General features: G+C 43.0%; 1 protein-coding gene across 1 annotated transcript; it reads right to left on the reverse strand.

Moving 5' to 3' along the window:
• Positions 1-18,104: 18,104 nt before the first annotated feature.
• SRPX (sushi repeat containing protein X-linked) lies at positions 18,105-117,970 on the reverse strand. The gene is made up of 10 exons (XM_029240584.1): positions 117,786-117,970; positions 73,738-73,797; positions 67,429-67,620; positions 65,310-65,486; positions 53,861-53,987; positions 50,319-50,440; positions 49,425-49,604; positions 47,944-48,077; positions 30,678-30,799; positions 18,105-18,637 (listed from the first exon to the last, which is right to left on the reverse strand). Exons 1-10 carry the CDS (start codon positions 117,874-117,876, stop codon positions 18,454-18,456), a joined length of 1,389 nt encoding a protein of 462 aa, XP_029096417.1. The 5' UTR covers positions 117,877-117,970; the 3' UTR covers positions 18,105-18,453.
• Positions 117,971-144,179: the final 26,209 nt, after the last annotated feature.

The following is a 144,179-nucleotide window of genomic DNA, read 5'->3' on the forward strand; positions in this document are numbered from 1 at the left end:
ATTAAACTATTTCTCTTTTCCAAATGTATGATTCTGTGAAATCAGATTTTCTTCATATACTTCAATCAAAACAACATTGATATTGCAACAGACTGAATGGAAAAGCATATATGAAAATCTAGAAGTCTGCTTTTATGGCACACTTTGAAGAGACTTGCAATCATGCAAAATAATGCCACACATCTCGCTTTTTTAAAAAGTTTGAGAAGCATATGTAGTTTTTCTAAAAAATGTGCTATCTACATTAACATGAGTTTATTTTTTTGTAAATGAATTGAAATATAAATTATTTAAAACTTTTTGAGTCTTAATTGAGGTACAACTGACATATTAGTTTCAGGTGTAAAACATAATGATTCAATATTTGTATATATTGTGAAGTGATCACCACATGTGTAGTTAACATCTGTCACCATACATATTTACCAAAAATTTTTTTTCTTGCAATGAGGACTTTTAAGATCCACTCTCTTAGCAACTTTCAAATGTGAAATACAATATTATTAACAATAGTCACCTTGCTGTTATTACATTTCCATGACTTATTTTACAGCTGGAAGTTTGCGCCTTTTGACCCCCTTTATGCATTTTACCAACTACCTCCATCTCTCTGGTGACCACCCATCTGTTCTTGAGCTTGGGGTTTGTTTTTTAGACTTCAAGTATAAGAGGTATCATATAATATTTGTCTTTCTCGGGCTTTCTTACTTCCCTTAGTGTGATAATCTCTAGGTCCATCCGTGTTGCTGCAGATGGCATTATTTTATTCTTTTTTATGGTTGAATAATATTCCATTGTATTATATATACCACAGCTTCTTTATCTATTCATCCATCAGTGGACACTTAGGTTGTTTCCATAGCTTGGCTATTGTAAATAATGCAGCAATGAACATGGGGGTGAATATATATTTTTTTGAATTAGTGTTTTCATTTTCTTCAGATAAATAACCAGAACTGGAATTGCTGGATCATATGGTGGTTCTATTTTTAAGTTTTTGAGGAACCTTTATACTGTTTTTCATAGTGACTGCACCAATTTACATTCCCACCAATAGTGCACAGAGTTCCCTTTTCTCCACATCCTCACTAACACTTGTTATCTGACTCGTCTGTTTGATAATAGCCATTCTAACAGGTGTGAGGTGATATTTCTGTGCTTTTGATTTGCATTTCCCTGATGATTAGTAATGTTGAGCATCTTTTCATGTACCATTGGCCGTCTGTATGTCTTCCTTGGAAAAATGTCTATTCAGATCTTCTCTCTGTTTTTAATTGGATTGCTTGTTGTTTTGCTATTGAGTTGTATGATTTAATATATTTTAGATATTAACCCTTTATCAGATATATGATTTGCAAATATATTCTCCCATTTGATGGGTTGCCTGTTCATTTTGTTGATGATATCCTTTGCTGTGCAGAAGCTTTTTAGTTTGACTCTTTTTGCTTTTGTTGATTTCACTTTTGAAGTCAGATCCAAAAAAACATTGCCAAGATGATATGAAGAAGCTTACTGCCTATGTTTTCTTCTAGGAGTTTCATGGTTTCAGGTCTCACATTCAAATCTTTAATCCATTTTGAGTTGATTTTTGTGTACAGTGTAAGATAGTGATCTAGTTTCATACTTTTGCATGTGGCTGTTTGGTTTTCCCAACACCATTTATTTTTTATTTTTTATTTTTTTTTCCAACACCATTTATTGAAGAGACTGTCCCTTCCCCATTGTATATTTGTGGCTCCTTTATAGTAAATTAATTGACCATACATGCATCGATTTATTTCTGGACTCCCTTTTCTGTTCCATTGGTCTGTGTGTCTGTTTTTAGGCCAATACCATACTGTTTCAATTACTATAGCTTTGTAATGTAGGTTGAAATCAGGGAGTGGAGTGTGATGCCTCCAGCTTTGTTCCTTTTTCTCAAGATTGCTCTAGCTATTCAGGGTCTTTTGTAGTTCCATATGAATTTCAGAATTGTTTATTCTGTTTCTGTGAAAAATTACATTGAAATTTTGATAGAGATTGCATTGAATCTGTATATTTCATTGGGTAATATGGAAATTTTAACAGTATTCTTACAGTCGATGGGCATGGAATATCTTTTTGTTTACTTGTGCCTTCAGTTTCTTTTATCAATATCTTATAGTTTTCAGTGTACAGGTCTTTCACCTCCTTGGATAAATTTATTCCTAGGATCTTTTTGTTCTAGTGTATTCTTCATTTCAGTTATTGTGTTGTTCATCACTGATTGTTTGTTCTTTAGTTCTTCTAGGTCCTTGTTAAGTATTTCTTGTATCTTCTCGATCCGTGCCTCCATTCTCTTTCCAAAATCTTGGATCATCTTCACTATCATTACTCTGAATTCTTTTTCAGGTAGATTGCCTACTTCCTCTTCATTTATTTGGTCTTGGGGGATTTTACCTTGCCCCTTCGTCTGCTTGCTGTACAGTAGAAACTAACACAACATTGTAAAGCAACTATACTCCAATAAAAATTAATTTTAAACAAGTAAAAAAAAAAAAGGTGCCATGCTCAATAAATATGACACATGAATGAAAAAAAAATTTATTCCTAGGTATTTTATTCTTTTTGGTGCAATTGTGAATGGGATTGATTTCTTCTCAGTTTTAATTTCTAGCACAGTAAATATTGGTAGATGTAACTAACATAAATGAAAGTGCTTTGGAGTCCTCCAAAGGTTTGAGAGCTACTGGTTTAAGGAAATGTTTACACACATAGGCTAGCCTAATTTTCGTTTTTGCACAGTTAAATTACTAATTCATCAGTTTGATCTTGTGGAGGTTTGGTTTTAGGCTTTGTTGAGCAGATCTATTTCAGTTTACCTTAGGCCAGAGGCTTAGTCTTTACTTCTGGGTTTTCAATGGAAGCCCAACTTGTTCAAAGAGCCCCTTTACCTTGCTTGATTCAATCTCCAGCACCGACCAGCTACTGAGATGTCTGTTCAGCTGTTCTTTCAGCTGTTGTTTTGCCCCTGGACTCCTTGGAGCTTTGCTCTGCACATGTACACTTCAGGGGTCAGTTAAGGATTTGAGCTGAACTTATAGGCATATGTGGAGCCTCCCTCCCTGTGGCTTTCTCCTCTCTCATGTCTCCTCCTCAATTTCTAGCCTCTCTAGCCACTCTACCTCTGTTTTGCGAATCCTTAGCTCGGTAAGACTGCATCCTTCTGCTTGAGCTCTATGTCCAATTCACCAAGCAAATGGAGGAGGCTTCTGAGGAAAAGCCCACTAAATGTGGATCTCATCCAGTGTGCTTCCATTCTTTGAGGGTCGTATCTTCTGTAGTCTTTGCCTGCTTTTGGTTGAATTCCAGTGAACTCAGGCGACTTCTTTTGTTGTTGTTGTTGTTTTTCCAGATTTATAATTATCAGCAGGAGAGTTCATGTGGTATGAGCTACACTGCTGTTAAATGAAATGGAATTACTGTCTTTTCTCATATTTGAACCAAGATCAGCAAGGCCATGTCCTCATCTGTGGGGAGACAGCAGTCAATACCATGTCCTTGAAAAATATGTCCTCCTCCAGCTGTGCCGTGTTCTAGAAACTCTATTTTCCCACAATCCACATACTGACTCTAATTTTAGATTGTCTTATCTATGTGCTTCTGATGTTGGGCCAACATCATTTTCTCACAGACTACCCCTTCATCCTTGGTGGATGGTCATCTGTCTAACATCCTTTGCTTGTACTTGCGTTTTGTTATTGATTCACATCATTATATATGTCTTTTTAAAACATGCTTTCTGGTTTTTGACCATTTTACATCATTGTGGACTTATAGTTCCAGTTGACATTGATCGTTGTCATATTTTTGGTATTCATACTGTAAGCAGTTGGCCTTTATTAGCTCTTACTTCAGACTAACTTATTTATTCCTTCATTTTTTCCTTTTTTGTTGAAGTATAATTTACCTACAATGAAATGTACCTATTTAAAGTGTACAGTTGGATGTGTTTTGAAAAATGTATACAGCCGTGCAACCCACATCCCTATCAAGATAGAACAGTTCGAACACCCCGTGATGTTTCTCTTATGCTTCATTGCAATCAGTTTCCCCCCTGGTAGATGAAACCACCGTTGTGCTGATTTCTGTCACTACAGACTACTTTTGTCTGTTTGCAAATTTCATATAAAGGGAATCATACAATATGTACTCATTTGGGTCAAGCTTCTTTCACTCAAGATGATTTTGAATTTCATCTCTGTGTTGCACATATCAGTAGTTTGTTCATTTTTATGGCTGAGCAGTGTTCCATCTTGCCAGTTTATATATTCTCTTGGGCCGTTTCCAGTGGGGATTATGATGAATAAAGCTTCAAGCCTTTTTGAAGCTTTATTTTCTGTTCTCTTAAGTAAATACCAAGGAGTGGAATTGTTGGGTCTTAGGGAAGTATGTTTAACTTTATAAGAAATTACCGGTTTTTCCAAAGGTATTTTATTGTGGTTTTCATTTTTTATTTCCCTGATGACTAAAGATGTTGAACATCTTTTCATGAGCTTTCGGGCATTCATATGTCTTCTTTTTGAACTGTCTGATTAAATCTTTTGCTAATTTTTTTTTTTTTTTTTTTTTGATGTACGCGGGCCTCTCACTGTTGTGGCCTCTCCCATTGTGGAGCACAGGCTCCGGACGCGCAGGCTCAGCGGCCATGGCTCACCCCCCCAGCCACTCCATGGCATGTGGGATCTTCCCGGACCAGGGCACGAACCCGTGTCCCCTGCATCGGCAGGCGGACTCTCAACCACTGCGCCACCAGGGAAGCCCTCTTTTGCTAACTTTTTAACTTGTATTTTATTATTCACTTGCAGGGGCTGCTTATCTTCACTTAAAAAAAATACTACCTCAGTTACCTCTGAAAGTATTTTGACCTTCTGAAAACAACAAGATGTCTCAGGCTCCCTTTTGAGTTTTCCTGCCCCACACATGGAACCAACTACAGTTGACCCTTGACCAACACAGATTTGAACTGTGTGGGTCCACTTATATGTGGATTGTTTTTCAATAGTAAATACTACAGAACTACATGATCTGAGGTTGGTTGAATCCATGGATGCAGAACCACAGATACAGAGGGCCCACTTTAAAGTTATATGCAGATTTTCCACTGTGGAGGGGGGCTCAGCACCCCTTACTCCCACATTGTTCAAGAGTCAGCTGTACTCTCTAGGGAATCCTGTCACCTTCTCGTGGAACTCATGATGATAATCTGTGTAACCTCTCTTAGACCCTGAAACAAGAAGAGCTGGGCCCAGCCCTCACCATAGAGCCAGTTCCGACCAGGGTGGGGGGCTGGACCTAGATCTTCCTGCCTTGAAGTCTAGGACAGGATACTTAGAAATCACCAAGGGAGTCAGTTCTGGCCCCAAAACATTGTACCCTAGCATGGGAACCTCAAAGCCTGTCAAGTTCATCCATGCTGATTTCTATAATCCTTCAGTTATAAGCATGAGGCGTCTTGCCGGTCCTCTCACTAGTCTTCTGTTGTCCTGTCATTCTCACACTGTTCTGAGTAGGCCCCGGCTGAACTCTCTCCCGGACCTTTCTGTGATTGATGCCTTCTGCACCACTGCCACACACACACACATTTCATAGTAAGCTAACCTTCCTATATCTTTGGTATCTTTTCAGAACAATCCTAAGTAAATGCTGACTTTCTCCTGCATCACTTTTCAAAGAGAATATTGTTCTTTCTTTTTTTTTTACACCTTTATTGGGGTATAATTGCTTTACAATGGTGTGTTAGTTTCTGCTTTATAACAAAGTGAATCAGCTATACATATGTTCCCATATCTCTTCCCTCTTGCATCTCCCTCCCACCCTCCCTATCCCACCCCTCCAGGCGGTCACAAAGCACCGAGCTGATCTCCCTGTGCTATGCGGCTGCTTCCCACTAGCTAGCTATTTTACGTTCGGTAGTGTATATATGTCCATGCCTCTCTCTCGCTTTGTCACAGCTCACCCTTCCCCCTCCCCATATCCTCAAGTCCATTCTCTAGTAGGTCTGTGTCTTTATTTCTGTCTTACCCCTAGGTCCTTCATGACATTTTTTTCTTAGATTCCATATATGTGTGTTAGCATACGGTATTTGTCTTTCTCTTTCTGACTTACTTCACTCTGTATGACAGACTCTAGGTCCATCCACCTCACTGCAAATAACTCAATTTCGTTTCTTTTTATAGCTGAGTAATATTCCATTGTATATATGTGCCACATCTTCTTTATCCATTCATCCGATGATGGACACTTAGGTTGCTTCAATCTCCTGGCTATTGTAAATGGAGCTGCAGTGAACATTTTGGTACATGACTCCTTTTGAATTATGGTTTTCTCAGGGTATATGCCCGGTAGTGGGATTGCTGGGTCATATGGTAGTTCTATTTGTAGTTTTTTAAGGAACCTCCATACTGTTCTCCATAGTGGCTGTACCAATTCACATTCTCAACAGCAGTGCAAGAGTGTTCCCTTTTCTCCACACCCTCTCCAGCACTTATTGTTTGTAGATTTTTTGCTGATGGCCATTCTGAGCACTGTGAGGTGATACCTCATTGTAGTTTTGATTTGCATTTCTCTGATGATTAGTGATGCTGAGCATCCTTTCATGTGTTTGTTGGCAATCTGGATATCTTCTTTGGAGAAATGTCTATTTAGGTCTTCTGCCCATTTTTGGATTGGCTTGTTTGTTTTTTTGATATTGAGCTGCATGAGCTGCTTGTAGATTTTGGAGATTAATCTTTTGTCAGTTGCTTCATTTGCAAATATTTTCTCCCATTCTGAGGGTTGTCTTTTGGTCTTGTTTATGGTTTCCTTTGTTCTTTCTTTCATACTCCAATACTCCTTGGTTGAAGGGTACTGCCGATATCTTCCCAGTTCTCCACTGCCCTTTCCAATTATTGTTCATTTTTAACCTAACCTAAGCAAGAGACTTTGTCTGAGATTCCTGCCCCCAGCATATGACTTTCCATCAACCTCCCCTTACAGCCTCCAAACTACATTCTGTTCTCTCCTCCACACTTATATAAGCCTTTGGAACTTGAATCTCATTTATCTTCTCTGCCTTAACTCTTGTCAAGAGGTCTTATCATCCATGTGGACAACCCATCCAAGTCTCTAACATCCCAATCCCAAGGATGTTTTCCTCCATTCTTTGGCTGTCACCACCTATTTTCTAAATGCTTCCTATCTTTATACCCATTACACTCAATGTTCCACCACCTGGGGATCACTAGCCCTTCCCTGTATTCTTTCAATATGTTAGTCCCATTACTGTCCTTATTTCTTTTTAGACTGATCCTGGACCTCGTTGGGTCATCACATTTTCTCAGTCCTACAATCAACTCCCTCAACCTTGTCCTGCCACCTTTAGCACAACCTTGTATCCCTAGATCAGTTCTCCAACATGCCTTCTCTCTTCCTCCACCTGGATGATTAGCATTGCTGAAGAAAAATGGTCATCTGTGCTGATTGGTTTCATGATGGCTTGTGTGATATTTCTCCAAGAGGTACTTGAATATCTCCATTAACTATAGAATTTCAAGGAAGAAAAGTCCAACAAATCTAGTGTTTGAAGACTACAGGTTTTTTTTTTTTTTTGCCGCACTGCACAGCAGCACGCGGGATATTAGTTCACTGACCAGGGATCACACCTGCACCCCCTGCATTGGAAGTGTGGAGTCTTAACCACTGGCCTGCCAGGGAAGTCCCTGGAAACTACACTTTTTATTTTGCTGTATCACTCAAGATCTAATTTCAGAAAATAGAATCTACTACAGCTAGAGTTAAACAGAAAGGATTTCCTCCTTATCTAGAGGTGAAAGACTGAAGAAATATACTTTATGCTGAACTTGGAGAACACCTCCCTAAACCAGTTGGGACTGCCAAGGGAGCTGCCAAGAAGCTATAAGATCAGGAATTTGCCTACCAAATTGGGAAGTTACCATTTGATTTGCTTGTTGTAGAACTACTCCATTATTGCTACCATCAAGAAGCCATGGTCCCAAGGGGAGGGGAGAGGGTAAGCTGGGAGGAAGTGAAAGTAGCATTGACAATATATACACTACCAAATGTAAAATAGCTAGCTAGTGGGAAGCAGCTGCATAGCACGGGGAGATCAGCTCGGTGCTTTGTGACCACCTAGAGGGGTGGGATAGGGAGGGTGGGAGGGAGACGCAAGAGGGAAGAGATATGGGGATACATGTATACGTATAGCTGACTCACTTTGTTATACAGCAGAAACTAACACACCATTGTAAAGCAATTATACTCCAATAAAGATGTAAAAAAAAGACCAGTAGCTATGGTCCCAATTAAGAAGCTGCCATCAATTATTGGCAAAAAAACCCCACACTGCCTCAGCCACAACCTCCAATAATGTGCATGCTCTGCATTTATCTTCTCTTTCCACGCATTGATTTAGTTTCAAAGCCAAGTCACACTTGAGTGCATCTGACTGATGGAATCTTTTTTTGTTTCTTTTTAAATTTTTTATTGAAGTATAGTTGATTTACAGTGTTGTGTTAATTTCTGCTATACAGCAAAGTGATTCAGTTATACATATATATAGACATTCTTTTTCATATCCTTTTCCATTATGGTTTATCACAGTATATTGAATATAGTTCTCTGTACTATACAATAGGGCCTTGTTTATCCATCCTGTATATAATAGCTTTCGTCTGCTAACCCCAAACTCCCAATCCATCCCTCCCCCAACCTCCCCGTGACTGATGGAATCTTAATCACTTCTCAGACTGTAGCTGCAAAGGACTCTGGGGAATATAATAGTTTGTATGTCTTTCATCATCTACATGCTAAAAAGGGTTGAATACATATTAAGCAAACCTATATACATTATCAACCATACTGCCCCTGTCCTAAAGATCACTGAATGAGTCTCTAATATAAAAGATTTTAGATGCTGTAGAAGGTAGTCTTCAAACTGCCCCCCCCACCACCACAGTGATCCTCACCTCTTGGTATCCATACCCTTATGGAGGGAGGTATACTCCCCTCCCTCACTGAATAGGGCTGACCTATGTGATGAGTAGGATTCTATGGAAGTAACCACCTTCTTTTGAGGCTAGGTCATAAAAGATATTGTCATTTCTACTTTGTTCTCCCTTGGATCACTTCCATTGGAAGAAGCCAACCACCTTGTTATGAGAACGCTCATGCAACTCTGTGAAGAGGCCCACTTGGGGAATAACAGAGATCTCCTCCAACAACCACTGCCAACTTGCCAGTCATGTGAGTGAGCTGCCATGGAAGTGGATCCTGCAGCCCCAATCAAACCTTCAGATGACTGTAGCCCTGGACAACATCTGACTGCAACCCCATGAGAGACTACAAGCCAGGATTATTTAGCTAAGCTGCTCCCAAATCCATGACCCAGAGACATTGGGAGAGATAATAAATGTTTATTGTTATGTTGTTACTAAGCTTTGGGGTAATTTTTAATGCATAAGTAGATGCATAATATAGTTACCAGCATGTTGGACATTAATCTTTTCTTCAATGTGCTTTGGATGATCTCATTGCCTTTTTTTATTCCCCACCCCATTCATCTAAGTTCAAGCCCAAGAGCTGAAGGCTTGTAGAGGTGAAATCTGCAGTCCTCTGGGAATGGCCTGGACTCGTCCACCTTCTGGCTTAGCCTTCACTAAGCCTTCTGATAATTGTCAAGCAGTTCCTCTTAGACCAACCTCCCACAGACAACTGTATGTGGACAAAATATAAAAGAAAACAACTACCTGAAGGTACTGAAGAGCGACCAAAAAACAGGCAGATACCAGAGGGCGGTCATCACTTGGAAGGGGGTACGTATGCCAGGTGAATCATCAGGGTTTGCTGGGTTTTGTGTAAGGGCAGGTTGCTGTATGCACCACGCTGGGGATGGGGAGGAGGCTTAAATGAAGATAGTCTTAGTGGTTTGAAGAACGAGAGGAAAGGGTAGGAGCAACCATAGCAACTGAAAAGTCAGAAGGGAAATCCCAGAAAGGAGATAACCAGAAGTGGGCAGCAGAGAAGGGGAGCTCCAGATTCTGTATATAAACTACCTAAATTTCTCACTGGTCACTGTGACACTCATGTGCAGGCCGGGAGTAAGGGGCAGGTTCCAAGTAGCCCAGTGAAGTTTAAAAGAACTGAACTGAGATTCCAGCTGCTGTCTACCAAAACAGAGCTTGAGTTCCGCCAATTTAATTGCCTGCTGCTTCATTACACACACACACACACACACACACACACGCATGCACATGTAAAAGTGCTGCGGTACCAAACAGTATGACCAAGCAGAACTGAGGATCGTTTGTTTTTATGGGGTCCAAAAGGCACATAGAAAAGTCCTGTAAGATTTGCAGTGAAAAACCAGTCCTCTAGAAGAGAGCCTATTAATCTTTGAAATGGCCCCCAATTTTGGTGTAGGTTATGTATGTATGCATGCATGTATATATATGTATTTTTTATTGAATAAATTGGACATGTAACATTTTGTGGATTTAAGATGTATAATGTGCTACTATGATATATTTATATATTGCAACATGATTGCAATTGTAGCAGTATTTATGACTTTACATAATTTTAGTATATATTTTTGTCTATATTCATTATACTGTGAATTAGATGTCTGTGGCTTATTTACTACTCATTGCAAGTTTGTACCCTTAAACAACACCAGTCTTATCCCCTACCCGCTGGTAACCACCATTTCACTCTGTTTTTTTACAGGTTTGACTTTTTAAGTTTCCACATGTAAGTGATATCATGCAGTACTTGTCTTTCTCTGACTTATCTTCCTTGGCATAATGTGCTCAAGGTCTGTCCCTGTTGCCACAAATAGCAGGGTATCTTCCTTTCTCTCGGCTGAATAATGTTCCGTTATGTATATATGCCATATCTTTATTTCCATTCATCTGTTGATGGGCATTTGGGTTATTTTCATATCTTGGCTGTGGTTAATAATGCTGCAGTAAACACAGGAGTGCCTATATCTCTTCAAAATCCCATTTTCATTTCCTTTGGGTATATACCTAGAAGAGGAATTACTGGATTGTATGATAGATCTATTTTTAATTTTTTGAGGAACCTCCATATTGTTTTCCATAGGGTTGGACCAATTTACATTCGGACCAGCAGTGTACAAGGGCTCCTTTTTCTCCACCTCCTCACCAGCACCTGTTGTCTCTGTCTTCTTGAGGATCAGCATTCTAACAGGTGTGAGATATCTGTTTGTGGTTTTGACCTGCATTTCCCTGCTGAATAGTGACATTGGGCATCTTTTTGTGTGCCTGTTGGCCATCTTGATGTCCTCTTTGGAAAACTGTTCCAATTTTCTGCCCATTTTTTAATTGGATTGTTTGTTTGCTATTGAGTCACTTCTTTATATATTTTGGATGTTAACCCCGTATCAACTATATGATTTGCAATCATTTTCTCCCACTCAGTAGGTTGCCTTTTCAATGTGCTGATGATTTCGTTTGCTGTGAAAAGGTTTCCGAGTTTGATGATTTTTGCTTTCATTGTTTGTCCTTTTGGCACCATGTTGAAAAAAAATCATTGCCAAGTCCAATATCAAGAAGCTTCTTCCCTACATCTTCTTCTAGGAGTTTCATGTTATCAGGGCTTATATTTAAGTCTTTGATCCTTTTCAAGTTAATTTTTGCAAGTGGTGTAAGACAGGGGTCCAATTTCATTTTTCTGCTTGTGTTTCTCCAATTTTCCCAGCACCATTTTTTTAAGAGACTATACTTTCCCCATTGGGTCTTCTTGGCTCCCTTATTGAATATTAGTTGACCGTATACGCTGGAATTTATTTCTGGGCTCTCTGTTCCGTTGGTCTATGTGTCCATTTTTGTGCCAGTGCTGTACTGTTTTTACTAATATGGCTTTGTAGTATAGTTTGAAATCAGGACGTCTGATACCTCCAGCTTTGTTCTTTTTCCAGGATTGTTTTGGCTATTTGGTGTCTTCATGGTTCCACACCAATTTTCGGGTTGTTTATTCTATTTCTGTGAAGAATGTCTTTGGTATTTTGATGAGGATTGTACTGAATCTGTAGATGGCTCAGGGTAGTGTGGGGATTTTAACAATATTAATTCCTCCAATCTGTGAACACAGGATGTCTTTCCATTTGTTGGCGTCTTCATCGGTTTCTTTCAGCAAAGTCTTGTAGTTTTCATTATACAGAACTTTCCCTTCCTTGGTTAAATTTATTCCTAAGTATTTTATTGCTTTTGATGCTATTGTGAATGGGATAGTTTTATTTCTTTGTTAGATGCTGCTTCATTAGTGTAAAGGAATGTGATTGATTTCTGTATGTTGATTTTGTATCCTGCAACTGTACTAAAATCGTTGATTAGTTCCAACAGTTTAAACTGACTCCTTGGGATTTTCTATATATAAGATCATATCAACAGCAAATAGTGACACTTACCTCTTCCTTTCTGATTTGGATGAATTTTATTTCTTTGTCTTGCTTAATTGCTCTAGCTAGGACTTCCACTACTATGTTGAATAGAAGTGTTCAGAGTTGACATCTTTGTCTTATTCCCGATCTTAGAGGAAAAGCTTTCAGTTTTTCTCCATTGAGTATAATTTTTTTTGGGCTATGAATATCTTTTAATTGATACATCTCCAGAGCCATTCCTGCTCCACAGTCCACTATGAGCAAGCCAGGGAAACTACATTATCAGGACAGGATTTCTTTTTTCTTTACTAGCTTTCTTTTGGAGTGGCCTTTTTCCTTTCTTCTTCTTCTTCAGCAAAAACATCTTTTTTATGTTTTTACTGAACCACTTCAGATTCACTCTTCCACACAGTGAGTTTGTTATATGTGGCCTTTATTATGTTGAGGTATGTTCCCGGTCTGTTAAAGGTTTTTTTTATCGTGAAAGGATGTTATATTTTGTCACATGCTTTTCCTGCATCTATTGAAGTGATCGTGTGATTTTTATCTTTCATTTTATTTATTCTTTTTACTTATTATTTATTTCTTTATGGCTGTGTTGGGTCTCCACTGCTGTGTGTGGGCTTTCTCTAGTTGCAGTGAGTGGGGGCTACTCTTCATTGCGGTGCGCGGGCCTCTCGTTGCAATGGCTTCTCTTGCTGCGGAGCATGGGCTCTAGGCACGTGGGCTTCAGTAGTTGTGGCACACGGGCTTAGTTGCTCTGCGCCACTTCCCTGGTGGCGCACAGGCTTAGTTGCTTCCTGGGCCAGGGCTCGAACCCATGTGCCCTGCATTGGCAGGTGGATTCTTAACCACTGCACCACCAGGGAAGTCCCCTATCTTTCATTTTATTGATGTGATATATTACATTTTTTGATTTGCATATGTTGAACCATCCTTGAATCCTAGGGATAAATCCCACTTGATCATGGTATATCATGTTTTTAATGTGTTCTGGAATTCAGTTTGATATTTTGTTGAGAATTTTTACATCTCTATTCATCAGGGATGTTGGTCTATAGTTTTCTTGTGGTATCCTTATCTAGTTTTTGGTATCAAGGTAATGCTGGCTTTGTAGAATAACTTTGTTAGTGTTCACTTCTCCTCGGTATTTAAGAGTCTGAGGAGGAAAGGTGTTAATTCTTCTTTAAATGTTTGGTTGAATTCACTGGTACGCTATCTTGTCCTGGAGTCTTCTGTTTGGGGAGTTTTTTGATTACTGAGTCAATCTCTTGTTATTGGTCTGCGCAGTTTTTCTGTTTCTTCCTGATTTAGTGTTGGTAGGTTGTGTATTTCTAAAAATGTATTTCTTCTAGTTTATGTAATTTATTGGCATATAATTGTTCACAGTAATCTCTTATGATTGTATGTACTTCTGTGGTATCCTTTGCAGTAATATCTCCTCTTTCTAGTTTATTTGAGTCTACTCTCTTTTTTCATAGTTAAGTCTAGCTAAAGTTTTGTTAATTTTGTTTATCGTTTTATAGAACAGCTAGCTATTAGCTTTGTTGATCCTTTCTATTGTTTTTCTGGTCTCTATTTCATTTATTTCCACTCTGATATTTATTATTTCCTCCCTTCTGCTAACTTTGGGTTTAATTTGTTCTTCTAGTTCCTTGAGGTGTAAAGTTAGGTTGAGATCTTTCTAATTTCTTAATATAGTCAGCTCTCTGTATCCATGGGTTCTGTATCTGGGGATTTAACCAACCATAAATCAAAACTATTTGAAAAATTCCAGAAAGGTCTAAAAAGCAAAACTTGAATTTTCTACATGCCAGCAACTATTTATATAGCATTTACATTGCATTTACAACTATTTACATACCATTTACATCATATTAGGTATCATAGGTAATGTAGATATGACAGAGCATATGGGAGGATATGCAGAGGTTATATGCAAATAGTATGACAGTTTATGTAACGGACTTGAGCATCCATGGATTTTGGTATCCAAGTGGGATCCTGGAACCAATCCCGTGCAGATACCAAGGGATTGAGTGCATTATGCATTTGTTGCTATAAAATTTCCTCTCAGAAGTGCTCTTGCTGCATCTCACAGGATTTGATATGTTGTATTTCCATTTTCATTTGTTTTGAGATAATTTTATTCCTCTTTTGATTTCTTTGACCCATTGGTTATGTACAGGGGTGTTGTTTAAAAACGTTTCCACGTATCTGTAGAGCTCTTCACTTTCCTCTTGTTGACTTCTAGTTTCATACCATTGTGGTTAGGAAAGATATTTAGTATGACTTCAGTCTTCTTAAATTTGCTGAGATTTGTGTCCTGTCATATATGTATTCTGGAGAATGTTCCATGTGCACTTGAGAAGAATCAGTACTCTGCTCTTTTTGGATGGAATATCCTGTATATGTCTCTTCAGTCCGTTTCTTCTATAAACTATGGTTCATTTCCAATGTTTTCTTATTGATTTTCTGTCTGGAAGATCTGTTCTTTACTGATTGCAGGGTATTGAAGCCCTCCACTATTACTTTACTCTCATTTATCCCTTAAGACATAATAGTATTTGCTTAATATATTTCAGAACTTAGGTGTTGGGAGTATATATATTTACAATTCTTTTATCTTCTTGATGTATTGACCTCGTTATCATATAACGGCCTTATTTGTCCCTTATTACCATTTTGTTTTGCTTGAAGTCTATTTTGTCTAAGTATGGCTAAGCCTGCTTTCCTTTGGGTTCCACTTGCTTGGAGTATCATCTTCCATCCCTTCACTTTGAGCCTGCGTGTGTCTTGAGAGCTAAAAAGAGTCTCCTATAGGCAGCATATAGTTAGGTCTTATTTTTTTAAAATTTATCCAGCCTCTCTCTGCCTTTTGATTGGTGAGTTCAATCCATTTACATTTAAGGTGATGATTGATATGTAAGGATTTACTACTGCCAATTTTATCTTTTGACTTCTGGTTATTTTGTCTCTCCATTGTTTCTCCTGATAGCCTAATGGGGGGGTTTCCTCTGGCTGCCTTTAAAATTCTTATCATTGACTTTTGACAGTTTTATTATATAATATGTCTTGGAGAAGGTGTTTTTTGCATTGAGATAAGGTGTTCTGTTAGGTTCGTGGACTTGTAAATCCAGTTCCTTCCCCAGATTTGGGTAGTTCTCACCTATTATTACTTTAAATAAGATCTCTGCCCCCTTCTCTCTCTCTTCTCCCTCTGGTATACCCATTCATGTTAATTCTCTCTCCTCTTATACCTGAATCATTTCTAAATTCCTATCCTCAAGCTCACTTATTCTCCCTTCCATCTGATCTGCTCTGTTTCCAATGCTTTCTAATGCATTCTTTTTCTCATTTATTGAGTTCTTCAGCTCCAGAATCTTTGTTTGAAATTCTTTAAAAAATAACCAGTCTCTGTGGTGAAATACTACTTCTGTTCATTAATTTTACTCCTGAGTTCACTGAATTTGCCTTCCTGAGTTTTCTTGCAGCTCATTGAATTTGTTCTTAACAGCTATTTTGAATTCTTTATCAGTTCGATTGCAGTATTCTGTATCTTTGGATTCAGTTCTTGGAGAATTGTCATTTTCTTTTTGTGATACCCTGTTAACTATGGTTTTTTTCATAGTTTTTGATAAAATGTGCCTCTGCTGCTGCGTTTGAAATAGGGAGCACCTGTCTTATTTAGGTAGGGTTTTGTTTACTTCAATTCAGGAGGTTGGTAGTTAAGAGCCTTCCTTTTGTTTTCCAGAAGGTGGCACTATAGCAAACGTTTTGGTTTCTCTTAATGGGCGCCGACTCCCTACTAAGGTTGGGAATGTACATATGGGGGGAAAAAAACGGGGGGGGGGATTTTTTTGAAAAGGTGGCAGCAGAGTGAGGGGATGTGTGCTTAAAATTTGGGGCTTTGGGTGTGCCCATGGGCTGGGAGGGGGGTCTTCGGGGGGGGGGGGTGGATCCCAGAGGTCCATGGGCAGACCTCTTGCTGGCATCTCAGGGCAGATAGCAGGAGATATATTCCTTCAGTTCCCTTTCCCTCACCACAGTCATTGATATCTCTCTTCAGGTATGCAGGGTGTTGCTCAAGAGCAACGGGACCCTCCAGCTGCAGCCCACAGGGACTGACAGCCTTTCACTCACCCCCTTTTACTTCTCAGCTCGTTTGCCAGAGAGGTCACCGCTCGTGCTGCCACTACTGCTTCTGCAATTCCCTTAGCTCTGTAGCCTCTTCTGAGGTCCTATCCACCCACTTTCGTATGCACAGATAGATGGAGTTCTCGGGTGTCCTGGTGTGCTGTGCAGGGGCGCTTTTGTTTACATGTTAGAGGGGAGGAAAAAAAGGAAAGGCTCATGTTACCATGATGCTGACGTGACTCTGGATATGTTTTTTTTTTTTTAAATACCACAGTACACTTATTCTTCAGATAGTCTGTACCTCATTAGGCAAAGTGTCTGTAATATTCTAAGCTCATCAGGAAGACTTGTTTGAAGAAATCAGGGCAGGTCCTTAAACATAAGCTCGTCCTCAAGGCTCGAAGCTTTCAGGTTATGGGCCGAAGGGCACAAGCTGGCTTTTCACAGACAGGAGGCTTTAATGTGGGCTGATATGTTTACTTAATTGTGTGACAAATGATCTTTTGAAACAAACTAGTCATTGGTTAACATTCCTCTCCCAGCCATGTCAGTGACCTTTTATCTGATACATCTGAGGGAGACAGAGGTCAAAGCACCTACTAGTGTGCTTTGTGGGGAAAAAACGTATTTGTAAATGAAATATAACCCTATTCACAGGAGAGCATTCACTGCCTAACGTTCAGAAGTATCAAATCTGCTTCTAGTTTTAAACCTTCCTGTTGGAATTTGGACTTTCCATCATTGATTTTGTTATTTGTTCAGGAATAGGTGGAAATTTCCCCTCAGTGTTTGGCTGGCAAAGCTGAAAGAGTCCAACTCCTGGTTATAAAACTATGACTTTTCAGGCCCAACCTTAGGCAGTTACAAAGGCTTCGCCTGGAAGGTCTCATAAGGAAAAGCTGCTCTCCCAACAGACTGGTATGCAGTCAATGAATCACAGTCACTGGCTGCAACTGTAGCCAAGGACTGTTCATGTCCTTTCACATATTTGCATTCCTAGCCCACGTGATGTTTATTCTTAGGTCTCTGAGGCCTTGGGCAGAGGTCTTCACGTTCCTGTGCTGGGACCTTATAGGAGGAAGAGGGGAATCTGAAGACACTTTTCCCCACTGATTCAGTATCCAGTACTCTTCCACTCCTAGACCCTCGCCCTTCCATGACCCCAGGGTGCATCAAACTGCCACAGCTGGGTGTCCCGCAACAGTGTAACAACCCCATGTCTTTGGTGAGCCACGTGACCTTCAACCGGTGCACTGGTCCACTGGAGAAAACAGAAGATGGAGAAATATACAACGGAATTTCCAGTTTTAGCTTCTTGGTTACACCATCACAGTAAGTGATTAAATTCTTACCTCTTTCATTTTCGGCTTGTTGCTTTAATTGGCTCCTCTGACCCTTCCATGTTCAGCTCTCCCAGCTCAACTGAGCTCCTCCTGACAAGACTCATTTTTCCATTCCTAAAACAAACGCCAAGAATCACAGTCCTAAAACCCATGACCACAGTGAGCAAGTATGGCTAGTGCTTGAAAAAGAAAATGCGTTTTAGTAAATTTGCTCCCAAATATTTTATTAATAAGTTTTATATAAAAAACAAGATAGAGATGTGTCACACTGTAGAAAAGGCATTGAAAGCATGTGTATGGTTGTAGGTTCTATTTTCTCTACCAAATTAACCAGCCATGATGGAGTTAAGAGAGTATCATTCATATTTTTTGGAATACTTCAAAGTACAAAAAGCAGTGTTAATATCTTAAGTGCAAAGAAAGCTTATAATAAAATAGACTTTAAAAATTACAAATAAAAATCTGTACATCAAGGATATTTTCCAGGCCTTCCTGTGTGCATAGCACGGATATAGAAAGAGAAGGGGAACTGCCAAGAGAGGACCCGTCACATCAGGTGTTGCAGGTCTGGCCCATTTCAGCTTGCAGGACCATCTCCTCTTTTCTCAAGGGGAAAGTGTCGATCAAGGTGAAGAGGGCCACAGGCGTCACCAGGGAGACATAGCGCTCCCTGTCCATGCCGTGCTTATCCACTAGCACCATACTGAAGGAGTAGAGTGGGATTCTCAGCAACAGCCTAGGGCAAAGAAAAGAGAAGCCTAGGTCAAAATTGGCTCCCCGAGGGCTCTGGTGGACCCACTAGAGTCCTAGGATGACACTGTGTGCAGAGAAAGGCTTAATACCACAAAGGACTGAATTACCCTTTAGACCCTTGCTACTCAAACCTACTGGATTAGAATCTATATGATGAGTAAGAGCCACCAAAGACTGGTGTGCACGTGACAGGTTGAGTAGCATGGCTTTAGAGTCTAGTGGCCAGGAAGACTTTAGACCTGCAGTGGTGCTATGTACCAATAGGTGCTCCAAGGCATGTATGACAATGCTAACAGAATTTTTCTGTATTGAACTGGAGTCAACCCCCATTCGCAGACTAGGTTTGCACAACCACATACCCACTAGAGTCATTGGTTATCACTGGTTATCAACACAAGTTTTGGTGTTCACAATGGCAGGGGGGTGTGCTACTGGCCTCTAGTGGTTGGAGGCCAGGGCTGCTGCCTAACATCCTACAATGCACAGACCAGCCCTCTCCCCACCAAAGAAAGAATGATCAGGCCCCAAATGTCAATAGTGCCAAGGTTGAGAAACCCTGGCCTAGGTGAAGCTGATTGAAATGACGTTCCAAACACTGTAGCTCTGGCCCATCGAGCTCACAACTGCGTAGAGGGAATCGAACTGGCTCTTCACCCTGGGCTGAAGGACTTGGTTAATTAGAATTTTTTTTATACCTCAATTGCAAAAAGCATTTGAAGTGATTTCAATGGCCTGTTTTTTTTCTATTCTACCCCCATTAGAATTAAAAAACTGTAAAAAAGAATGTATTTCAGTACCACGTTTAGATGAAAAAAGCCAGAGAAAGCAAACAGATGAGATGAGCCCAAGGGAAAAAAGAGCACACTCAGCTAAACTGAGCAACAAAATCTGGAGAAGACACTTTCTTATGCCTTTTATGAGGGACTTTCAAGGAAGATGGGAATACTTTCTATCTCATCCCAGTGGGAAACTAAATTGCTAATCCACTTCTAGTGAGTAGAGATAAAAGCGTTACAGTGTCTGCACTGGTTTCTTGTGGTAAGAAGAGGGGGACCTCAAGAAGTGCATTAATGAGTTTTTGAACATGTAAACGTAAAGCATGAAAGTGAGGTGAGAATGGAGAACTAATCTTCTCTGCCTCTTTAAGAAGAGGAATATTTAGAGTTTGGAGGCAGGGGGAGGAGGGGGAAGTCCTAGGGCAGGGGTGACCCAGGAAAACAGAGAAATAGGAAAGTCTGGAGGGGAAAAAAGGCTATGCAACCTTGTGGTGGCTGGAACCTGTGGGAAAGGACCTGGAGCATGGGGTGGTCCAGTACTTAAGTCAGGATAGAAACCCCCCCCCCCATTGGTGCCACCATCTACCACACGCATTCCTCCTGTGAGCCTTGTGCCCTAACAAAATATTAATGAGGGAAAACTGCCATGAGAGGAGATGAGTGGTCAGGGCAGCAGGCTACCAACAGGTACAGAAATGCATCCACCATGGCTAAGAGACCACAGAAATTCGGGGGATGGATAGACACCCGATGGATGAGGAGTGGTACCAGCCACAGTTCAGAGTTACACAAATGTCAGACTGAAATGAACTCCTGGAGAATCTTCTAGAGAACTAGACAAAAAAAAATACAACCCTCCTCCTCCCATGGACACACCAAATCTACAACTACATATGGAACAATGTTCTCTGCCAGAAAGCGAAAAACTAGGACTCTTGCATATCAGGCAAGTGAGAAGGAAATCACACCGAAGTGGGTAGAAGAGGCTGAGACACAACCCTGTCCAAAAACCTAGCAATACATCCAGCCCCAGTCACTGCCCCCACCCATGTGGAGGGAACTGGAAACCTGGAGTTTCTCCCTGAGGAGCAAAGGGCTCCAATCCCACATCAGGCACTCCAGCTTTTAAGACCCACGCCTGAGAGACAAACCCCAAAATATCTCACTTTGAAAACCAACGGGGCTCACACCCACAAGATCTGCTGGGCTGTCGCAAACTCAGAAACACCCCAAGACACAGTGCAGAAGCATCCGTTTGAAAAGTACCCACACTTTATGTGAATAGGCTCATTTAATAACCTTAAAGCATCAGAGTGGGGCAGGGATGTGCCAGTGGAAGCAGTTTTTCAAACTCTCCCTCCACCTTGCTAAAGCCAGCAGAAACCATCTCTTATCTCTTCTTTTCCAGCAGGTTGCCACCTTTACGTTCCATCTAGCAGAGACATCTTCTTGCATTCCTCCTGCCTTGCTAAATCCAGCAGCACCTTATACATCTCTCTCTCTCTTGCCTGGCTCCAGTGGCCAACAGGCCTTATGCTTGCAGACCCTCAGGACTGCATCTACTTGCTAAGCTGCTGCCTGAGGGTCTGCCTTCCAATCAGCCTGAATCTAGGTGCTGACTAATCCTCTCCATTGGAGCACTAACAGGTCTTGGCGCACCCTGAAACTCTGGGAGCTATTAAAAATAAAATAAGCTATGTTGACAATCACAAAGGTCTGAGAGACAAGAGTTAGGGCAGTGTTGAATAATAAGTTTCATCTCCTACCTGAGGCCACTCCTTCAAGACCAGAAGTGGCTGTTGCATATTCTAATGCATAGAAACCAACAGAGAGCCAAGTAAAATGAAGAAACACATGAATGTGTTCTTCTATACATAAAATAGATAAACATGTAAGATAACCAACATGGACCTACTGTATAGCACAGGGAACTCTACTCAATATTCTCTGATAACCTCTATGAGAGAAGAATCTAAAAAAGAATGTATATATGTATATATACACACACACACACACACACACATATATATATATATATATAAAACTGAATCACTTTGCTGTACACCTGAAACATAACATTGTAAATCAACTATACTCCAATAAAATTAAAATGTAAAAAGATAAGGCGATTGTCAAAAAAAACTTAAGCTAAATAAAAACTCAGGCCAAAATTCAAGCCCCCCCCCCAAAAAAAAAGGTCAAGATGGTGACAGCACACCACTAAACCAAACACAAGACCCTTTTCAGTGTGGGACCTGTGTGCTTGCACAGGTCACACACCCATGAAACTGGCCCTGGGTCTACAAGTCCACCAACTCTTTCCAAACAATGCAACCATGCTAAGCCAACCTCAAGCTCCAGGATATGACAGTCAAGGAATAGTTAATTACAATTCCTAATGCAATGAGGTGTCTTTCTATTACCAATTCACTCGCAGCAAAATAAATGCATAGCAAGTAAAATAGATAAAAAGGGACCTACTGTATAGCGCAAGGAACTATATTGAATATCTTGTAGTGACCTATAATGGAAAAGGAGATGAAAGAACAGAAAAACCTCAGGAAAAAAACTTAATGAAACAAAGATAGGTAATTTACCTGATAAAGAGTTAAAAGTAATGGTTATAAAGATGCTCACCAAACTCAGAAGAATGGGTGAACATGGTGAACTTCAAAGAGATAGAAAATATTAAAAAGTACCAAAGAGAAGTCACAGAGCTGAAGAATACAGCAACTATAGTGAAAAATACACTAGAGGGGTTCAAGGGCAGGTGAAGCAGTGGAAAGTACTGGCAAACTCAAAGACAAGGCAGTGGAACTCACCCAGAGGACTAAAAGAAAAAAGAATTTGTTTTTTCATTAAGATAACTCGAGAGATTTATGGGACGCTATCAAGCACACTGACGTTCACAGTATAGGGATCCTAGCAGGAGAACAGACAAAGCAGCAGAAAACTTATTTTAATAAGGAACAGCTGAAACCTTCCCTAACCTGGGGAGAAAAACACAGATCCAGGAAGCCAAGAGAGTTCCAAAAAAGAGGAACCTAAACAAACCCATACCAAGACACATTATAATTAAAATATAAAAAGCTTAAAGTCATGGAGAGAATCTAACGAGAAAAAACAGCATGTTACATACAAGAGAATCCCATAAAAATGTCAGATTTTTCAGCAGAAACGTAGCAGGCCAGAGGGAGTGAAACCATTTATTCTCCTGAAAGATAAAAGCTTACAACCAAGAATATATTATACTACCCAACAAAATCATTCAGAATTGGAGAGATGAAGAGTTTTCTAGAGAAGCAAACGCTAAGGGGAAGGCCACCAATAAACCAGCCTTATAAGAAATGTTAAAGGGACTTCTTTAAGCTGAAAAGGGCACTCATTAGTCATAAGAAAAAATATCACAGTATAAATCTCACTGTTAAAAGGTAGGTATACTATGATAAAGGAGGCAAGAATATACAGTGGAGCAAAGACAGGCTCTTCAATAAATGGTGCTGGGAAAACTGTACTGCTACACGTAAGACAGGAAAATTAGAACATTTTCTAACACCATATACAAAAATAAAATGGATTAAAGACTGAAAGGTAAGAACAAATCCTATAAAACTCCTAGAGGAGAACACTAGGGAGAATACTCCTAGGGAAAACACTGTGACATAAATCACAGCAATACGTTTTTGGATTTGTCTCCTAGAGTAATGGAAATAAACATAACCAAATAGGACCTAATTAAACTTAAAACCTTTTGCACAGCAATGAAAACTGCAAACAAAATGAAAAGACAACTTATGGACTGGGGGAAAATATTTACAAACAACGTGATGAAAGGTTGATATCCAAAATATACAAACACCTCATACAACACATTATCAAAAAAGACAACCCAATATCCCTACCCAATGGGCAGGATACCTAAGTAGACAGTTCTCCAAAGAAGACATACAGATGGCCAACAGACACATGAAAAGATGATCAGGATCGCTGATTACTAGAGAAATGCAAATCAAATCTACAAAGGAGTTCTCACACCAGTCAGAATAGCCATCATCAAAAAGTCTACAGGGCTTCCCTGGTGGCACAGTGGTTGAGAATCTGCCTGCCAATGCAGGGGACACAGGTTCGAGCCCTGGTCTGGAAAGATCCCACATGCCGTGGAGCAACTGGGCCCGTGAGCCATAACTACTGAGCCTGTGTGTCTGGAGCCTGTGCTCCGCAACAGGAGAGGCCGCGATAGTGAGAGGCCCGCGCACCGCGATGAAGAGTGGCCCCCGCTCGCCGCAACTAGAGAAAGCCCTCGCACAGAAACGAAGACCCAACACAGCCAAAAATAAATACATAAATAAATAAATTTATATTAAAGAAAAGTCTACAAATTTGGGGGAAAGTGTAGACCCATTCATTCTCTAATTGTGGCGGTGGTTTTATGGGTGTATACATATGTCAAATCTTATCACACTATGCTTTAAGTATGTACAGTTCATTGTATGTCAATTGTACCTTGTAATCTGTAAAACTCTTAGGCCATGACTTAGCAAAGTTCTTAAAATATCAAATGTATTGAAGATGAACAGTATGAAGAAATGCAAATGATAATGGCCGGTATTCTCCAGTTATACTAAGTAAAATAAATATGAATATTATTTTCTCAAAAAAAAGTCTACAAATAATAAATGCTGGAGAGGGTATGGAGAAAAAGGAACCCTGCTACACTGTTGGTGGGAATGTAAATCGGTGCAGCCGCTATGTAAAACAGTACAGACGTTCCGTAAAAAGCTAAAAATAGAGTTACCATATGATCTTACAATCCCACTCCTAGGCATAACTCCGGAGAAAACTTTAAGCTCACCTCATCTCATGAAAACACCAAAATCACAACTGCTGAACAACCATCAACAAAAAAACACTGGAACCTACCAAAAAAGATATTTTACATTCAAAGACAATGAAGAAATGACAACTGAACAGTAACAGGGGTGGTTTTGTGACATAATCAAATCCCATACCCGCCAGGTGGGTGACCCACAAACTGGAAAATAATTATATTGCAGAGTTTCTCCAAAAAAAACGTGAGTCCCGAGCCCTACATCAGGCTCCCCAGCTTGAGGGTCTGACATCAGGAGGAGGAAGCCCCAGTGCATTTGGCTTTGAAGGCCAGTGGGGCTTGAGTGCAGTAGCTCCACAGGACTGGGGAAAACAGACTCCACCCTTGGAGGGCACACACAATGTTTCACGTACACTGCGACCCAGCAGAAAGCAGGAACTCCATATAAGCCTGGGCTGTACCTACCTACAAGTCTTGGAGGGTCTCCTGGGGAGGCAGGAATCGGCTGTGGCTCACTGCGGGGGCGGGGGGGGGACCAAGGATACTGGTGGCAGAGGCTCCAGAGAATACTGTCAGAATGAGCTCTCCTAGAGGCCGCAATTTTGGCATCAGGACCTGGCCCCTCTCAACAGCCTTCAGGCTCCAGTGCTGGGACGCCTCAGGCCAAACAAACCAGCAGAGGGGGAATACAGTGCTACCCGTCAGCAGAGAGGCTGCCTAAAGTCCTCAGCCAACAGCCACCAATAAACACACCCCTTGACATGGCTCTGCCCCACAGAGGGACAAGACCCAGCTCCCCACCCCGCAGTGTGCAGGCACCAGTCCCTCACAGCAGGAAGCCTGTATAAGCCCCAGGACCAAACTCGCCCACCAGAAGCAAAGGGAGCAGGCACCAGAAGCAAAACGGAGCTACGATCCTGCAGCCAGTGGAAAGGAGACCACAAACACAGAAAGTTATAAAAAATGAGATGGCAGAGAAATGTTCCAGACGCAGGAACAAGATAAAAGCCCACAAGAACAAGTAAATAACTGTAGATTGGCAACCTACCTGAAAAAGAAAATGATAGTAAAGATGATCCAAGATCTCGGAAAAAGAATGGAGGCACAGATCAAGAAGATACAAGAGATGTTTAACAAAGAGCTAGAAGATTTAAAGAACAAACCGATGAACAATACAATAACTGGAATGAAAAATACACTAGAAGAAATCAATAGCAGAATAATTGAGGCAGAAGAACGAATAAGTGAGCTGGAAGACAGAATGGTGGAAATCACTGTCATGGAACAGAATAAAAAATGAAAAGAAATAAGGACAGTCTAAGAGACTAAAGCAACTAGAAGAAGAAGAACAAACAAAACCCAAAATTAGTAGAAGGAAAGAAAGATCAGAGCAGAAATCAATGAAATAGAGATGAAGAAAACAATAGAAAAGATAAAACTAAAAAGCTGACTCTTCGAAAACATAAACAAAATTGATAAACCTTTAGCAAAACTCATGAAGGACAAAAGCGAGAGGACTGGAATCAATAAAATTAGAAATGAAAATGGAGAAGTTACAATGGACACCACAGAAATACAAAGGATCATAGGAGACTACTACAAGCAACTATATGCCAATAAAATGGACAACCTAGAAGAAATGGACAATTTCTTAGAAAGGTACAACCTTCCAAGACTGAACCAAGAAGAAATAGAGAATACGAATAGAGCAATCACAAGTACTGAAATCGAAACAGTGATTTAAAAACTTCCAAACAAAAGTCCAGGACCAGATGGCTTCACAGGCGAATTCTGTCACCTATTCTTCTGAAACTATTCCAAAAATTGCAGAGGAAGGAACACTCCCAAGCCCATTCTATGAGGCCACCATCACCCTGATACTAAAACTAGACAAAGATACCACAGAAAAAGAAAGTTACAAGCCAGTATCACTGATGAACATGGACGGAAAAATTATCAACAAAATACTAGCAAGCTGAATCCAACAATACATTAAAATGGTCATACACCATGATCAAGTGGGGTTTATCTCAGGGATGCAAGGATTCTTTCACATCTGCAAATCAGTGTGATACACCACACTGACAAACTCAAAAATAAAAACCATATGATCGCCTCAATAGATGCAGAAAAAGCTTTTGACAAAATTCAACACCCATTTATGATAAAATCTCTCCAGAAAGGGGGCACAGAGGAAACACACTTCAACATTATAAAAGGCCATATACGACAAACGTACACTTAACATCATTCTCAACAGTGGAAAGCTGAAAACATTTCCTCTAAGGTCAGGAACAAGACAAGGATGTGTACTGTCACCACTTTTATTCAACAGTTTTGGAAGTCCTAGCCACAACAATCAGAGAAGAAATACAAGGTGTCCAAACTGGAAAAGAAGAAGTAAAACTGTCACTATTTGCAGATGACATGATATATACACAGAGAATCCTAAAGATTCTACCAGAAAACTACTAGAGCTCATCAATGAATTCAGTAAAGTTGCAGGATACTGAATACACAGAAATCTCTTACATCCCTATACACTAACAACGAAGGATCAGAAAGACAAATTAAGATAACAATCCCATTTACCATCACATCAAGAAGAATAAAATATCTAGGAATAAATAGACCTGTACTCCGAAAACTTAAGACGCTGATGAAAGAAACCGAAGATGACACAAATGGATGGAAGGATATACCATGTTCTTGGATTAGAAGAATCGATATTGTCAAAATGACTGTACTACCCAAGGCAATCTACAGATTCAATGCAATCCCTATCAAATTACCAGTGGCATTTTTCACAGAATTAGAACCAAAAAAAATCTTAAAATTTGTATGGAGACATAAAAGACCTCGAATAGCCAAAGCAATCTTGAGAAAGAAAAACAGAGCTGGAGGAGTCAGGCTCCCTGACTTCAGACTACAATATAAAGCTACGGTCATCAAAACAGTATGGTACTGGCACAAAAACAGAAATATAGATCAATGGAACAGGATAGAGAGCCCAGAGATAAACCCATGCACCTGTGGTCAGTTAATATATGACAAAGGAGGCGAGAATATACAATAGAGAAAATACAGTCTCTTCAACAGTGGTGGTGGGAAAACTGGTCAGCCACATGCAAGAGAATGAAATTAGAACATTCTGTAACACCATACACAGAAATAAACTCAAAATGGATCAAAGACCTAAATGTAAGGCCAGACACTTTAAAACTCTTAGACTAACATATAGGTAGAACACTCACTCTTTGACATAAATCACAGCAATATCTTTTATGATCCACCTCCTAGAGTAATGAGAATAAAAACAAAAACGAATGGGACCTAATTAAACTTAAAAGTTTCTGCACAGCAAAGGAAACCATAAACAAAATGAAAAGACAACCCACAGAATGGGAGAAAATATTTGCAAAAGAAGTGACCAACAGGGGCTTAACTTCCAAAATATACAAATATCTCATGAAGCTCTATATCAAAAAAACCCAAACAGCTCAATCAAAAAATGGGCAGAAGATCTAAATAGACATTTCTCCAAAGAAACATACAAATGGCCAAAAAGTACCTGAAAAGATAATCACCATCACTAATTATCAGAGAAGTGCAAATCAAAACTACATTGAGATACCACCTCACACCAGTCAAAAAGGCCATCATCAAAAATCTACGAACAATAAATGCTGGAGAGGGTGTAGAGAAAAGGGAACTCTCTTGCACTGTTGGTGGGAATGTAAACTGGTACAGCCACTATGGAGAACAATATGGAAGTTCCTTAAAAAGCTAAAAACAGAACTACCATATGACCCAGCAATCCCACTCCTGGGCATATACCCAGAGGAAACCATAATTCAAAAAGATGCATGCGCCCCAATGTTCACTGCAGCACTATTTACAATAGCCAAGACATGGAAACAACCTAAGTGTCCATGAACAGAGGAATGGATAAAGAAGATGTGGTACATATATACAATGGAATATTACTCAGCCATAAAAAAGAATGAAATAATGCCATTTGCAGCAACATGGATGGACCTACAGATTATTATACTAAGTGAAGTCAGACAGAAAGACAAATATCATATGATATCACTCATGTGGAATCTAATTTTTAAAAAAATGATACAAATGAACTTATTTACAAGTGAAACAGACTTACAGATATTGGAAACAAACTTATTGTTACCAAAGGCGAAGTGTGGGGGGGGAGGGATAAATCAGGAGCTTGGGATCAATATATACACACTCCTATATATAAAATATATAATCAACAAGGACCTACTGTATAATGCAGGGAACTCTACTCAATATTCTGAGATAACCTCTATGAGAAAAGAATCTTAAGAAGAATGACTATATGGATATGTATAAGTGAATCCGTTTACTGTACACCTGAAACTAACATGACATTGTAAATCAACTCTATTCCAATAAAACAAAAAAAAAAAACATGCATGCACCCCAGTGTAAAAAGCAGCACTATTTACAATAGCCAAGACATGGAAGCAACCTAAGTGTCCATTGACAGATAAATGGATAAAGAAGATGTGGTACACGTATACAATGGAATATTACTCGGCCATAAAGAAGAATGAAATAATGCCATTTGCAGCAACATGGATGGACTTAGAAATTATCATATTAAGTGAAGAAAGACAAAGGTGGACAAATATCATATGACATCACTTATATGTAGAATCTTAAAAAATGATATAAATGAACTTATTTTTACAAAAGAGAAATAGACTCACAGACGTATAAAACAAGCTTATGGTTACCAAAGGGGATAGTAGGGGGTGGGAAGGAGGCAAAGAAATTAGGAGTTTTGGATCAACACATACACACTACTATATATAAAATAGATAGAAACAACAAGGACCTACTGTACAGCACAGGGTACCATATTCAATATCTCATAATAACCTATAATGGAAAAGAATCTGAAAAATACATATATATGTGTATAACTGTATGACTTTGTTGTACACCTCAAACTAACAAAATTGTCAGTTCACTACTTCAATTTAAAAATGGTTAAAATAAAAAGATTTTTAATTTTAAAGGTAGATATATGAGTAAAAGTAGTGGATTTATAAAGCTAATATAAAGGTTAAAAGACAAAAGTGGTAAAATAACTACAATAACTGCTTAAGGGATGGATACACAGGATTAAAAGATATAAAATGTGACATCAAAAACAAAACGTGTGTGGAGCTTTAGAATGCCTTCAAACTTAAGTTGTTATATTTATAATGGTCCATTTTAAGTTGATAAGTTAAATGTAAGCTTCATGGTGACCACAAACCAGAAACCTATAATAGATACACAAAAGATAATGAGAAAGGAATCTAAGCATACCACTAAATTCATCAAATCACACAGGAAGAGAATAGAGAAGAATGTAACAGAGGACCTATAAAACAGCCAAAAAACAATTAACAAGATGGCTGTAAGTATCTACCTATCAATAATTTAAGTGGACTAAATTCTCTAATCAAAAGAAAGAGTAGCTGAATGGATAAGGAAAAAACAAACACCTATCTATATGCTGCCTACAAGGGACTCACGTCAGATGTAAAGATACACACAAAGTGAAGTAATGGAAAAATATATTCTATGCAAATGGAAACCAAAAGTAAGCTGGATCACTGTTCTTATATCAGACAAAATAGACTTTAAAACAAAGACTATGGGCTTCCCTGGTGGCGCAGTGGTTGAGAGTCCACCTGCTGATGCAGGGGACGCGGGTTAGTGCCCCAGTCCGGGAAGATCCCACATGCCGCGGAGCGGCTGCGCCCGTGAGCCATGGCCGCTGAGCCTGCGTGTCCGGAGCCTGTGCTCCGCAACGGGAGAGGCCACAACAGTGAGAAGCCCGCATACCGTACAAAAAAAAAAAAAAAAATTTTGGGGTTGCTCTGAAATTACCTTTTGGCTGTTGAATTCTGCTTTTTTAATGCACCATTACTCAGAGTCTGAACACCATGATTCTGGCTTTTTAAGTGTTACCAAAAGTTGTTAAAATGGGACTATGGACAAGTGCCCTGGAAGCATGGGGGAAAAAGAGGCCAAGCCTGGAAAGGCTAAATTGGAGGCCTGCCCTCTTAAGAAGACCAAGGATTGCTTAAGTCCTTTTTGCATTCTGTCCCCTTCCCGTCCCACTCCCACCAAGGGAAAAAAAAACAAAGACAAAGCAAAAACACCTGGAAGGGGAAGGAACCCTGGTAATTACCCACTGCATCATGTATTTGGACAAGGAGCCACATGCCAATTAATATTGTTATAATACTCCCAGAATAAAAGTAATTAAAGGTTGAAGGTTGCCTGGAATCAAGAATGAATAGAGAGAAATCAGGGAACCTGATCAGAGAAAAGCACTTTTATAGGTAATAACACTTAAGAACAGAACTTCCCCCTACCTGAGCTGCAGAGCTAGGGCTGGAGGCATAATCTTTGCTCCTATCCTGCCGATGAGGGTCGGGAACACGCCTACCAGCTCCACTACGGTGATGTGTCGAAGATCCAGGCCACATTGTGCTTGCTGGAAAAAAAAAAAAATAAACAAACAAAAAAACCCCAAGCGGGGAGGTGTGAGCATGGCTAAAGAAAATTCCATGTCAAACTACAGACCCACAGGAGCAGCATTGTTCTGTTTGGGGAAGTTTGTTTGCCCACTCCAAACTGTCCTGAAGGTAGCTGAGAAATTCGAGTTCAACTAGTGGCTATAAAACCTAAATACCTTCCTAGAGGAATCATTCAGAAATGGCTTGGCAATGAGATTTTGAAAACCTAAGCAAAATGGCAATGTATGTATTTCCAGATGGGCTGAGACTTTGCATGAGCCAAATTTCCTAAAAAGTGTCCAAGACCACCCCCAGAGGATTCTAATTTGTCTTTGCAAGGACAAAAGAATATTTCCAGTGTCCCAGTATCTGCCCTTGTTTTCACCCCTCACACCCGCCTTCGCGAACCCCCCCGCAACATGAGCATGGTGAAGAAATAAGGATAAGTGATTCCAACCCTCATCTGATGCCCTGGATTTTTACATCTGGTGACCTGGCCTTGGCAGTTGCCACCCAGGGAGAGCCCTTGATGGCCTGGCTCTGGTGACCAGAGGGGCTGGAATTCCTGGGTCCCATGCGACTCTAACAGTTCTTGGTGGGCTACCACCCCTGGGACATTGCACAGACAGCAGACTGAAACACACCCCCAGTTTCTGTGGAAGAGGCCTCATTTTTTGTCCTGGATCATCAACCTTAAGGGCAGGCTTCAGGCTTGGCATACATCTAGAGGCCTATAGAGAGGCCCTCGGGGAACATAGGCCAGGGATGCCATCTTTGTGTTCTCCCTCTAGAGATTTTCCCTGTTACACCCAGGCAGGGGAGGTGATACATGGTCCCACCCACTACAGACTGAGGCTCCTGGCCCTTCCAGACCAGAAAGCCTGTTTGGGAAAATTTGAGAGCTACCTGAAGTGGGCCCTCCCAGTGCCACCCAGGCAGGAGCCCAAGTTATAGCCCTAGGCACTGTGGAGTGTGGCCCGCATCTGATAGGAAGGGTTTGTGAGAACACCTGGAAGCTGTGTAACCCAGCAACTCTTAAGCTGAGAGGAGGGTGGGCAGAGCTGATGGCTGCCAGGGCAAACAAACTGGCCCTGTTCAGCCAGGGAACTTGCAGCATGAGTTGGCTTGACTCAAGGCCACCAACAAAGAGCATTAGTGGCATTTGAGGTGTTTTTCCTGCTGTGCCCAGGAAGGGAAACTGAGTCACAACCTCACTTATTACTGAATACTATACCTTCAGACCACCTGACCAAGGAACCTAACCCTAACACACGGGAAGCTGCATCGCCCATCTAACAGCCATGCTTACGGTGGCGCTTGAATAGAGTACAGCCCATGGCTTTCTCTGCTTGCAAAGGAAAACTGGTGGTCTCACCTAACCAAAATATTCAGTGCACACTCTTGCCTGATTTGAGTCCCCAGACAATGAGCCACGCAGGCCCTGGGTCCTGTCCTGCTGCTTTGCCAGGGCAGGGAAGCTAATTCATAGCCCCACCTACTGCTGGGTATAGCAGTACCCAGTACAAAGCATTTAGTAAGCCTGACCAGAATCCAGACAGTCATGAATCCCATCCTACAGCTGCATTTGGGCAGGGAACCAAGATAGCAGTCCTATCCAGCTGCTCTCAGCCAGTGGCACGCCCCCACCGCTAACCTCAGAGCTCAAACAGATGCCTTGACCAAACTGACCCTAATAACGGGCTCCACCTGCCCAAGGATGTTACCAGCAGACATGTCCAGAAACCTAAACAGAGCTGACTGGTGAAGAATTGTCTCTGCCAAAGTAAACCTGAAAGTCTGGAAAAAGAGATCACTTATTCAAATGAACAGACTCTGGTATAAAGAATCAAGGATCATGAAAAAGCAGGTATGTATGATACCACCAAAGGTAAGTAATAAAGGGCCAATAATTGACCCTAAGGAAATGGAGAGCTATGAAGTTTCAAAGAATTCAGAATAATCGTCTTCAAGAGGTTTCGTGAGCTACAAGAACAGACAACTAAATGAAATTAGAGAAGTAAACAAAATGAGTTCAACAAAGAAATATAAACCATGAAAAAAATCACAGAGCTGAAGAATAGAATAACTGAACCAAAGAATTCAATAGAGAGCTTCAGACTTCCCTGGTGGTGCAGTGGTTGAGAATCTGCCTGCCAATGCAGGGGACATAGGTTCGAGCCCTGGTCCAGGAAGATCCCACATGCCGTGGAGCAACTAAGCCCATGAGCCACAACTATTGAGCCTGTGCTCTAGAGCCCGCGAGCCACAACTACTGAAGCCCGTGTGCCACAACTATTGAAGCCCGCGCACCTACAGCCCGTGCTCCCCAACAAAGAGAAGCCACTGTGATGAGAAGCCCTCGCACCACATCGAAGAGTAGCCCCCACTCGCCACAGCTAGAGAAAGTCTGCGCACAGCAACAAAGACCCAATGCAGCCTGAAATAAATTAAGAAGAAAAAAAGAGAGAGCTTCAAAAGCAGACTCAACCATGCAGAAGAATCAAATCCTTGAAAACAGGCCATTTGAAATTATCCAGTCAGAGGAACAAAAAGGAAAAATAATGAAACAAGATGGAAGGGAGCCTAAGGGACTTATGGTACACAAAGAAAAATATTCGAATTTTTGGAATTCCAGAAGGAGAAAAGGGACAAAAAGTGTATTTAAGTCAATAATGGCTGAAAACTTCCCAAAACTGGGGAGAGAACTAGATATCCAGATCTAAAAGGCCCAAAGGATCCCAAATAGGTTGAACCCAAATAGGGCTACACCAGGACGTATTGTAATTAAATTTTCAAAAGTCAAAGTCAAAGAATTTTAAAAGCAGCAAGAGAAAAGAGAGAAGTTACATACAAGGAAACCACCATAAGACTATGAGAGGATTTCGTAATGGAAATTTTTCAGACTAGAGGAGAATGGTAGGACATATTCAAAATACTCGGGGGGTGGGGAGGGGGACTTCCCTGGCAGTCCAGTGGTTAAGACTTTGCCTTCCAATGCAGGGGGTGTGGGTTCGATCCCTGGTTGGGGAGCTAAGATTCCGCATACCTCACAGCCATAAAACCAAAACATAAAACAGAAGCAATATTGTAACAAATTCAATAAAGACTTTAAAAATGGTGCACATGAAAAAAAATCTTAAAAAAAAATATTGGGGGGAAAACTGTCAACCAAGAAATTCTACACCCAGTGAAGCTCCCCTTCAGAAATAAAGGAGGGATAAATACTTTCTCTAAATAACGAAAGCTGAGAAAATTCATCATCACTAGACATGCTTTAAGAGAAACGTTATAGGAAGTTCTTGGAGTGGAAGTACAGTCAGCCCTCCATATCCACGGGTTCTGCATCCACAAATTCAACCAACCGTGGACCACGTACTATGTGTACAACTGCAGGATCCTTGGATGTGGAACCCACAGATACAGAGGGCTGACAATGGGACCTGAGCATCCACAGATTTTGGTGTCCCCAGCAAGCCTTGCAACCAGTTCCCTGCAGATACTGAGGGCTAAATATAAAAGGATGACAATTAACATCATAAAAACGTAAGGCAGTGTGAAACTCACTGCTATGGAAAATATAGTCAAACTTGGATTCTGTAATATGGTAATAGTGGTATGTAATTCACTTACAGCTCTAGTTTAAAAGTTACAAAACAAACATGGTCAATGGAGACAAGATGGCAGAGTAGGGGAACATGAGCTCACCCCTTCTTACAAAAACACCAAAATCTCAACTAACTACTGAGCAACCATCAACAAAAAATATGCTGGAGGGACTTCGCTGGTGGCGCAGTGGTTAAGAATCTGCCTGCCAATGCAGGGGACAGGGGTTCAAGCCCTGGTCTGGGAAGATCCCACATGCCACAGAGCAACTAAGACCGTGTGCCACAACTATGGAGCCTGTGCTCTAGAGCCCATGAGCTACAACTACTGAGCCCACATGCCGCAACTACTAAAGCCTGTGCTCCACAACGAGAAGCCACTGCAATGAGAAGCCTGCGCACCGCAGGGAAGAGTAACCCCTGCCTGCAACTAGAGAAAGCCCACACGCAGCAACGAAGACCAAACGCAGCAAAAATAAATTAAAAAAAAAAAAAAAAACACTGGAACCTACCCAAAAAGATACCCTACATCCAAAGACAAAGAAAAAGCCACAAGATGGTAGGAGGGGCACAATGAAATCCTATACCCACTGGATGGGTGAACCACAAACTGGAAAATAATTATACAACAGAAGTTCTCCCACAGGAGTGAAAGTTCTGAGTCCCACATCAGGCTCCCCAGCTGGGGGGTCTGACAATGGGAGGAGGAGCCCCCAGAGAATCTAGATTTGAAGGCCAGTGGGGTTTGATCACAGGGATTCCACAGGACTGGGGGAAACAGAAACTCCACTCTTGGAGGGCACACATGAGGTCTCGTGCTCACCAGGACACAGGGGAAAAAGCAGTGACCTCATAAAAGACTGGGCCAGATGTACCTGCTAGTATTGCAGGGTCTCCTGCAGAGGTGGGGGCGGGAGGGGGCGGCTGTGGCTCACTGCGAGGACAAAGACACTGGTAGCAGTAGTTCTGGGATGTACTCATTGGCGTGAGCCCTCATGGAGGACGCCATTTTCTCATCAAGACCTGGCCCCACACAACAGGCTGTAGGCTCCAGTGCTGGTACACCTCAGGCCAAACATTAAACGCTCCAACATTCGCATTATTGAAGTCCCAGAAGGAGAAGAGAGAGAGAAAGGACCTGAGAAAAATATTTAAAGAGATAACAGCTGGGGCTTCCCTGGTGGTGCAGTGGTTGAGAATCTGCCTGCTAATGCAGGGGACACAGGTTCAAGCCCTGGTCTGGGAGGATCCCACATGCCGCGGAGCAACTAGACCTGTGAGCCACAACTACTGAGCCTGTGCGTCTGGAGCCTGTGCTCCGCAACGAGAGGCCGCGATAGTGAGGCCTGTGCACCACGATGAAGAGCGGCCCCCGCTTGCCACAACTAGAGAAAGCCCTCACACAGAAACGAAGACCCAACACAGCAAAAATAAATTAATTAATTAATAAACTCCTACCCCCAACATCTTCTTAAAAAAAAAAGAAAGGAGATAATAGCTGAAAACTTCCCTAACATGGGAAAGGAAACAGTCACCCAAGTCCAGGAAGTGAAGAGAGTCCCAGGCAGGATAAACGCAAGGAGGAACACGCCAAGACACACGGTAATCAAATTGACAAAAAGTAAAGACAAAGAAAGAACATTAAAAGCAACAAGGGAAGAGCAACAAATAACATACAAGGGAATCCCCATAAGGTTATCAGCTGATTTTTCAACAGAAACTCTGCAGGCCAGAAGGGAGTGGCATGATATATTTAAAGTGCTGAAAGGGAAGAACCTACAACCAAGATTACTCTACCCAGCATGGATCTCATTCAGATTTGGAGAAATCAAAAGCTTTACAAACAAGCAAAAGCTACGAGAATTCAGCACCACCAGACCAGGTTTGCAACAAATGCTAAAGGAACTTCTCTAGGCAGAAAAGAAAAGGCCACAATTAGAAACAAGAAAATTACAAATGGAAAAGCTCACTGGTAAAGGCAAGCATACAGTAAAGGTAGGAAATCATACACACAAATATATCAAAACCAGCAATTGTGAGAAGAGGAGAGCACAAATGCAGGATACTGGAAATGCATTTGAAATTAAGAGGAGCAACTTAAAACAACCTTGTTTATATATAGACTGCTGTATCAAAACTTCATGGGAACCACAAACTGAAAATCTACAGATCACAAGAGAATAGAACAAAAGAAGAGAAGAAAAAAGACCCACAAAAACAAATCCAAAACAATTAAGAAAATGGCAATAAGGAACATACATATCAATAATTACCTTACACATAAAGATATTAAATGCTCCAACCAAAAGACAGACTAGTTGAATGGATCCAAAACCAAGACCCGCATATATGCTGTCTACAAGAGACCCCCTTCAGATCTAGGGACACATACAGACTGAAAGTGAGAGGATGGAAAAAGGTATTCCATGCAAATGCAAATCAAAAGAAAGCTGGAGTAGCAATACTCATATCAGACAAAATACACTTTAAAATAAAGACTGTTACAAGAGACAAAGAAGGACACTACATAATGATCAAGGGATCAATCCAAGAAAAAGATACAAGAATTATAAATATATATGCACCCAACATAGGAGCACCTCATATATAACGCAAATACTAACAGTCATAAAAGGAGAAATTGACAGTAACAATAATCATGGGGGACTTTAACATACCATTTTCACCAATGGACAGATCATCCAGACAGAAAATCAATAAGGTACACAGGCCTTAAATGACATATTAGACCAGATGGACTTTATTGATATTTATAGAGCATTCCATACAAAAGCAGCAGAATCCATGTTCTTCTCAAGTGCACATGGAACAATCTCCAGGATTGATCGCATGCTGGGCCACAAAGCAAGCCTCGGTAAATTTAAAGAAAATTGACAACGTACTGACAACAACTGACAACAAGCATATTTTCTAACCACAATGTGAGGAAATACTATAAAGAAACAAACACATGGAGGCTAAACAATATGCTACTAAACAACCAATGGATCGCTGAAGAAATCAAAGAGGAAATGAAAAAACACCTAGAGACACATGAAAGCACAATGATCCAAAACCTATAGGACTCAGCAAAAGCAGTTCTAAGAGGGAAGTTTATAGCAATACAATCTTACCTCAGGAAAGAAGAAACATCTCAAATAAACAACCTAACCTTACACCTAAAGCCACTACAGAGAAAGAAGAACAAACAAAACCCAAAGTTAGCAGAAGGAAAGAAAAAATCAGAGCAGAAATAAATGAAACAGAGATGAAGAAAAGTTCAATGAAACTAAAAACTGGTTCTTTGAAAAGACAAACAAAATTGATAAGCCTTTAGCCAGACTCATCATGTAAAAAAGGGAGAGGGCCCAAATCAATACAATCAGAAATGAAAAAGAAGTTACAATGGACCCCACAGAAATACAAAGGATCATAAGAGACTACTACAAGCAACTATATGCCAATAAAATGGACAACCTGGAAGAAATGGACAAATTTTTAGAAAGGTACAACCTCCCAAGACTGAATCAGGAAGAAACAGAAAATATGAAGAGACCAACCACAAGTAATGAAATTGTAACTGTGATTTAAAAACTCCCAACAACCAAAGTGTAGGACCAGCTGGTTTCACAGATGAATTTATCAAACATTTAGAGAAGAATTAACACCTATCCTTCTGAAACTATTCCCCAAAACCTGCAGAAGTAGGAACACTCCCAAACTCATTCTATGAGGCCACCATCACACTGATACCAAAACTAGACAAAAATAGACAAAGATAACACACACACACACACACAAAATAACAGGCCAATATCACTGATGAACATAGACACAAAAATCCTCAATAAAATACTAGCAAACCAAATCCAACAATACATTAAAAGGATCATGCACAATGATCAAGTGGGATTTATCCCAGGTATGCAAGGATTTTTCAATATCCGCAAATCAATCAGTGTGATACACCACATCAACAATTTGAAGAATTAAAAATCATAAGATCATCTCAATAGATGCAGGAAAAGCTTCTGACAAAATTCAACACCATTTATGATAAAAACTCTCCAGAAAGTGGGCATAGAGGGAACCTACCTCAACATAATAAAGGCCATATATGACAAACCTATAGCTAACATCATACTCAACGATGAAAAGCTGAAAGCATTTCCTCTAAGATCAGGAACAAGACAAGAATGCCCACACTCTTGCCACTTTTATCCAAAATAGACTTGGAAGTCCTAGTCACAGCAATAAGAGAAGAAAAATAAAAACAATCCAAACTGGAAAAGAAGACTGTCACTGTTTGCAGATGACATGATATATATAGAGAGAGAATCCTAAAGATTCTACCAGAAAACTACTAGAGCTCATCAATGAATTCAGTAAAGTTGCAGGATACAAAATTAATGCACAGAAGTCTGTTGCATTTCTATACACTAACAATGAAATATCAGAAAGAGAAATTAAAGCAACAATCCCACTTATCATTACATCAAGAAGGATAAAATACCTAGGAATAAACCTACCTAAGGAGGCAGAAGACCTGTACTCTGGAAACTATAAGATGCTGATGGAAGAAATTAAAGATGACACAAACAGTTGGAAAGAGGTACCATGTACTTGGATTGGAAAAAATAATATTGTCAAAATTACTATACTAGGGCTTCCCTGGTGGCGCACTGGTTAAGAATCCACCTGCCAGTGCAGCGGACATGGGTTCAAGCCCTGGTCCAGGAAGATCCCACATGCCACAGAGCAACTAACCACAACGGGTTCGAGTTGTGTGCCACAACTACTGAAGCCCACGTGCCTAGAGCCTGTGCTCCGCAACAAGAGAAGCCACCGCAATGAGAAGCCCGTGCACCGCAATGAAGAGTAGCCTCAGCTCACCGCAACTAGAGAAAGCCCGCGGGCAGCAATGAAAGCCCAATGCAGCCAAAAATAAAGAAAGCAATAATTCAAAAAATTTTTACTATACTAACGAAAGCAATCTACAGATTCAGTGCAATCCCTATCAAATTACCAATGGCATTTTTCACAGAATTAGAACCAAAAAAACCTTAAAATTTGTGTGGAGACACAAAAGACCCTGAATGGCCAAAGCAATCTTGAGAAAGAAAAATGGAGCTGGAGGAATCAGGCTCCCTAATTTCAGACTATATACTACAAGGCTACAGTCATCAAAATAGTATGGTACTGGCACAAAAACAGACATATAGATAAATCGAACAGTATAGAAAGCCCAGAAATAAACCCATGCACCTATGGTCAATTAGTCTATGACAAAGGAGGCAAGAGTATACAATGGAGAAAAGATAGTCTGTTCAATAAATGGTGCTGGGAAAACTGGACAGGTACATGTAAAAATAAATGAAATTAGAACATTATCTAATACCATACACAAAAATAAAATTAAAAAGGACTAAAGACCTAAATGTAAGACCAGATACCATAAAACTCTTACAGGAAAACAGGAAGAACACTCTTTGACATAAATTGCAGCAATATTTTTTTCTATCTGTCTCCCACAGTAATAGAAATAAAAATAAACAAATGGAACCTAATTAAATTCAAAAGCTTTTGCACAGCAAAGGAAACAATAAACAAAAAGACAACCGACAGAACTGGAGAAAACATTTGCAAGCAATGCAACCTGCAAGGGATTAATCTCCAAAATTTATGAACAGTTCGTGCGGCTCAATATCAAACAAACAACCCAATCAAAAAACGGGCAGAAGACAGACCTAAATAGACATTTCCCCAAAGAAGACATACAGATGGCCAAGAAGCATATGAAAAGATGCTCAACATCACTAACTATTAGAGAAATGCAAATCAAAACTACAATGAGATATCACCTCACACCAGTCAGAATAGCCATTATCAAAAAGTTTACAAACAATAAATGCTGGAGAGGGTGTGGACAAAAGGGAACCCTCCTACACTGTTGGTGGGAATGTAAAATTGGTACAGCCGCTATGGAGAACTTAAAGTATGGAGGTTCCTTAGAAAACTAAAAGTAGGGGCTTCCCCGGTGGCACAGTGGTTAAGAATCTGCCTGTCAATGCAGGGGACACGGGTTCGAGCCCTGGCCCAGGAAGATCCCACATGCTGCGGAGCAACTAAGCCTGTGCACCACAACTACTGAGCCTGCACTCTAGAGCCCGCGAGGCACAAATAGTGAGCCTACGTGCCACAACTGCTGAAGCCCTCATGCCCAGAGCCTGTGCTCTGCAACAAGAGAAGCCACAACAATGAGAAGCCCGTGCACCGCAACAAAGAATAGCCCCCACTCACCACAACTAGAGAAAGCCTGCACACAGCAACGAAGACCCAACACAGCCATAAATAAATAAATAAATAAATAAATAAATAAATAAATTTATAAGGCAAAAAACCCCTAAAAACAGAGCTACCATATGATCCCGCAATCCCACTCCTGGGCATATAACTGGAGAAAAACATGGTTCAAAAGGATACATGCACCCCAATGTTCATTGCAGCTCTGTTTACAATAGCCAAGACATGGAAGGAACCTAAATGTCCATCGACAGATGAATGGATTAAGAAGATGAGGTACATATATACAATGGAATATTACTCAGCCATTAAAAAGAAAGAAAGAATGCCATTTGCACTAACATGGAGGGACCTGGAGATTATCATACTAAGTAAAGTAAGTCAGAGAAAGACATATCATATGATATTGCTAACATACGGGATCTAAAAAAAATGATACAAATGAACTTATTTACTAAACAGATATAGACTCACAGACTTAGAGAATGAACTTTTGGTTACCAGGGAGGAACAGTAGGGGGGAGGGATAGAGTAGAAGTTTGGGATTGACAGGTACACACTGATATATTTAAAGTAGATAACCAACAAGGACCTACTGTATAGCACGGGAAACTCTGCTCAATATTCCATAATAACATAAATGGGAAAAGAATTTGAAAATGAATAGAAACATGTATAACTGAATTACTTTGCTGTACACCTGAAACTAGGACAACATTTTTAATCAACTTTATTCCAATATAAAATAAAAATTTTTTAAAAGGTAACTTAGTAAAAAAAAAATGGTAAAAATAACTAAAACTACAGTAATTTATTAGGTACACAATATTAAAAATTGAAACATCAATAACCTAAAATGTGAAGGGAGGAGAAGTTAAAGTATAAAGCTTAAGACTTTATTGAAGTTAAGGTGGTATTAGTTTAAAATAGTGTGTTTTAATTTTAAGATTTTTTAGAATGTAAGCCTCATGGTAACAAGTGATACATCTGAATTACAAAGAATATGATAAAGTCAAAGCATACTAGTACCTCACAACATCAAAACACAATAAAAGAAAGCAGGGTAAGAAGGAAAAATGGATCTAGAAAACAACCAGAAAACAATTAACAAAATGGCCTAAGTCCTTATTTACCAATAATTACTTTAAATGTAAACAGATTCAGTTCTCCAAACGAGAAACAGAATAGCTAAATGGATTTTTTTAAAAAAGATTCAACGATATGCTGCCTACAGGAATGACTTTAGCCTTCAAGACACACATAGGCAGAGTAAATGGATGGAAAAATATTTTAAGCAAATAACTAAAAAGTCAGGAGTAGTTAAATCAGACAAAATAGGCTTTAATTTTTAAAACGGTAAAAGGAGACAAAGAAGGTGATTTTATAATGATAAAGGGATCAATATATCATGAAGTTATAAAGATTATAATTATTGATGTGCCCAACATTGGAAAACTGAAATATCAATACATGAAGCAAAAACTAATAGAGCTAAATAAAAGGAGAAGTGAACAGCAATACAGTAATAGTTGGGGACTTTAACACCCTACTTTCAACGATGGATAGATCATCCAGACAGAGAAATCAATAAGGTAAGAGCAAATTTGAACAACACTATAGACCAAATATAATCACAGAATATCCTATCCAACATCAGCAGAAAACACATTCTTCTCAAGTGCACACAAAACATTTTCTAGGATAGACCATAGGTCACAAAATAAGTCTTAGAAAATTCAAGAAGACTGAAATCATACCAAGTATCTTCTCTGACCACATTGGTATGAAACTAGAAATCAGTAACAAGAGGAAATTGGAAATTCACGAATACATGGAAATTAAACAACATTCTCCTGAATAACATATGGATCAAAGAAATTAAAGGGGCAATAAAGTATCTTGAGACAAAAAGTGGAGAAACAACATACCAAAACTTATGGGATGCAGCAAAAGTAATTATAAGAGGGAAGTGCACAACAATAAAAACATTAAAAAGCAAGAAATTTCCCAAATAAGCAACCTAACTATGCCTTAAGGAGCTAGAAAAAGAAACTGAGCCCAAAGTTATTAGCAAGAGGAAGGAAATAATGATTAGAGAAGAAATAAATGAAATTGAGAACAGAAAAACAATAGAAAACATTAACCAAACTAAGAGTTGGTTCTTTGAAAAGATAAACAAATTTGACAATCCTTTAGCTAGACTAACCAAGGAAAAAAGAACTCAAATCAACAAAATTATACATGACAAAGAAGACATTACAACTGATACAACAGAAATACAAAGTTTATAAGAAGCTGCTGTGAAGAGCTCTACACCAGTAAACTGGACAACCTAGAAGAAGTGGAAAAATTCTTAGAAACATACAAACTATCAAGAGTGAATCATGAAGGAATAGAAAGTCTAAATAGACCAGTTACTAGTAAGGTGATTAAATAAGTAATCAAAAATCTCCCAGTGAAGAAAAGCCCAGGACCAGATAGCTTCACTAGTGAAATTTGCCAAACATTTAAAGAAGAATTAACACTAATCCTCAAACTCTGCCAAAAAAATAGAAAAGGAGGAAACACTTCCAAACTCATTTTATGAGGTCAGCATTACCTTGACACCAATGTCAGAAAAGGACACTATCAGAAAAATACAGATCCATAACCCTGATTAATATAGAAGCAAAAACTCTCAAAATACGAGCAAACTGAATTCAACAGCATATTAAAAGGATAATTCAGCATGACCAAGTGGAATTATACTTAGGATGCAACGACGGCTCAACATACACAAATCAATGTGATACATCAGATTAACAGAATGAAAAAAATCATCTCAATATATGGAGAAAAAGCATTTGACAAAATACAACTTCTGTTCATGACTAAGAAAAACTCTGGTAGAGAAAGAAGGTATCTCCCACAGTTTACATCATACTCAGTGGTGAAAAGCCAAAAGATTCTAATGGCATTTTTACATAAGTAGGGAAAAAAAGAACAATCCTAAAGTTTGTAGAGAACCACAAAAGACCCCTAAATAACCTAGCCATCCTTAGAGAATAGAACAAAGCAGGAGGCCTCACACTTCCTAATTTCAAGCTACACTATAAAGCTATGGTAATTCAAACAGTATGGTACTGGCCTAAAAACAACAAAAAAAATCAAATGGAACAGAATTGAGAGCCAAGAAATAAACCCAAGCATACACAGTCAACTAATATTTGACAAAAGAGCCAGGAATATTCAAAGGAGAAAAGACAGTCTCTTTAATAATTGGTGCTGAAAAAACTGGATATTCACATGTAAAAAAAATGAAAAAAAGCCCCTATCTTATACTACTTATAAAAAGGAACTTGAAGTGGATTAGAGACTTAAATGTAAGATCTGAAACCATGAAATTCCTAGATGACAAAACAGGAAAACGAGCTCCTTGATATAGGTCTTGGCAATGATTTTTGGATATGACACCTTAAGCACTAGCAACAAAATGAAGAAAACAAACAAGTGGGATTACATCAAACTAAGAAGCTTCTGCACAGTAAAAGAAACTATCAACACGTGAAAAGACAACCTACAAAATGGGGGAAAAAACTGCAAACCATGTATCTGATAAGGGGTTAATATCCAAAATATCTAAAGAACTCATACAACTCAATAGCAAATAAATACATACTCTAATTTAAAAATGGGCAAAAGACCTTAATAGACATTTCTCCAAAGAAGATATATGAAAGGCCAACAGATACATGAAAAGATGCTCAATATCACTAGTCATTAGAAAAATGCAAATGAAAATCATGAGGTATCACCTCACGGCTATTAGGATGGCCATCGTCAAAAAGACACATAACAGTCAGCACTGCTGCTCTACATGGATGGAGCTCGTGTGCTGTTGGTGGGAATGTAAATTGGTGCAGACACTATGGAGAACAGTATGGAGGATGCTCAGAAAATTAAAAATACAACTACCATATGATCCAGCAATTCCACTGCTGGGTATTTATCCAAAGAAAAACACTAACTTGAAAAGATATAAGCATCCCCATGTTCTCTGCAGCATTATTTACAATAGCCAAGCTATGCAAACAACCTCAGTGTCCACTGATGGATGAATGGATGAGGAACATGTGATAGGTAGAATGGAACATTATTTAGCCACAGAAGAGTGAAATCTTGCCATCTGCAACATGGATGGACCTTGAGGGCATTATGTTAAGTGAAGTAAAAGAGGAAAAGGTAAATATCATATGATCTCTCTTATGTGTAGAATCTTAAAATAAAAAAAGAAAAACACTGAGCTCATGGATATAGAAAACAGATTGGTGTTTTCCTGAGGTGGGGGCTGGGGGTTGGGCAAAAATGGGTGAAGAGGGTCAAAAGGTACAATTTACAGTGATAAAATGAAAAAATTATGGGGAGGCAATATACAGCTTGGTGATACAGTTAATAATACTGTACTGTATATTTGAAAGCAGCTAGGGGAGTGGATCCTGAAAGTTCTCATCATGAGAAAAAAAATTTTCACCACTAGGTATGGTGATGGGTGTTAAATGGACTACTGTGGTGATCGTTTTGCAATATATACAAGTATTGAATCGTTATGTTGTACACCTGAAACTAATGTTATATGTCCATCATACCTCAATTTTAAAAAAAAGAAAATGGGGCTTCCCTGGTGGTGCAGTGGTTGAGAGTCCGCCTGCCGATGCAGGGGACATGGGTTCGTGCCCCGGTCCGGGAAGATCCCACCACGCCGCGGAGTGCCTGCGCCCGTGAGCCATGGCCGCTGAACCTGCGCGTCCGGAGCCTGTGCGCCGCAACGGGAGAGGCCACAGCAGTGAGAGGCCCGCGTACCGCAAAAAAAAAAAAAAAAAATGTTCCAGCCCCCAGAGCTGGCCCTTGGCAAGAGCCTCGGGAACGTGACCCACTCAACCATGTGCCAGAAAATCTCATCGGGAATGCCAATGGCAGTAAGGGAACAAAAAAGTAATTTAAGATGAATATGACTAAACGGGAAAAGAAAATTTAAACTGCTGAATTATTAGAACAGCAAGTTTTTATTACAGTTCCACTGAAATCTCTCTGGGGTGACAGAATTGGTAGACAAGTTAGAAAAGGTAGAAATATACATTTTTATTATTCTAACTGAATCACATAAGCCAATCAAACCTTTCCTTGAAGGCTCTGCTTAAAATGCCAATGTAAATATGTTGGGGGGGGGTCACATATAAACACCTTGATAGCAAATATCTTATCCAACTAGTTGATTAGTAATTTAGCAAGTACCTGAAGGAATAGGATAGACTAGGGCAGGGGTCAGCCAACATTTTCTGTAAAGGGCCAGAGAGTAAAGGCTTTAGGTTTCATGGGGCTGGATGGTCTCTGTCCTAACTACTCAGCGGTGCCTTTGTGGTGCTAAAGCAGCCATAGAGAATGCACAAACGCATGAGCCTTGGCTGTGCTTCAATAAAATTTTACTTACAAAAGCCATAGTTTGCCAACCAGAGGAAAAGCAAGTTGTCTGGCTTTTTCATTTTTCCATGGAACTAAGAAGAGGTCAGGGGACTTCCCTGGTGGCAGCGTGGTTGGGAATCCGCCTGCCAGTGCAGGGGACACAGGTTAGATCCCTGGGCCAGGAAGATCCCACATGCCGCAGAGCAACTAAGCCTGTGCACCACAACTAGTAAGCCTGCGCTCTAGAGCCCTTGAGCCACAACTGCTGAAGCCCGTGTGCCCTAGAGCCCACGCACCACAACTACTGAGCCCACGCACTGCAACTACTGAAGCCCACATGCTCTAGGGCCCGCGTGCCGCAACTACTGAGCCTGCATGCTGCAACTACTGAAGCCTGCGTGCCTAAAGCCTGTGTTCCGCAAGAACAGAAGCTACCACAATGAGAAGCCCGCGCACTGCAACAAAGAGTAGCCCCTGCTCACCACAACTAGAGAAAAGCCCGCATGCAGCAACGAATTTCCAATGCAGCCAAAAGAAAAAAAAAAAAGAGAGAGGGAAAGAAAAGGTCAGGAAACGTATGGTTGTGAAATAGAGCCTGCAAGGCCAATTTCCCACACAACGGAGTGGTGCGGGCTTGTGCTAACCAAAGAGCAACTCCCTAGCTGGGATGAGGCGACACAAGGTGGAGGTCAGGTGGCAGGGATTGGGGCTAAAGACGAGATGAATTGGGTTCCTATCAAAGGAGCCCAAAATGTTTTATATGGCTCTTCAGAGTTCATGGGAAGTCCAAGTACATGGGGAGAATAAACAAAGTTTTATCATTATTCATTGTCTTAATGCTGAAATGAGAAGTTAAATTGTAGCCTTTGATTAAACGAAGATTGTTCTAAAAACCTAGTTCTATTCACTGTAATACATGAATGAAACATTCCTCCCAAAATGTGCAGCACCGTGTCCATGACCCAGCATAACATCCTACCTCTTTAGCATTCAATCAGACTGGCCACTCTTATTGACAACACGCTTCAGGACAGAAATCAAACAAGTTCTAATTCAATCCTTTCAGTTTCTAGCTTGTTTGGTTTTTTTCCCCAAAAGACACTGGTTGCCTCATTCTGTAGCTACAAAACTTACACAGCTAAAAAGGGCACATTCCCTAGCAAAGCGCCCCCCATCAAACTTTGAAGTTCTTAGGAATCACCTGAAGGTCTTGTTAAAATGTAGTTTCTGATCCAGCAGGTCTGGGATGGGGATCGAGAATTTGCATTTCTAACAAGCTCCCAGGTCATACTGACGCTGCTGGTCCACAGAGCACACTTGGAGAACCGCTTCTCTAAAGGATGGTTATCCCTCTCTGAGAAGCTCTGTGAGAGCTGGGGAAGCTCCCTGCAGCAGAATGTGGGGCCTGAGGGCTCCTAGACCCCTCTCATCCCTTGAGCCAGCCTTTAGGGCCAACAACTGCTTGATCGCCTCCCTCGCGGGTTCAGCAAAGACAATTTGTTCTTTGGCTGAACCTGGACAGCATGTCAATTAGGCTTATTAGTGAAGACGACCAAACCTCATTAGTTGGAAAACGATTGGGTTAGCTCTGGGGAGTCAATGTTAATTAGGTTATGCCCCAGAGCCAGAAATGAATGGGGGGAGTTCTGAAGTGCCGGTTCCTGAAGCTCACGGGAAATGGATTAGGCACTGAATCTGGCCTTCGCTTTTAATGAAATGACTGGGCCCTTCCTGTTCAGAGGTCTCCCTCCCGCCTTGGCCCTGCTGCAAGGACTCACCTGCAGCACCCCCAGCTGCAGCCGGTAGAGGAGGTTTCGGGCTGTGGGCGTGGACACAATGAGCAGTCTTCTTTTCTCATAAAACTGATCCAGAAGCGCAGCGGCTGTTCTGACGCCGACATTGACATTCATGGCTGTAATCAGAAATGGCCAGACAGGTCAGAAACTCTCTACTGGTTCTGGCTCAACACAGCCTGTGATGAGACACAGAACCATATGTGTAAGAAGTAAACCCTGAGATAAAGATTAAACTAGAAATATTAGTTTATTCGGGAGGTGGTCCCAAGGAGCACTGGGTTGGGGAGGGGGCAAGTGTGTTAGTTTCCTCTCGCTGCTATCACTGGCCACCACAAACCCCGTGGTTTAACAAACACACATTCTCTTGCAATCCTGGCGGTCCGAAGTTTGGGACGGGTTTCACTGGGGTAAAGGCAAGGTTGTTGGCTCGTAGCCTTTCCCCCACCTTCAAAGCCAGCAGCATAGCATCTTCCAGCCTCTCTCCTCTCTGACCTCTGCTTCCCTCATCGTTTTCTCTGACTCTGAGAGCACGCCTGCCTCCCTCTTATAAGGACGCTTGTGATTCCATTGAGCCCACCTGGATAATCCACGCTCTTCTCCCCATCTCAAAATCCTTAACTTAATTACATCTTCAAAGTGCCTTCTGCTACCTAACGTAATATATTCACAGGTTCTGGGGATGAGGATGTGGGTATTTTTGCTAGGCCTGGGGGGTGGGCATTCCTCTCCTGCCTCAGGAAATGAGACAGGGAAGGAAAGAGGGATGTTCTTTGTACTTTGATGTATGAAATTGAAGAGCCTCAGGCATTTAGCTGACGACGTATGTGTCTGTGTCTCTCTGTCTCTGTCTCTCAGCTAACTCTGAATGGCTGGGATTAAAGGGAAAGCATAAAGATGAGAAAGTACCAGGAAACGAGAAAACAGTGAAGTACAGAAATAAAAGACATGTCTGGAATTTTCTGGCCAGCCCAAATTTCACACTATAATCACTACCCAGCCCAATTTGTGTTCCTCAGCTGTGTTTCTCAGCTGACAGGTATTGAGAGTTTACCCTGTGCCAGGCCCCGCTCAATTCCACTGTTGAACAGATGACCTCATTTAATACTTACAACCACTCCAGGAGTGGGCAAAGTATTATCCTCCTCATTTGACATTAGGAGGAAAGATTCCAAATGCCCAAGGTCTGCGGGACCTTCCAGCCAGTGCTGCAAAGCAGGCATTCTATCGTCTGTGTGCAGCAGACATGAGAGAGAAATCAGAAGATAGGCAGATGCACAGGAGGAGGGCAGGTGAGGTGGGCTGCCCGGGGATTCGAGGACTGTTTTCACCCATCCGATGAAGAGGGCTGGCACCGAACCTTTCACGGTATACAGAACGAAGCCCTCCCTCCTCCCTGTACTGGAAATCTGGGCCAAAGGGTCTTCAGGGTCTGCTGCTGGCTGGAGAGAGGGCTGCCCTCGTACCTGCACAGGTGGGCTCTGTGCCAGACCAGGCCAGGTTGGACTGACACACTCGGGCAGGGCTCCCCTGGAGCTCGTAGCCTCCGATGCAGGAGAATTCACAGGTGGCCCCGTAATTATCGCCGTCGCTGGAGCACTTCATGTAGCCATTCTCCGGGGCGTTGAGTTTGCCGCAGCGTCTGACTGTGTGGGACACAAGCCCAGAGGGGGCTCAGTGCTGAGCTCCCCGCCACAAAGTAACCAGGGAAGGGGAGGGTTCAGAAGCACCAGAAAACGAGTGAGGGGGCAGGCATAGCTCTCTGGCCAGTGGGTGGGCCTTGGGATGGTCATTGTTCATACTAACAAGACCACTGAGATGCACTGATTTAGCCCCCTGTGTTCTAGATGAGGAGGTTGAACTCAGAAGAATAAGGAGGAAGGATGGTTAGTTAAGTAACTGCCCACTGAGGCATAAAATAAACCTTTTTTTTCAGGTAGACCAAGAGTTCTAGAGCACCAAGAACATGGTCTCCTGGTGACCCCCGCTGGGGCGGGGGGTTCTCCTAACCTCCTTCATATCAGTAGAAGGACTTACAGGCTTTAGCTGGTCACCGAAGCCCAGGGGTGGAAAAGTTATTGAATAATACTCTTCTGGGACAGCCAGCTGTGGGCTTACGTGAGACAAACTTACTGCTCTCTCGGACTCCTTCAATCTGCCAGCACTGGACCTCATCCGGATCGGAATTGTGAAATTCAGGCATTAAGATGGCACCCTTCCCCTAGCCTCATGATCAGAGGCTAATCCAGACCTGCCAAGTCTCCCTCTGGCAGTGGCCACTCACAGAGGGTTCTTGCTTAAGGCTCTGTTTCCCTTTGTTCTTATAAAGAGAGAAAAAAGCCAAGAACCAGTCATCTTACCTCTTACTTTAACTCGAAATTTGCAAATGCCCTTGTTCTCAGCTCTGTCATACACTGTGTATTGGATCTTGTGGTCTCCTTCTGGAAAATGTGAGCCTGGGGGTAGGCCTTTTAGAATAACACTTAAAGGGGGAAAAAAAATCAGAAACACCAAAGATGATCATTGTAGGCCTAACAACAACTGGGCCATGATGGGCGTAATGATCCAAGAGGGGCATCACGGGCATTTGTTGAGTACCCATTCTGCCCAAGATACAGAGACTCCAAGGGACAGCCATTGGACCAGTTTTACTACTTGAATTCTCAAAGAATAGAATTTCCTGAGCTTTACTCTGTTTTGGAAGAGCGGTTTGAGACCAGAAAAATGGAAGTCCCCAATTCCTGGGAAGTTCAGATTTATTTTTCTCGTTGGAATGTAGAACAGAGGATGGGGGATGCTCAGAACCCAGGGCCCAACTCTTCCTTCCTTTGTTCCAAGGGGGACGTGCATTGCCTCCCTGTTGGGAGAATGAAGGAATTTTCTGTGAGGAAAATCATTTGAGAGGGAAGTCCGAGCACTCATTGGCAATTTGGGCCTGCAGGGGGCGCTAGAACTTTCTCTGCTTTTTCTATCTGGGTGGAGACCTTTCCTGAGCAAAAGGCAAGTTCACTGTGATTCCTTGGTGATCCTAATAATAATAATAACTTAAGTTATTATTATTAATAAGTTATTATTACTATCATTATTATTGTTCTTTGCACGTACATAAACCTTATACATGTCAGGCATGGTTCTAGGCATTTTACATATATTAGTTTATTTAATCCTCACAACAACCCCATGAGGTAGGCATTATTATCCCCATTTCACAGATGAGGAAATTGAGGCACCAAAAGATCAAGGAACTTGCCCAAGGTCACACAGCATGGGTGACTCCTGCATCTTTCTTCTTGGTTGTCTGATAAGAACAGCAGTAGGTACAACATGATCAAATGCCAGGTTTTGTTTGTTTTTCAATAGATAATTTCCCTTCTCTCTATACTTCTTAGAAATAATGAGAATATTGGCTAATAACAGGCATGTGAAATTATCACTGTCACCATTGAGGAGAACCTTCCACATAGGTGGACAAGGTAGCTGTTTACTTGTAAAAGGGTGAAGTGAGGGGTGTTAGGAAAGTTCCAGAAATCCCACCATTAGAGACGTGTCACTTTGAACCTTAGATGCTTTAAGGTCCTCAAGAAGCACAATTTAAAAGCAGATAAACCTGAAAGGAATCAGACTTCCAGTGTGAGTGGCTGCTCACCTCTTGGAGACACTCTTTCATCTGACATGCAAATAACAGTCATAAGGAGTAACTAAGGGAGCTCATAGGAAGCACTTGTCTCAGTGCCTGACACTAGAACCTTCCCTCCTAGAAGGGGACTATATAACAGGAGCTTCCAAAACACATGGGGAAGAGAAATGTCAGAGAAGCAAGGAGGCCAAGCAAGAGCTGAAAAGGGGACAAGACGGCCTTCTCTGAACCCCTCGTTCTGCCCAAGGAAGCGTCCTGCTCCACGCCTCCGCCGGCTCTGAGCTGTAGAGCTCAGGAAGCCGACAGCTGCTCTGAACAGAGGCGTCGGGGCTACTAAGACGCGCCTTCAAAATGTCACATTTCTGGGCTTCCCTGGTGGTGCAGTGGTTGAGAGTCCGCCTGCTGATGCAGGGGACACGGGTTCGTGCCCCGGTCCGGGAAGATCCCACATGCCGCGGAGCGGCTGGGCCCGTGAGCCATGGCCGCTGAGCCTGCGCAGCCGGACCTGTGCTCCACGACGGGAGAGGCCACAACAGTGAGAGGCCCGCGTACCGCAGAAAAAAAAAAAAAAAAAGTCACATTTCTAACCATAACACACAGGTTACCCACAGACATGCCAAGGTGAATACCCTTGTTTGATAGAGTCATCTGATGACCTGATATTGTGTGTTTATTATACCAGATTTCAATAGCAATCACAGTTGTGAAAAAAATGTAAGAACCTAGTATGGACTAGGGGTTAGCCAGGCATTGTGCTGGGTCCCAAAAGATTCAACGATAGTTAAAACCCAATCCCTGATTCTATCAACTGTGATTTATTTTTTCATCCCAATTGCCTAAAGTTTCTCCTTAGGGGTTTGTGACATGTGTATACAACAACAAATAAATACTTTTCTTAATACTCAAAGTTTATCTTTGAGGAGTTACAAGGGGAAACATAACAATTATGATCTAAGCTAGATGGTGCACAGGGAGATCATTATCAGGCTGCAGGAACAAAATGTCCTGCTACGGGTGAGAGACTCAGGCTCTTGCTAGTAGAAGATGTTCTATTATGACTAATAATTGCTTTAAAACATTTCCTCTTGCCCAGCCTGGGTTGACAGGATTCTAGAAAGTCTTTCCCTGCTGTATGGCTCACCAGGGGGTAAGTCAGAGGTATTCTTTGCCCACAGATGGAAACTCGGTAAGGAGGTCTAGCAGGACGGTGAACTTTAAGGCATGGATGTGAACGTGCTGACATGAAGTAGTGGCCTTCAGGGAAGGTGGGGGCCCAGCAAATAGCCGCAGGGGCACAGGCCCATATGCTAGATTAGAACAACATGTGGCTGAACTTCACCGAAGGGAACCACCCATTTTTAAAAACATTTGGGATGTATTTCAAACTACTCATGCAGTTGGTCCTGGAGAATGGGGGAAAGGAAGAAGGCAGAAGACCCCGTCTCTTTTTACTTTCTTTCTTTTTTTTTTTTTGCGGTACGCGGGCCTCTCACTGTTGTGGCCTCTCCCGTTGCAGAGCACACGCTCCGGACGCGCAGGCTCAGCGGCCATGGCTACGGGCCCAGCCGCTCCGCGGCATGTGGGATCCTCCCGGACCGGGACATGAACCTGTGTCCCCTGCATCGGCAGGTGGACTCTCAACCACTGCGCCACCAGGGAAGCCCCCATCTCTTTTTTTTTTTTAAAGCTGCTTCTTTAAGTGTTTAATGTGGTTGCAAGTTTTAAAAAATAAAAATCAAATGTTTTGAAAGAAGCAGGTGCCAAAACACAAGGGATAGACTCACAGAGCACAAGGGGGGCAACATCGGGCTCCACCTGGGAGACACAGAGGTTCCCAGCGAGGTGGTGGCTTAGGAAGGTCTGGGGAGGGGCCCCTGGCAGGCAATGGGGGTGAGTCTATCCCTGAATTTACCAGTTGGCTTCCTCTTCCTCCTTCCGTCTCTTCTCCTCCCTTCTTCCCACCACCCCGTCGTCTTACTTCCTTTCTTTCCTTTAACAGATATTTACTGAGTACCAACTATGGGCATTAGGGATATGGCAGCGAACACACTGTAGTGGAGACAGGCAATAAACAAATACGAAAGTGAAAAATATAGTATGTCGGACGGTGAAGAAAAATAAAGAAATGAATGAGGAATGGCTGAAAGAGTGCTGTACTGAGTCTGAAAGCATTAATTGACCAGCATAGATACACTTCCTGACTCTGGGTAGTGAATGTCTCACATAAAAGAGGCAGCATCATTCCAGCTGCCAAGTTGCACTTACTCAGTGAGAATGCCATCTGCTGTGTCTCTTCCCTCAGGGGTCTCCCAGGACACCCGGACTGTCAATTTATTGGGTTCCGCAATGCGTTCCTTCACACTTGGGCACTTGATTCTAGGAGGTTCTATATCTGCAAACAGAACCAGAATATTCTCGCCATCAGCAGGAAATATCTCATCAACCTGGGGTTCAACACCCAGCATTTGACATGCCCAAAGGTCTAGGTGCTCCCCACTTTTGAAGGGTTTCTTCACCCCTCTGTATTTCTCTTCCCTCCCTTCATCTTGCCCCTTCTTGCCTGCTGAGTTTTAAAGATTGAGTACTCACCTGTGCATTGCTAAACCTGCAATCAGCTGGCCTTGCTAGGTGTCTCGTGGGGTAATTTATTAGCTACAGCAACTTCTTCCCCAGACTTCCAAACTCTGCCTGCTGGCTTGGCAATATGGCAGTTACTCAACTAGAAGTCATTCAGCCATTCTGAGTCCCTCCCGCTTTAAAGACAGCGTCATAGGAGACTAGAGAAAGGTGCCTTAGGTATCATCTAGTTCCATTCAATTCAAGGCAACAAATCTTTAGTGAGTACCTGCCTTCCCCAAGGCATCATTCTAACTGCTGGGTTTGGGCAGGCACAAAGGCAAGAGAGCCATGTACTTCTCAGAGAGTCTACAGTCTGTTGGGGGATCATGTTACCATATGTGAAATATGACACGAGGTGTAAAATGACACTGCCCCAGGCTACATAAAAGTAAATGCTATAGGGACTTCCCTGGTAGCGCAGTGGTTAAGAATCCGCCTGCCAATGCAGGAGACACGGGTTCGAGCCCTGGTCGGGGAAGATCCCACATGCCACGGAGCAACTAAGCCCATGCGCCACAACTACTGAAGCCCGCGCGCCTAGAGCCCGTGCTCCGCAACAAGAGAAGCCACCGCAATGAGAAGCCCGCCCACCACAATGAAAAGTAGCCCCCGCTCACCGCAACTAGAGAAAGCCTGCGCACAAAAACGAAGACCCAACGCAGCCAAAAAATAAATAAATTTATTTATTTACTTATTTAAAGAAAAGTAAATGCTATGGAGGCTTAAAAGAATTACCCAATGCTCGCATTTTACAGATATGGAAACTGATAATGTGAATTATAACCCAAATTAGAGCACTTACCCCTGGAACCAGCTCTCTCTCTCCTGGCTGTGTCTATCCCCAACATACTCCTCAATATCTTAAACAATGATCTGTCTGGGTCCACTCTCCCCTCCAACTGCCACTGGACCACACCTATGGTTTTGTATCTCGGGACAGCAGTTTTACCTTGGTTCTGACCCTCCAAAGACCTCCCAAAGTTCCCCAAATAGTTTCCCTACCTGGTAATAGAAGTTCTGCCCCCTCACTATCAAGGATGGGTTGATAATGAGGGCTAGAAATGTCAATTTCTTACTCCCTTAGATTTCATCTTATTATAGCTAAAGTGAAATCAGAAGAAGGGGGAATTCAAACTTTGGCAAATTCTACTGGATGATTCTGAATAGGTAGAGAATGTATTTAAAGAGGGCAGAGTAAATTAACAACGTGTAGATTTGCATTGCTTTACATGTCAGCTGGTAATTATTTACATGCTACTACAGCCTGAATGAAAATGAAATGTCATTCGATTCTGAATTACAAACATCTTTGAGAGACTAAATGCACCAAGTAAAGTCTTCATATACTTTCTCCTGTGTCTTGTCCAATAACTTCTCATTTAATTTAGGGTAAGAAATGATGAATAATTTGTTGAACAATTTTGTCTTCAGCTATCCAAATTCATTTTCATTCTATGGCATGCTTCAATGGAGTGTGAATTTACAGCCCTAATACACTAATCCTAAATTGAATAACTACCGTATTTTATTGAATCTAAGTCACTATCGATTGTGAGATGCATCCTAATTTCAGGGATAGTAAAATGTGAAAAAAAATATGCTTCTTAGAATTGATAACGTTTATAAATGTGATGGTGCAACGGAAGCTGCTTTAAATACATTAGAGGTGTCTATTTTCAGTTGATACGTTTTTAAAAATAATCCCCCTTTTTCTGGTTTTACTATGATAGGTAATAGAAGACATACTTTACAATTCAGATGAACATTTCACAGCTTTGGGTGAATCAGGAAGACAAGTGTACAATACCTGCCCCCTGCTGGCCAAATACAGTTGGCAACCTCATAATAGAAAGCATATTTATTTTTTAAAAATTTAAAGCCAAAAGGGAGGGGCTGAGGAGAGGAGATAGATTTCACTGTAAAATTACTTAGTGTTACCAGATTTTCTTGGAGTGACATTGTCAGAGCGAAGAGATACTCTTACCCTCTGTGTCATGTAAACTAAACAGCTGGATGATAGGCTGGGTTGTTTTCCCTATAAACTTGACATTGTCACTGAGCAAACAGCACTCCAAATTAGGTTATCTGGGTGAAGAGTCTCAGAGCTTCTGAAAGCCAGCTTCTGACAGCTAACAATGATCCGCTGAAACTGGCCTAATTTTTCAGAAGTGGTGTTCCTCCAAGCCAGAAACAAGAAGAAATAAAGCACTAAAAATAATAGCTAATATTTACTGAACCCTCCTACCTGTCCACCCCAGGCGAAGTACTATCCCTGCATTATTTCATTGAATTCTCGCCACCACCTACTAGACTAAGTACCGTTATTATCATCCCCATTTATAGACTGGGAAGCATCTCCTCTCTTTTGGAATTTCTTTGTGGTCTGAGATTCTAAGCCATGATCGCATCTTTTTCAATTATTTTAATCAGCCGAACACTTCTGTATGTCTGCCTGCTGCTGACCTAGCGTTTTCCTCCATCCTCTGCACACACATTCTTCCATGGTCGCCGGCTCCAGCTTCCCCTTACATCCTTTAAGAGCGGCAGCAGGACTGAATTCTGTTGCATCCTCCAGCGTCATGGCCTCTCTTTCAGCTCGAGAGACCAGCTGGCCTGCCCTTCCCCAGATGCTCCAGGACTGAAGCCTAGTATTATACAGCCATGGCTATCATTGCTTTTTCTAAGTTATTATAAATTTCCATGAATGAAATAAACGAAGTTACTATAGAAACATAATCATGATTCCTTGTTGAGTCAGGATGCCCACAGAGCCAGTTATTGTGTGGCAACTGTGCAGCTCTGCACAGAAAAGCCTGGCCTCTGCCCCACTCACTGGAGACATTTGACAAACTGTCTCCCTCCTCTGTGCTCTAGTTTCCTCTCTGCATATAAAAATACCAGAAACAAATATACTGCACTCTATCAACTACTGTTTATCTGAGAAGCTAAACTATATACCTGGGAATATTGAACACGTCTAACCAGGTAGGTGGTAGGTGGTAGGTAGTGGAAATAAGAAAGAGGGTGAAAAGGGCAATGTTCTGGCCAACAGATAACAAGGGAAAAAAACCCTTTAAACTAAGGTTATAAATTAACTGCATCCTAAAATGTTTGCTTAAATAATGTTTTCCAGTGGAGACCTGTGTTTGAACATGACTGTTAGAGGTATGAAGAATAGGTGCTTCAGAACATAACAGTAACTTGTGTCTGGGACTGCCTGACCTGGAGTGGGGATGCGCGTTCTTCACTCCCTCCACCTCATTCTAAGGCAAGGTGATATTCTTTTTTTTTTTTTTTTTCTTTTTTCACTGTTGTGGCCTCTCCCGCTGCGGAGCACAGGCTCCGGACGCGCAGGCTCAGCGGCCATGGCTCACGGACCCAGCCGCTCCGCGGCACATGGGATCTTCCCAGACCGGGGCACAAACCCGTGTCCCCTGCATCGGCAGGCGGACTCTCAACCACTGCACCACCAGGGAAGCCCAAGGTGATATTCTTATCTCAAGAATGTAAAGGATCATCACAGCTGCTCACAGCAAGCAGACTCCATTTAATGCTCCTTTCCTCTCTGATGTCCTCCATAACTCATTCCAACTGGATTTACGTTTGGGAACTATCTTATACATTTTCTTTATTAAATACAACTGATTATTGCAATGAGAACCTCAATTTTTAAGCAAATTATTTCTATAAATACTTTTACCTATATGGTATATAATATGATTTTTTGTTGAATTTAAAATTTTATTTTATTGAAGTATAGTTGATTTACACCAACTGGCTTTTTACCTAATCTTTTTCTCCCTTCTTTTCTCCCTTGATCTTTTACACCAACTTCCTCTCAATCTGTACAGTCGATGTGTTCACCTGCTCTCCCATCCCCCTTCTTTTTTTAGCACAAAAGAAGTTTCCCCGGGCCTGTGGCCCTCCAGAATAAAGACTATATTTCCCAGGCTTGTCTGAAGTTAGGTGTGGCCATGGGATGGCTTCCACCAGTGGGTTGTCAGAAGAAGTGATGTGCTTTTCAAAAAGTATGTGTGGCTACCCCCGCTTCCACCCTGGTTTGAATGTCCATGGGGTGGGGAGCCGGAACAGCATCTTCGACTGTGGGATGAAAGCGGCAAGTTGAGGATGGAAGGACAAATGAGAAGGAGTTTGGGTCTAGGACACTGCCCCGGACAGACATTTATACGAGAACAGAACTTCCATCTTGTTTAAGGCATTATGACTTTGGCCTCGTTAACAGTATGTGAACTGGGATATAAGCAATCACACCTTTTTTTTTTTTTTCCCAAATTTGGTATGGCATCTTCCAAGATGTATATCACTAATGATTTCTAAGCTCTGATTTCTAACAAAGGATACTCTGGTGAATTTCCTGCAAAGATGGCCACCCATAATCCCCTTATATACATGCAGCTCCTCCTAGCAAGAGGTGGAGTCTGTTTCCCCTCCCTCTGAATCTGTGCCACGCTTGTGACTTGCTTTGACTAATAGAATGCAGGGAAAGTGACCCTACGCCAGTCCCAGGTGTAGGCCCTTAAAGAGTCTGGCACCTTCCGCTGTTCACTATCTCAGAAGCCAGCTGCCATCTAAGGAAGTCCAATTATCTGACTGGAGAGGCCATGTGGAGAAACTGAGAAATTATGAAGGGAGAGAGAAAGAGACTCAGTCAAATGCCAGCCAGTACAGCCGCCTCTGAGTGAGATGCCAGACATGGGAGTGAAGTCAACTTGGATCCTCCAGCCCCAATCAGGCACTTCAGCCATTACTATGTGGAACAGAGGTGAGCCACCGAGCCCTGCCGAAATTCCCCATCCAAACAACTGACCACACAAAACTTAGTGGTTTCAAACGACCATGGTATTCTTCACGGTTGTTTGGATGGGGAATTTTGGCAGGTTGGTGATGGAGGAAGGTGGCGGTCATTCCCTGGGGCACAGGAAGAAAGGGCAGAGGCAGAACAAACCCGGACACGGAAAACTTGCCCCATTGCTTGCCTCCCCCAGCTAGAGTGTAATCCTTGCGGATGTCTCTGGAATGTGGTTCCATTTCTTTGGCACCATGAGGTATTAGAAAACTTTCCCCAGTGGACAGAAGAGTCTAGAAGAGAAGCAAAGAACTCCACAATTAGAAGTCACTATCACCAGAAGCAAGACACCAAACTAAAAATTGCAACTTGTTGCAAAGCTGAAACTAGCTTCCTGAAAGTTTGCAAGAAAATGTGTATTTGTCAACCCAGGAAAAATTCAATATGATTTAAGAGCATCTACAACAATGCACTGACACATTTATTCTTAGCCCCATGATATCTGTATCCTCAACTGAATCTCGGGAAATAATACCATTCAGCACAGCAAACTTCCTTGTGGGTCACTGGGTCAACCCAGCTGTCAGATGATTGGGAGGCCAGAAACGTATTCCATCAATTTTCAAATCTAAAATCACAGATTTTTTTTATTCCAGACTTCCATTTGTGTTAACTCTCCAACTATTCCATTCTGTAGGAAATATAAAACAAGCAAAGAGTAATTCCAAAAACCAAGTTGGTTTGTATGTGGACCTTTGTTAAAAAAACGAAATCGGGCTCCCTGCATGTCCAAAGATACCTGCTCGGTTTTCATTGCCCATGGATTTTAAACTTACTTGAATTTTGGTCTCTTTCTCTTTTGGCCTAGGAAAAACTGTTGGTCTAAAGGAGAAATCGTGTGTCTACTCAAAATCTGGTCTCTAGATGGGGCCTTGTAATTCTAACTGTCCATTGTTCTATCTAAATGCCAATGTAACCGAAATGAACTAAAAATGGAAAAAAGAAAAAAAAAAATCCCCCCAAACAATAGTTATTACATTCTATGGTTTACTTTTTTTTATATCAATGGAAGTTGCGGCTCTCTAAATATTTTACCCTCCTGCAATTTGCAGTGTGTTGTTTCTCCCACACTGACTGATTTCTATCTATATCTGTTTCTGAAATAACCATGGATTTGAGCCCACTGCCAGAGTGTGGGCTGCCTAAGAGAATGAGTTTTAACTTGCGGTCCTTTCAAATTAGCCAGACCACAGAGTGAAAAGTGAAAAGACCACCACCTCAGAGTGAAAAGTAAGCCCAGTGTTCTCTCTTCCCTCCAGATCTGGAGGAGAACTGAGACGATTTCCTCAGCACTCAGTACAGCTCTGGCCCGGAGGCACTGTTCAAGGCTGTGTGGAAATCTGGGAAATGCTCGGCCACCATGTGTCAGCTCCTAAACTAGGCTGAGGCTCTGAGTTGTGCTCAAGGACCCCTGAGCCTTGCCAACACACAAACAAAGTCATTAAACGAATTTAATAATACATTTAAAGCCAAAAGTATCCATGACAGCCCTGCAGTAAAATTCACCGGGGACAAGCTCCAGCTTATCTGTCACAAAATCTAAGAAAGAATTGCCTGCTTGCTTTGTCCATTTCTTTCCTTTTCCTGGGAGCTCATTGCTCTCTTGTGGCTCACAGGTCCCCTTTTCACCATTACCCACCCCCCCTCACTGCGCGCACAAATTCCCCTTCCCCCAAAGATGCCTGAACCTTGCCCTGGCCCGCTCTAAGATAAATGCCCTGAAACTGGGGTTCATTTCTTAGTTCTTTCTCTCTCTCTCTGGGAAGGTGCCAGGCCCATCTGGTCTGGCTTAAGACATGCTTGTTGCTTTTTGCGAATAATCAGCATTTTCTTTCCACTGTTGCACACAATCTGGACATCTGAACAGTGTGATCCCTAGAAGATTCTGCCAAAGCTTGCTCAGCATGAAGATGTGTATCTCCTCCCATCCCATCACCTCTGGCCCTTCCAATGTGAGGAAAGAGAGAGTCCAAAATGGGGGGGAGGGCTTGTTTTGAAGAGCTAGCTTGCACATACCAAGTCATAGGGGAGAGAGTGAAAGCAACATCTGTGACGGGCTCTTCTGACCTGAACATCTGGCCTGAAGTCATGTCCTTCCAAAGGAGCGTGTCCAGAGCTCACAGCCTGGGCGCTATCCTACCTGCACTGGCTGAGCGGGGCTGCTCTGCGTTCTTCTCCTCGCCGAGAAGTACAGCGATTCACGGGGAGATGTCTAAGGCCTCAGAAAATGGTTGCTGTGCCAAAGATTCTGTTGGTGCTCAGTTTTTCTATCATCTCCCTTTTACTGCCTGTGCTAAAAGTCACGAAATGACATTTCTTGGACTCCTTCTGCCAGCTGGGTACCAGCTAGGTTTGCCAATGGGAGGCACTCATGAGAATAGAAGGCAGGAAAAAGATGGAAGCCATTACGCTTCTGGTAGGGGCTTCAGTGAGGGCTTCCTGGGCTCCTGGCTTCATTCTCATCCATGATGGTGTCAGGTACAGACATGTCAACATCAGCGTGAGCTTCTGGATTTGGGGTAACACTACCAGGCCACTTGTGCTCCCCCAGCCCTTGGTTGCTATGGGTTTCTGCTGTAACTAATCCCTCGTAACAATGTTTTTCCTCTTTTGCTCCTCCAGCTCTTCCTATGTTTTTGTAACCAATGCCCCTTATTAAATTCTCCTCTGCTGGAAATACCTAGAATGGTTTCTGTCTTCCTAGTTACTGATCAATTCAAACTCCTACCTAAATCCTAGAAAAAGAGAAGCTCGGAATAAATCTGAGTCGGTTATCTGAGTAATTATTTGGACCTGGTGCTCTTGTCAGATGGATACAAGGTAAGGTCCAGGCTGTGACTCTGATGTAGAAGGTTTTTGCTCGCATTGGTGGGGAACCATTGACCAAAACTGCCTGCCTTGGCCAGGCACGATGACAACCGCTTGCCTGGGTTGTCTCACAGCAGGAGGTCCCGACAAAGAACGCAGCACTGCTGCTGCTGCTGAAAACTAACAGGGAGAATTCGGGAGGGGCCAAAAGGAGGGAGGACAAGACATGCCAGCCCATAGTATGTTTGTAAAACTAAACTGGGGACTTCCCCGGCGGCACAGTGGTTAGGAATCCGCCTGCCAATGTAGGGGACGTGGGTTCGAGCCCTGGTCCGGGAAGATCCCGCATGCCGCCGAGCAATGAAGCCCGTGCACCACAACTACTGAGCCTGTGCTCTAGAGCTCAGGAGCCACAACTACTGAGCCCACGTGCCACAACTACTGAAGCCCTCGAGCCTAGAGCCCTGCTCCACAACAAGAGAAGCCACCACAATGAGAAGCCTGCACACCACAACGAAGAGTAGCCCCGCTTGCCACAACTAGAGAAAGCCCACGCGCAGCAACAAAGACCCAAACGCAGCCAAAAAAAAAAAAAAAAAAAAAAACTAACCTGGAAGAATTCGGGAGGGGCTGAAAGGAGGAGGGAGGAGACGATATGTCCTGCCCTAACCTCCCAGAAACCCTCACGCTGGAATCCATCTTGGCTGAGAGATGCGTGCGCCACCAGGCAGGACCCTGAGTCAGACCAAATATGGGCACGAGCAAGATGATTGGCCAGAGACAACCCAGAAAGCTAACATCACCACCATAAAACCTGAGACTGCGAGCCACGTGGCAGAGCCATTCTCCTGGGTTCCTTTACCCTCCTGCTCTCCTCCCAGGCGCCCCTTCCCAATAAAGTCTTTTGCTTTGTCAGCACGTGTGTCTCCTCGGACAACTCATTTCCGGGTGTTAGACAAGAGCCCACGCTCGGGCCCTGGAAGGGGTCCCCCTTCCTGCAACAATATCTTGGCCAGGTCCCCTGGCTATAGCTCATTAACCACATAACTGCAGAGTAAGAACGGCTGATGCTGCCAAGGGATACAGTGGACAGTGGTACCATCATGAACACACCCTGGGGACCAAGGCCAGAGGAGTTGTTGTACAACTGCCCCCAGAGGGTAGCATCCAGTTCCAGTCTCATTCCTGAAGTATCTGCTCCAGGCTCTGAGCAGTCAGGAAGGAGTCCTTGGGGTAAAGCACACGGGCAGACTGAGCTGAAGGACTCTCTGGAGGATGGGCAGACCCAAGCAGGGTAGGAGCCAGGCCCCTGTGGCCAGCTGCCTCGGCACCTCAGTGCCAGAGCTGTCTCTGGATTCAGGGACTTTGAGCCTGAAAGCCTGGAGACATAGGCTTGGCTCTACACAACATCAAGCAAGTCAGGTGACCTCTCAGGCCTCATCCGTAGATGGGGGATTGGACTAGAATGTTCTGCTGGGGTGGGTCCTGGCAGCTCTAACGCTTTATGAGTAAACAGTCTCCTGGGACAGTGGTTTTCAACTACTTGGGGGAGTTTTGGAAAAATACCAGGGCCCCAGATATTCAGATTTAAATGGCAGCCAAAGTTGAAAACCACTGTCCCAGAGCAGTCTGCCCCAATGTTTAAAGGACATAGGAATCCCCTGGGGATCTTCTTAAAATATGGATTTTGATCTGCCAGCTTCGGATGGGTCCCAAGATTCTCCATTTCCAACAGGCTTCCTGCTGGTGCTGAAACTGCTGGGCACTATTTTGAGTAAAAAGGTACTAAAGTTCTTCCCAAATTTGATCTTCTAAGGCAGGTTCTCAACCTTTAGAGCATCAGAATCCAGCAGTCCTGCAGGTCCGGAAATCTGCATTTCTGATGTTGATGTTTCTGATCAGGGGACCATACTCTGAGATCCACTGCTCTCAGACAATGGTCCTGGATCCTGGCTGCATATGAAAACCACCTGGGAAGCTTTTATAATGCCACTCACCTCCTCCAGCTGTCCCACATCAAACTAATTGAATCAGAATCTCTAGGGTTGGACCAAGGCATGGCTAGGTTCTAAAAGATACTCAGGTGATTCTAATAAGTAGCAGGGGCGTGGGTGGGGAGAAGGGACCCACTGCCCCTAGGTGGGTGATTCTCAAGGAGTTGGGGGGAGTGATTTTTCTCCTTCCTCTCCTCTCTCCAGGGGACATTTGACAACATCTGAAGACATTTTTGGTTGTCACAAGTGGGAGTTGGGGGGGAGATGTTACTGGTATGGGGGGGAGATGTTACTGGTATCTAGTGGGTAAAAGCCAAGGCTCTGCTAAGCATCCTAGAGTACAAAAGATGGGACCCCAGGACGAATAATTATCTGACCCCAAATGTCCATTGTTCCAAGATTCAGAAACCTTGCCCTAGAGAATCCCAGGCTACACCCCAGATCTACTGAATCAGAAGCTGCATTTTTACCAAGTTTCCCAGGTGATTCCCAAGTTGGAGAAGCACTGCCTCAGATCAGAGGCTCTCTAAGCACTTTGAAATGCCCTGCGAGGCTCATGAAAGCACCAAGTGCTGGGGCCCATCCCCAGAGTTTCTGATTCAGCAGGTCTAGGGTGGAGCCATGAATTTGCATTTGTAAAGATTTCCAGCTCCCCGAACCACAACTAAGAACTAAGAACATATATACACTACCAAACGTAAGGTAGATAGCTAGTGGGAAGCAGCCGCATAGCACAGGGAGATCAGCTCCGTGCTTTGGGACCGCCTGGAGGGGTGGGATAGGGAGGATGGGAGGGAGGGAGACGCAAGAGGGAAGAGATATGGGAACATATGTATATGTATAACTGATTCACTTTGTTGTAGAGCAGAAACTGACACACCGTTGTAAAGCAATTGTACCCCAATAAAGATGTTAAAAAAAAAAAGAACTAAGAACTACTATTTGCCCAACAAATCCAGACTAAGGTAAAATAGCCAAATCCCTTCCAGTTTACAAACTGAGTGTTTGCCGACTACCGGAGTCGATGACAATGGAACTACGTCTGCCAGCTGAAAGACACAGAGATGCTCTCTGCAGGAATGTCCGGCCAATGTCAAAAACTGCTCAGTGCTACAGGGCAGATCCCTGAACTAAAGCAGCGGGATTACCCCGTACCTCTGCCAGCCTCCAGCTGCCTCAATGGCAATCCAAGAGAGAGACAAAAGTCCGAGGAAAGCCATGAGCTGTGAAGTCAACTCTAGCGTAGAGACTGAGGCTAGGTCTGCGCTGAGCCAGAGAAATAGGGATGAAGAGAACCACTGAAAGCAAAACTGGCTGCTTATGCTTTACATTCGGGACATGGATGCTTCCTTAAAAATCCACTGTACGGACACCCCCTGCTCCTCCCAAAGCAGGCGCCTCCTGAGGGCTGGTGATATTCTCTTACCAACACAGGAGGCTGGTCGGCCACTCCACGCCTTGTTGTCCATACACGTGACTGTCTGCTCCCCTTTCAATGTGTATCCTGGCGAGCAATAGTACTCACACCGGGAGTTAAAGTAGGCACCGTCGACGCACTTAAACCCTCCATTTGCTGGCATGGCAAGGGTAGGACATCGCTTTTCTGAGAAAGAGAAAACCAGAGATTCAGTATTACTTAGATTTTGTTCATGGAGTTTCAGAGTCCAGAAACTCTGAAAGCATAGGGTGAAGTTAATTGACATATAACTGATAAAAGTAGAGAAATGATAGATAGTGTAACCGAGCAGGACCCTATGGGCCCTTCCCGGGGCAGACCCCTCCCCCATACCCTCTGCTGTAGCTCCTCTCTGAAGTACCCAGATAATCGCATCGGATGCATATTCCCTGAGTTTTTCAGATGCTCAAACCACCGCCAAATGGAAGGAATTAACTACTTGATGATCCTGAGCCCGTAGCCCCCAGACCTTCCGGCGCCTAGAATGTTAACCTCCGTTTCCTCACCATCAGCCAATCAGAGAATTGTGTACAAGCTGAATTGTGTACCCTGCAACACCCCTCCCTCACCTGGCCTTTAAAAATGCTGTGCTGAACCCTTTCAAGGAGTTGGTGGGGCGGTGGGTTTGGGCTCGAGCCACTCGTTCTCCTTGCTTGGTCCTGCAATAACCTTTCTCTGCTCCAAACTCCGATGTTTCGATTTGTTTGGCCTCACTGCGCATCAGGCACATGAACTTGCATTTGGTAACAATGGTTGCATGTCGCACAGAAGGGACACAAAGTTTTACACCAGACTGGCTTGGGTTGGCATCCCAGCTAAACCACGGTCTTATGCTGGGCTCCTCAGAAAGAGACGCTGAGACCAGGATTTGTGTGCAAGTGATTAAGAAAGTGCTCCCAGGGGAGACCAGTGAAGGGTGGGGGAAGCAGGACGGGGGAGGGGAGGTAGCCGGCAAGGTAGCAACTCAGGCAAAGTCAGCCTCAGCCTGATTCCGCAGGGAAGATCTGGAGCGTGAGTGATGCCTGAGTCTGCCCTGCCTCCAGGCAGGGCAGCTGGGCTTTCCTAATCCTTTACCAGTCAGTACTGGGCAGCTACAGGCTGCCCATGGGGAATGCTCTCCCTGTTAGAACAAAGAAAGCAGTCCTCTGAAGGCGCAGAGCCTCTTCTTCCTTGGTAGGAGATCAACCGAAGGTGCAAGTCATTAAGAGCAAAGCGCCCAGAAGCTGGGGGATGGACACACAGAACTGGTAGCAGGGCATCCAGGGACATATGGGGGAAGTACTGAAAGTGTTCACTATAGTCACCCAGAGGCGTAGTCTGCCTAGACTGGATCACGCGGCTGCAGACCCCAACCTCAGTTTCCCAACAATAAAGTAATGGCACCCATATCAATAGCATTGTTGCAAAAATTGCATATATGTGAAATGCTTGGCACACAGCAGGCGCTCCATCATGATAGCTTTTTTGAACAGCAATGGCATCTAAAATGCACTTCAACGATGCTGTGTCACTTGCAGTTTCCCAAATGAGACGACTTTCCAGGAAGCTAAAAGTCAGCCCCTGAAATGTGCTTCCAACCTCCTCCCCTGAGGCACAGCGCCTTTCATGGAATCAGCATCCTTCCGCGGTAATTCTCTCCTCGCCTCCCTAAGTTCCACTCCTTGGGAGGACGCTTGTGTCTACTACCAGGAGTCCATGGCAGAGCACCATTCTTATGGTCGGTTTTACACGTCTGTCTCTAATGCTATTCTGTGGGACCCCTGATGGCAGATGACCCTTGATGGCAGAGTGTGTCTTTACCTGTGTGTCTTGTTTGTTTTTCAGTCCCCAAACCCTTTGCTGGGGCCAGCACTTTGCTAAACAGACCTCTGTTCTCTCCCCCTTTCCAAACAGCTGATCGCACCCCTCTGTCTGAAATGTGTCATCTTACTTCCGCCATATCTTAGGAACTAACGCATGGCTTCTGCTCACAAGGGGAGTTTTTCTCATCAAAGACCACAAAGCATTCAGTAAAAATCCCTGATCTCAGAGCAAAAGAACTTTGGCCCCGAATGGCCCCGAGGCCACAACATGGGGCCGGGCTACTCACGCTTGCAGATGACCTTGTCCGACCACCGTCTGTTTGACTGGCAGATCAGCTGGGAAGAGCCATGCAGCTCGTAGCCCTTCTGGCAGCGAATGTCACACCTGGTTCCCAGGGCTGTTTTGTAGTATCCTCCCTGAGGGGCCCTGCAGTACACATCCCCGTACTTCACCTTGATGGGGGAGCACCACGGGGTATCTACAGGTAGCAGAAACAAAGGAGAGGAGAAATAGCAAGTGACATCTTCAGAAAATGTGTCTCTTCACTCTCGAAGTCCCTGGCTGGCTGCATTCCAGATTTTGGACCTCCAAATAGTGCCCCATGTCTTTTAAGTTGTCTCTGGGTGGGGAGGTTATGATCATGGGAGTAGGCGTCAGACATATACGAATATGGGTCCAGGTTCCTCCATTAGTAGCTGTGTGATCTTGGACAAGTTACTTAACCTCTCTGAGTCAATACCTCTACCTATGTCATAGGACTCTTACAAGTCCTCTTACAAGGACTGAAAAAACAACGCATATCAAGCGTCTAGCACAGTGCCTAGCACACAGTGAACGTTCAATGAATGCTTGTTCTTTTGAATATTTCCCTTAACTAGATACATAATTCCCTTGAGAGCAACTGTTACCATTGTGAACCTTAACCCCAGCCATCCATACAGAGTGGCGGGGGAGTCAATAATTGGTTAATTTAGATTTTTTTCCAAGTCTGTATCATATTCACTGTAAAAGCATTTAATACGACCCTAATCGATGTGAACGAAGCAACAATTTGCAGGGTTTCGCCACAGGATATAATTTGGGCTTAACGTCCCAGAACAATTTCTCCCCATTGGGAAGCTACCTCCTTTTTCAGATGCCCCCAGTTAAGCCCCATTTAGGTAAGAGATGACACCCTTCTCCAGTGGCAAAGTTCCAGGGGGTTTTGATTTTGGTCTCGTGGTTGCCCAGAGCACAGCTTAGGGTGACACTATCAAAGCAGAACCTCTCCCCTGGGCCTTTGGAAGGTGTCGCTGAGGGCCATAAAATTAGTAGGGCAAGACTAGCTCCTCGAAAGCTCCCACAGTGGCCACCGTGCAGTCAATGGGGACCAGAGACTGGCTCCCTCAAGCCTGTCAGGCTCTCCACGCCTTGAACAGGAACCCCCTCCCTAGGGCTGCCAGCTTCTCCCTCCACCCCAGCACCTGAGCTGACGGTGAGTGAAGCTCGTGCGCCATCATGTGGCCAAGAAGGAGGAAATCCCCTGTTTGACTTTGCCAGGAATTCTCTTCTGATGATGTGTTTCTGGCTGCTTCTCAGCCATGAAAACCAACAGTTCTGTCCAGGTCTCGTGCATGGACTGGTTTTTTTGTTTGTTTTTTTTTTTTTTTTTACTTATGTGCTTTGACATCTCCTTTGCCTAATATTTTCATCATATAATGTTTTGCAGACAGCTTCAAGTGGGTGCTACCGTCGGGACTCAAGCAGTATTTCCTGGACTTTCTGGGGGGAAGTGATGCCCCACGCTTAGCCTACAGCTGATTAAGTTTGATCTCTTGGATGCAGTCTTGCAAGAGCTTACTCTAGGCCTCCAGGCCTTCCTTAAACAAAGTTTCCTTCCTCTTGGGTTTATACATCTAGTCTGTATATGCTAACATTTTTAAATGAGAAAAAATCTGGACCCTGAAGTAAAGTACAAAACAGTATACATATCTCCATTATTTTCCTCTAAGTATAAAAGAATTTTTTAAATTTATTTATTTTTGGCTGCGTTGGGTCTTCGTTGCTATACGCGGGCTTTCTCTAGTTGTGGCAAGCGGGGGCTACTCTTCGTTGCGGTGCGCGGGCTTCTCATTGCGGTGGTTTCTCTTGTTGCGGAGCATGGGCTCTAGGCGCACGGGCTTCAGTAGTTGTGGCTCACGGGCTCTAGAGCACAGGCTCAGTAGTTGTGGCGCACGGGTTTAGTTGCTCCGGGCATGTGGGATCTTCCCGGACCAGGGCTCGAACCTGTGTCCCCTGCATTGGCAGGTGGATTCTTAACCACTGCGCCACCAGGGAAGTCCTATAAAAGAATTATTGAACTAATTTTAAATGTTTCAGTTCTTTCTTTGGTGATGGCTCCAGGTAAGCCATGAAGCTAAGAGATTTCAAGATCACAGTTTGGGGTATGTTTGCTTAGCACTGCCAAGTTGTGGATATTTCTTCTATAATCAAAAGTCCTTAAGATAAATTCTGGAAAAATCCATACATGCCTACCATTCAAATTAAACTAACATTTGGAACCTACTGGCTTCTATGACTACTAGAAGTGAGGTATATTTCTCTCCCCCTCTCTCTTTCTGCCTGTCTTTTCCAACTGTAATAGGAAAGACCACCCACAAGGAAACTCCAAAATGCACTTGGTGTTTTCAAGCTCAAAGAAGCACTTTTTTTTTTTTTGCGGTACGAGGGCCTATCACCACTGCGGCCTCCCCCGCTGCAGAGCACAGGCCCCGGACGCACAGGCTCAGCGGCCATGGCTCACGGGCCCAGCCGCTCCTCGGCATGTGGGATCTTCCCGGACTGGGGCACGAACCCGCGTCCCCTGCATCGGCAGGCGGACTCTCAACCACTGCGCCACCAGGGAAGCCCTCACGGTGTTAAATCTTAAAAGTCATCTGTCGCCCGACCTCTTTGTCTTTGTCCTCTCCCCCACCCCTTCCTCCTAACTTCTCCACTGCTTCACTTCCTCTTAGTTTCCCTGTCTGCCCTATTCCCCTGCTGGACTGCAAGGCTTCTGTGCTTCCCCAGCTCTAGCCTCTTCTTCTCTTGCCAACTGGTCCCCTTCACTACCCTTTTGTCACCATCTCACAGGCCAAACTGTGAAATCCTTGATTGAGAACTGGGCTCCAGAGAGAGAAAATGAAATCCCCATTGGAGAGGGCAGAAGGGTGATGAGGTGAGAATGAATACGGGAGACCCAGAGGGAGACAATGAAAACAGTGAGCTAGCGGAGTATGGTGGGTACTGGGCAGAGTCAAGAGGCCTGGGCAGATATTATCTATCATCTCCTAGTAACCTGGACAATTCAAAAAAATTTTCAGGGACCCACATTCATAGTCTATACAAGAGAGGAATGGATGAGATTATTTTCAAAGTCCCATCTACAATGGTTATTTTTATTCTGATTAAATTTTATATTTATATCGGTGCTAAAATGTCAAAATAAAAAAGGTCCCATCTAGCTTTGAAGTTGTATGATTCAAATTCTTATTCCTCTCTGATCTCCTACCCCTCTCACACCCATGCCTACTTCCTTAATCCTTCTTCTGACTGATAACTTTGGGTAGTCTCTTGTAAACCTTTCAGCTAAAGGCAAATCCTCTTTACATTCTGGGTCCTGATCACAATTCCACAGATGTACAAACTGGAAGAGCGTCCAATTCTCTACTTGTTTTTCGCTCAAATGTTGAAAACACTCACATCCTCCAGCTTCTGGACTTTGGCGTGAGTTTAGGAGGGGCACGATTTTATTTTTTCATTTTTAAATTTATTTATTTATTTTTGGCTGCGTTGGGTCTTCGTTGGGGTGTGCAGGCTTCTCAGTGTGGTGGCTTCTCTTGTTGCGGAGCACGGGCTCTAGGTGCACGGGCTTCAGTAGTTGTGGCACACGGGCTCAGCAGTTGTGGCTTGCGGGCTCTAGAGCACAGGCTCAGTAGTTGTGGTGCACGGGCTTAGCTGTTCTGCGGCATGTGGGATCTTCCTGGACCAGGGCTCGAACCTGTGTCCCCAGCATTGGCAGGCGGATTCTTAACCACTATGCCACCAGGGAAGCCCGAGGGGCACGATTTTAGAGTAAACTAATATGAGGCGGCAGACCTGCAATTCTTAGCACACACACATTATGGTTGTGCCCAGGACAAATATTTAAGGCAGCAGGTCCATTAGAGAATGACCTGCATATACATATATTACAAATTCGCATTATTTCAGTACAACCATGCAATTAGCAGATTTTTTTTACTCAGCTATTTTGAGTCTTCAAATCCTTCCAGCAGAGCTGCCTACGCATCCAAGAGCTGTGCTGTTGTCAACATATGGGGGGAAAAAAATCTTGTTTTTATTTATTCGCAAAAGGAATTTCTTTTGGATTACTTTCCAAGACAAACCTTTGGAAGATATTTTGACATTTTAACAGCCCTGCAGTGATAATAATTAAAAATTCAGTGAGTGACTTGAATTTGAAGTGCATGCAAATAGCATGAGTTAAAAGTGAATTAGCGAAACATTTAACATAGAGGTTTCGAGAAAGGAAGCTCTTATGCTGCTTCAATTAAGACAGGGTTTATTTAGGGAGACATCTAAATCGATTATTCAGGAAAACTTTTTCATCTCCCTGGGCCATTGTGGAGCTCCTGGGGTAAGCAGTGTCATGTAGCAGACCAAGGAGCTACTAGTGAACTCTGAATGTTGAGCTAAAACATCTGGATTTCAGACTCAAACATAACGTTTGCTAGCTGTGTGAGTTTGCGCAAGTCACCTCCCCTCTCTAATCTGCGGTTCCTTCATCTGTAAATAATAACAACATATCTCTACGCTCCTTCCTCCTTCCCTCAATTAGTGTGAAGACAGGATGGCATTCCAAGTAAAAGAATCAAAAGCAGTGCTTGCCACATTAAATGTTGGTCACACTTCACTTTCTTTTTTCTTTGATAAATTTTATAAATTATCAATTTAATTCAAAAAAACATTTACTGAGTATGTGCCAGACACTGTATAGGGGCCTAAGGATCTAGAACTAATCTCCCAATGGACAATGGTTTGCCTCTAAGTTTTAAAACTAAAAAAAAATGACAATGAAAACAATTTCCTAAGAAGTATTTATCCTTAAACATTCCGGGTAAGCTCTAGGCCAGGCACATATTTTCCTACATCTGGTTTACCTTCCACACTTGCAGTGCTGCGAAGCGAGGATGAACATTGAGAACAGTAATCTGAGGGCGCTATATAACCCCTCTTGGACATGTGAAGGGTCACACGTGCACGCGTGTGTTTTAGGAAGATTTTTCAATAAGGGACTCGAAGAAAAAAGATTTTTCAGAACTCTCAATTAAGAAGTGTTAGGTATGTATACGTATAGCTGATTCACTTTGTTATAAAGCAGAAACTAACACGCCGTTGTAAAGCAATTATACTCCAAGAAAGATGTTAAAAAAAAAAAGTGTTAGGAATCAGAATACCACCTTACCCCAAACATCTAATTAACAAGTTTGTGCTTTGCTGGATTGGTTAATTCCTGAGGCAGTAATGTAGGAGCTGTGGATAGGAATGAGTATCTGTATTCACAGGTCATAAGCAAACGTGGAACATGGTGGGAAACACCTGGACATAGACACCAGTCATTATATTAGCAAGGTTGTTCACTCGTGTGGAAAACAACTGAAGGACTCTCTCCAACCAAAGGCTGACCAGTACTACCCTGATTCTCTTATAACTCAGACATACCACAACAGAGCAGGGGAGTGTCCTCCTGCCAGAACGCAGATACATTTCCTGGGCAAAATGCCACAATAGAACTTTATTAATCAATTGTCTTCAAATTATTTCTCAACTGTAAAAGGAACTGAATTCAGAGAGAAATAATCTAAATTTACCCTCACTTTTCTCAGGGCTCCCAAAGCTTCAGAGAAACGACTCACCATTAGAAAATATTTATGGACATACTTACCTGAGCCTGCATAGAAGGTTCTTGTTTAGGCTTTTTATACCTGCTGGAGGGGGTGGATTGCTGGAAATGTGTAGAGATGGAGTTCTTTATCATTAAAGTTTCATTGGGCAACACACTTTACTCATCATTTCAGGAGCCAAGCCAGACTCAGAAAGAGCACAATGAAATGAGCTTATGAAAATCAAGTTTTCTCGTTCCTCATTCATCTCAGTACATTATCAGCACTGGGTCCAGATTTGACCTTGGATGGTTTACTCTGGACGATTCTGGCTGTAATGTATGAATCAGGCAGAACTCATGGCTTGATTTTCACTTTCATCAGCTAGAGCTTGGCTTTGCAGAAGTAAGGACAGTAAAGAAACTGATGAGAATAAAATGACCACTGGGGTGCTGAAGGACAGCACTTCAGAGATTTCCAAATGCTTTTTGTTTTCTTTCATTTGTTTTTCTGTATTTTCTTTCAAGTGGGAGCGTATGCATATTAATTTTAAAACATTTTGTTTTCTCGACAGGTAATTAGAACTTAAAATGTGTTGTCTGGTCACTTTATTATAGTCTGCTCTGCAGGGCAAAAAGGAAAGTCCTCCTGGCATCAGCAGGTCTTCATTAGCACATAAGCAAAGCATTCACCTTTATATCTAGCGTGTGAATACGCGACTTCATCGTCTTCTAGTGGTGAGTCTCCAGATCCTACAATAAAAAAGAACAGAAACTGCAGCAAGAAAAGCCACATGATACGGACGAATATTTTTGAAGCACTGCTTTGGCACAGTCCATGCAAGAGGGGCTATTAGAACGCACAGCCAAGAGTAAAAGCTTTTGTGGCCATTCATGAAGGGACAGGGGACCTCTCAGAGTGAACCTGGCTGGGCTGGGATTACCAGAGCCAATCAAGATGAGCCTCAAATGGTTTTGGAATTACCACACGCCAACTGAAATTCTCGACTCGGAATTGAAAGAAAGTCAACTTCACTCTGAGAAGAGGCCGATGGATATGAATCTCATGCCAGAGGAGACGCAGTAAAATGTGTATAACTCAGATACGGCCCAGACTTTCTCCAGCAATCAAAGAAAACCTGGTAGAAGCGGGTGTTTATGTTACCTGAGAATCAGTCCATTGTATGAAATGAACTTGGGTGGAGGTTAAGGAGGAAAATCAAATGTCTTATCTTAATGACAAAGAAATATAAAGCTGTCTTGGTATGTCTGTAGGAAATGAGTGTTGAAACTGACGATATGGATGTTTATTCAAAACCTCTCACCGAGGCATGGCTAAAGTCAAATTTCGTGATGAGTCTTGCTACCCTTGAAAACACCAGCCTCATAGAGAAAGTCTGTGCTTAATTTCAAAATTTAAACTCATTTGGAAGTTGGAACTGACTCATTTTTAACCTGTTAAATATTGAATTCCAGTAAATGGTAGATACTTAATCTTTAAAGCAGTACCAGGCCCCAAACTTCAAAGCGATAATCTTACATTTAGAGATCTTTCCTCCTAGCCTTCCTAGTCTGATCACTGACTGTTGAGTTAACACCATCTTGATCACACATTTACCAGCAGGGACCGCAACCATCACAGATAAGAACATTCTCTTTTATGAGGTTATTGCAAGTCCTCACATGCCAAAGCCTTGTTACACATCTAAGAGGATTGCTACACAAACAAGTTCAGGGCCGACTGTCAGAAACTGGATTTCTATACTCTGAGTTCTGAGTTTTCTCCATTTGCCTTCACCAGGCACGTCAGGAATAAACTACATGCATTGTTAAACCACAGATTCAAGACCACAAGCTCAACTCTGGTGTCATTTGAAGAGTGGTAAATGTTTGCCTAAAGAGAGGAACCCTCCTGGTTACACCATGAGACAAGTCTTTATAATGAGTCAAAAGGAGATATAAAGATGGTTCGCATCACCACCCCCAAGGTAGCAGCGTCCCTGGCAGAGTAAAGCAGCTCTTCTGTTCATTTGTTTCTTTTTCTTTTTTTTTTAACTATTGCTCCATCTTGTTTTGGCTTGCTCAGTTCTTTGTTTTTTTTATTTTTGGCTGTGTTGGGTCTTTGTTGCTGCACGTGGGTTTCTCTACTTGAGGCGAGCGGGAGCTACTCTTTGTTGTGGTGCGTGGGCTTCTCACTGCGGTGGCTTCTCTTGTTGCGGAGCATGGGCTCTAGGCGTGCGGGCTTCAGTAGCTGTGGCACATGGGCTCAGTAGTTGTGGCTCACGGGCTCTAGAGCACAGGCTCAGTAGTTGTGGAGCACGGGCTTAGTTGCTCTGCGGCAGGTGGGACCTTCCCGGACCAGGGCTCGAACCCGTGTCCCCTGCATTGGCAGGCGGATTCTCAACCACTGTGCCACCAGGGAAGCCCTCAGTTGTTTCTTTGGAAAGCCCACTGAAACCCCAAACCAGGCATTCTCACTACTGCCTTTACTTAAATTAGAGCCTGCAAGGCAGACAGTTCAGATGATCTCAAGAGTTTACCTTGATTAGCAACTTGATTAGTAGCACACTTATATTGGTCCATCCACCTCCACTTAGATCACAACCACTCATTATCTCTCTCTGCCTATCTCGAACTGTGATGACTCTAAGTCAGAAATTCCCCTTTGCCAATGATTGTTCCAGGGGTAGGCATGAAACCCAGTATTGGCCAGTGACAAGGAAAAATATGTCTGCTTTGGGGAAACAGGGCTTATGGAAAAGACTTTCCCCCTGATAAAAGAGAAAAGTGCACAAGAAAACTCTTTTGCCCTCTTTTCTCCCTTCCTGCTTTGGAAGATATGGTGTAAGGATAAATGCCTGAAGCTACAGCAGCCATTTTGCAACCATGAGGTAAGATGTCTCAGGACAAAAGGTTTTGGGCTGAGGATGGTAGAGTGGAACTATTAAAAGAACCTGGGGTCTGTGATGACTTTATTGGGCTACTAAATCAACCCTAGACATCCTACCTCCATACTTCTTGCTAGGTCAATAATAAATGTCCTTTCAATTTAAGCCATTGTGAATAGCATTGTCACTTGCAGCTTAATGCATTCAAACTGATTCACAAATGAACAGGAAATTTACTGCCTATTATTGATAGGAGATAAGAGAATACAAAATAAACGGATATTAGCTACCCCTTCCCCCAGGATCCCAGTTTATATTCAGCCTAAACTCATATATCAACTTCTATAAAAAATGATGACTAGTCTACAAAATGGACATCATGAAGGATACAATAAGATCAAAGACCACTGACTAACTTATGTTCAGCAGACTGTACGTATTAAAGCTCACTAAAGCAGCAAAGGAAATTCACACATATTAGAGAAAGATTTTCCACAGGGTTAAAATAGAAAGAAAGGAATAAAAAGAGAGAGAGAAGTTGGCAGGGAAGGAGAGAGGGAGGTTTCCTAACAAGCTCTTCTTTATTTACAAAAGGCCGTCCCTTTAGAATTCTGGTTAATTGAGGTTTTATCATGAAAACCATTAATCAGTCCTCATGTGGTTCAGATTACCACTCTTTGGAAAGAATGCTTCAGTGCTTCCTCTACACAAATACAAATTCTACATTGGCTCAGAAATCAGAAACTCAGTGCCATGTAGGATTCTGTCCCTCAGCCATACCTGGAGCCAATTCCATTTATAATTCCGCTCTCCTTGCAGAAACTTCATCTAAATCAACAGATTTGCAAAGAAATAGTCACTCCTTTTTTTCCAAAGTTCAAACAAGGGTCTTTCTGGTCCATTGAATCCCACCCTTTCATCCAGTATGTCCAGGTAGTTAACACCATTGAGGCAACCAACACACTCTTAAGAAATATCTATTAAATGTATTAGAATTACACTAGGAATTTAGATTTAGAAGGCTAGACTGCTCTTTTCATCACCCTAAAAGTTTTTTCATTGTGACGGTGGTGGGTAGAGGGAGCATCTGAAACTAATGGAAGATGTAGCCAATTCGCTAAACTACATTCCTGTATTGACTGTGATACATGATGCAAGTTGACAGATTTGCTGGTTCTGTGTTAAAGTTTTAGCTCAAAGGGTTGGGTTTATTTTTTAATTATTTTGAAGATAGCTATACATTCTTAACTTTTGTCAGAAATTTTTGTTTTTCCCCCTCATCATCCTTATTCTAATAATAATTTTATTACTATCAGGAGTCGTCATATTTAATAGTAAACTGCATCATCAATTTTATACTGAAAGTCAATGGGAAAATCAAACTCACTTCGCAGTAAAGATTCTTAACTTGAGTCCCTGGCCTCCTAGAGGAACAATGGAAGCACTTTGGGGGAGTCCATGAACCCCTTGCAATTGGACATGCTTTTTGGTACATGAATATACTTTCCTGGGGAAAAACTTGCTAACTTTTAGTAGATTTTAATAAGGGTCTGTGATCCAAAAAATTATTAAGAATCATGGTTTTACTGCGTTCTTTATTATGAAGCATGTTAGAGTATCTACTAAAGAAGTATGCAGTATCTCCTTGATATTTGAAACTTTTTAGTATGGGAGAGGAGAGACAAATATATTTAAAACAAGGATAAGTGCTTATCTTTATTAGATCTTACTGCTTTCTTCTCTAGATTATTGTTATCCAATGGAACTTTCTGCAATGATGGACATGCTCTATATCTATGCCGTACAATAGGATAGCCACTAGCCACATGTGATCATTAAGCACTTGAAATATGGCTAGTACAACTGGGGGGATACATTTTTTATTTCATTGAACTTTAATTAATTTAAATTTTTACAGCCATGTGGCTAGTGGTTACCATACTAGACAGCATAGGTCTAGACTTAATTTAAAAAAATATATTTTGTGGAGATAAATCATGTCTCTAAATTGCTCAATGGTGAGAACCATGTCTAATTTGCCGTGTATACCTAGCATATGATTCAGAATTGGTAGCTGACAAATGTTGGAAGAAAAGAGAAAAATCTGCCTCATGTTTCTTATGACACATAAATCATGTGTCATTATGCTCGTATGTCTGGAATGGTTTTATCCCACTCAGTATAGCTTCAGGATATAAATTTGAACGGTGACAATACTGGAGATTTGGATGTTTAGAAAAAGGTATTTTGGGCACTTCCCTGGCGGCACAGTGGTTAAGAATCCGCCTGCCAATGCAGGGGACACGGGTTCGATCCCTGGTCCGGGAAGATCCCACATGCTGCGGAGCAACTAAGCCCGCAAGCCACAACTACTGAGCCTGCGTGCCACAACTACTGAAGTCCACGTGCCTAGAACCTGTGCTCCGCAACAAGAGAAACCACCGCAATGAGAAGGCCATGCACTGCAATGAAGAGTAGCCCCAGCTCAGCTGGCCGCAACTAGAGAAAGCCTGCACGCAGCAATGAAGACCCAACACAGCCAAAAATAAATAAATTAAAATAAATAAATAAATAAATTTTAAGAAAAAGGAAAAGGTATTTTGCACTGTTGGAAGACACAGGGTATTCATTTACGGGAACCAGATGATTTAGTGCTAGCAAATGATTTGCCAAAGGGGCTACACTGCAGCTGTAGTAAAGTCAAAAGGACATTTGAATGGCTTCTGAACAAAGATCAAATCCAGGGCACTGCCAGGAAAACACAGCCAAGGATATGACCGTCAAATCCTTTGTTAAGTCAAGGTGGTGCTTCAGAGTACTTTCAGTCATACAAGAGTCCCTTTAGAGAGTAAAGGTGTGTCTCCCAGATCCTCTCAAAGAAACAACAGAGAAGAGTTTATGTCTGTGAGATTTGTGGATGTGGCTTCTGTCTAATGGACAGAATGTCTAATGGACAGGAGACCCACAAAGTGCTTAATGAGGTATATATTCAGAAATATTACCAACATGACTGAGGGGGACAGAGACATTATAGAGTGAGGAGAGCCCTTTGAACTCCCAGAATTCTACTGTCAGGAAACAGGCTCATAGAGCTGCTTAGCTGTAAATAGGTGTTACCCTTCCTGGAAAAGGAAAGATTGCTTAGAGGGTGGAATCAAGAGCGTAGAGAATAGAGCAGAGAACCATAAAGAATTCCTTCCAGACTGTGAGGCCTGAAGAAAGAACTACCAAAACTTGGCCAGCTAGATTTCAGGACTTCTATGGAACAGTGACTCCTTTATGCCTCCCATTTAACCCCATTTTTAACAGGAATCTCTATAGCAGTTATATTATGGCTATTCAACCATTGTAGGTTGGGTATGTGGGGAGAAGATACCTCTTTGGTTTTACAGGTCTACAGATAGAGGAGAACTGTATTCAAGCAGTTACAGTTAAAGAAGTACATAGAAGGCGCCTCATCCCCACCTGGCCCTGATTGAGATGATGAGATTCTGGACTTCGAGCTGATGCTACAATGGGATAAGACTTTTAGGGACCTTGGGAGGGCATGAGTGTATTTTGCATGTGGGAAGGACAGGGATCACTGGGTGCCAGAGGGTAGACTGTGATATGCAGCCCCCCGTGATCCCTTTCTCCCAGAATTCATACCTTTGTATAACTCTCCCGTATTGGGATGGACTTATTGACTTTGCTTCTAATGAAAAGAATATAGCAGAAGGGATGTTATATCTCTTCTGAGATATAAAAGGACTGTGGTTTCCATCTTGGACATTCTCTCACTGTCTTTCTTGGATCACGCATCCTGGGGCATGCCAACTGCCAAGTCTTGATGGAGTCCCATATGGAGAAGCACATGTGGTGAGGAACAAAAGCCTGCCAATAATCATGTGAATAAGGTTGGAAGAAGATCTACACACACACACATACACACATGTCGAGCCTTCAGATTAAACCTCAGGCCAAGGCAACAACTTGATTGCAACCTCATGAGAAACCCTGAGCCAGCTAAGCCATGACCAGATTGTAATGTACACAAATTCTGATATAAGAAGCAGTATTTGTTTTAAAAACAAAAAAGGGGGTGTGGGTGGAAGTACAACCCTGCAGGATTTATGTGGCTGAGGACCTTACGGTGCTAGATTTTACCTGAGACTGTATCCTTCCTTGGGTCATTTTCCCTTCCCCTCTTCACTGACATCTTTTCCCTGAGAGCAGTCCCCCTGCAAGTCACAGACTCTGCTTCTAGGGAACCAAGGTAAGACAGCAACTGAATCTCCCTAAATCTCAAATACCCCAATTGGCCATGCCTCACAGGTTAAATGGCATAGGTATATGTTTCTAAAATACTATATTAAAATAAAGGTTAGGGCTTCCCTGGTGGCGCAGTGGTTGGGAGCCCGCCTGCCGATGCAGGGGACGCGGGTTCATGCCCCGGTCCGGGAGGATCCCGCGTGCCGTGGAGCAGCTGGGCCCGTGAGCCATGGCCGCTGGGCCTGCGCGTCCAGAGCCTGTGCTCCGCAACTGGAGAGGCCACAGCGGTGGGGGGCCTGCGTACCGCAAAAATAAAATAAAATAAAATAAAAATAAAAAAATAAAGGTTAAATGGCACAGGTATATGTTTCTAAAATACTATATTAAAATAATTATTATTATTCTTGGTTTGTTTTACAAACTTCTCATTTGATAGTTCCTAATCACATTTTCTATTTAATTTAGTATGTATATATTTTAGGCTTCTACTACCTTGACCTGCTATGCATGTAAATGAGCTTCTGGTAAAAATATTAAAATAAGACAAACTTATATCTGGGCTAATATGTTTTTCAAGAATCTTTTAAACCATTAAGCATAGTCAGGAATCTTAGTGCCACCAAATTTTTCTCTGTGTGTTTTTAAATTCCTCTGTCTAAACCATCTTGTATGAGTTATGATTTAGGAAAAATATATATATATATACATTCAATTTAATAACCACCAGGAAAAGCCACATACTCAATCCTCTCTAGTAAAATAAACTGTTGTCAAGTTTAGTCCGTGAATTCGTATGACTGGGTGATAAAATCTGCTTTAGGAATAAGTGACTTTCAGTCTCAAGATATTACATAGTTTATCCTTTGAGGCAGGAAAACCCCTGTGTTTCTCTATATGTCTTCATGTCCTAAAGATCTTTACAAAATGGGAGCCTTGTTTTACTGCTGTGAAGCATTACTCCTGAGTCTCTCGCATTCTGTGGCTTTTGCTAACACTTACAAGTGTTCCAACATTTTGGGAGAGCCTGAGGAAGGGTGGACAGAGGGTAGAGTGGTAACCCTTCTCTCCTCCGTGGGTAAATTTGCAAGGGCTTCTTAGCTAGTCCTAATATACGGGGGACCATTGATTGAAGAAGCCCAGGTGTGAGTCTCACATGCCCGACTGGCAGGCAAGACTTGCTCTGTTATGTCTTGGCAAAGTTTTGAGACAGAGGAGAGATGTCCAGGAGTTGTGTATAAATGTCTGTGTTTGAAGGAGTGGAGCAGAGAAGACAATTTAGCTTTTCAAGAGCATCGGCTTCAACTCCAAGATATAGGAGCGAGTACACAGAGGGCCAGATACTGTAAATGAGACCCTCTTCCTTGGAAGCTTTACACCTCTAAATCAGGGGCAGACTAACAGATAAAAGCCCAAGGGTAAGAAAAGGGGGTGGCGGAAGTACACAGAGACGATGCCCGTCCCAAGTGGAACAAGGGGATCCAGAAAGATGGATCTAAATAAACCTTTTGCTAATCATGGGGAGTAGACTGAAGGCAATGTTTATTATCAGTATTTTTCTTGGAGGAGAACATCCACGAAAATATTCAGATGGGACAAGTTTACAGTACATCTCAGACATTCACTTCACTATACACCCTCCTCTTTTCCCCTCCCCATCACCATCCCAAAGCCCTCACATGTACCAACAATCAACTAGAGTAGCGTTTCAAACTTTTGACCCAATTTAATGTCATAACTAGTATTTTCAGAGTGAAATAGAACAGAATTGAAAATGTCAGGGCTCATTGCACATATTAAAGATAAATACTACTTTGTGCAACTTATGTTTTAATTATATAGGTGTACGTGCAGTAGGGCGTCCCCAGTTTGCATGAGACAGTCTGATTTTGTGTCTGTTGTCCCGGCATTATTATCACTAGCACTCCCTCACACTCAAAAGTGTTCTGATTGGACAATAAATACTATATTAACCCAAATAACAGGTCACAGTATATATTTCTTCCTATGGTTCTTAGTCAAAATAATTGGAAAAACAGTGATTTAGAATATTTTGAAACACCCATAGGTAATAAGAGCCTTGTCTAGTTAATTCTTTGTTTCTTCCCTCCAAAGGAAGATACCTGACTATCTGAGAAAGGCTTCTGCGGGCAGTAAGGGAAGCCTTTGCTTCGCCCTGATTTGTTCAGGACCTGGATGTTCTAGCCCATGAGACGCCAAGCAGGGACTGAGCTTCCTCAGTGGCGCATGGCCATCCTCTCTGGTAGGATGCAATTGAAAGAGCCCTGGGATTAAGTTCCAGCTCCTCCACTAATTCTATGGTATTGACTGAGGAAGCCACTTTCCTTTCCTGAGACTCAGTTTGCTCACCTGTAAAAGGGAGTGACAGTAACGGGGAGAAGAGTGCAGTACATGTTTTCAAATTATGTCCCCTCTGAACATTCCTATAGTCAACCTCTAGTTGGGATCATGGTAGTTCTCCTCCAACTGGTAATAAACCATGAGCATGGTGCATGACACCTTTACCAGATTCCTTCATTTTCATTGCCCCTTTAAGTAAGTCCTAGGGCAATCCCATGAGGGAGGTATCATTCAGGGACTAGCATGTATAGGTGGGGAGGGCAGCAACCCTTTGCAACCTTGTTCATGCTCTGATGTCAGCTCAGAGAATGAAATGAATATCAAGTACAAGGCAAACAAGGATGGAACTCTTCTGATCATAAATCCTGTGCTATTTCACAACTTCTTGTTTCTGTCTCTCTGCCTTTACACAACCCACCTGAAAAGCCCTTCCCCTCCTCTCAGCCCCTTTCCTGATTTAAAAGCTATTTCAAAGCCTAGCTCCTCTAAGTTGGTCTTTTCTAATCTTCACTTTGAAGTCTATTCACATTCACATGCTCTGTCCTATTTTTGAATTAGCACTGATCTTATATGGGTTTGGATTTTTCAGAAGTTGTTTCAGATGTGTGTAGGTTCTGTCTTCCCAGGTAGACAGAAAACTTCTCAGGGAAGTTATGTTGATAATATTTCTGAATATATAACTCATTAAGAACTTTGTGGGTCTCCTGTGAATCTCTTGGAGTTCACTCCATTAGACAAAAGCCACATCCACAAATCTCATAAACTCTTGTCTGTTGTTTGATTGAGAGGATCTGGGGGACACATCCTTGCTCTCTTAGAGCTTCAGTGAACAAAGCACCGCTCCACCCAGAGTTTCTCAAAAGGCTTCTTCCCCTCGAGGCTTTCGTCTACATACCCCTGATCTGCTGGAGCTGTTCCACCAGCATCAAAGCGAGACACCATCTCCCTGAGTGAAGGCTATACTTACAGAAACAGATACTGTATTTAAGATTCAAAAAAGCTGCCCAAATAAAGCTGCAATTGGCACATCGTTCTTGGCAGTAAACCAGTGGTATAATTTACAAAATTCTGGCACATTGTAGCAAAACTGAGAAGAACAGGATTCAGGAAAGAGAGATACTAAGAAAATAAAATAAAATTGCAGCAGTGTGCACTGAGGATACTAGGGCAAGCGTCTAACTGCATAGCTGTAGAATGATAAAATGTAGATTAAAGGGAGAGAGACAGGCAGACAGACTGGACGGGGGTAGGGAGAGAGAGAGAAAGAAAGAGAGAAGTGAGGAAAGACACTGCCAGAAAACATCCCTTAAATAAACATCATAGGATTGTCTGTGACAGGCTGCAGCCTGTTCAGCTGAAGCCTGAGGCTTCATCCTTCTGGAACATTCTCTGGCTCCCTGACAGAGGATGGAACACCATCACCCAAGGATGAAAACCTGGACTTCACTTGAAGCCTTTCGTGCTCTGCTGTGATGAGAAGTAGAATGGTTTCTTTTCCGGGTAGTTTCTCTCTTGGATTTTGAAAGCATGATTTTCCACCCAGTGTCCTTGAACTGACAGTCACACACTGGCTGCTGCCAGCTATTATTATCTTCACTGGGAGGCTCAAGCTCTGGGGAAAAAAGAAGGTGGAACTGAACTGACGGCAATTCTGGGTTTCAAAATGCTAATTGGCAAGGCTTGTGTACTACCTCTTGGGAGTGGCTACACTCCAATACACAATGCATCCACTGTGTTCTTCTGAGGGAAACAGGACCCCTCCTTTTCGAGAACTGTACCATTCCCCCATGCTACCCACATGCTTCTAGCGGAGATGGCTTTTTCCTAACCCCTGACCACAGGGACAATCACGGGAATCAAGCTGGAACGATCAGATCCCTCAGAGGATTTTTCTCTGGTCGTAAAATATGGTAAAAGGAAAATACAGTGGTAAAAAGAAGCTATGATCCCTGTATACGCCAATGACAAAGGTTAAGTCTCGTAGAGAATGCGAATCCGAGAGAATGAAATCATCACAGAAAAGCAGGGACAAAACAGAGATAGAGGGAGAGAAAGAGCGATCTCACAGTATTTGAGCCCTTGGTTCCATTATGCCTTGGGCCCACCAGCATACCCCTGCCCCTACAGAAAACAAAACCTCCCTTTGGCCAAAGCTGGTTCAAGATGAGTTTCTGTCACTTACCATCAAGAGGTCTGACTTAAATAGCAGGCCATTGGTTCACATTTGAATGAAATGAATGACCAAAGGATATGGTACGACCTCTGATTTGGGATAAGAAATCAATCTCAGAACATAATCTCCAATTCCTTATTTCAAAACAATAGGGTAACTCAGATTTAAAACAGCTTCGTGTGCTGTTCAACAAATTTAGTGGGATCAGCTTATTTTTTAAATTTTCATTGGAGTATAGTTGATTTATAATGTTGTGTTAGTTTCAGGTGTACAGCAAAGTGAATCAGTTACACATATACATATATCCACTCTTTTTTAGGTTCTTTTCCCACATAGGCCATTACAGAGTATTGAGTAAAGTTCCCTGTGCTATAACAGTAGGTCCTTACTAATTATCTATTTTATATATAGTAGTGTGTATGTGTCAATCCCAATCTCCCAATTTATCCCTCCCCGCCCCTTACGCCCTGGTAACCATAAGTTTGTTTTCTACATCTGCAACTCTCATTTCTCTTTTGTAGATAAGTTCGTTTGTATCCTTTTTTAAAAATTTTTTTTCATTTCATTTTTGGCTGCATCAGGTCTTAGCTGCGGGATCTTCGTTGCAGCATGTGGGCTCTTTCGTTGCGGCGTGCAGGCTTCTCTCTAGTTGCTGCGGGTGGGCTCCAGAGCCTATGGGCTCTGTGTTTTGTGGCACACGGGCTCTGTAGTTTGCAGCACACGGGCTCAGTAGCTGTGGCGCGCAGGCTTAGTTGCCCCGCGGCATGTGGGATCTTAGTTCCCCGACCAGGGATCAAACCCATGTCCCCTGCATTGGAAGGAGGATTCTTAACCACTGGACCACCAGGGAAGTCCCTGTATCCTTTTTTTCTTTAGACTCCATATATATGTGTTAGCATACGGTATTGGTTTTTCTCTTTCTGACTTACTTCACTCAGTATGACAGACTCTAGGTCCAACCATGTTGCTGCAAATGACATTATTTCATTCCTTTTTATGGGGGATCAGCTTTATTTTTAATAAAATACATTAGATCAGAATGAGAAAAAACAGTCACTGTATATAGTAAAGGTTTATGAAACTTCTGGCTCAGTAATATAATTATGTATATTATATATATAATATTTCATTGATTCTAAAAAAGCATTTTTTTACATTTTAATTTCTCTGAACTCATGATGACCTTTATAATCGATGGAATGGCGTAATTTAATTGGCATCACTTCTTTCTTTCTTAGTGGTATTTAAAATAACAATGCCTTTGACAACCACTGGAGTCTTAGATGTGATGACATACTGTGTGTGTGTGTTAGTGTGTGTGCGCGTGCATCTGTGTGCTCTGGACTGTGGTGTAAAATATATTTCTTACTGCTGGTAGCAATAGAAAGAATTTGAAAATAAGTGCATTACATGACTTACCTAGGGATTCCAAATTGATAATCAACTTTGATTTAATAAAGGAATTTTTTAAAAAATTGATAAAGTAATCTTTGCTAAAGTAATCTTTGCTAAAGTAATACATATCAACTAAGGCATTTATCCACTCTCATACTTACATAATGCCTTAACACAGGAGTCCCCAACCCCCAGGCCGCAGACAGTCGTTAGCTCAACATCACTAATAATTAGAGAAATGCAAATCAAAACTACAATAAGGTATCACCTCACACTGGTCAGAATGGCCATCATCAAAAAATCTACAAACAATAAATGCTGGAGAGGGTGTGGAGAAAAGGGAACCCTCTTGCACTGTTGGTGGGAATGTAAATAGATACAGCCACTATGGAGAACAGTATGGAGGTTCCTTAAAAAACTAAAAATAGAACTACCATATGACCCAGCAATCCCACTCCTGGGTATGTTCCCAGAGAAAACCATAATTCAAAAAGACACATGCACCCCAATGTTCATTGCAGCACTATTTACAATAGCCAGGTCATGGAAGCAACCTAAATGCCCATCGACAGATGAATGGGTAAAGAAGATGTGGTACATATATACAATGGAATATTACTCAGCCATAAAAAGGAACGAAATTGGGTCATTTGTAAAGACGTGGATAGACCTAGAGACTGTCATACAGAGTGAAGTAAGTCAGAAAGAGACAAATATCGTATATTAACGCATATATGTGGAACCTAGACAAATGGTACAGATGAACCAGTTTTCAGGGCAGAAGTAGAGACACAGATGTAGAGAACAAACGTATGGACACCAAGGAGGGAAAGCAGGGGTTGGGGGGGTGGTGGTGGTGTGATGAATTGGGAGATTGGGATTGACATGTATACACTAATATGTATGAAATAGATAACTAATAAGAACCTGCTGTATAAAAGAAATAAATAAAAGAAAAAAATAAGAACTATGAAAACTAAACTTACTTATATAGAGAGACTGCCAAGACCTCCTCTTAAAGAGTTCTCAATAAATGGCGGCTATGATTGTCTTCTTAAAAAAAAAAAAAAAAAAAAAAAGGAGATGTCCCAGCTCCCCTCACCATCTCCCTCCACAAAGCTGATATTCCAAATGTCTACACACTCAGTGTGAAGAATGAACTAGAAATAAATCCATCCTGTGTATCAGGGCTACAAAGATAAGTTCTTGTACATGGGCACTGAGTGGAGGAAGAAAAAACTTTCCCATGAGAATTCATAGCCACATTATTATGACTATTACATTATTACTAAAATCTCAATAATAATGGTGAAAACCACAGTGATAACCATTTCACACCAAACCAAGTTGGCAAACATTTGAAAATCTGACAAGATCAAGTGCTGATAAGGGTGTTGAGCAGTAGAAACACACATTGGTGCTTTAAACGGGTACAATCTCTTTAGTAAATCATTTGGTATTACTGAAGAAAGTCAAAGTTATATATGTACTATGATCCAGCAATTCCACTCCTAAGTATTTATCCTAGAGAAATTCCTGCACATCGCTCCAGAGAAATGAACAAGGATCGTCCCAACAGCGCTGTTTCTTATAACATAAAACTAGCAATAACCCAAATGTACATCAAGAGTAGCATCAGGGCTTCCCTGGTGGCGCAGTGGTTGAGAGTCCGCCTGCCGATGCAGGGGACGCGGGTTCGTGCCCCGGTCCGGGGGGATCCCACGTGCCGCGGAGCGACTGGGCCCGTGGGCCATGGCCGCTGGGCCTGCGCATCCAGAGCCTGTGCTCCGCGGCGGGAGACGCCACAACAGTGAGAGGCCCGCGTACCACGCAAAAAAAAAAAAAAAAGTAGCATCAATAAACTATGGCATATTTATATAATGGGATTTCATATAGTAATGCGACTAAACAAACTATAACTACATGAACAAATCTCAAGAATCTAATATTGAGTGAAAAAAGCAAGTTACAGAAGAATACATTCAGTATGAGTCCATTTGTACAAAGGTCAAAACCGTGCAAATGTAAATAATATATTTTATAGATATAAACATATTCCAGTAATACTATAAAGAACACCAGAGGAATGATAAACCCAAAGTTAGGATATTGGTTACTTTGAAGAGATAGGAGGGTTAGAATCCAGGAGTAGCAGAACAAGGACTTCAAGGTAACACTTATGTTTTTTGGTTTTTTTAAATTAATTAATTTGTTTGTTTGGCTGTGCCAGGTCTTAGTTGCAACACATGGGATCTTCGTTGCCGCATGTGGGATCTTTTAGTTGCGGCATGCGGACTCTTAGTTGCGGCATACAGGATCTAGTTCCCTGACCGGGGATGGAACCCAGGCCCCCTGCATTGGGAGCCTAGAGTCTTAACCACTGGGCCACCAGGGAAGTCCCCTTATATTCTTTTTTGGTAATGTTCTTCTTATTTAACTGGCTGGTAAGCACAGAAGTATTTGGGTTTTTATTACTTTATCTATATTATATAAATATTCTTTTGTTCTACTCAATGTTTAATTTTTAAAACATCTTTTAAACCAGAGCAATTATAATGTCTATGATGTAAAAAGTTTGTTCTATTACATTGGCTTCTCATTTGTTTGCAATGATAAGAACTTGTTTGTCCTTGAAGTTAAGAATGACTGTTTCGGCCTCAACTAAAAGGCATGCTTTGCCAATAAAATTAGAGAACCTTAGATCTGGAAATGCCCTCGGAAGACAATCTGATGCAGAGAGCAGCCTCAAGGACTGATAACGTCCCAATGAAAACTCAAAGTTCAGAGACATAGACATCCCAGCCTAGCATCAAGAAGCTCTCAACTTTTATCTCTATGATGGTCTAAAGTTCTTCCTTAAAGTCCACTTAAAATTTTTCTTGCTTTGCTACGTATGCCAATATCCTACCATTGCCACGATCAGAGCTCAGGAGAAGCTTTCTGTGTGGGTCAGATAAACCTGGGAAAGGGGGGATGACACTATATCAGAGTGGAAAGAACGGCTCTCTTGGGTCTCAGGCAACAAAACTGGGTCAGATGGAGGCAGGGCCTAATCCATAAAGTCACCCAAGCAGACAATGGAACTTCCCATCTCTGCAATGGGAAGACGGGCCTCTGAGTCTAGACTGATCAAGGGAGGAGGACCAACAAGCACTGACCGCCACAGCCAGATGAGAAGGGATTTGAAGTCTGGGAAAGAACAAATTAAATCCAGAAACTATATTTTCCCAAACAGATTAGGAAAACTTTAAAAGATTGGTAATATCTAGTGTCAGTTAGAGTATGGGGACATAGTCTTATATATTGCTTACAGATAGACAATTGGGAACGGTCTTTCCGGAAAGCAAACTGGCAATACACGTGAAAATCCTTAAAAATACACATGTACCTTAAGGCAGCCACTTCCAGAATTCATCCTAAGGAAACAATCAGGTGAGTGTGCATAAACAAGGATGCTTGTTGTGATGGTGTTTAATACTAACAAAATGTTGAAAATACTGTACTAGTCCATTAAAAGGGGACTAGTTAAATAAATTGTGATATAGCTATTAAAAGCAATGACACAAATAGTAATTGAGATGATACTGGTCTGCAGACTAAAGCATGGGGGTGCTAATGTCTATAAGTTTGAAGTGTATTTAAAAACTAGATGTATTGAGGGAATTCCCTGGCGGTCCAGTGGTTAGGACTCGGTGCTTTCACTGCCGGGGGTACAGGTTCGATCCCTGGTCAGGGAACTAAGATCCTGCAAGCCATGAGGTGTGGCCAAAAAAAAAAAAAAAGAAAAGCAAAAAGAAAAGGACTAGATGGGTGGAGGGATAGATACATATGCAATGCAGCATGTACAGTAAAATGTTCTTTGTAGAATCTAGTTGGTACCATATGATGGTTCACCATAAAAATGCTTTCAACTTCTCAGTGTGTTTGAAATTTCTGTCAATAAATTTTGTTGACACTATTAATTGGAATGAAAAGATGTCCACCATGCATTTTAAGTTTACAAAAAGACTCCAAAATAGATGGATAAATAACATCACTTTAATTGTGTGAACGCGTATGTGGAAGAGCCTATAAACAACTATATTCAAAGTGCTTATCTTCTGGGACTTCCCTGGTGGTCCAGGGGTTAAGACTCCCCACCTCCACTGCAGGGGGTGTGGGTTCAATCCCTGGTCAGGGAGCTAAGATCCCACAGGCCAGGCGGCCAAAAAAACAAACAAAAACAAAACAAACAAACAAAAGTGGTTATCTTCACGTGGTAGATTAAAGGCGATCAGCTTTTCTTTTTGTATTTTATGCTTTTCAGTCTTTTCAGATGTTTTTCTATGGCCCAGTATTACTTTTACAATTATTTCATAAAGTTATTTCCAAAAAAAACAATAGAGGAAAGAACTAGAGAGTATCAAGAATGGAAGGCAGGAAGGGGATTAGTTTGGGAGTGAGGCAGAGTGCAAGCAAGCCCAGAGCCCAAGTGGGTGGTCCGGACCCTCTGCTAATGCTGAGGCGCTCTCAGGACCCCAGTCCTAAACGCAGTCACGCCTCCAAGGAATCTGGCAGCTTCCCACCTCTCCTGCGATTCCCACAGCCATGTGACAGAATTGCTGAATGAGTCACGAGACCAGGGCAATATCTTGTTCATCCTGTTAGGACACAAACTGCCCAGATTCCATATATTTTCGTGCAAATGAGGAGTTTTAAAGTGATGAGAATATCAAGATGAATTTGACACTACTTGAGAAGCGGTGGAAACATGAACTGATTATCAGACTAAAACCAGATATTCTCAACTCCTGCTGCGCATGTCACCTCTACGCAGACAAACCATCACCAGACTAGGAAAAGCCACACATTAGGACGAGGGCCTTGAAACAAGAGCAGTGAGACCCCAACTGGTGCTTTACCTGAACTCAAATGTCCCGATCCAGGCAAACTACATCTCAGGGCCTGACAGAATGTAGTGGACAGACTGGAATTATCCCTCACAATCACGGAAATACTAAAGAAAACCAAAGAAGTATCAAAGACTAAGGATGGGCAATTTTCAAACAGGTAAAAATATGGAGTGTGGAAACTATAGGCATGAAAAATTTCAATTACACCCTAGGCTTTATTTTAGAACATATTACTAAACAGAAAAATAGGAAGAATTTTTGGGGGGTTTTGTTTTTGTTTTTGTATTGAAGTATAGCTGATTTACAACGTTGTGTTAGTTTCAGGTGTACAGCACAGTGGTTCAGTTATATAATATATATATATGTGTGTGTGTATATATATATATATATACACACACACACACATACATATTATTTTTCTTTTTCAGATTCTTTTCCCTTATAGGTTATTACAAAAGATTGAGTGCTATACAGTAGGTCCTTGTTGTTTATCTATTTTATATATAATAGTTTGTATCTGCTAATCCCAAACTCCTAACTCACCCCTCCCCTCCCCTTTCCTCTTTGGTAACCATATGCTTGTTTTCTATGCCTGTGGGTCTATTTCTGTTTTGTAAGTAAGTACATTTGTATCTTTTTTTTTAGATTCCACATATAAATGATATCATATGATATTTGTCTTTCTCTGTCTTACTTCACTTAGTATGATAATCTCTAGGTCCATCCATCTTGCTGCAAATGGCATTATTTCCTTCTTTTTTATGGCTGAGTAATATTCCACTGTATATACGTACCACATCTTCTTTAACCACTCCTCTGTTGATGGACACTTAGGTTGCTTCCATGTCTTGGCTATTGTAAATGGTGCTGCTATGAACACTGGGGTGCATGTATCTTCTTAAATTCTTTTAAATGGTGATACTTTGGAATCAGGTTTGGTTAGCCTCATTTCCTTCGTTTACTCAAGAGAATGTCTCCTCTGATACAAGGCATCTCATTTGCATCAAGACACATACACCCTCATTTGACATCCCTGTGACTGGATGGTAATATGTTCAGTGGTTGTAAATACCCTAAAGAAATATTGATTTATAACTGTGTTTGTAAAAGCAGGGACTTTTCAGCTTTTTTGACCACAACCCACAGTAAGAAATAAATGTTATAAGTCAGTACACACATACATTCATATGACTGAAAAATAAGTTCTGCAGAGCAATGCTTAAGGTGTGATGCCCTCTTGTATTTTCTACTCCATTCCATTTAAGTTTTGCAAAAGTGCTGGCGTGACCCACTAAATGGAGTTCATAAGCCACAAATGCGTAACACTCAGGAGATGTGCTGTAGGGCTCTGTGTAGGCTACGAGGGAAAGAAGAATTAAGAAGAATAGATTTTGTGGATGAAAAATGTCACCTGCCATATCAGTAAACAAAGGATGGTGCAGCCATCAAGCCCTCAGCCACTGCAGCCGCCCCCAATGGTGCACCCTGAGGGGACTCAGGATGGAGAAAAGCAGGATGCTGGCCCTAGATAGTTAAGGTGCATATCTAAGGAATGATTTCCATGAGCCCAGACCCTTGCATCTTCCCATACATAGAAAAGCGCTAAATTCAGTAACTTGAGATGTCTTGTTTTCCTTCATTAACAGTAATGTTAATGTTGATGTTCAAACTACCTGGTTTTTGTTGCAAAACTCCTGTATATCCTTGTTGCTCCCTTACCTCTTGGGAACAGTCCCTCAGAGCGATCTAATAGGCTGTCTTCGGGGCTTAACTCCTCAAAAAAATCGGCCAAATAAAACGTAATTCTCAACTTTTAGGTTGTGCATTTTTTTTCAGTCAACAGTTTGGAGAAGATACAAAGCTGCAGAGGACAGGATCTTAGTTGTGTTCCCCCCAAAACAGGCCCTGAGACAAGGACGTGGGTAGGTCACTGGGGAGGTGATTCCAGGAAGCCTGATGCGGAAGCAGGGAAAGTGACAAAGGAGAAAAAAAGAGAAAAGTCCATGATGATGCGTTACAGAGCAGGCTGTTTCCGGGGACAACCGGGATGCACTCCCATGGGGAACCCTCTGGGGAACTGCAACCAATGGGACTTGGCAGCTCGGGCACTTATCCACTGACTCCTGCCCTGCCTTGACTGAGGGCTGGCCCCAGGGTTGTTAAACCTCCTACTCTTCCAGAACCTCCTGCTGAGCCAGTTCCCACAACACTGGAGAAAGCCTGCAGGCAGAGCCTCTCAGACACAAGGACCTCTGAGGCGAAGAGCCGTCCCCAAGAGTGGGAACCGTCCACCTGGGCTGCAGGAAGACAGACAGGTGGGCTGAGCGGGGCGGGGGGAGGGGGTGCATTGGATACGGGTGGGCAAAAAGGACAGATGAAGACATCATCAGAGGCAGTAGCCGGTTGGACACCTACAAGGAGATTATAAACATGAAGTCTTGTATTCCTCTTCCCACTTTAAGCTCTACATACCCAGTATGGGGGGAACTGGCAGACTTGGGAGAGAATGGTCAGCTAGTTACCCAGATTGTGAGCTAGCAGGTGAAGCCGCTTCTAAAACAAAAGAGAAAGCAACAGTGACCAGGAAGAAGACAGACACTAAACCACAGAAGACTGGTTTATCCTACACTGAACCAACTGCACTGGGAATACCAATTAGGTTCACTCTTGGAGCCACTTGAGAATGACACAGATGTGCTGGAAGATGCTAGAAAGAAGAACCGAAAAAATGACCAAGGTGGGCTACCTTTCATAGCAAGTAAATAAGTAAAAAAAGAAGAAAAAAAAAGGAATAAAGTTTGTTGAATGGTGAGGAAACTTTAGATTTATAGCCTGAAGAAAATTAAACTTAAGGGAAATAGAATCCTTGTGTTTTGATTTGATTTCTCCTGGATAAAAATAGAGACAAGGAGACTCACTCTGTATAATTCCAAAAGTGAAAACCAGGGACAGTGTCTGGAAGTTATCCAGAGGCTGGTTTCACCTCCATTTGAGGCAGGACTTTCTAAGGCTTCGAGACCGTCAAAGCTCACTGAGCCTGGACATGTTCCCACAAGGCTGGAGGATGCTGGCAGGGCAAGTGAGATGGGGGTTCCTACTCTGGGGATTAGGCTGGAGGTCTAAGGCCCTTTCCAAGGTTAAAGTCTATGGTTCTGTGGGCTTCCCGGGTGGCGCAGTGGTTAAGAATCCAATGCAGGAGACACGGGTTCGAGCCCCGGTCCGGGAGGATCGCACATGCCGCAGAGCAACTAAGCCCATGCGCCACAACTACTGAGCCTGCGCTCTAGAGCCCGCGAGCCACAACTACTGAGCCCACGTGCCACAACTACTGAGCCCACGTGCCACAACTACTGAAGCCCGCGCGCCTAGAGCCTGTGCTCTGCAACAAGAGAAGCCACCGCATTGAGAAGCCCGAGCACCGCAATGAAGAGTAGCCCCCGCTCGCCGCAACTAGAGAAAGCCCACGCGCAGCAATGATGTCTCCCACACAGATCCCCGGATCAACCTATGTCATTGAAGAACAACCTTTGGGAAGGGAGGGATGGGCAGAAAGATGGAGGAAGGGACAAAAAAAGACTCTAAACATAAGAGAGAGGAATACTAAAAGGCAGAGTGCTGAACACCTACAAAAGATCATTCCATCAGCTCTGGGGAGGAGGGATAGATCTATGGCTTTCAATCCACCGTTGGTTACACACTTGGGCTCCTGCTCCTGTAAAAGAAAGGTGGGGAAGCGGGGGAGACAGAAGCCTCAACAAGTAAGCAATTCCTATACCTCAGATTCAAAGTAAAAGCAGAGAAACAAGAGGTCTCAGCGCTGCCATTTAAAAAATAAGCTACAGCCTCTCACGCATATTATATTGTTGGAGCCTCAGAGCACGGATGTGCAGGAAAACTATAAATCCAGATGTGCCCTGGCTTGTTAGAAGCGTGCACAGCAAATATTAAACAACCAAGAACCCCAGGGTGGGGCTAAGATCCCTGCATGATTATCGGTCTGATTTTTGGCTACAGCAAATGCCTCTTTTTAAGTAGGATTCAGCAGCGCTGATGGTACAAAGATTATGCAGGTGCCAGGAAGCAAAAGTACCCTGGAGAACAGGATAAAAGGGCTTTAAGAGGGAAATGAATTTTTTTTTGTTTGTTTTTGCGGTGCGCGGGCCTCTCACTGTTGTGGCCTCTCCCGTTGCAGAGCACAGGCTCCGGACGCACAGGCTCAGCGGCCACGGCTCACGGGCCCAGCCGCTCCGCGGCACGTGGGATCTTCCCAGACCGGGGCACGAACCCATGTCCCCTGCATCGGCAGGCGGACTCTCAACCACTGCGCCACCAGGGAAGCCCAGGGAAATGAATTTTTAAGATGGATGAGAGAGGTGACTTGTTGCACAATAAAGGGTATTAGTAGAATATTAAGTTTGGAAGCCCAGGCACGAAATCAGGGCTCATGCCCTATGCTACTGGTCTCCTCTTATGCTTTTCCCAACCTGTCCACCACCAGTCATCCCTATTCTGTAGACTTTTTATAAATGTTTTATTTAAAGAAAAGTGCATAGTTCAGTGACTTGTCCCAAACTGAACACACCCAGGTCAAAGCGCTCAGATCAAGGAATGGATCACGACCAGGATCACGCCACTGTCCTAACTTCTGACACCATTACAAGGTGACTTCCTTTCATATGCTTAAAAAGTGCATAAAAGAGGGACTTCCTTGGTGGTCCAGTGGTTAGGACTCCGCACTTCCACTGCAGAGGGCATGGGCTCGATCCCTGGTTGGGGAACTAAGATTCTGCAAGCCTGACTTCCCTGGTGGCGCAGTGGTTAAGAATCCGCCCACCAATGCAGGGGACACAGGTTCGAGCCCTGGTCCGGGAAGATCCCACAGGCCGCGGAGCAACTATGCCCGTGCGCCACAACTACTGAGCCTGCGCTCTAGAGCCCGCGAGCCACAACTACTGAAGCCCGCACCCCTAGAGCCCGTGCTCCACAACAAGAGAAGCCACCGCAATGAGAAGCCCACGCACCGCAACGAAGAGTAGCCCCCACTCACCACAACTCGAGAAAGCCCACGTGCAGCAACAAAGACCCAACGCAGCCAAAAATAAATTAATTAATTAATTTTTAAAAAAAGATCCTGCAAGCCATGTGGTGCGGCCAACAAAGAAAAAAGAAAAAAAAGAAAAGTGTGGAAAGAAAGTTGAGAGCAGACGAAAAACTCAGTGTGGTATCTTTGGTTGTGAGTGGATTAAAAATCCAATGTGGTGTCCTGAGAGGTGAGGTTCTGCAAACAGCACAGTGCCTTTCTAGAAGACTTGGAGTAAAACAATGGAGTGGGATGTTAGGAAGCCTCATCCACCTCTGCGACCACCCAGTTGTGTGCCTGTGGCCAGCCCCACCACCCCTCAGAGCTTTGGGTTCTTCCTGTTTAAACGTGGGGTCGGTGCGTTCTATTGAAGATTTTCAAAGTAAGACACAGGCATTGTATCAGAGGGAAAGACTTGATTTCAAGAGTGTGGGCATGACTTCCCTGGTGGCACAGTGGTTAAGAATCCGCCTGCCAACGCAGGGGACATGGGTTTGAGCCCTGGTCTGGGAAGATCCCACATGCCACGGAGCCACTAAGCCCGTGCGCCACAGCTACGGAGCCTGCGCTCTAGAGCCCGTGAGCCACAACTACTGAGCCCATGTGCCACAGCTAATGAGCCCGCGTGCCACAACTACTGAAGCCTGCACGCCTAGAGCCCGTGCTCTGCAACAAGAGAAGCCACCACAGTGAGAAGGCCACGCACTGCAACGAAGAGGAGCCCCCGCTTGCCGCAACTAGAGAAAGCCCGTGCGCAGCAATAAAGACCCAATGCAGCCAAAAATAAATAAATTTTTAAAAAGAAAACAAAAAAAGAGTGTGGGCAAAAGGATACAGATGAAGAGGGAGATGGGACTGATAAATGACAGTTGCTGGAGAAAAGGAGAGAGGGTCTCAGATAACAGGGTTGGATGCTCTAGTTGAAAGGAGCATCGTTCCATCTTAGACTTCAAGCCTGATTTATATTCCGAAAGTGTTTTTCTAAGCTAATGATGAATTACATGTCAACATTGTTGGTTCACAAGACAAGACTTCAAAAGAGCCTATTAAATTGGGGGATTTGGCTTTGTGGATGTTTTCAACAGAACTTGGATGTTAACACTAATGTTGTTTTCTGAACCTCAGCTATCACTGAGGAATTATGCTACGGTCATTTTCAGACATCTGCTCAAAATAAGGATGTGTGACTGGTTCATCTGTGATTAGAAATAGCTTGGGTGGTGTAGGAAGCTGAGCTAATTACTGTGCTAGGGCCACCTCGTACATGACCTGCGCAGAGAAGCCACACACTTCCTCATACTTCACTCTTATAGATAAGTGTCTATACTTTCAGTTGTGTTTTAAAGCTGCTTACCAATACTAGTGCCCAAAGAAAAGCAATTAATTGAAAAGTTTACCAAAAGCCTCATCTGCATGAAAGATTATGTTTTACTGACTCTCTCCCAATTCCACAATTTCCATTTCTCAGACTGAAGGCAGGATTGTTCAATCGCTACTGTTGGACACATAGCATTTGATGCATAATCATTCTGCATGGTTATGTTCCTTTAATTATTAACATATATTTGTTGGCATTACCTCATGAGAAAAAAGCTTTGGATGGAACTGGGTTTGCTTAAAGGAACAAAAGTAACTTATACCTGTGTCAGATACAGATACATGATCCTTTTGCACTTTCAGTGTGACTCCATAAGAGCAGTATTCTCCACTTTTTAAATTATGATTCTTTTATTCTCTCATCCTGGTAGATATATCTTTGGAAAGCAGAAAGTGTTTTCCAGTGATAAGCATTCCAATCATTTCTCTAAATCGTAATATTTATAAAACCTCATGCAAAAGAATTTTCACCACCTGCAACAAAGTCAAATCAAAAGTTATTTATCACGGTCTAATAATCTACTCGGTACCACAGTCAAGAAAATGTAGGAAAGAAAGAAAAGAAGAAACAAAAGAGAGAGAGAAAGAAGGAAGGAAATCATCTATTTGACCACCATGAAAATGATCATGTAACTTTAGAAAAACAGGTCACAAGATTCCAATTTCGGGTAAGATGGAGTAATCACACTCCAACTCGTCCTTCCTACCAAATGCAACTAAAAAACCTGAACAAAGTGCATTGAACAGCTATCTGAGGACTCTGAAAAGTAAACATGGAGAAGAAGGCAGAATTTGAAGTACCACTGAATTGGTGGTGACGTTCCCCTGGGAAGAACTCAAGTCAGCCCAAATACAGAAGTAGACACTGGATGCTGAGAGGGTTCCAGAAGAAGCTCTCTAGCTCTGGTTCAAAGAGTGGGAAAGAGGATTCCTAATGCTCAGAGAAAGTGGGGAAAATTCTCCAGTTTTTGCTTGTTTGCTGTCTTTGTTTTCTTGTGTCCCAGTCCCCAGGTAATCTTGTGGTGGCAATGGGCAGCTATAGCAATAGCAACATAGGCCTGCAGGCACCTAAGACTCTGGGTAAGGGGAACTTTTCTTATTGGAGAAGCTGTGGTCTCAAGAGGGTGGGGAGATCACCCACGGCTTTTTGCCCTTCTCTGTCTTCCCCTTGCTTGGTTTATTTTTCTCAAGCTTTTTTCTCTATTGTTCAGGGGACTGTAGGACAAGATCAAAAGGTCTAACATTCAAGGCATCAGAGTTCAAGAAGGAGAGAAGAAAGAGTGCAGCAGGATGCAGCTAAAGCGGTACTTCAAGGGAAATTTAGAGCACTAGACACTCATATTAGAAAAAAGGAAAGGTCTCAAAACAATAATCGCAGCTTCCACCTTAACAAATTAGATAAAGAAGAACAAAATAAATACAAAGGAAGAAGGAAATAATAAAGGTAAAAGCAGAAATCAATGAACACAATAGAGAAAAATCAATCAAACCAAAAGTCAGTCCTTTGAAAATATTCATATAATTGATACAACTCTAGCAAGACTGACAAAGAAAAAGAAAGAAAGAAATTACCAATATCAGGAATAAAGCAGGGGATATCACTTCAGATACTATGTACAACTCTACACATAACTTTGACAACTTAGATGAAGTGGACCAATTCCTCGGAAATCACCAACTACCACGAATCACCCAGGATGAAATCAATAACCTGAATAGTCTCCAAATATTAAAGAAATTAAATTTGTAGTTAAAGTCTCCAGGTCCAGGTGATTTCACTGGTGAATTCTACCAAACACGTATAGAAGAAATAACACCAATTCTGCAGAATCTCTTCCAGAAAGTAGAAGAGGAGAAAACATGTCCAAATTCATTTTACAAGGCCAGCATTACTCTGATGCCAAAACCAGATAAAGAAATTACAAGAAAATAAAACTACAGGACAATATCTGTCATCAACATAGATACAAAAGTCCCCAATATAATATTACCAGATAAAACTCAGCAGTACATAAAAATATACCAACATCAAGTGTCACATACACTGTGAACGTAAGGCTGGCTTAATAGTTTAAAAAAATCAATCATGGGCTTCCCTGGTGGCGCAGTGGTTGAGAGTCCACCTGCCGATGCAGGGGACACGGGTTCGTGCCCTGGCCCGGGAAGATCCCACATGCCGCGGAGCGGCTGGGCCCGTGAGCCATGGCCGCTGAGCCTGCGCATCCGGAGCCTGTGCTCCGCAACGGGAGAGGCCACAGCAGTGAGAGGCCCGCGTACCGCAAAATAAAAATAATAAAAAAAAATCAAACAATAAAAGAAATCAATCAATGTAATCTACCACATTAACAGACTAAAGAAGAAAATTCACATGATCATATAATTGACACAGAAGAAACATCTGTCAAATTTTAACATCATGACAAAAACTCCCAGCAAACCAGGAAGAGATGAGAACTTCCTCAACCTGATGAAGAAAATCTACAAAAAGCCTACAATTAACATTATACTTCATGGTGAAAGATTGAGTGCTTTCCCCCTGTGACTGGGAATAATGCAAAAATAAATGCAAATAATAATCCACTCTCACCACTCTTATTTAACGTTATATTGGTTGTCCTAGCCAGTGCAACAAGAGGAAGGAAGGAAGGAAGGAAGGGAGGAAGGAAGAAAGGCACATAGATTGGAAAGGAAGAAGTAAACGTGTCCCTATCCACAGGTGGCATGATTATTTATAAAGAAAATCCTAAAGAATCTATGAAATAACTCCTGAGGTTAGCAAGGTTGCAGTATACAAAGTCAAAACACAAAAATCACTTGTATTTCTATATACTAACAAAGAATAGTTAGAAAATGAATTTTTAAAAAATATCATTTCCAATAGCTCCAGAAAACAAAATACTTAAGTATAGTTGACTCTTAAACAACACGGGTTTGAACTGTGTGGGTCCACTTATGCAGATTGTTTTCAATAAATATATGGTCAGCCCTCCATATCTGTAGGTTCCGCATTGGCTGATTCAACCAACTCCATATCATGTACTATGTTTCTGAACTGTGGTTGGTTGAATCCATGGATACGGATTCTGCGGATATGGAGGGCCTACTATGGGACCTGAGCATCCACAGATTTTGGTATCAGCGGCAGGTCCTAGAAACTAATCCCTCGCAGATACCAAAGGATGACTATACAAATCTAAAAAAGCATATACCAGACCTGTATACAAAAAACCTCAAAATGCTGATGAAAGAAATAAAAAATGATCTATATAAATGGAGAGATAACCGTGTTGGTGGATTAGAAGATTCAAAATAGTAAGGATGTTATATCTCCCCAAACTGATTAATAGATTTAACATAATTCCAATCAGAATCCCAGTGGGCTTTTTGGGTAGATGTAGACAAGCTTATTCTAAAGTTTATATGGAATTTTTAACCAAAACAATTTTGAAAAAGAAGAATAAAGCTGGAAGAAGCACACTACCCAATTTTAAGACTATTTACGAAGCTACAGTAATCAAAATAACGTGGTATTGCTGAAGCAATAGGCACACAGATCAATGGACCAGAATAAAGAACAAACAATCAGCAAAAAACCTGCCAATTAATTTTTGAAAAATGTGCAAAGTGAATTCAATGGAATTTATTATATGTCAAGTATACCTCAATAAAGCTGCTTTAAAAAAAACAAAAAACCTGTGTAGGGACTTCCCTGGTGGTTCGGTGGCTAAGACTCCGCACTCCCAATGCAGGGACCCCGGGTTTGATCCCTGGTCTCGCAACTAGATCCAGTCCTGCATGCCGCAACTAAAGATCCTGCATGCTGCAACTAAAGATCCCGTACGCCACAAAGATCCTGTACACGGCAACGAAGATCCCGCGTGCCGCAACTGAGACCCGGTGCAGCCAAATAAATAAATAAATAAATTTAAACAAAACAAAACCTGTGTATTCCTCTCACTGTTTTTTTTTTTTTCATTTTAGGAATTTCAGGAATGTTAAATGCATGAAGGGGGCCTTTGGGATTCATAGAAATGGAAAATTATTTTTGATACTGCAGTTGTTCATCCAAGCTTCTTTATCCAAATTTAGAAACTAGGTGAAAAATATTCTGTTACTTACTCCTTATGTAATCAGTGTCCTTATTAAGCATTCAGCATTGAATTTAACATTAGGTCCTGGAGAAAAAATAATATATGAAAATGTGAAATAATCCATTTCAGATTACAAATGAATTCAAAGAAAAAATTAAGGTCAAAGTAAATCTCTTAGATATTGATAGTGCCAAGGAACAACTAAAGCTCTTTGTTAAGGGGCACAAATGATGCAAGTTCCTTGAAATGAAAGGACATAAGAACACTTGAGGGCAGAAAAAAGTAGGTAGTGGGAGACTTCTTAGGGAGACCTAAAAACCAGGCTGGCTTGGAAAAGCATGGTGGGAGACACCCACGTCCACTTGAGCTTACAGTAAATGACCTGCCTCAAATTGCTAGTGGCCAGTGGTTACCTAACAGTCATGGTCAGCAATTTGTGGGTGTCTATCACATAAAGTCCAGTGAGGGAGAGAGAGAAAATGGCTAGTCAGCCCTCTACAAGGAACAGAAATGTGTGCAAGTTGTTTTTTGGGAGTTCTAACCATAACTTATATTTGCACAGTGCATTATAGATCACTCCCCTAGGAGAGCAGGTGGCATTGTTCACATTTGGCAGATAAAAGCAGGAACGGGGTTGGTCAAGTTTATCCAGCTAGTAGGTGAATAATGATGTTGAGCATCTTTTCATATATCTTCTTTGGTGAAGTGTCTGTTAAAATATTTCCCCCACTCTTTAAACTGGGTTACCTGTTTTCTTATTGAGTTTAGAGAGCTCTTTATATATTCTGGATAAAAATTCTTTACCAGATATGTCTTTGCAAATATTTTCTCCAGTCTGTGGCTTGTCTTTTCATTCTCTTAACTTTGTCTATCAAAGAACAGAAGTTTTAAATTTGGATGAAGTACTTTTTTTTTTTTCTTTTTTTTTGCAGTACACGGGCCTCTCACTGCTGTGGCCTCTCCCGTTGCGGAGCACAGGCTCCGGACGCGCAGGCTCAGCGGCCATGGCTCACGGGCCCAGCCGCTCCGCGGCATGTGGGATCTTCCCGGACCGGGGCACGAACCCGTGTCCCCTGCATCGGCAGGCGGACCCTCAACCACTGTGCCACCAGGGAAGCCCCCCTTTTTCTTTTTTTTATTTTTTACTTCTTATAGCTCATGTTTTTGGTGTCATAACTAAGAAAGCCTTGTCTAACTCAAGTTTGTAAGGATTTTCTCCCACATTATCATCAAGAAGTTTTATAGCTGTAGTGTTATATTTAAATCTATGATCTATTTTGAGTTACCTCTTCTTTAATAAAGTGTGCCTTTGATGAAAATAAGAGAGAGAAGTACTAGGGAGTAAAGAACAAAGGTGATGCCAGTACCAGTCAGCATTGGGAAATGAACCTTGGATATTCCCAGGACTATGCATTTATTCCGTTCTATGGACCTGCAATGAAGCTGGGCATGCCACATTCTGTAGCTAAACAGCCTAATACATTTGGATAGCTAACCTGGGGTCCAGCAATTAATCAGAATGCTCCCAGGAAACATCCTGGGAAATTAAGCTCACATTTCCAATACACTCTTCCAAACCAGCTCTGTAGTGGATTGCTTGGAAAGTTGGCCACCAACAATTCCTCCCATCCTGCACATGTATACCACTCTTCCCATCTTAAGAGGTGGAATCTATCCACTACCACCACCACCCTGAAAGCAGGTGTGCTTAGCAATTTGCTTTGATGAATAGAATGTGACAGGAGTGACGTGCCTAGGCCTTAAGTGTCCTGGCAGCTTTGGCTTTCATCCCCTGGGAATCCATCTGCATGTTAAAAAGTCCATTTACTCTGCTGGGGGGAAAGGCAACTGTGGGGGGGGGGGGAAGAGAGAGAGAGAGAGAGAGAGAGAACATAGAGAATAGGAGACTGTAAAGAGGTAGAGAGAGAGGCCCAGCCGTCCCAGCCATTCCGGTCATCCCAGATGAAGTGCCAGACATGGGAGGAGAGCCATCTTGGATTTGCCAGCCCCATATGAGCTGGCCCGGCCAACATCACATTAAGCAGAGATGAACCATCCCCACTGAGCCCTGCCCAAACTGCAGAACCATGGACAAATAAATGGTGGTTGCTGTTTTAAGCCACTAAGTTTTAGGATGGTTTCTTACACGGCAATAGCTAACTGAAACACTCCTCAAGCTTCCTCGTAGAAGTCTGCCTTACAGTTCGCTTCCTTATCTAGACAGCTCTATTCAGCAGGCATCAATTCAGCAGTAGAAAGAACTTTGAATCTTGGGTTAAGTTCCAGCTGAGCCATTATTTGTGTGAATGCCCCCAGAAGACTCTAAGATAAGGTGCAGGTGGTTCATTTGGGAGGCATCCCGGGAGGCACAATCACAATGACAGACTGGGGAAGAGAGGCAGGGAAGGGAGGAAACTCAATAAACATACCGCTGGCTGGGCAACCGTGGCGCCATCCTACTGGGGACTCTTCCTCCCTCTTTTGCATCCAAACCTCAGCTTTATGTAATTTCTTTCCCCATTAAGGCTACTCCTCCACTTTTAACTTTATTTCATCCAGGAAAAGAAAATAATAGTGGTAAGGTGGGGGACTGGTAAGAGAGTGACCCCCGCCAGGCATGAGGTCTCAGAGATGTCCTTGCTTCTACAGCTGCTTCACCTGAGAGGATGCTCCATCCTCCATTCAAGCTCTTTTGCACAAGACCCCATAGGGACAACTTTAGGCAGAGTTGATGGTACCCACCGTCCCCAGGCCCTCCGCCTTGAATTAGCAGAGACAATTAAGACAGCATGTGGCTTGTGCCATTTTAATTTTGGTCATATTTTACACGGCTAACAAAAAGAAAGTTAAAAGGATAACTTTTATAAATGAAGGCATTACCCTTGTCCAAGGGAAATTTTTTTTTCCCAGTTTAGTCTCCTTCTGTTATTTAATTTTCGGCTCATTGTCTAAAGCTGGAAAAGAGGCAAAACAGGAAAAAGGCACCTAGCTCTGTGGAGATCAGCACAAAGCAAAGGTCCTCAGCAAATGCCAACTCCGGTTCCCACCAAGGGCATTCCCGAAGCCCTGGAGGCTGACTGTTGGCATTCAACACAGTCAGAACCAAAAAAGGTCTAGCCTTTAAAGTAAAACCAGACAGCGGAACAAAAGCAACAGCGTATACGGTCTTCCAAAGGCTCAACTGTCCTCCACAGAGGTCAACTGAGACACAGTCAAAATCCAAGAAGGGAGCGAGGCTGCAGCGAGGCCTTCAGCAGAAGGTTCCTGATCGAGGCACTGGCTGAGGGAGACTCTGAGGCTGGATTCGAGCTCTCTTGCTCCATATTCACACTGGGAGGCCATCACATCACCTCTGTTTCCTGGCAAACGTGGTGCTTCTGCTTCTTTACAATTCTGCTCAGAAGGCGAAACCACATCGAGAAGCTGCCTCACCTCCATTTAAACAAAGACACAGAAAAGATCTGGGCAGCAGAACTCGGGGGATTCCTCTCACCTTCAAGCTCGAGCCTCACTGCCACTGGGATTTTCAAACTAAGTGACAGCACACCATTGACAAACTCTCTGACGGCAAAGAAATGAAAAGCGTTCACCTGCAGGTCCAAGGCTGTGACACCACTGGCCCTGATAGCAACGGAGAAAGTTCTAGAATGAAAGGGAGGGAGTTGAGCTCTGAGATGGAACGCACAGCTACCCTGGGCTAAGAGGCTCTGTCTGGGGACAAACCACCTCCTCAGATCTGAAAGCTTCCTGAGACTTTCCATGGACAGAAAGAGGGCCACTCACTGTGGGCAAGGGCACCAGCAAAAGCCACTTGGACCTCACTGACCTGGAAAGATGGCTTTGGGATTTGCACGAGGAAATTCTGCAGAAGAGGAAAGAAGAGTATTCTGAAAGGAGACAATGTTTAGAGGAGGAGAGAAATACATCCCAATGGCTGCTCCCAGCTTTCTTCACATTTTAATACACAAAAACGTTGCAAAGAACACGTTTACAACAACCAAACGTTGGTAGCTTTCAACTGGAGGAAACTTCTTTTAACCAAGTAGGCACAGAACTGCCTAGCAGGCCAGAAGTGGGACAGATGGTGTTACCCAAAGACTTTTTTTTTCATTCTTTCCCCTCTTTATAGCCTGCAGTGCTCACTGCCACCAGTAAATGCTTCAGGCAATTCAATGCCATCTTCCCAAAGGACCTGTGCTGAAACCCAAAACACAGTTCCCTTTAAAAACAACAAATAAGAAACACTAGTCTATTAAGATGCTGTGAGAAAATAACTTGGAAATGTCCACACCAGTGGTTCTCACACTCGAGCGGGCATCAAAAGCACCTAGAGAGTTTGTTACAACACGGTTGCTGGCCTACCTTCCCCCAGGCCCAGCTTCTGATTCAACAGCTCTGGGGTGGGGCATGAGAATTTATGCATCTATTAAGTTTGTAGGTACTGCTGTTGCCGGTGGTCTGAGGACCACACTTTCAGATTCTGTGGTCCTTGTTATTTGTTGTCTCCGAGAGGGGAACAATTACGTTAGCATATCGATGACCCTGAGCCATCCTGCAGTAAAGAAACCTACGGAACTTATTTACCATGCATTCTGCTGCCCATAGAACATCTATGAATCTCTCTGGGAAGCAGCGCTTCAAGGAAGCCACTTTGGGAAAATGTTCTACTAGGGATGGTCCTGACCAGCAGAAAGATCACAGGCTCCTGAAGGAACAGCCACCAGCAAGAGACAGATAGCCAAGTCAAAGCCTCAGCAGTGATCGGGGTAAGGGGCAGTGAAGGGCTTCAGGCCACACCATATAGCAGGACTGTGGCAGGGCAGCAGGTCTGGAGAGCCCCGAGCCTGCTGTCCAGAAACCCATGCAGCATCCAGGACGTCTCAGGAGGTAGCCAAGGCCAGTCTGCCTACAGCTTTGGATCAGAACCCTAGGCCTTGGCCAAGAATTGGTGAGAATAAACAGGGTCCCAGTTTCTAGAGGCTATCAGGAGGTTACCAAGCCTCAAACAGAGAGAATGAAACACCCAGTTATCTGTCAGATAAATGTGTACAGGGCTAGTTATAGCATGCGGGCCTAGGCATCTTAAAAGACTCCCTGACTAAGGCCAAGACGAGTCCTGAGCTGAGCATCATGGTGAAGGCGCAGGAGCCACAAACACTTAGGGATCTTGTTAAAGGGAGGCTCTGATTTCATAGGTCTGGTTTCTACGTGACTGTAGAGCTCCCAGGCCAAGCAGGTCTCAGTCTATACTCTGAGTAGCAAGGCCCTAATTAAGGGGTTGGCAAACTATTTCTGTCAAGAGCCAGAGAGTAGATACTTTCAGCTTTGCAGGCCATATGTTCTCTGTCACAACTGCTCAACTCGGCCACTTATCACCAAGTAGCCACAGACAACACCCAAACAAATGAGTGTGGCTGGGTTCCAGTGGCACTGATATCTAAATTTCAGATAACTGTCACGTGTTACGAAGTAGTCTCCTTTTGATTTTTTCCAACCATTTGAAAATTTTAACACCATTCTTAGCTCACTGGTCATACAAAACCAGGAGTTGGGGTGCTCTGTGGCTTGGCAAGACTTAGTTTGCAGACCCCTACCACAGATTGCTGCTCTCCCCACCCCAGGTCTGCCAAAGCAAGACACACGGAGGAGGGGGGATCAGGGAAACCTCATCTCACCAGACTCCCTGGGTAATCCCGATGAAGCCTGTCCAGATATTGGGTTGGCCCAAAAGTTCGTTTGGGTTATTCCATACCATCTTATGGAAAAACCCGAACAAACTTTTGGGCCAAGCCAATACCACTGCTGGGCTGGGAACTACTTATTCACTCAAAGCCCTGAAACGGTGGGAGGGCCCCCCCTTTTAGTGCTAACAGTTCAGCCTTCCTGACTTGCCCAGTTCGGGGGGGGGGTCGGGGGGCTTCACATGAGGGGTGGGGTGTGCTGTCCTGACTTCCCCATTGGTGTCAATCTCACCCATTCTCCAAGGGGCTGCCTTCTCCCTAAGCCCGGCGGCGTCGGTCTCTGGCACAAAGATGTGTAGCCCCTGTGTCTTTAAGGGTTGGTCAGTTGCAGAAATTCTCAATCCCAGGACAGGGTTTTGCTAGAGAGGCAGGGACCGCCCTAATCACACTCGTGTGGCCTTTTTTTTTTTTTTTTTGCGGTACGCGGGCCTGTCACTGCTGTGGCCTCTCCCGTTGCGGAGCACAGGCTCCGGACGCGCAGGCTCAGCGGCCATGGCTCACGGGCCCAGCCGCTCCGCGGCATGTGGGATCTTCCCGGACCGGGGCACGAACCCGTGTCCCCTGCATCGGCAGGCGGACTCTCAACCACTGCGCCACCTGGGAAGCCCTGTGTGGCCTTTCTTAAAGGGCTGCAGCTATTTCTAAGCTGCAGCTGAGCTGCTGGGCAAAGGCATGTGAGGACCCTGTTACCCATCACCGAAGATGTGCTTTGCTACTGCTGGCCGCACTCCAGGCAGGAGGACTTCAAAGGAGATGAAGTCGAGTGCACCCCGAAGAGTTGGCTTTGTTTTTGAGTTAGAAGAGGGAGCAGAAAACGAAAGTCTGTACACGCTTATCTCAGGAATGTCGGGGACTTAGGAAAGGAAGTCTAGAAGATGCCATGATGACGGCAAAGCCAAGGGAAGAAGGGAGAGAGCAGGGAGGACAGCTATTGGGCGGCCCTTATAAACAGGCCAGCCACTCCGTCTTGGCAAAGGGCTGAACTCACCCAGCGGACCAGTCGTTCTCAGATTTCACTGTGTATAAGAATCATCTGTGGGACCTTGTTGAAATGCATACGCTCATTCACTAGGTCTCGGGTGGGGCCTGAGCTTCTGACTTGCTTGCTAGGCTCCCAGGTGACCCAAGGATTCAAGCTCGCGAGGATGCCGCTGACACACAAGCACAGCTTTTTGTTTTGTTTTTCTTTTTAATAGAAGCAAGCTGTCAAAGCACATGGCGCCCATAGCTCTTTCCCACCTGGGGCTGAGCTACGGACACCCAGGACTGCAGCATAGATGGGTGTCCAGGGAGTTGTCTACACCACAGCACCCACCATCACACCCGTCCAAAGAGCAGGCGGGGTCTCACACTTTAAGTCTTGAGTTCTGGGCCTGCCTCTCTATCCTTTTCCTACTCAGCACAAAGTCTGTCCCCTGACCAAGCCCTGTGCCCACGCATTACACGTGCCTAGACAAGGCATCATTTTCTAATCCACCCAAAGGCACCTTATGGACTAGCCGTGCCCTGCAGCCAGCAGTGAGAGGGTGGCAGCACAGACACTGCTTTGTCACTCAACCCTTGAGTGGATGCTGTTAATGAACTGAGCTTTCGTGACATCACTTAACCAAAAAGACAGATAATCTCAAGAGCTGATAAAAATGTAGAGAAATCAAAACCATCACACACTGCTGGTGGGAATGTAAAAGGGTACAGTCACTTTGGAAAACAGACTGGCCGGTCCTCAAATGGCTAAACACAGAGTTACCATATGACCCAGCCATTCCACTCCTAAGGATCTACCCAAGAGAAATGAAAACATATGTCCACACAGAAACTTGTATATGAATATTCACTGCAGCATTACTCGTGATAACCCCAAAGTGGAAGCAACTCAAATGTCCATCAACTGATGAACAGATAAAATGTGGTCTGTCCATACAATGGAATATAATCCAGCCATAAAAAAGGAGTCAAGTACTGATACCTGCTACAACATGGATCAATCTTAAAAACATTATGCCAAGCGAAAGAAGCCAGACACGAAAGGATACTGTGTGATTCCATTTATATGGAATGTTAAAAACAGGAAAACCTATAGAGCCAGAAAGTACTTCAGCAGTTGCCTAGGGCTACGGAGAGGGGGTGGGGAGCAATGGCTAAAGGGTGTGGAGTTTCTTTGGCGGGTAATGAAAATGTTCTAAAACTGTGATGGATACACAACGCTGAATATACTACAATTCACTGAAGTGGTTTAAATGGGGAAACAGCATGACATATCAGCTGGGGTGCTCAAAGCAAGTGGCATAGAGAGGGATCCTTTGGGACCTCGACAAGACGGGGCAAGGGCTAGCTCTGGGGCAGCAACTTCTCAGAACCCTGAGGAAGACCCAAGCAGCCCCGGGCGTGAGACTCTGAGATTGCAGCCAAGTGTTGGTATGAACAACCACGCGGAAATACACCAGGGCGCGGCTCTGTGAGTGCCCGAGGTGCCACTGATCCTTGCCTGCCTATCCCCGGTGCCCGGCCCGATGCCTAATGTGTAGTGGCCGCTCAGAAACTGAACTCTGTCCCTGCCTGTGGAGGAAAGGGAATCCTGGAGTCGGGGGGCTGAGTTCTAAGGTCAGCTCTGCTTCTAACTCCCCGTGTGACCCCAGACAAATCCCTTCCACTCGCTGAACCTCAGAGACTCATCACTGAGACGTGGGGAGTTCCGTCTCGGGCGCCCTCCCAGACTGAGATGCCACATGAATTAGGTGGCCCATGCAGGGGAGCCTGGATGTGGATGAGAAGCTCCTGTGGGCATCTAGATAGAGCCCGAGACACCCATCAGCAGGTCGGTCCCGGTCAGAGGTGTGCTCCCTTGCAGATTTCACCGAGACCCACCGAGAGTCCCCCGGGGGCCAGGCTCCCTGCTCGGTCACAAGGGCACAGAATGAACAAGACCCCAGTGCCTGCCCACGTGGCTGAGGCCGTCGGGTCCGTGAGTAGCTCCTGGTGAAACAGTATGGCCCTCCTCTTTGAAAAGCGGACTTCGAATCGAAGTGGAAACAGGATTTCAACCTCAGATATTTAAAGGAACCGGAGCCTTTGTGTGGCAAATGCTGAGTCAGTGGCAACAAGTCTGTCAGAGTTCCTAGAGGGAACGGCCACACTGGGGGCAGAGTCTCAGAAGGCCGGGGACGTGGCCAGGCCACCGCTTCCTCACCCCTCCACCAGGGGCCTGCCAAAGCTCGGTTCAATTCTCGCTTGCCCCGTGGCCCTCATTTAACCAGTGTTTTGGAACATTCTTGAATCCCTGGGACTGGTAGGGTCATCAGCTCAGCCACCCACACAGCTAGCGGCAGGCCAGAGGCATTCAGCAGAGGGTCCTGGGCTGCGCTCGGTATGGAAGAGATAGATGCTCATCAGCCATAACTGGGCAGACGCTGCAAAGAGCCAGTGACAACAGGGGGAACAGCATGGAACCCATCACACAACAGGTCACTGTAAGAGCAGGGCAGAAGAAACAGGGCAACGATCTTTCAAGGCCAAGGCACAAAGTCCACCCCCAAATTCTATATTTGGATCTATTACTCATAAAAAAAAAGCTTTAAAACCAATATACTCAATTTACAACACCAAACCTCTGGGATAATCCAAGCCACTATGTCCAAACCCATTTATCTTCTCCCTGGAGAACAACGTACAAAGAGGCATGCAGTATGAGCTAAGGATTACGGGGCAGTGAATCACTCAGCTCGGGAATGATGACTCCAGAAGTTTCTGAGGCTAGAGTGTGCCCGTAAGACCCAGGTGCAACCAATTATCATCTGGGCAACTTGGGAGCTTAGCAAAGCTACCAGTGACTTTTCTCTCAAAGAAGCTTTATCCTTAAATCTTTTATCTGAAAAATCCTGCCCCCTCCCCCCAAAGTCCCTGGTGTTTCTAAGTCTCCTAGAAGATTGTCCTAGGGTGATTTGAAATTCAAGAGCCTCAGCAATTAACTATGCCCCAACTTGTTGCCTGTCCAGATGGATCTTTCGTTCAGAGTCCTGCAAATTGCCTCTGATACCTCGCATTTCTTTCTCTTTGGGGATTAGCAGCTTGGAAATTCTGGTTAAATCCTGCAGGGATATTGAAATAGAATGTGTTGATTCCCTGTCACAATTACCTCAATCATTCAATCAACCCACAAATATCCCCTAAAGATCCTATGATTATGACTGTTTTGTTTGGTGTTGATTTTTAAATGAGGAGAATGGGAAATTGTACCGCTGGTTATAATTCAGGAGGCCACCTGATCATTGGTTCAAAGCTCCCCTACTCTGGCAACTTTATCGTACTTTCTATGTTGACTTTTGTGCCCATTAAGTGCACATTCTCTCATAGAATTCACAAAAGTATCTGGTGAGGAGTGATGTTGAATTGGGATAGGGCCTTCTCCCCAGAAAAAGAACACCCACACAGATTTTTGTTTCCAATTTCAAAATGTTCTTAGAGAAGGAAGCCCAGAGACACCCTGCATTAACCTTCCTTGGGCCTGTAGTTGTCACTACCACTGGCATCAGCATCGCTCAACATCACTCTGCAATCTCCGGGCCCAGGGTTCCTGCGTGGCTCCTCTCTGTGCTTCACAGGGCTTGTCGACCCATCTGTGTTATAATATTTACCCCCATGGATAACCTGGTGTCTATTTCCCCACAAGACAGAAAGCTATTGACAGAAGGAATTCCCCACCTTTTTCATCCTAGTATCCCATGCACTCCATCCTTCCATGTCCACTTTAAAAAGAAAGTCTCTGGATAGAGCCAAGGTTCCAAGAGAGAAGGCAGAATTCATATATCCAAGAGAAAGATCCAGGCTTAAAAGACGCCATAAACAATGGCCAATAAAAGCCGACAGTCAAGAAATCACACAAGCAAGAACTGAGGACTAATACAACATTGTAAATCAACCATACTCCGATAAAAGTTAAAAAAAAAAAAAAGAACTGAAGGGCTGGCTTGAGAAATTCCCTATGAACTGGAACCCAGGCAAGGCGATTATTCACACTGCTATTTGGAAATGAATCCTTAACCTGGGTATTGATCATAATTTGGCTGCTAGAATTTCAGACTACGTTACAACCTGGCAAGTCAACCTTCTTCTCGTGAAACTCAATCTTCACTTTCAATTACCCATTTGAGTTGCATTCTCCGAAAGGGGAATTGATGTAGCACACATATTTGCGTTGACTAAGGAAACCATTCAACCCCTTTGGAAGGGGCTCTAGCAAAGCGGCCAACAAAAATAATAAATGCAAACTCCGGCTTGTGGCTGCAGTGTCTCTCATCTTACAACCCCCAGCGGAGAAGGTTATTGCTCAAAGGGAAGGTGTTCACGGATTTAAAAGCAAACCTCTACAGCCAGCAAGGCATCGTCCCTGTGTATGTAGGTTCATGGTGGCACAAGCCCTGTTTACCTGCATGCGTGTTTCTCTCAGCTCCTCTGGCCAATGGTCTGTCACCCGAGTTGCAGGGAACTATTAACTCGATAAGTACAAATATCCACTTGGCTCCAGGGTCTTGGCTAGGCACCGTGGGAAATACAGAGCGGTAAGACAGAGCAGTGCCCTTCCTTCATGAGCTCAGGATCTACAAGTGTAAAGGAATGCATAGCTCATTGTAAGGTATGGCATGTATGATAAATATCACAAGAGAGATATGAAACACCGTGGGTGTTTAAAGGAAGGCAGAAGCTTCCCAATCAAAGGATCAAGTAAAAGTTTCATCGAACCGGGGGGTGTCGCTGGACAATGGGCAGAATTTAGACACACATGTGGCTGCGGGGAAGCATTCCAGGTGCAGAAAGCAGTAATCACCAAAAAGAGGGAAAATGGGACTCCAGGTCTATAAAAACAGGTAGTCTACTTTAGCCAGATTTTAGGAAGCCAGGAGAGAAGGACTGGAAAATTAGGCTGTGGGCAGCTGGCCTGTTTTTTTTTAATAAATTTATTTATTTATTTTATTTTTGGCTGTGTTGGGTCTTCGTTGCTGCGCACGGGCTTTCTCTAGTTGCGGCGAGCGGGGGCTACTCTTCGTTGTGGTGTGCGGGCTTCTCATTGCCGTGGCTTCTCTTGTTGCGGAGCACAGGCTCTAGGCGCGCGGGCTTCAGTAGTTGCGGCACGCAGGCTCAGTAGTTGTGGCTCGTGGGTTCTAGAGCGCAGGCTCAGTAGTTGTGGTGCACGGGCTTAGTTGCTCCGCGGCATGTGGGATCTTCCCGGACCGGGGCTCGAACCCCGTGTCCCCTGCATTGGCAGGCGGATTCTTAACCACCGCACCACCAGGTAAGTCCTGCTCTATGTTTTTCCGTAGGAGAGCAATGCGATCAAAACAGTACTAACGTTGCCTCAATTTTAAAAATTAGAAATAAAATGTTTAAAGAAACCAGTACTGAAGTAAAACTGTACTTAAAAGAGCAGTATCTGGCCATGAAAAGTAGAATGAGTCGCTATAAGAGAGACTAAAAGTGAGAATGTCATAGAAATCACCGAAAAGCAAAGGGCAATATTTCAATTATGGTGTGAGGAAGGTCTGAAGACGGTGCTTTAGCGATGGTTTCTGGTGTCTCTTTCAGCTCACAAATCTGGGAAATGAGAAACAGTAATAGCAGGATACTGTATGAAAGCGCTATCAATAAGAAAATGCCAGCTGAAAATGCCCTGCTCTCCCCAGCATTTTCCTTTTTAATGCAGAGGAATTTTGTCAGCTGATTACATGTTTTAAACCCCAATAGAAATGTCTAGCCTAACCTGCTCCTAATGTGACTTTAATTGTGTATCCTGAGCCAGGTGTTCAGTTCCTAACACTTATCTCCAAATGTGGCATTTTAAAAGACTGCTTTGGCTGGTGTGCTCTGGTTTGGCTTTTAGCCAGCCCCACTCGGTTTTCCTGGCTGGTGAAACCACACTACTTTACCAGTTTTCTCCAGGCATCAGGTTCATGGAGCCTTTCTTAGTTGGCCATGGCGTTCATTCTCCATCTTCAGCCTTGCTTGCAGAAGGAGGTGCAGTGAACCTCCAAAATCTCAGATGTAAATGAGGCTTCAAGAGTTCAGGGCTTCCCTGGTGGTGCAGTGGTTAAGAATCCGCCTGCCAATGCAGGGGACACAGGTTCAAGTCCTGGTCCGGGAAGATCCTACATGCCGCGGAGCAACTAAGCCCGTGCGCCACAACTACTGAGCCTGCACTCTACAGCCCGCGAGCCACAACTACTGAGCCCACGTGCCACAAGTACTGAAGCCTGCACGCCTAGAGCCTGTGCTCCACAACAAGAGAAGCCACGGCAATGAGAAATCCGCACACTGCAACGAAGAATAGCCCCCGCTCGCCGCAACTAGAGAAAGCCCTCGCGCAGCAACGAAGACCCAAGGCAGCCAAAAATAAATAAATAAATAAAGAGTTCATTTAAGAACATAACAAAACGGAAGTGCAAAGCAAAACCACAATGAGACAGCGCCTCACACCTGTCAGAATGGCTATTATCCGAAAGACAAGAAACAGCAAGTGTTGGCAAGAATGCGGAAAAAAGGCAACCCTTGTGCACTGTCGGTGGGAATGTAAATTGGTGCAGCCACTATGGAAAACAGTATGGAGGTTCCTCAAAAAACTAAAAATACAGCTACCATATGATCCATCAATCCCTCCTCTAGGTATTTATCCAAAAGAAATGAAAACAGGTTCTCAAAGAGGTATCTGCATCCCCATGTTTATTGCAACATTATTCACGAGAGCCCAGTTATGGAAACAGTCTAAGTGTCCATGAACCGATGAATGGATAAAGAAGATGTGGTATACACATACAACGGAATATTATCCAGCCATAAAAAAAAGAATGGAACGTTGCCATTTGTGACAACATGGATGCACCTAGAGGGCATTATGCTAAGTGAAATAAGTCAGAGAAAGACAAATACCGTATGATCTCACTTAATATATTGTGGAACCTAAAAAATGAAACAAACAAGCAAAACCTAAGCTCAAAGATACAGAGAACAGACTGGTGGTTGCCAGAGGGGAGGGGGAGTGGGGAGTGGGCGAAATGGGTGAAGGGGATCAAAATGTACAAACTTCCAGCTTTAAAATAAATAAGTCATGGGATGTAATGTACAGCATAGTAACTATCGTTAATAATACTGTATTGAGAGTAGATCTTAAAAGTCATCCCAAGAAAAAAGAATTTTGTAACTATGTACAGTGATCGATAGTAACTAGACTTATTGTGGTCACCACTGTGCAGTGCATACAAATATCGAATCACTATGTTATACACGGGAAACTAATGTGTTATATGTCAATTATACCTCAATAAAAGCAAAACCAAAGAACAGAGTAAGAATACTATCTTATAGGCATACAAACGCAATCCAACACAGACAACTTTGCTATGAATTTTCCATACATTTCATGTGGCTTTTTATAGACACTGGGTCTTTGCTAGGCCGCAAAGAATAAATCAGAGAGCCAGAAAAGCTGCATCAGATTCAAAGATGGAAGAACTCCAGAGACCTTCTAGAAGTGGGAATGGGAATGATTTACTCTCTCTCTCTGACAGATTTGCTATTAAATCTCAGATGTTTATATAAGTGGGGGAGGGGAGATGCCGATGGGGCCCTAGATTCCCATCTCCCTCTTTCAGAGGTTCCTGCTTCCAGGCCTCTTACCAGAGACACAATGTCCACTTGCTGAGAGACTGCCTCTGAAATGATCTTCAAAATCTCTCTGTCACCCAGCACTTAGGGTGAACTCAGCTGACATGATTCGCCTCAGGACCCACAGGCCTAGAGAGTCTCCCCTCCCCAGCCTTCCGAAACCTCTGGCTTGGACTGAAATATCCTCCGTTGGAATCAACAGCCCCAGCAGAGCACATTTCCTGAAAGACCCCATTGGGATGTGCCAACTTGGGGAAAGCCTGCAGGCTGGTGCCAGAGGGAGCTGGGCCAGCCAGGGCCAGTTCCCAAAAGTAGTGAGCGCCCAAGCTGGAAACCCACGATTCTGTGGGTGGCTGGGTCCTGGCAGCAAGCTATGCTGTATAAGGGTAGAAGCTGAGGGAAGGAGAGCAGAGGGCAGGGTGAGGGAGGGGAGGAAGGTCAAATGGAAAGAGAGAAGAGGCCCCTTGACTGAGGAAGGCTCTGCCAGATAGATGTACAGGTGGCTTAGAGACGCCTCCCAGTTCAGCAGGAAAGGCTGCTTCTAGCTTCTCAACTTCTCCCCCTGCACCCTGTCCAGTACTGGCTTCCCCCTCCCCTCTACCTTCATATTAACCCGACTCCTGCTTGGGGGGTGGGGGCACTAACCTGCCCAGGAAACAGGGGGCTGGCACTTGCCTGGCACAGAGGATAAAGTCTCCTTTCCACTTTGCCCTGAATCAGTTCCTACCAAAAAGCTTAACACTTACAACGGTTCAAAACGCAAATGTTCCTGTGTATCACTTTGCACGTTTGATTCATTCATTCATAAGGGGATGTGCAAGGAATTTCCAGCAGCCATCCCTACATCTCCCAAGCATGCTATCTGGGAACCCTCCCCCCTCCATCCTTCACCCAGAACTCGTTAGGTTCGTTTCTCAGACCCCAGACTTAAACCACCCAGAGTGTTGAAAGTAAAGCCAGATATTTGCCCGCCACGTCACCCACTTTCCCATTAACACTACACTAAAACGTGTCCATGGATTTCCTCTCCGGGGCGACAGGGGTGCATCCATGTTCCCCAGCTCCCCCGAAGCTCTTTGCTATCTTAAGACTCTCGGATGAGGGAGTCAGCTGGAGCTTTTTAAAGGGCATCTCCAAAGAAGGTTTTGTCCACACCAGAAGAGTCCTAATAAGTACCAGGGTCCCCTTAGATGCTACAGACCACGCCCCCCAGCAACAAGAAGCCACACCCCCTGTCTAGCAGAGCCCGCGTGTGTAGTCCTCTTTCCCTGGGGCTAACCAAGCGCCTGCCACATGTCACCGCTCTCAGCTGGCACCTCTCTCCCGGAGGTGCAGACTTTCTCGGAATCCCCAGCAGGGGGGGTTGGGGGATGCGGGAGAGGCTCCGCCCGGGCCTTCCACGAGAGTCTTTTACTGTGGCTCGTGCCCTGCAGCCCCAAGGGGTGGCCTGGGGCCTCGAGTGGGAGGGGGTAGGGGCTCCTTCCAGGATGAGCTGCCAGCCACCTGGTCCCTGGCCGCAGGCAACTGTGTGAGAGGCAAAACTCCGGCGGGGTGAGAAAGTAACCCGCGGCCAAACTTCTCCTGGTCGCCTCCAGCGCCAACGGGGGTTTGATTGGTCCCCCTGGAACCCCAGGCGCAGAGGGTCCTCCAGCTCACGGCGCCCGGCGACGGGATGACAGTCGGCTCTCCCCTCCTGGTGCCCGGACGCGAGCCCCGCTCCGCGTCCCCCGCTCCCCCGGGCGGCAAAAGACGAAGTCCGCGCAAACAAAGGGCGCCCCCGCACCACCCTCCGGACCGAGCCGAGGGTCCCGGCGCCCAGCTGGGGAGGCTGGCCCGCCGACCCTACCTGGGAAGCCGCGGCTCGGCGGGACTCGAAGCAGCAGCGGCAGCAGCGGCAGCAGCGGCAGGAGCGCGGGCCGGAGTGCGGGGCTCCCCATGGCGCGCCCGGCGCTGCGCTCGGCTCGGCTGCGCGGCGCGCTTCCCGGGGGCGGGAGGAGACCAACCCGACCGAGGGGCTGCGCGCGGCTCGCGGAGGCCAAGCCGGAAAACTCCTCCTCTCGCCTGTCTCCCTCCCTCCCGCCCGTCCGGGGCCTGCCCTCCTTCCTCCGCCTCCCCGGAGCGCTGGCGCGGCTGGGGCTCCGACCCACCCCCCTCCTTTTGTGCCAGCGCTTCTTCTGGAAGCGGGGCTGACAGTCCCGCACCCGCTCTGGGGGCCTGAGCGCGCCAGGGGCGTGCCCTAGCAAACCAGATTATCCTAAAATATCTTTCTGTTCCCCAATTGCGCGCCCTTTCACCACGAATACACACACTGGTGGCCCAAACACCTCCCAGATCCGGGGCCCCTACCACAAGGTCATCTGTGCAGAAAGCTACGTGAGTCACACGGAAAGAGAAGGGATAACCGAGGGGGTCCAAGAATGGCCCACCGCGGCAGGTTATTATCTCCAAGTTCGCGGGTTTGACCCTTCGGACCACGCCCCAAGTTCGGCGTCGTTATGCCCATCCTATCCAAGAAGGAACGACGCTTAGAAACTTGCCCAGGTTCATGGTTACGGGCAGAGCGGGGATTTGAACTTAGGTGTGTGGCTCTGCCGGCGCCAACGTCCTTGCTACGGCTTTTTGGTTTCTCTTTTGCAAGGGAATGAATCAAGAGTTCGTGCCGGCTGCACTGCAGTTTGGGATGGGGCTTGAAGTACTCTTTCTAGGGTCGGCTGATGGGCGAGCACAAGGCCCAGAAAGTTCCCCGTCTCACCCACAGCCTCGGGAATCCAGCTGTTGTAGTTTACTGCAACCAGATTTCCCCATTTCCTGGATTGTTCGCAATCACTCCTAGGACATCACGATCAGCCTGGAGCCTCCACCCTGTGGCCTGGCGTCAGGATAGGGTTTCTAGGTGCCTGCAGGACGGATCAGGTTTCTTCTTCGAGGCTTTCTCAATTTTTTTTTTTTTTTTTTTTGGTAAACCCCTAAGGCAGGACCTCGCCCCTTTCCTGACCGAAGGAGATCTAAGCTAAGGCAGATTCCAACTAGGGCTGCTGCATTTGGTCGTGTAGAATGGGCACTGCACGATCGCCCCGGAGGAAGGGGCAAGTGGGTGCCAAAATCCAGCTGCCTCTGGGGTCACAAGAAGCCTGTGCCTTGGCAGAGGCCATGTTCGTTGTGGAAGGGCAGCTTTCTCCTCGCCTCAGCAGTCTGGTCTGTTAGCTAGGCTAAGGGCCCTGGGAACATCCATCCAGAGGTTTTCGATTTTTTTAAAAATCTAGATGGTGTGCTCTTTTCCCAATTCTCACAAAAACCTCTGCCTTGAACTTCCATCTTATCCCCTCCAGTGCCTGGGGAGCTTCTCTCCATCTCCTGCGGGTTTCTCCATTACTGCTACCTCTTCAAGGATCCAACAACCCCTCAAAAACCCTCTAATCACAGGACAATGAGGGAGGTCAGGCTCTTCTGTGGCCTCCATCACACCAGACTCTCCAGGGAGTGGTTCTCAATCCTGTGCACACACAAGAGTAACCTGGGGGAGCCTTAGAGAAATACCCTATCTGGACTCGACCCCAGACCAATGAAACTAGAATCTTTAGGGATGTGGCCTGGCGTTTGAACAGATGGATTAGTGTTGTGCCCCCATGCTCAGTGGTGCAGGTTTTACGACGGGATAAATTCTAGGCCAGTGTTCCTCAACCCAGGCACTGTTGACATTTGGGGCTGGATTCGTGGTTGGGGAGGGTGGCTGCTCTGTGTGCTGAAGGATGTTTAGCTGCATTCCTGGCCTCTATGCCCCAGAGAGCAAGTAGCAAGCCCTCGTTTTACTCAGTTGTAACAACCAAAACATGTCTCCAGAAGTTGCCGGATGTCCTCTGGCAGAAAAATTGGCCCCAGTCGAGGACCACTGCTGTAGGCCCATGAGTAAAAGTTAACGCGCACCCCAAATTCTAGGTCCGGGTTGGTCTTCCAGTGGCCTTCCTTTCCTATATCACCTCTGAAGCAAGCTTTGCTCACAAAACGCGGCACACATTCTATTATTGGGCTGACAAGGAACACCTGGCTCTCTCCTAGCCCCTGAATCTGGCTGAATTACAAGCAACACCACATTCGATGTTAGGAGTTGCTTTCTTTGCTACTTTAGAGCAAATTCCAATCAGATTTATAATAATAATTATAATAATAGTTATAATAACTATTATTTTTATTTATTATAATAATTATTATTACCAGGCCTCTCTGGTAGAAGGGATGAGGGCAGAGGGAAGCTTAGAAGAGATTATCCATCCATCCCACAATATCTTGGTAGACAATAGGATGGTTAAGTAGATTCGTAATCTACCAAACAACTGAACCCAGAAGATGGGGTAATGAGTGGATGGAAACAGGAAGAGAAGCCACTCAGGGAGGGCCACAGAGCTCTGATCTCTTCCTGTCCTGCTGGTCCTAACTACTAATGAATTGGGAAAAGATGCTGTTGGCATGAGACACAAAGATAGGCAAGAAATAGGTTCCAAGCATCTCTATAGGCAGGAATGCTGTATTGACTCTGAACATTAAAAGGTAATAAGGATAAATATGATGCCCTACATTAGATCTCAAAATCCAACCACACAGATGCAGAGTATGGGAAACGTGGCTTCTCAGTAGTACCTACCATACTTAGTTGCCTACAGGCTACGACAGACTTCCCAGGCACCTCAGGGCGCTGCTGACAGTGCCTGTTCTGTCCTCTGAAGCATTCCAAGCGCTGGGCAAAGCGCCGAAGGTGAGAAGGGAACACAGCCCTCAAGGTCTGGCACGGGTGTGTGTGGGGCATGTGTCTTTCCACCGTGTACAGTGTGGAGGAGGCTGGATTAAACAGCACAGCCTTTGCCCTTGACTCAGAGCAGAATGACCCACAGTGGAGAAGGAAGGAAAAGGAGTCCCAGGATTCCCCGCCCCTCCACTTTCTTCCTTGAACTTGTAGACTCCGAGAAGCCATTGAAGGAGAACCTGGCAGCCCCCTACCTAACTGCAGGCGAGAGATTTCCTGAGCACGTCAGTCAAGGCCCTTCCCTCCATGTGCCTCTACCATCTTCCCACACCTCTTCATCCCCCCACCCTCGCAAACCAGTTCTTCTCTTCCCACATCCCTCCAGAGTAAAGGACCGGAAGTTTAAGGGGAACATTGGTGGCTCACTGTACCTTGGGAAATGGTTGGCAGTAGAATAAAAGTTGAGGAGACACTCAGGAGTGATGCGACCTAAGACAGTGCTTCTCAAGCTATCTGTGGCGAAGGACTGTTTTCCAAAATTTCCCAGTCCGAGCCTGGGATTAGCAGATGCAAACTATTATATATAGGATGGATAAACAACAAGGTCCTACTGTATAGCACAGGGAACTATATTCAATATCCAGTGATAAACCATGATGGAAAAGAATATGAAAAAGAATGTATATATATATATATATATATATATATATATAATATATATGTATAACTGAATCACTTTGCTGTACAACTGAAAGTTGTAAATCAGCTATACTTCAATAAAATAAATTTTTTAAAAATTCCCAATCCATTTTTGATCAAGGCTTTTCTAAAATCAATAAACATGACTCATTAGAAAAATAAAATGGGAATAAGAGAGGAGCACGGGTCTAGGGACTGCACTTTGAGGAGCACAGTTAGAGTGGATTTAGTCTTTTCCATCCTGTACTTATACAAACTACAGACCACACTAAACTCTCCAGGTTTCCGAGAACTCAAGACTCAAAGGACAAGGAGATCTGATCTCAGTCTACTGGAATCATGCTAAATGAATGCCAGAAGGGTAGGGTGAATTGGGCTGGTACTTTTGCTCTGGTATCTGTTAAAAATCTAGATCCGAGAGGGTTAAGGTAAGAGTGCTCAAGATCAAGATGAAAAAAAGCTAATGGCAGTCCAAGAATGGTATCTGTTTACAATCCCCTGGCTTAAAGAGATTTCTTCCCTTTCTAGAATAAATATTCAGAATGAAACAACACAAGCTCTAAGGGATGAAAAAATTCTGCAGCACTAAGGGAAAGGGAATGCTTTGACTCTAAAGATTCAAAGGAAAAACACCTTGTTTGTGAAAATGATCAGCTACAGAAAAGGGAAAGCAGTTTTAGAAAATATCTCTTTGGTGTATTCAGTAAAAGATTCAAGAAGAGTGCTTTTATAAAGTAGCAATAGGGGGTCATACAGAGAATTGAGAAATGTAAGAATGCAGAGATTCAAAAATGAAATTAATGCCTTTCAGTTTCAGTGGCCAGGCTTGGAAGTGATCATTCCTGTCCTGACAACAAGATAAAGCTGGGCAAACAGAAAAATCCATGACTTTTCTCAGACTCAACAAGGAACTGAGTTGTTTTCAGGGCAAATCACCACCCATCACTATCTGGAAAGACAGGCATATCCAGACAGCCACAGCTGAGATCTGCTTACCTGGAGCAGAAGACGTGCGGGAGCCATGCATTGGTAGGAACACTGAAATGGCAATTTAGAAAGATTGCTGAGGACTGAGTGCGGACTAATAGGGAGAGTGAGAAACTCCTGGGGGCTGAAGTCATAGCAGAGACTCCCACACTGCTGTAGGCTTTAACTCCAAGAACCCTACCAGGTTTTCATGGTGAAGGTCCAAGAAAGCCCCCTCCTGCTCTGGCAGGGAGAGGGGAAGAGGAATCCTCCTGAAATATGCTCAGAGACTTCTCCAGAGAAAAGGGTTACTCGACTTCACCAGAGCCTTATCTCACCTCTGAGAAGGGCTTGGTGACGAATTTCCAGAAAAACATCATTTGAGGAACTGCTCATATGGTTTTGGAGGGATCTGCCGACCACAGATACTCCAAATCTCCGTCATAGGTGTGGTTCCATCAATCAGGCTGAGTCAGTAGAACTTGAGCCCCAGGCCACTGTAATTAGAGGGGTAAGTACAGGTCTCAGGCTGGCCAATCAGGGGCTCGCTCAGCGACAATTTTTTTTTTTTAAAATACAGCAGGTTCGCTCAGAGGCTTTTAAAACAAAGCCCGGTTGAAAGAATTCCTCTTATTTTCCTCTTTGGTTAGCCATTGTATGAATGTGACCTAAGAAATGCTAGTTTTGAGTGGGGCTCAGAACAAGAGAAGACCCTGTCATATGTCTGGGCCACTTTGTAAGCTGCTCTGTCACTTGGGCCATGTGACCCAGGAGATCTACTGGTGCGCAGTTTGAAGTCTTTGGCAAGCCCCTCTAGGTGAAGCAAGATCCGACCCTTAAAACTTTGCAGCAAATCCCTGCCATCCTTGGTGGATAACTACGACCCTTTTCAGAATCAACTTTTGGCTTTTTGTTACTGGGCCTTCCTAGAGATGAAATGCTTAACTGTGGACCACCAAGTTACCATGTAGCCTGAGCCACTCATCTTGAACTAGTGTTGTCCAACTAGCCAAGCCATACAGCTGGGTATTCATAGCAGCACTCCACCATCAAATGGAAGTGATACATATGTAATCAGGCTCGTGCAGGCCTGGAAGGCATAAGTTGCATTAGGAAGTGGCCCATATACTTATGGCCCCTACTTCTGCTACATTACCTTCTGTGTTCCAGCCCCCATCTCTGGCCTGATGGAGCGTTCCCAATGGCCTGTTGACCGAGGAAGAAAAACCTCAGATAGTTCTGCCTGGCATGTAGGTACTGCCTTAAAGTGGAGTGTGGCAGCACTACCACCCTACTCTCTCACAGCCCTAAAGAACAGCAGTGAGGGGGAATCCTCCCAGTAGGCAGGATTATGAGTAGTCTACCTGGTTACTTGAATAGACATATTGGATATGGATTTTCCTTCTCTGTCCACATGCTTCTGCCCAAATTGTCATCTGTGGTCTTATGGAATACCTTACCCACCATCGTGGTATTTCACACAGCACTGCTTCCAATCAAGGAACTCACTTCACAGCAAATGAAGTGAGGCAATGGGCTCAGACTCATGGAATTCACTGGTCTTACCACGTTCCCTATCATCCTGAAGCAGCTTGATTGAAGTGGAGAGGCCTTTTGAAGACAGGGTTAACGCACAGCTAAGTGGCAACACCTTGCAGGGCTGGGCAAGGTCGTCCTGGATGCTGTATATGCTTTGAGTTGCCATCCAATACATGATGCTGTTGATCCCATAGCCAATATTCATAGATCCCTGAGCATAGCCGTGGAAATGGGAGCGGCACCGTTCACTATTACCTCTAGTGATTTATTAGCAAAATGTTATTTCCCATCCCTGTGATACATAGGCTCTGCTTGTCTAGAGGTCTGAGTTCCAAAGAGAGGAATGCTTCCACCAAGGCACCCAACAATGATTCTACTGAAATGGGAGTTAGGATTGCTGCCCAGACACTCTGGGTGCCTTGTGCCACTGAATGAACAGGCAGAGAAGGGGGTTCCTGTCTGACTAGGGTGATGAATCCTGAGAGGTGATTATCAGGAAGAAATTGTGTTGCTACTGCCACACAATGGGTACCCCCATTTCCTGCTTTTCTGGAAAGCAGGAAATCCTTAAGAGTCCCTCTTAATACTCCCATGTCCTATGATAGACGTCAACAGAAAATTACAACAACCCAATTCAGGCAGGGCTGCTAATATCCCAGAACCCTCAAGAATGAAAGTTGGCGACACTTCACCAAACAAAGAGCCACGACCAGCAGCTGAGGTGCTTGTTGACAGCAAAAACGAATACAAAATGGTAGACTATGGGAAGGTAGTTATAAATATCAGATGTGACCATTTGGCCCTCGCAGAGACAGACTGCAATAGTTATATTTCTTCCTAATTTTAATACAGATATGTTTGTATATATATATTAACTAGATGTTTTCTTTCTTTTCTCATCTCCTTATCATCTAATGTGACATATATTAATAATATTTTATATCTCAAAGATATCAAAGGAAAAGAATGAACATCACCAAGGACAATAAAAGGACCTTTGTATTCTCTTCTGGGGAAAGGGTTAGCATTTTTTGGTTGTATGTGGAATAGTTGTATAACACTAGGCAGAAGGAGAGCTTTGGCATTGTCTTGATTCAGATATTAAGTATACTTTAAGGAGATTTGTATGGATGCCAAGTTGACTAGGGGTGGATTTTAATGGCTTCGTGATGCGTCAACGTGGTTAGGCTGAGCTACATTTCCCAGAATTCACTCTCTTGTTTCCAGTTAGGGGAGATTCTCGGGAGATTTGGAGGCTGGAAGAGAAGCAGTGGCCATTTTGTAGCTCACACATGTTGCCGATTTGCTGACTTACCTCGTTGGTGTGAAGCAGCAGCTGGGCTTGCAACTGCTCTACCCTCCCCTGATCCTCCTTCGGCTTCTTCAACTCCGAGGCCAGGTGTATGTGTTTTGCTGTGTGATGAAGAGCCCCCGCTGGAGATGCTCATGGCCAAGGTCAGAGGCAATAAGAACATGAGTTCCAGTTCTTCCTCATGGGGCTCTAGCTTGTGCTTGTTGGTTCTAACCTACCTTTGATCTCCCCCACTCCACGTTACATCCTCCTTCCCTACTGCCTGCTCCATGAACTTCAAGCTCCAGCATTAGACTCAGAGACAACAGACATAGAGAGACTGCTTAGTAAGCGCCCACAACCGCAGAAGAGCGATTCCCTGTAACAAATTCATATTGGACTTACGCAATTTATATCTGCTTCTCTGGTTGAACTCAGACTGATACAGGTGAGGAGCGAGTGTGGGGTGAAAATAAGTTTAGTTTAGAACATGTGAAGATTGCAGTATGGGGGGAACCAACAACGTGGGGACTGTCTAGTGCTAAGATAATTTGAAATTCAGTAGGAGAGAGAAGGAGAGGGGTATAGATTTGAAACGCCTGCATGGAGGTGAAAGCGGAAGTCACTGCAGTGGATGAGATCCTTGAGGACACTGGAGAAAAAGGAAGAAAAGGAAAAAGAGGCTTGGAGAATACAAGTCAAACAGGGAAGAGTGAAGGAAGACATAGCAAACATCAGCTTCCGTATCTTGACAAGGGACATCTGAGTCCCAAGGGGGAAAAGGCCTTTTTTTTTTTTTGCCAGATAAAACTTGTAGAAAGGAAGGATAGAACTTGTACAAGGGAACATGACCCAGTTCTAGAGGCTGACAGAAAATGGAACCCAGTAAGGAAACATCAGTTAGATCCTGTAGTTAAATCTCAATCCTGTTAGGACTGAGTCTCATAACTTCAAAGCCCTCACCTTGGGTCATAACTCGGTTTGTGGCAGCCTAAGAGAGGAGCAGAGGAGCGGGCCAGAGCACTTCTGAAGCAGGAATACTTTAATGTGGCAACAGGAAACAATCGATTGGTATTCCAGAGGCTATGCATTTGAAAAGGAGTGTAACTCGTGTGAGACTGGGATGTTTTTGCCAAAAGACTATCCCCAGATACGTACCTGCATCCAACTGTGATGATATTGATTGCCCAAAGAAGACCCCAGTCCTTGGCCCAGTGGGGTCTGCTCAAGGCCCTGTGGAGATAGTTCGGGCCCTTTCACCCTTTATTCCGAACAAGATTCTAGGGCTGCCAACTTTGGAGATTGTGCAACTGACCCCCTGCAGAAGGTTGCATCCATCATACCATCTCCCCACTCTCCCCTTAATCCTTGCTGATTCTGTTGATGTTGGCACATCCCCGGGGCCTCTGCCTTTTAGAATGCTGATTCATCCAGAAAGCATCTGCTGGAGGTAACAGCCTTGTCACATGTTTCAAGTCACAGAAGGATGTGTTGGAGGAGAGGAAAAGCTTTCATTTACTCTCTTGTAATCAACCCAGACGTCAGCATCACAGCAAGGATTGGGGCTGGAAAATTAGTCCCGGAGGCTAAAGAAGGGCTTCCAGCTGCAAGAGGAACAGCTAACACACATCCCCTGTATGTGTGTGCACAGTGTAGGCAGCCTCTCCCTTTGGCTGTACCCATGCCCTTTCTCCTGTTCCTAAAGACCCTTCTTGGATCTCGAGAGTTTCTGGCTCATTGTGAGGTCTTCAGGGAGGCTGGAGCACATGCAGAAACCCTGCTGTTGGCCAGAGGTATGAGGGCTCCAGCCAAGTACAAAAACAAGTCAAGTTTAGAAACAATGAGTTAATAGTCCTTCGTGGGTTGCATCGTGCTGTTAGTGATAACTAATCAAAGGCTTCATTTAGTCAAATCCTGTTGGACTTTTTTGTTCCATCTGCCTTTCAAGGATCAGCCTTTCTCTGACCCTGGTAAATAGCCAAAGAAAAGTTGCCGCAAGGAAAAGTTACAAGAGTTGCACAAAGGTCCACAAGAGTTTAACACACCCAAACCAAATAAAGATTCTGAGCTATCAGCATTGGGATTCTACAGTAATATTTTTCAAGTGGCTGCTTGAAGCCTTCCTGCATTGCTCTGGTCCTTCTCTCCCTCTGCCAGAGTGGATCCAATTTCTGTTTGTCTGGAACATATAAGATATAGGTACTTTCCCCACTTGCCTCATGGTCCGTTCTTTTTTTTTCTTTTTGCGGTCCACGGGCCTCTCACTGCCTTGGCCCCTCCCGTTGCGGAGCACAGGCTCAGCGGCCATGGCTCACGGGCCCAGCCGCTCCGCGGCACGTGGGATCCTCCCGGACCGGGGCACGAACCCGTGTCCCCTGCATCGGCAGGCGGACTCCCAACCACTGCGCCACCAGGGAAGCTCTGCTCCGTTCTTTTTAAAAGGAGGATGTATGATCTGGTACAATGAAACGCAATGTTGGTATATCTTATTCTCAAATGGATGCTATTGCATGATGGTCATATTATATAGTTTCCTCCAACTCTTTCTTTCCCCATTCAAGAAAGTTGCCTGAACTCTCTGCTTCCATCAACCTACTCCAATCTGGGTCTGCGCACATTGGTCCTCTGAAATAACTCTTGCTGTCATGACCTGCATGTTGTTTGCATCAATGGATATGTTTTAGTCCTCATTTCTATACACTTCTCAGAAGCATTCAATACTAATGGCCACTCATCGCTTCAAGTAACTTGAACCATCTTTAGCTTCCAGGATTCCACACTATCATACCTCCAGCATCTCTGGATGCTTCTTAGTGTTTCTGGCCACCCACCAGTCTCGGGGCAACCATTAAATGTTGAATTCCATGGAATCTCTATACTCTATCCCTAGGTGATCTCATCCACACTCAGAGCTTTACCAGCTAAACATTAAGAACTCACAAATATGTACCTTTAGACTCTCCTATGGGTGCCTGACCTTACTATATAACTTCTTTTCATTGTTCAAATGCACCTCCAACTCCACACATACTGAATAGATTCAGAACCTCTAACCTGCAAATCTCGTTGTTCTCCAGCATTCTTTGTGTCTGTGACTGACACCACTATTCATCCTTGACTCCTTCCTTCCCCTCCAGCCAACCCATCCCTAAGTCCTGTATTTTCTTCCTTATGATGCTTGAATCCAGCCATGTTGCTCTGTCTTCATTGCCACCCACTTGGCCCATGCTCCATCCCATCACTTCTCAACTGGACCCCTATCAATGACTTCCTAAGTGGTCCCTTGCATCCACTCCTGTATCTCCTGCAACCTCAATATCCTCTCCATTTGCTGCAGTCAGACCAAACCATCACTCACAGGCTTAAAACCCTTTGCTGGATTACCGGTACATGTACACGAGAGAGCAAGATTCTGAGTGTAACATACAAAGCTGTTTCATCTGGACCCTGTCTATGCTCATCCAGCCTCAACTCTCAAGACCCTTACCTCACTCTTAGTACTGCCGTCACTCTGATTTTCTTTCAGTCTGTGCTGTGTTCCTTTCTGTCTCAGGGTCTTTGCACATACTCTTTCTTCTGCTTATTTTTTCTACTGCTTATTCTAGGTAACATCTCCTTATTTTCAGATCTTATCTTTTTTTTTTTTTTGCGGTATGCGGGCCTCTCACTGTTGCGGCCTCTCCCGTTGCGGAGCACAGGCTCTGGACACGCAGGCTCAGCGGCCATGGCTCACGGGCCTAGCTGCTCCGCTGCATGCGGGATCTTCCCGGACCGGGGCACGAACCCGTGTCCCCTGCATCGGCAGGCGGACTCTCAACCACTGCGCCACCAGGGAAGCCCACTGATAGGGTTTTGATATGACTCTGCAAGCAATTGATATATTATGGTCTCTGTGCAGTCAAACCTCTCTGCTAATGATAATCTGTGTTTGCAGTCGCTCCCCACAGCACTGGCATCACTGCCTCAGCTCCACCTGAGATCATCAGGCATCAGAGTCTCATAAGGAGCACGCAACCTAGATCCCTTGCGTGCACAATTCCCAGTAGGGTTCACGCCCCTGTGAGAATCTAATGCCGCCACTGATCTGACAGGAGGCGGAGCTCAGGTGGTAATGCGAGCCATGGGGAGCGGCTGTAAATACAGATGAAGCTTCGCTCACTTGCCCGCTGCTCACCTCCTACTGTGCAGCCCAGTTCCTAACAGGCCACGGATCACTACCAGTCCATGGCCTGGGGGTTGGGGACCCCTGTCCTACATGACCGTTCTGCTCCTGGCTTGTTGCAATGCCCAGGCCCACTTCTGTGTTTCTGGTTACATTGATCTCTCTTCTTCAAAATCTACCTTAAGCCTCACCTCTATAATGGCTTTCCTGACCCCTCCAGTCTACTGTGACCTCTCATTGACCACACCACCCATAGGGTCACTCAGCAGACACTCAGAATTCACAAAGGCTTTCTAAACCACTAAAATGTCAAATACACATATTTCTATATGCATTCCTAGCTTTATTTCTGATCACATTTCAGTAGAGTCGAGTGATTCCTAGATGTGACCACACACTAATTTACTGCCACAGAGACACAGAGGTTCAATCACTTCAAGAACATTACCAGACAGAAAACAAAATTCTATCAAGATCTTTATGCTGGAGAGTCAAGACCCATTACTTACCAGCAGAGCATCAGAACTTTTGAGATTCAAATAAATGCCTCAGTAATTTCTCACAAAAATAAAGAATGTGGAATCCTTGAATGCCAATAGTCTCTGGTAAATTCTTGAAGCATTTCATGTATGAGCAACTGCAGTGCAGAAACCCCGTGGTGTTAACTCTTGGTATTTCTAAAGTGCCTTTGCACATAGTCAAATATTTGATGAATGGGTGTTGAATCATCATTCATCATACTTTGAGCAATTAATTCTATAGTGAGAAATGTTGCCTCAAATAAGCATTAAGAGATTACACAATTAGATGTATTGAATCGTTCATTTAAGCTCTCATGTGGGAAAGGTATTAAACCTTGTACAAACAATAGGAAGTCATTCATTTATTAAAAGTGTTTTCTTTTAAATTAATAGAAAATTAAAAGACATTTCTCCAAAGAAGACATATAGATGGCCAAAAAGCACATGAAAAGATGCTCAACATCACTAATTATCAAAGAAATGCAAATCACAATGAGATATCATGTCACACCAGTCAGAATGGCCATCATCAAAAAGTCTGCAAATAATAAATGCTGGACAGGGTGCAGAGAAAAGGGAACCCTCCTATATTGTTGGTGGGAATGTAAATTGGTACAACCACTATGGAGAACAGTATGAAGGTTCTTTAAAAAACTAAAAACAGAGCTACCATACGACCCAGCAATCCCACTCCTGGGCAAATATCTGGAGAAAACTATAATTCGAAAAGATACTTGCACCCCAGTGTTCATTGCAGCTCTATTTACAGTAGCCAGGACATGGAAACAACCTAAGTGTCCATCGACCAAAGAATGGATAAAGAAGATGTGGTACATATATACAATGGAATATTACTCAGCCATAAAAAAGAATGAAATAATGCCATTTGCAGCAACATGGATGGACCTAGAGTTTATCATACTAAGTGAAGTCAGCAATATCATACGATATCACTCGTATGTGGAATTTAATTTAAAAAAATGAAATGATACGTCCTGTGAATGAAATGACTGTGTCCTGTGCTCCGCAACGGGAGAGGCCACAACAGTGAGGGGCCTGCGTACCGCAAAAAAAAAAGAAAGAAAGAAAGAAAGAAAACCCTATCAGTGAGTGACAAGTAAAAACAAGCTCAGGGCTCCCACTGATTGTGCATTATGGTGAGTTGTATAATTATTTCAGTATATATTACAGTGTAATAATAATAGAAATAAAGTGCACAATGAGTGTAATGCACTTGAATCATCCCCAAACCATCCCCCCCACCCCTGGTCTGTGGAAAAATTGTCTTCCACGAAACTGGTCTCTGGTGCCAAAAAAGTTGGGGATGGCTGATGTAGGGAGCCAGTGGGAGAGGCAGCTGGAAAGGAAAACTGAAGCCAAGTTATGCAGGTTCTTGAAGGGCAGCTAAAAGCTACGCACTTGATTCTAGAACCTACAGGTAAGTGATTCTCAAGGAATATGCAATATGGCCTCTTAGGGTTGTCAAAAACACCTGCTTCTGGAGAGCCTGATTTGCACCACCCTGCCAGGGTTGCCCTTCTTTTCCTTTCCTTCTTTTCCAGAATCCCTTCTGTAGTAAAACAGTAAGTAACAAGCCCCTGTGGCTGATGGGCATGTGTTGTTTCTCTGGGTAGGTTGAAGCAAGAAAAAATAAAATGAAAAGATTGAAAGTATCTATAATATGATCTGTAGATACACATTTAGGGTTTTTTAAAAGCATGAAAGTGAGAGAAATAAAGCAGTCTCTGAGGAAGAGGACTATGGCAGAGGGCACCATGAGTAAGAAGGAAAATCTAGAGGCAGAAGTAGATGCCTCAGACACTGTTGGCTGCCAACCCAACATCCACCCTTTGCATCTTCACTGCTGGTAGAGCCCCAGCTTTGTTCATTTCTCATCCACGCTCCACAAGAATTAGGGGAGTTTGATCCCTTCCCCTGCTCGAGAGGCAAATCCTATTTGGTTTAAGCCAATCATGACAGTCCTGTTCTCCCTACCGGGAATCTGTTTTAAGGGAGTGCGTAAGACACAGCAGCACAGTGAGATTTGAGGGGATACCTGAGAAAGATTTATTCACTTCTTGTTGCAGATCAAATTCCCTAAAAAGCAGACTCTGAGATGGCAATGAACATACAGAAGGGTCATGAGGTATACCTGGGATCAACACCTGTGAGATGAAAGAGGAGGCAGCAAGATGTGGCAGAGGGAGAAGTTGGGCTATGATGTAACCACAGTGAAGGTCTCAGTCAACCCAACAAGGAACTTTGAAGATGGTCTTGCAGAGTTGTTCTGAGTCGGATTGAGGAGGCTGGGCCCTTATATGTTTGTGACAAACAGTCATTGGATATGGGCTGCTCCCAGGAACGGAACATGAACTCGGGAAGACAGTTATAGTCAGCAAAGAGCATTTCCAAACGGGCTGACAGCTGCAGGTTCTCTGAAGGAAACACCCTCAGCAGCTGGGAAAATAAGTCCCTTTAAGCCTGAAGAGGGGGAATTCCCTGGCGATCCAGTGGTTAAGACTCTTGTGTTTCCACTGCAGGGGGCATGGGTTCGATCCCTGCTCGGGGAACTAAGATCCCACATGTAGCGCGGTGCGGCCAAAAAAAAAAAGCCTGAAGAGGGATATAGGCAGTACATCACAGCATCCACTCTACTCCTAAAACAATTATACAGACAAGAGAAGTCCCTCTTTTCTACTCATGTTATGTATGGATGTGATGCCTCGAATGCATCACCCATTTCACAACCAGCTTGAGACTGGAGCAAACACACACGGAGAAGGGTTGGAAATGAAGAAAACTACAAGAGAAACAGGACCAGAGACCAGACCTCTGGTACCTGTAGCCTACCTGGATTTCTGGACTGCTTGATATCAGTGGTAAGACATGTCCTTACTGTTTGTAACAGTTGAGTTAGGGTTTTCTCTTACTTGCATCCCAAGCAGCCTAGCCAAGGAGTGGCAGGTTCAGGCAACAGATAATAAGGTTTGGAAAAACACAGAAAGAATGGGAAAGAAGGGATAGGTAGAAGAAACATGACAAAGAAAGCACCAGTAAAACCGAGGTCCTGGCAGCATATGGGATATGATGGTGACTTCTTTTTTTATAGTTATCACAACTTTGTTTTGGGGATGGTCAAATAAATTAGATGGTACCAATATTCTGGCAAATATTTAAAGTGATTAATATGGTAGATATGCATTTTGTGATAGCCCAACACCCTTTCCAAATGGTACCCCAATTTCTTTCTGGGGACCTACCACTCCCTATTATAAAAAATTTGGTACTATGAGAAATCCAAATAGCTCCCCCTCCAATTGTGGAAACCCATGGAGTTTCAGGAGGTCACGTTCATCTGATTCTTCCTTATTTCCCCAATACAGAGTAAGGTATGTATCTTTTCTTGGTCATTTGGACCTTGAATCTAGAACAAGTGACAGAAAAATGACAAAACGGTTGGCGTTTTTTTTTTCTTTAACCCAATAGCAGGGCCCTGACCGTTCCTATAGTGCCTGTTTCCTGTGCACCCTGCCCCCACTCAAAGCTGGCGTCCTTTTGCTTGTCTCCAAATTGTTTTCTTCTCCCTTCCGGCCCATATTGTGCACTCCTGAAAGCTTACTCACTTCCCACCAATATCCAGTCTCTCCCTTTAACAACAGAACTCCCATAACAAGGTCCTACTGTATAGCACAAGGAATTATATTCAATATCCTGTGATCAACCATAATGGAAAAGAATATTTTAAAAAAAGAATGGATATATATATATATATACAGCAGAAATTAATAAAACACTGTAAATTGACTATATTTCAATTAAAAAAAAAAGCTGAAAAAACCCCCCAGAATTCCCAAGCTTTACCTAGGCACTTGGATTCCCAGCTCAGGATGACATTTCATCCTTGTTTGCAATTTGGTGTGGTCACGAGGCTAAGTATTGGTCATTGGAGCGAAGCAGGAGTAATGTATGCTATTTCAACTTGTTCCCCTACAATGGAAGGTTCACGTGCTCTCCTGAGCCTTTCCCTTTAATCTTGGCTGGGAGATGATGCGAACTGGACCCAAGCTATCTTGAACCATGAAACAAATGGAAGCCCTATACTGACGATGGCAGAGCAGCTTTACTAGCCTTGGACTGCACATTTCTGGACTGTGATCTGAGAGAGAAACGTATACCCTGAATAAACCACTGAATAGTAGTTCTCTGTTGCAGCATCTTGACATGTGCCCTGCGTGATATAACTTCCAATAAATTCTTAATTTATGATCAAATATATTTATCTGACACACCAAAGAAACTAGTGTTAAGAATATGAAAGTTTTAATAAAATTCAAGCTTTTGTGGGGTTTTGTATCCTAAATATTGGTGCACATGAAATATTTAAACAGTTCGGCAGCCAAGAGAAGCTTCTGCAGACACTGGAATATTTATAGTGTAAGACAGGACGAGTCATGGTATTTGTGTTTCCATAAGGCCAAGGAACCATTTTCATCTTGGATCCAATCTAGAAATTATTTTTCCTGCCAAAGCCTAACTTGGATAAAATCCTCTCCTCACCAATGTGGACCAGAAGCCATAGGAGCAGAAAACTGAATTTCCACTGAAGAGAACAGAGCCACAGCACAGAGAATGTGATCTTATTTCCAGAGTCGTATGATAAAAGCAATGTGTTTTTTTTTTGCAGTGTTGAAGGGGACAAACCTGCCTAGTAATATAGTTGCTACATCTCACAACCTTAAAGTAAACTTTGAACAATTACTCAAAGTAGACTTAATTTTCTATAAAATTTCCAAAGACCCTATGGCACAGATATTCACTGACCACTAAATATTTATGTGCTCCCCTACATTTCCCAGCCTTCTTGCACTTAGGCAGAACCATGCCGCTGGTTCTGGCTGTAAGTGTGATGCATCATTCCTAGGCTTTAGCATTTAAGAGTCAATATGTGTAGTCAAAAACCTCCCTACAAAGAAAATTCCAGGCCCTGTTGACTTCACTGGTGAACTCTACCTACATTTAAGGAAGAAATAATACCAATTCTCATAAACTCTTAGAGAAAATTGAAGAGGAGGAATACGTCCCAACTCATTCTATGAGGCCAACATTACACTGATAGCAAAACCAAAGATATTACCAAAAAACACCAAAAAAACTACAGATCAATTTCCCTCATGAACATAGATGTAAAATTCTTTAGCGAATTGAATCAAACAATATATAACATAAAAAGTATAATGCATCATGAAAAGAGTTTAGCATAAGAATACAAATGTTTTAACATTCAAAATTCAATCAATATGTTTCACCACATTAACAGACCATAAAAAAACTAGATGATAATCTCAATACATGCAGAAAAAGTATTTGACAAAATTCAACATCCATTCCTGGTAAAAATTTTCAGCAAACTGAAACTAGAAGGAAACTTCTTCAACCCAATAAAGAGCATTCATTTACAAAAGAACTGCAGCTGATATCACACTTTATGGTGAATGACTGAATGTTTTTCCCTTAAGATCATGACGTCCACTCTTGCCACTCCTATTCATTATTGTACTGGAAGTTCTAGCCAGTGCAATCAGGCAAGAAAAAGAAAACAAAGGTATTCAGATTGGGAAGAAAAAGTAAAACCGTCTATTCAAAGATGAAATGATTGTCTATGTAGAAAATCCATCGGAATCTTCAAAAAAACAATTAGAACTGATAAGTGAGTTCCCTATACTGTAAATTATATAAACAATTGGAAGTTGAAATTTAAATATAGTACCATTTGTAATAGCATTAAAATATGAAATATTTAGGTATAAATCTGACAAAAGCTTGTAAGATCTGAATACCCAAAACAATATTAAGTGAAATTAAAGTTCATGGATCAGAAGACTCAATATTGTTAAAATGTCAATTCTCCCCCAAACTGTCCTATACATTAAACTCAGTTCAATTCAAATCACAATCTCAGTAGGCTTCTTAAACAGAAATTAACAGACTGATTTTAAAATGAATATAAAAATGAAAGGGCCTAGAAGAAAAGAAAAATTTGGAGGAATAACACTCCTTGACTTGAAGATTTATTAAAAAGCTACATTAATGAAGACAGTGGTGTTGGCATAAAGGTAGACAAATAGATCAATGAAACAGAATAGAAAGTCCAGAAATAGGTCCACACATATAAGGACAATTGATTTCCGATAAAGGTGCAAAAGCAATGCAGCACAGAAAGGATACAGTCTTTTCCTTTAGTGCTGTTAACAATTACACATTCATATCTCAATAAATAAAAAACTTTGATCCATACCTCACACTAAAGACAAACATTAATTCAAAAAGGATAACAGTCCTGAATGTAAAACAAAACTGTAAAATATCTAGAAGAAAACATAGGAGAAAATCTTAGTGACCTTGGGGTAGGCAAAGATTTCTTAGATATGACATCAAAAGCACAATCCATAAAAAAATAATGTTAAATGGACTTCTTCAAAATTAAAAACATCTGCTTTTTCAAAGGTAGTGTTAGGAAAATTAAAAGGCAAGCCACAGATGGAGAGAAAATATTTGCAAATCACATATCCATAAAGAACTCTCAAAACTCCATAATAAGAAAATAAACAACCTCACCAATTTGGAAAAGATAATCCAAAGTAGATATATGGATGGCAAATAAGCACAGAAAAGATGCTCAACATCATTAGGGAAACTCAAATTAAAACCATAATCAGAACACTATATACCTTTTAGAACGGCTACAGTTGAAACAGCTTACCGTATGTACCAAGTGTTGGCTAACCCACTTTGTTGATTCACACTGGATTTGTAACCTGAGCTCAGAATAAACCTTTGTTAAGTCATTGGCTTTGAAGTTAGTTCATCATCATAGGATAAATTGGTTTGTCCATCGGGGTTCAATTAGGGAAGCAGAACCACTGTAAGCCACATGGAATTTGAAATTTATCATAAGGATTAGACCTTAGGCAATTGTGGGAATTGGTGAGGAACTGTATGAAAAACTTGTCTCTGCTTATGGTGATGAGCCTGAAGTCACTGCAAGTAGCAGGGCTAGCTGTCAGCAAGAAAAGCTGAATGTGAAGTGGGAGAGAGCAAGGACAAACTGGAACTCACAAAGTGGAAACCATCTGTCGTTACCATCTCCAGCTTCAGTGATGTGGGTGACCTGCAGAAATTGGCATCTTTTGTTATGCAGCTGCATATGCAAGTGGCCCAGAACTTGAAGTTGAAGGTCAGGCAGGAGCTGAAGAACCTGCGGGCCCAGCTGCTATCCGGTGCTAACAAGGTAAGCCAGCATACCAGTGGCAACGTGTGCACTCTGCAGTATTGCCTGGTACCTTTCACTGACTTTCAGAGAATAATTACTACTGAATCTTTACCTTCTACAATCTCTTGTGGCCAACCAGAAATCAGAACCACACAAGGAAGGCAATTCTGAGAAACACAGTTCCGGGGTTAGCTAAGCTGACACAGTACAAAGCCAATAAACGTAGCCTACACAGACCCCAGCGGATATGGCAACGTGACACCGAGAAGAGGACTTATCAACAGAACTTGAGTAACACAACAAAGTAAAACAAGACAGGATCAAAATGAAGAGCATTTTATTAGCTACACCTGGCTAAGGATATTCATTTCTTCAGAGAGAAAAAAAGGAAATTAATGTGGAAGTGAAATAATTACTATACACAATTTAAAGTGTCGTGATTAAGAACACGGGTTTTGTAAAGTTAGAAATCCATTTACAAGCTGTGTGGTTTTTTTTTTTTAAATATCATCTCTTTTATTTTTATTATTTAAAAAAATTTTATTATTTTATTTATTTATTTTTGGCTGCGTTGGGTCTTCATTGCTGTGTGCGGGCTTTCCCTAGTTGTGGCGAGGGGGGCTACTCTTTGTTGCGGTGCACGGGCTTCTCATTGTGGTGGCTTCTCTTGTTGCAGAGCACGGGCTCTAGGCACATGGGCTTCAGTAGTTGTGGCACAAGGGCTCAGTAGTTGTGGCGCACGGGCTTCGTTGCTCCACGGCATGTGGGATCTTCCCGGACCAGGGCTCGAACCCGTGTCCCCTGCATTGGCAGTCGGATTCCTAACCACTGAGCCGCTAGGGAAGCCCAAGCTGTGTGTTCTGATGCAAGTTCATTATCTTCTCTGTGACTCACTTCTACATTTGAAAATTGGGATAATAACTCTTCTCATACGCTTGTTGTGAAGATTAAATGACTTAATAAAGAGAAAGCACTTAGAACAGTGTGTGGTGTATAAATGCTTATTAAATGTTATTGTTATAATTACTGTATATAATCATGCTTTAACTTTGTAATGAAATATATACATTTATGATTCTCATTGTCTTCATGAAGTTCTCAATGAAATGCTTCCTCCATGTGTTATGGAAGGTAGATACTTGGAATGGGAGTGTCTGCCTGATGGCTGAAGGCAACGTTCTGGTGTCCAGAATGGAGAAAACCAACTCTGCAGTTCTCTCTTGCTGAATGCTTCCCATTCAAGAAAGTGTCTGTTATATTATATACCTCATTAACGTGAATTATTATCACTTCTATATATTTATATATCTCATCAACAGAGGAGTTATGACATAGGAAAATGATATATTCATTCCATGAATAATCAGAGAGAAGGCAAAAACTGTCTACTTTAAAAAAAAAAAACTCTTCTAAAATCTTCCCTGTGTGTTCAGTGAAGACTTCTCAGGTAAAGTCAAAGTAACAATCAAGTACAACTGAGTTTACCAGACTCAGTTCTGGACCTGGGATGATTTTCACTAGAATGTGTGTACGTGTGTGTGTGTGTGTGTGTGTGTGTGTGTGTGTGTGTGTGTGTGTGAGGCTGTTACCAGAGTTTATATTTAGTAGATTTTCACAGCCAATTTGGTTGATTTTATTGTACTATTTTAAAACAGTCAGTACCTTTTGGGAGGAAGGCCTGGGGAGCCATGATTATGCAAGACCATACTGGTTAAGAAAGTTTATATAAAGCCTTCTCCTTTTTGTAACCTAGATATGGCTGAGCCTTTCCAATTTCTGTTAGCCCAAAGAAGTCTTTAATGCTATATAAAATACCATGGACTTGCATCCTAATGAATCTCATGTCTGGGGTTTTTCCAGGGTAGTGAGCAGGGCTCTCCTCTAGTACCTGGTGGTTATGGATGATTCCATGCCACGGTTCACGAAAGGGGTTGACTCTGTCCTCTTGTCTCTAGTGGAGCCCGTAAGGAAAAATATTTCCCCAAGTTCCTGTCTCTTTCTGTCCACACTGTTCAACTGAACCTAGATCAATTGTGGATTTTTTTAAACTGAGGGATCACTGTGGCAAAGACTTGTTTAATAACAGAAGCCTGATTTTTAGCTAGGCACATTGCTTCCCAGAATAAAGAGCTACATGTTCTGCCTCTGAACCCCTTGTTGTGGAAATATGATCAAGTTTTAGCCAATGGGATTTAGCGGAAGTGGTGTAAGCAACTTTGGGAAGAGTTGTTTAAAGGAGCTAACTCAGTTGGGGTTGCTTTTCTTCCATTCTCTTTCCTAGACTACATATGTAATGGCTGGAATTCCAGCATCTACCTTGGGACATGGGTGACCTTAAGGACAGAAGAAGCCACATGGTGAGAATGGCTGAGCAAAAGTTAAGATGATTCTAGATCCCTGATGATTTTGTGGAGTTGTCATAACAATTGAAGACTGTCTACCTGTGAACTTGTTCTATGCAAGAGAATAAACTGTTGTGTTTTTAGCTACTATATTCAGGTCTCTATTACTAGTACTTGAATGCAAATATTGATATAGTTAGGAAACCTTAGAAGGTTATTTACTTCCTGGCTCAGGTCTTTGCCAGGATGGTACCCCCAGTGGATCCTCCTTCAGCTCTTAATCTAGCTTTCTCACCTCAGGTTGGTGACAACTGACTAAATTCCAATGGCCGTTGAATCCTCTCCTATATGATTGCCTCATTCCTTTATACAGGAGGAATTTAACCCCTGGGTTCCTTCAAGCATTGAGTGATATCTTTGATTTCAGCTAGCAGACCTGGAGAGAGGCCGGTTGTTTGCTCCAGAGCAGTCTCAGTTTTATGAATGAGGATGGTTCTGGATCATCCAATTCTAGTTTAAACACCTCCTCAATGAAAACTGCAAGGTTGATGGCCCATTTCACTATGCCACCCATTGTGTCAGTTTAGGTCCTCTGGAAAGCAGGTGCCAATGTGAATTAGATGTGTAGGATATTTTGGGGGGGGGTAACGCCTGTGAGGGATAAAGGGGAGAGGATGAAAACCCACAGATTTGCCAGACAGAAGTGATGGATTTGGTTTGTAACAGAAGGGGGAAACCCTCCCAGCTTTGCTAGTCCAAGGCTGAGGTCCTAGGTTGAGGTTGATTATAGCCAAATATTTAATGGGGAGATCCTGAAACCACTGAACCAGAGAAGTGCTGAGATAAGTCCATACCAACCTCATGGACTGCTAAACTAAAAACATGAGGGAGACCCAAAAGATCCTGGGGAAAAGTGAAAGCCAAGGGAAACATAAGAACTGGCTGCAAGTTTGAATGCATTCCTTAACTATGTACAGTTCAATCAGCAGAGGGTGGAAGCCTTATGAGCACAACTGTTTGAATACAACTTCAGCCAAATTAACTGGCTAACCAACTGAGCTATTCAGACACAGAGGCAACCTTTAGGAAGTTGGGCTAAAATGCAAAACTAATTAAAAATCTGAACAGAGACATCAGCAACTGGATACTGGGGAATGAGGTGGGATGATGGGGGTTGGAGGTGGGTGAAGACAGATTCTGCAGTTTAAGTTCAGACAAGTAACTAAACATCAAACAAATAAAACAACTATACAAAAAACTTCCAGAACTGGAAGACTGGGATTGGCACACATATACTAATATGTATCAAATGGATAACTAGTAAGAACCTGCTATATAAAAAAATAAATAAAATTCTAAAAAAAAATTCCAGAAAAATAAAACAATCTTGAATTATTAGAATATATTATATAAAATATTATCTAAAATGTCCACTTTTAAACCAAAAAGTACTGGACATACAAAGAAACTGAAAAGTGTACCCCAGACTCAGGAAAAATGTGGTCAATAGAAACTGACTGTGAGTGGACCCAGATATTGCATTTAGCCGAGAATGTCTTCAAGGTAGGTGTTATAAATTTGTTCAAGTAATTAAAGGAAATTATGTTTAATGAATTAAAAGAAAATGTGTTAATAATGAGTCAAGAGAGAATCTCAATAGAGAAATAAAAATCATAAAAAAGGACCAAATGAAAATTCTAGAGTTGAAAAGTACAATAACTGAAATGAAAAATTTAACAAAGCTGTTTAAAATATCAGTTTAGTCAATTTCTTTAAGTTCTATCTTTTGGTAGTTAGAGAGGATAAATTATTAGTCTTTTCCTACTAAAACATAGACAATTTCTAAAAGGCAGAGAAAATTATTTTCCAATGGTGCTTATGTTTCTACTTCCTTTTTTCTCTGGAAACTTTTGAGGTGGTTAGTAACAAATTGTTGAAATATGAAAACAATTTGCCAACTTCCAATGAGCCTTACACAAATATACGAAGAAATCTTCTGGCAGTGGTTTTTGGGAGGTCAGATTTTTGCCCCAAGATTTAGAGGGTTTGGTAGGCTATTTTATCATTGATAAAATCATTTACATTATTTTCAGAAACTTGAACACGGCAGGTAGTTGCTCAAAGGAAAATGTACTGTGCTTGTATTACAAAACCAAATTCCTTCAGCTTCTTCAGCTATGCTTAAATCCAAATAGTTCAGAGGGAGGGTCCATGTTTCTCTCTGTTATTTGGGTTTCCATTTCTCTTTCAACCTTGGCTACTTCAATCCCTTCAAGGCCTCTTTTTACTGTCTCTTATGGTTTATGAAATGTCACATTTCTTCCAACTTCTCAATTTTCTCTCTTATGATCATTCCCCTTAGTATTAGATACCAATCCTGAGGAAAGTGTGCTTCTAGGCCTCCTTTTGAGGATTCAAAATCTACAGGATTGGGAATTTTAGGGAACAAGTGACATACAGGCTTGGAAACTAAACACCCATTGCCTAATTGACATTGATTTTATCAGTTTACACATACTTCTTACTCCTTTTCTTATTGCTTCACCCACACACTGTCTGAGCCCTGTGTCTTATATTTCAATTCTTGATGGAAGTAAAGAATTTGCTGGTTTTCTAAATAAAACAATCCTGCTACTAAGAAGTCATAACCCTACAATGGAGTTCTGACACTGACCTCATGCTGAAGACAGAGGTGTGGTCTTTTGGAGTACCTTCTCTTCTGACCCCTGAAAGTGCTTACTTTGATGCCTTTGTGGCTGGAGTAATCCCTTTATTAGTGATTGTGAAAGATGGCCAAAATACTATCCAATATGTTACTCTATTCAACTTTTCAGGAAAGAAGAGGCATAAAATCCCTTGTAAGCCATCTCTTCTTGGAAACAAAACTTGCTTTTAAATCAATGCAAATGCAGTCTGTTACAAACATAGGAAACAGACAAAATGTATTGATTATTTCATTTGTTTGATGTTTAGGCCCTTCTACGAAAATAGGGGATAAATTCCTGTATCAGTAGATCACTGACACTTTCTATTTTTCTGTTTCTCCTTTTTCTACCTCTTCCCACATGTACAAATGCTGCTGCCATCACTACCATACAAGTCAAAGAATCACTTTTCTAGCACTTAAGTGGAGAATGAAGAATGGGATAAGGTTATATTCCATATGTGCATTCTTCTTGGAGTACCTCTGTGATGCTCATCCCACTGACCACATCCAATTTATAATATGTGCTAAGACATACGGTACACATGTTGTGGCTATGGATAATATTTTTATATACTGTAATAATGAATGTGTAATGAGTGAATTTTTCTCAAGTCTATATGACTATCTGCGTGGGAAGTAGGAAGGGAGGAAACACGCCTGTGTGGATCTTCACTGAATACTCTGGAGAAGAACAGAGGTGATAAACAAAGCCTAGAGGACAAGACCATTCACTAGGGTACAAGGGAAAAATTCAGGGGTGATGTCAGCAGGTCCTCGTGATCAAAAGCAAGAACAGGGTGGGAGGCCTCCAAAGCCCAAATTAAACTTTTATATATTTTCCAGTATTCTTAGTAACACACAACTATGCTTTGGAAACTTGGCTTTTTGTGCTGTTGGCAATGTCTTAAAATGAGTTTTAAAAAAAGTATAAAGTATTCCATACTCCTTCATTCTTAATTGTGAAAGTACATGGATATGCCCTCCATTGGCACACAGAGTAAGTATATTCAATTGTGTTGAGCCCTTGTTTTCCTAGGCTTACAATTAGCCTACATTTTTCAATTTTCCTTACAGTAAGTTGGGCCCATGCCATTGAATGCCAGTGGAATGTGGGCATAAGTGATATATACAACTTCCAGGCCTGAAGGATGGCAAGACTCCAAGGGAATACTAAAGCCACCAAATGATAAGAGACAAGATTCCTGAATTACTGTGTGGAGGAAGGTCACACAAGTGGTACGTAGATACCACTGGTGTATTTTGACATGTCCAAGAAATAAATACTCAGTTAACTCAGATTTGGAGAGTCTTTGTTACAGAAGTTAAACTACCTAGACTAATACAACTAGTATCTTTCAGAGAAAACAACGTGGAAATTTCTTCTAATTATTATAGTAGTTTGCTTGTGAGAGACAACATTCTGAAGTTTTGTAGTAATTTGTCAGTTCAAATAAATTATTCTCCACTTGATGTTATATCACAATTACCTTGGAAGCTATTTTAAAAGATATGACCAGCCCTAGCCTTGACCTAGTGAATCAAAACCAGGTAGGTCATAGGCAGTTACGTTTGAAAAATTTCCCTGTGTTTTACATATACCCTTGGCTAAGAACTACTACTCTTAAGATAACCCAAATTTTACCTTTAGATCAAAAGTTAGATTTTCAAGTCTCATTGTCTTAGGTCCATATAATTTATTTGACTGAATTGGGTTTTTTAAAAAGTATATTCAATGGTATTATAAAAATTAATGTAATAAAACTGACCTTTATTGGGTGTACAGTTTTTACAATGTACAGTTTTAGGCAATACCACCAAAATCAAGATACAGAACAGTTCCATCACTCCAAAAACACTGCCTCCTACTATCACTTCATAGTCACACTCTCCTCCTACCCCAACCCACTGCAATCACCCAAGGTCAGCAGAAGGAAGGAAATAATACAGATCAGAGGAAATAAATAAAAGAGAGATATAGAAACAATAGAAAAGATCAATAAAACCG

Source organism: Monodon monoceros, unplaced genomic scaffold (genome assembly GCF_005190385.1).
Source record: "Monodon monoceros isolate NGI ecotype Baffin Bay Population unplaced genomic scaffold, NGI_Narwhal_1 Super_Scaffold_22, whole genome shotgun sequence".
In the NCBI taxonomy this organism is placed as follows: domain Eukaryota; kingdom Metazoa; phylum Chordata; class Mammalia; order Artiodactyla; family Monodontidae; genus Monodon; species Monodon monoceros.

Excerpts from the sequence above, each read along its gene's own strand:
- SRPX (XM_029240584.1), bottom strand. The coding sequence starts at position 117,876 with ATGGGGAGCCCCGCACTCCGGCCCGCGCTCCTGCCGCTGCTGCCGCTG. Across the intron at positions 65,487-67,428 it reads GGACAAGGTCATCTGCAAGC|AAAAGCGATGTCCTACCCTT; the intron begins GTGAGTAGCCCG and ends TCTCTTTCTCAG. Across the intron at positions 49,605-50,318 it reads ATTTCGAGTTAAAGTAAGAG|TCAGACGCTGCGGCAAACTC; the intron begins GTAAGATGACTG and ends TGTCCCACACAG.